The sequence below is a fragment of the Phocoena phocoena genome, chromosome 11 (genome assembly GCF_963924675.1).
Source record: "Phocoena phocoena chromosome 11, mPhoPho1.1, whole genome shotgun sequence".
Taxonomy (NCBI): Eukaryota; Metazoa; Chordata; class Mammalia; order Artiodactyla; family Phocoenidae; genus Phocoena; species Phocoena phocoena.
Window position 1 is genome coordinate 97696625 of NC_089229.1, and position 122155 is coordinate 97818779.

General features: G+C 43.3%; 4 protein-coding genes, 1 non-coding gene and 1 pseudogene across 6 annotated transcripts; 2 read left to right on the forward strand and 4 right to left on the reverse strand.

The window, feature by feature from the left end:
• Nucleotides 1-3551: 3551 nt before the first annotated feature.
• On the reverse strand, nt 3552-7047 carry LOC136131476 (dnaJ homolog subfamily C member 8 pseudogene; annotated as a pseudogene).
• Nucleotides 7048-20169: 13122 nt separating this feature from the next.
• NDUFA9 (NADH:ubiquinone oxidoreductase subunit A9) lies at nt 20170-50995 on the reverse strand. Its single transcript, XM_065887175.1, has 11 exons — nt 50937-50995; nt 45164-45334; nt 44720-44817; nt 40364-40455; nt 39018-39159; nt 35034-35136; nt 31713-31780; nt 30507-30583; nt 25264-25359; nt 22881-22947; nt 20170-20455 (listed from the first exon to the last, which is right to left on the reverse strand). Exons 1-11 carry the CDS (start codon nt 50983-50985, stop codon nt 20285-20287), a joined length of 1134 nt encoding a protein of 377 aa, XP_065743247.1. The 5' UTR covers nt 50986-50995; the 3' UTR covers nt 20170-20284.
• LOC136131699 (U6 spliceosomal RNA) lies at nt 39565-39671 on the forward strand. The gene has a single exon (XR_010656426.1). It is a non-coding gene; the product is annotated as a U6 spliceosomal RNA (small nuclear RNA).
• A 3266-nt stretch (nt 50996-54261) lies between the features above and the next one.
• On the forward strand, nt 54262-79250 carry AKAP3 (A-kinase anchoring protein 3). Of its 2 annotated transcripts, XM_065887342.1 has the most exons (5): nt 54262-54361; nt 57342-57449; nt 60023-60118; nt 69704-72046; nt 78881-79250. In XM_065887342.1, the coding sequence occupies exons 3-5, from the start codon at nt 60023-60025 to the stop codon at nt 79034-79036; spliced, it is 2595 nt and encodes an 864-aa protein (XP_065743414.1). In that variant the 5' UTR covers nt 54262-54361; nt 57342-57449; the 3' UTR covers nt 79037-79250. The 2 variants fall into 2 exon arrangements, with proteins under 2 accessions (XP_065743414.1, XP_065743415.1); XM_065887343.1 differs by lacking the exons at nt 54262-54361; nt 57342-57449 and having other exon boundaries at nt 69731-72046; nt 78881-79036.
• Nucleotides 79251-80998: 1748 nt separating this feature from the next.
• Nucleotides 80999-89751, reverse strand: DYRK4 (dual specificity tyrosine phosphorylation regulated kinase 4). Its single transcript, XM_065887842.1, is given in 7 exon segments — nt 80999-81240; nt 81953-82128; nt 84478-84574; nt 84577-84606; nt 87949-88009; nt 89601-89651; nt 89653-89751. Coding segments are annotated over 7 exon segments (714 nt in total). The 5' UTR covers nt 89710-89751.
• A 5179-nt stretch (nt 89752-94930) lies between these two features.
• RAD51AP1 (RAD51 associated protein 1) lies at nt 94931-112080 on the reverse strand. Its single transcript, XM_065888230.1, has 8 exons — nt 111972-112080; nt 110038-110179; nt 107244-107353; nt 105225-105311; nt 104572-104721; nt 100315-100476; nt 97237-97386; nt 94931-95061 (listed from the first exon to the last, which is right to left on the reverse strand). Exons 1-8 carry the CDS (start codon nt 112078-112080, stop codon nt 94931-94933), a joined length of 1041 nt encoding a protein of 346 aa, XP_065744302.1.
• Nucleotides 112081-122155: the final 10075 nt, after the last annotated feature.

Here is a 122155-nt window from a genome sequence, read left to right on the forward strand (position 1 = left end):
CCCTCCCAGATTCACCACACCCCTTTCCCTTCTTCCCCTATAAAATCTTGCCCAACCCTCGCCCGGGCGCGACTTCTCTGGCCCCCTTTCTCTCGGACCAGTGAACCTCGCCCGGGAGCGCTCCCTGATAAAGCTCACTTGAAGCTTTCCTCTGTTTCGTGGTGCCGTTTGTTAAGATCCGACCTTACAGGCATGACTTGGTCTTTCTGGTGACCAGCCCCCATACAGGAGCTCACCCAGAGTCACCTCCATAGAACAAAACATGTTCCTAGTGTTCTTATCACTTAGGAATTTACAATGGTTTCACGAGCTCTGTGCCAGGAACTGGAAACAGAGACCAATGTATATTTCTTCTATTATCTTACAATAGTATTGTTATGAGGGTCAAATGCTATAATGTACATAAAATGCTCAGAATGGAAGCAGTGCTCAGTAAATGTGAGCCGCTATTGCTACCGCCTTGGTGGTTATAGCTGTTCTTGTGGTTATAATTATTGCTTGAACGATAACACCATTCACACGAGAGGAGAAAAAGAAATGGGTACATTTAAGTTTGGCCACATTGAGTCTGAACAATCTGGATTGGAGACGTGAATTTGGGAGTCATCACCGTGTACATGGTGGTTGACTTCATAAGAGCTGGATAAAATCACTCAGGTTACGTGCAGATAGAAGCCTTCAGCTAAAGCCTGGGGATCATCAATATTTAAAGCAGAGGAGCCTGAGAGATGAACTTTAAATTCTTTCAAGCTCAGTGGCCATTCTTAACGTCTAATTTGTTCTCAAGAGATTAAACTGCACCCTTTCTTAACCGGTTACAAATATCTGTGTCATTTCAGAGGATTCATTCATCTGACAAGGAATAGGGTTGATAACAGTGGCTAAGAAAAAGCTGATTTGTGGATTGTGAGCATGTGTTGGAGGGAAAAAGGAAATAAATATTTTGTAAGCACCTTCTATGGGCCAGCCAGTGTTAGGCACCATCATAACCATCCTTTGATGCAAGGATTATTACCCCATTTCACAGATAAGGAAACTGAGAATCAGAAGGTTAAGTGATATCTACTCTGGATCAGGTTGTATTTGTTTCAGTGTTTTAATCACTTTTTTTTATGCTATAGTTTTGGGGGTTAGTACAGATAGTCTGCAGAGTTTTTCTTTTGCACAGATATCTATTTCCTAACGTCCTTCCTGACCTCCTGGACTGGTTGCCTATATATTTATCATTATGCTAAAGTCTATATATGATGCAGAAACAAGGGTTCCATGACAATAGTTTTTCACTTCAGCTGCTCAGCCAGGAGTGAGAATATCACATAGTAAGACCCCCAAAAAAACCATAAGGTAAGCAAAATTGCTGAGTAAGAAACCCACTTTAAAGGCGGTCTTTCCCACCAATAATCAAGAGGCTTAGACAAATCTTTTTCACCATAGCAACAGAGGAAAGAGAATCGTGCTGCAGAATTAGCGTCATAAAACCTAATACATTTGTACATAATTAGGAAGAGACAATGGTGTAGTCAATAAAATTGATAAACATTTAACTTGGAGAAATGGCAGAGCAACAGAATTCTTTGCAATTATTCACCAGCCCTGAGTATCTATAAAAGAGCAGAATTGGCCCAAGGGAAAAAAATTAGCCTGGAAAATAGACCAATACAGATTGCAGAACAAAACAGCAAAAGAAGACGGGAACTGGAATCACGACCAAAACATGACTTTGGGGGTTTTTTTTTTTTACCACACCTGATTGTGAGTTGCATCAGTGACCTGGTAGGGAAGTCTTGGTCATTACCATCAGAACTAGAGTAGACGCAATTTTTAGGCAGCCCACACTTGTCTATGCGATTCACTTTCATAAGCCTTTAAATTCAGTTCTTCAAATGTCATCTGATGGATGATGATTTGAAGCACTACGTTACTTACCAGCTGCCACCTGCCAGCAACAGCTCAGTTTCTGTTTCATCTAGGCATTCCAGTGAGACTTTAAACAATTCAAGGTGAAACTATCCATTTGAAACAAAAAATTGGAAGAAGCACTTAAAAAAGATATTCTGGAATTTCAGGCAAATGAAGGTTCATTTGATGAGTTCAGAAAGGGGTATCTCTACCTTGCGTCAAATTTACCAAAGAATCAGCTGAAAATAGATGGAAAAGCACCGTAGTTTCTTTTTTTTTTTTTTGGCTTTCTGGAATCAACGTCTGCTTCCAGCTATGATGGAGTAATTGGAATCAGAGTTTCCCTCCTGCCAAGACTATAAAACTGAACAAAGTATATGAGACACCTGTTTTCAGGCAATAGGCAGCAAACAACCGTGATCCCTGAGAGAGGGAATCATGAGTTGAGTCCTACATTTACCCCATCTCTTGATCTGGGGACAATTTTGCAACTATGGCATATAGGATGGTCAGCCTCAGACAGAGAATGATAGTCTACTGAGCTGAGGAGTCAGAGCTAAATTTGGGAGCTGCTAAAGCATCTGTAAATTTCAGTGCAGGGTACCAAAATTAAAGGAGCTACCTAGAAAGAGGATGATTTCCCAGCATTCCCTCCAGATTCCCAGACATGGGATAGACTTAATGAGCCCAGGGAGAAACTCCACAAGGTCTAGCCTAGCACAACTGTTACAGGGTTAAGACATAACAAAGATGCTAGAGGTCACACAGCCTTAGCAGATACAGGAATTCTGGCTGAGTCACAAGGGAGACATCTTAGTGAACACCCTGGGTATCCTGCTAAGACAATAGGAAGAACCATGCCCTAGGGTAAGGGCCACTCTAAACCCACTCTAACAAAGCCCAAAAGCAAGTCTCAACAACATCAAAATAAGCTTCCAGTATATTAACAGTCGGAAAAAAACTCAACATTCTTTAAAGGAAAACAATATAAACCAGATGCTTTACAAGGATTCATTCACAATGTCAAGGATATTATCATGAATTACTGGACATGTGAAGAAGCAGAAAAATGTGACCCATTAAAACGCAAGTCAATAGAAACCCACCAGAAGATGACTCAGATGTAGTCATTCAAACACTAGGACTTTAAAATGGCTATTATAGGGCTTCCCTGGTGGCGCAGTGGTTGAGAGTCCGCCTGCCGATGTAGGGGACGCGGGTTCGTGCCCCAGTCTGGGAGGATCCCACGTGCCGCGGAGCGGCTGGGCCCGTGAGCCATAGCCGCTGAGCCTGCGTCCAGAGCCTGTGCTCCGCAGCGGGAGAGGCCACAACAGTGAGAGGCCCGCCTACCGCAAAAAAAAAAAAAAAAAAAAAAATTAAAAAAAAAAAAAATGGCTATTATAAAAATGTCCAAGAATTTAAAGAAAGAGATGGACATAATGAATGTAGAGATGGTGAAATCTCAAGGAAACACTAGAAACTAAAAGAGAACCAAATGGGAATTCTAGAATTGAAATTTATAGTATCTGAAATTAAATACTTACTGGGTGGACTTAATAGCAAATTGGCAACTTCAGACAAAAAGGTCATAAATTTCCAGGCGTATCAATAGAAATTATCCAATGTGAAGTAAAAAGATAAAAAAATGATTTTTAAAAATCATTTTCTTGAGCTGCAATCTCTTCTTCCCTTATTCATTTCCTTTCATGCATCTCTTTCATTTCTCTCTCTTTCCTTTTAATTTCCAGCTCAGCAATGTGTTTTATGGTCTGTTGGTATACTGCTTGTTTGAACAGCTTGAGATCCTCCTCCTCCACGTTTGTAGGTTTTCCTTCCTTCTTTAATTGCCCTTTTTAATCTATCACCGTGCGTTCCAAGTATTATTTCCCTGCCTGAATTACATCCAGGGCCCTCGTCTTTTGTTCCTGGTCCAGTAGCAACTTGTAAACATGGTCCACAGCTTCAAAAGGGTTTTGTGCTCCATCAGCATCACCCTCTTTTTTGTCAGGATGCTCCAATATGAATAACTGCTGAAACTACTTTCTTATTTCTTCATCTGTCACTTCAGGATCTATCTGAAGAACATCAGGGTTCAAGTTGAAGTAGGAGGAACCAGGACAGGTCAATCTTTCAATCTCATTTTTGGACTTTAGAACTGAATCTCTCTTCTTTATTTGTTTCACCTCACAGTAGAAGGTCATAAATGCTTCCTCTGTGCTGTCCCCTCCACCCCAAGCCTGCTCGCCCCTATAGCCACCATTTCCCCAACTTGGTCACCACATGACTCTTCCTCTTCTTTTCTATTATGTGCATTTAATGCTATACATTTCCCTCTCGGCACTGCTTTCACTGTATCTCATAAATTTTGATGAATTCTATTTTCAATTCAATTTAGTTCAAAGCATTTTAAAATTTCTCTTGAGATTTCTTCTTTGACCCTTGTGTTATTTGGAACTATGTTGTTTAATCTCCATGTATTTAGGGATTTTCCAGCTATCTTTTATTTTAATTCCACTGTGATCTAAGAGTATGCATTGTAAGATTTCTAGTCTTTTAAATTTGTGAAGGTGAGTTTAATGTCCCAGAATGTGGTCTACCTGGTGAATGTCCTACACAAGCTTGAAAAGAATGTGTATTCTGCTGTTGTTAGATGAAGTATCCTATAGATGTCCATTATATCCAGTTGATTGATGGTGTTTTTTGAGTTCAACTATGTACTGACTGACTGTCTGCCTGGTAGATCTGTTCAGTATATGCAGAGGGGCACCAAAGTCTGCAAGTGTAATAGTGCATTAATCTATTTGTCCTTGCAGTTCTATCAGTTTTTGCCTCATGTGGTTTGACACTCTGTTGTCAGGTGTATACACATTAAGCATTGTTATATCTTCTTGGAGAGAAGAGACCTGGTGCAGTTATGTTAATACCAGACAAGGAAGATTTCCAAACAAGGAGTATTATCAGAGATGAAGTAGAAATTTTATAACAACAAAAGGGTCAATCAGTCAGGAAGGCATAACTATCTTACATGTATGTGAACCTTAGAGCGTCAAAATCCATGAAGCAAAAACTGTCATAACTAAAGATAAATAGGCAAATCTACAATCCTGGAGAGAATAAGTGATAAAACAGTTGGAACAAAAATTAGTACATACATGCGTTAGTTTTCTCTTGCTGTATAACAAATTTCACAAAGAGGTGGCTTAAAACAACATAGTTTTGTAGGTCACAAGCCAGGGTGGTCTTAAATGGGTTCTCTCCCAAGCATCTCACAAGGCCAAAATCAAGGTGTCAACCACTCTGGGCTCTGTAGCCTCTGGGGAAAGTCACTTCTAGGGTCGTTCAGATTGTTGGCATAATTCAGTTACTTGAAGCTGTAGGACTGAGGTCCCTGTTTCTTTGCTGGCTGTTAATCAAGGCCACTCTCAGCAACTAGAAGGTACCTGCTTCCCTTGCCACCTGGGCCCCTCCATCTTCAAAGCCAGCACCCCTTCCTCACACTTGAAATCTCTCTGACTTCCTCTTCCGCTACTAGCCAGGGAAAACTGTCTGATTTTAAAGAGTTCATGTAAATGGAGCACGTCCACTGGGATAGCCTCGCTAATCTTTTTTTTTTTTTTTTTTTTTTTTTTTGCGGTACGCGGGCCTCTCACTGTTGTGGCCTCTCCCGTTGTGGAGCACAGGCTCCGGACACGCAGGCTCAGCAGCCATGGCTCACGGGCCCAGCCGCTCCACAGCATGTGGGATCTTCCCAGACCGGGGCACAAACCCATGTCCCCTGCATCGACAGGCCGACTCTCAACCACTGCGCCACCAGGGAAGCCCAGCCTCCCTAATCTTGAGGTCAACTCATCAGTCATTTTAAACGTGTAGGGGAAGAAAAATATCTTTCCCCTAGCCTTCTAAGTTCTGGGGTTACTATCATAAAATACAGATTAAGAAGAGAAAAACAAACTAAACTTTATCACATGTATAGCTCTTGAGAGAGATAACCAGAGAAATGAGTAATCCTCAAGGAATGGGCTTAGAATTCAGGCTTAAATATTGTCGTCTTCAGCTAAAAACAGAGAAAGAAGGGTGTGGGGGAGGCCAGTTATGGGAGTGATCGGGAAAAGTAAGGTAAATAAAAGTAAGACTAGTTATGCAGACTTAAGCTGGTACCTTATCCATTGATAAGAGTCTCTTGTGATTTATAGTCATCCTTGTCTTCCAGGTACAGAGAAGGAGAAACTCTTACAAACGGAGATTTCCTTTGTAAATGTAAACTCCTCTTGTAAAAGGGTAACTTCTACTTTAGTTTCAGAGCTTCTCCTGTGTCTTCTGTTTCTCAAAATAATCAGTTCAAAATAATCCTTAGGACAAGGAGGCATATTCTGGGGTGCCATATTTTGGTCTTCTACAATTGCATCTATAAAAGCCGCTTTGTCACGTAACATAATTTAATCATGGGAGTAACACCAGGGAGTGGAGATCATAGGGCCCCCCTATGCATCTTTCTTCCTATCCCAGTAATCATGATATGGAAGATCTGAATAACACAATCAACATGACCTAATTGGCATTTATAGAACACTCGCTCCTAAAGTTAATTATAAGATCTAGCTATTCCACTTCTAGGTACCACCCAAGAAAAATGAAACCTTCTGTCCATAAAAAGATTTTTATATGAATATTCACGATATTGTATAATTAACAAAGTAAAAGATTTTAATGATGCCATTAAAGCATATGCCTCCTGATAATAAAAATAAGGGCAATTAGAAACTCCAGGAAATTTTTCTTTTTCTGAAGTCTCTGGAGAAACGTGAGAGAGCCAGAGAAGCTGTTAGATAAATGTTTGGAAGGATGCCCTGGTGCTCTCTTTCTTTGCTTCCTTCTCTGGAAGGTCTTAGCTTCAGACTTCGGTCTAGCAGTAGCCAGACGGGTATCACATTTCATCCAAAGTTGGGATGGTGTACAACATCTTCAAAGCAGAAAAGAAGTGGTGAGAGAAGCATCCACAGGTGATGGGTGGACTCCACATGTGTGGTGGTGATGCCACTGGTGGTGGTGTGCGTGTGTGTGTGTTTCTGTGTGATGGGAGGAATGGACTTTGTTATTGGAACCAAGCAGGACCCTGCAGGGCCCTCCCCGGTACCAAAGTCGCTCCATGTCCCATTTCTTGTTTGTAGAAAAAGGCTTTGGTCTCCTAGGCCTTCCCTGAGTTCCCAAGAGCAGATTCAAGCAGTTACTAATTAAGGAAGTGAGGCAATGCAGGAACAAAGGAAAAGCAGTTAAGCAAGAAAAGCTATGAGAGCTCAAGCAATAGTTCAGTGATAAAACAGAGTCCTAGTTCCCCTCAAGGGATGTACGTAACCATCTGACACATATCTTTGAGTTGTTCTGCAAAAACTGAGACCACCACCCAGGTGGAAGATGGTGACTACATGCTGACCACAAGCACATCGACCCCAGACTAGTTGGAACCAGAAGTTTAATGATTAAGATTCTCAAAACACCACCAACAACAACCAATCAGAAGAGAGACAACAAGCTGCAACCCTCACCCAATACATTGCCTTTAAAAACCCTTTGCTGAAAACCATCAGGGAGTTTGGGTCTTTTGGGCATGCGTTGCCTCTTTTCCTTGCTCGGCCCTGCGATAAACGCTGTACTCTCCTTCACCACAACCTGGTGTCAGTGGATTGGCTTTGCAGCATGTTGATCGAGGAGACCCAAAGCCAGGTTCGGTAACATTATTTCCACTATGGGTGGGAGGCAGCCTGGGCTATGGGATGCTTCTGGGACAGCTATAACTACTGCTGTGATTTCTCTTAGCCATTTTTAATGTTGCCACAGTGGGATTATTATTGGTGGGGGGAACGGGCAAGGGGAGGGAGGGAAATGTTTGCAAAATCTTAATTAGGGATTTTGTCATATATCTAGCTCTTTAGGAATAGGCTCCCCTCCACCCCTCTGGAGCTACAGCCTATAAATTTTCTCACCCCTTATGTGCCTAAGTAGGAGAAAATAGACACGTATTTTAATTGTGTGCATGTGTGCCTATGATTGGTATCTCAGCTCGATTCTAAATCTAGCTGATTCATTCTGCAAGTGACAGCAGGGCTTTCAAACTGTAGAGTAGCTCTTTGAAAAGCTCTGTGCTTCAGGGCTGAAGTGGGTCCTGGGAAAGAACTGAATTCTCCTCTCCTGTGTCCCTTCTCTCACTGCCCACAGCTGGAGATGAAGCCTTCCTGGTCCACTCTTCCCTAGTCTGGGCAGTTTGCAATCGGCACACTTCCCTCCTAGTTCTTTGGGCTAGTTCTACCTTTCCAGAGAGCATAGCTTTTTTACCCTATTGCTCTGACGCGTTTTTCCAACTACCTCTGAGAAGACTAGGGACCCCATTCAGATGCATTCGCGGCTGATTGTAAGGCTAGAAGGTGGACAACAGGCTAGCAGAGCCCCAGACCCTCTATCCCCCTCACCGCTTCCTGCCCCCATGGAGTATCTTGCTTTTATCTGTTTCATATATAAGCTGCCACAGAAGGGAGATATCTATTGAAGAAAGTATTAGGCGGTTCTCCCCCCAAAATATTGAAACCAATAATATTCTAATGTTTGAAGATGGTCTTCCTAGAAAACTTGTGAAGAAAACCATATTTCCAGAAGCTTCTGCTTATCTCCAACCATACGTGTTTCTTTCCTTTTTCAAAGAATTTTTACTTACTCTTGGGCATAAATACTTGATGCTTATCTGAGGACCAACTTTTGATTAGAGCTTTGTCATAGAAAGTACACGGATGTATATACATACCAGCAAAAAATTGTTTACAGTTTCAACCGAATGATGAACCCTGTCCTCGTACTCCAGCCTTGTCCTTCCGTTTTCAGTTTACCTGGTCCACGCTGGCATCAGTGTTTAAATACCGTCATGTTCTGGCAATGCTCTTTAAAATAGCTGTGACAGATTTTTACAATTTAATTTTGTTGCTATTATTGTATTTATTAGTTTTATTATTATATAAGTCAAACATTACAGAAAGCTTATAAAATAAAGAGAAGCAAAATCAAACAAATACTTAAAACGCCTGTAATCCCAACACCTGGGGAGAAGCAGAGATGACATTTTGATTACCTCCTTCCAGTCCCTTTTAAAAACATTTTTAACAGTAAAAATGGGATCATGTGAAGTTTTAACTTGCTTTTTTTTTTTTTTTATTTAGTGATATAGTTTTTTTCCATTTAGTACTCTTCAAAAACCTTATTCCGAAGAGTAGAATGGAATTTTATCACAGTCATTCAGCCAAGCCTTGCTGGTTGGTAGTTACTTCCAATTTTCTACAACTATGAACAATGCAACAATAAACGTCTTTGAAGCAAAATTTAATTCTTCGCCTACATTCAAGATTATTTCCCTAAGGTAAATCCCTTGCAGTGTTATTTTCGTACATATTCCCAAAGTGCTCTTCATTTCATTTTATATACCACCGCCTCTCACCCTCCCAGCAGTATGGAGGATTACCATATCACTGATCTGTGCAGATTCTGTATAATAATTATTATTATATTATTATTTACTAATATGATAGGCAGGAAATAGCTTATTGCCATTTACACTTGTATTTCTTTGGTTACTAATTATACTGCCCTTTTTCATAGGCTTATTAATCAAATATCTTTCTGCTTTTTGGGTATTTCCACTTGGACGTTCCCCAGGCACCTCCAGTTGATACACCCAAAAGTAAACTCAGGGCTTCCCTGGTGGCGCAGTGGTTGAGAGTCCGCCAGCCGATGCAGGGGACGCGCGTTCGTGTCCCGGTCCGGGAAGATCCCACATGCCGCGGAGCGGCTGGGCCCGTGAGCCACGGCCGCTGAGCCTGCGCGTCCGGAGCCTGTGCTCCGCAGCGGGAGAGGCCACCGCAGTGAGAGGCCCGCGTACCACAAAAAAAAAAAAATAAAATAAAAATAAAGAGCTTTCACACATTTACAAAAAAAAGGCTGAAAATTTTTCAGCTTTCCTTGAAAAGCTGAAGATCTGGTATCATTGACCGACTTCCCCGTCCGTAAATACTCTTCTGGAGGGAGCTGGCGAGGAGCTGGGAGCTGCCCATATTCCCCACAGTCCTTTTGTCCTTTTAGTAAAGGATAATTGTGCAGCGAGGGTCACAGTCATGACTCTCCGGCAGATATAAAAATGAACACATTAACGATTGTGTTTAATTCATTCATGAGGAGAATGGTGAGGTGTTACAACCAGTACAGAGGAGAATCCAAAGCTCAGGAATCTTGAAATAAACATGCCATTGGAGGCAAAACTGGGGGAGACAGGTCAGCTGAAACTTCATGGCAGAATTTACATGTATATAGACAAGAATTATTTTGCACTGATAAATAGAATATTGCCTGTCATATCAGTAAACAACGATCTCATAATCATCAGTGATTGCAGCCCTCCAACAGTGAACTGGTGAGCCCTGAGGGAACTCAGGAAGGAAACAAAGAATACCCGCCATCTAGCAGCCATCAGATTGCAGCCACTTCCTACTGTGAGCCCCGAGGAAACTCACGTTGTGAAAACACAAGATACCGGCCCCAGATAGCTGAGGTGCATATCAAAGGAATGATTGCAGTGAGCCCAGACTCTTGCATCTTCCCATACATAGAAAAGCGCTAAATTCCTTAACTTGAAATATCTAGTTTTCTTTTATTAACAGTAACCTTTTGTTCCTACTACTTGCCCTTTGTTGCAAAACTCCTGTATATCCTAGCTCTCCCCTGCCTTCTTGGAGCAGTTTTCTCAGGGTTACTTGAGATGCTGCCTCCTGGGCTTGAAGCCCGAAAAATTCCCACCAAATAAAACATAACTCCCAACTTTTAGGTTGTTGAGTATATTTTTTTAGTCTACAGCATTGTTATTGGTTATCTACAGCTTACAGAGTTGTAAAGCGTCTCCCTAGAATCAAAATCAGCTAACCTGGACCTCATCCAGTCTAGACTCCAGACAATGCAGTTTTCCACGGAAGCACAAAATTTCCCCTGTGCTTCTGTTTCCCATCGTCCTATTTACGGACTGCCTGGACTCAGACGCCTTGGTCCACCCAGATCCTACAGAGCTGTCATTTCTCCCGTTTTTACTCAGTTCCTTCAATTATAAAATGTACAGATTGGCATAGATAATCTCTAAATTACCTGACAGCTCTTTAATTCAAATATCTTTTTTTTTTGTCCGCGCCACACAACATGTGGGATCTTAGCTCCCCAACCAGGGATCGAACCCGCGCCCCCTGCATTGGCAGCGCGGAGTCTTAACCACTGGACCACCAGGGAAGTCCCATAATTCAAATTTCTCAGGGCAGCTTCCACCCAACACTCCCAACACACATCATCTCCATAAGTTATTCATCCTTATTCACACACTTAACAGTGAGGTGTAGCTACCCTCATTTGTGCTAAGGTGTTAATGGGTGATGTTTTATTAATATGATACCGTATCCTCCGCAACATGTACTTCTACAGCTTCAATCACCACCCAAACCATCATTTTTGTGAAAATACTTTGTTAGACCCAAACGGTCTACGAGGGATTCCAACTCGCCCAAGAACCGCCAAGAGTCGAGAGCCGCTGCAACACGCAAGAGGTTTATTAGGAGCCGAGGCACCGGGGTTCCCTGAACCTCACGCAGGAGGCCGATGGGGAACCCCTAAAAGCGGAATCACATACTTTTTATAGGTTTATTTACTCATAGGGCGGGTATATTCTCACAATGATTGGGTAAATGTGGTGACTTTTGAATTCATTGGCTTAGGAACTTTTGCCCCACCTTCTGGCCGTTACAGTTGTTCGTTCATTGTGGCGATTAGGGCGTATACCTGTTACGGGCAACTGGAAAATTACCCGCTGGCTGGAAAGTCCCCATCAACTGAAAAACTCCAAGAATTGGTTTCGATAGGGAGAAGGAGTGGCGCAAGAGGTTGGTTTACGGGAACAAGTGAGGGGGTGGAAAGTCCCTAAAGGCCCCACAACTTCACAACACTCAGCTCCAAACACCTGCTGCTTCAGACATCTAAAGTCAGCAAAGAGCTTCACCCCATAAGACTGTACCCTTTCCCCCAATCCCCGCCCCCCCGGCCCCCCTTGGCCCAGTCTCAAAAAGAGGACAGCCTCTGTTGGCAAACTGGGGATGAAAATAAGTGAAGGCTAAAAAAAGTACCAACCACACTATCTTCCTGGACCCCAGCTGGGGGGCAGAGAAGAGAGGTAGGGTACCAAGCTAGAATATTTTTTTTTTTATATTAAATACTTTTTTTTTTTTGCGGTACGCGGGCCTCTCACTGTTGTGGCCTCTCCCGTTGCAGAGCACAGGCTCCGGACGCACAGGCCCAGCGGCCATGGCTCACGGGCCCAGCCGCTCCGCAGCATGTGGGATCTTCCCGGACCGGGACACGAACCCGCGTCCCCTGCATCGGCAGGCGGACTCTCAACCACTGCGCCACCAGGGAAGCCCCCAAGCTAGAATTTGAATGATTACACGACACTGGGCATCCTGATGACCAAACAGAGCCTATTATATCTTGAGGTTTTATTACAAAATTGAAATGATTATTACCTGAACAAGACCAGAACAATTTGGGGTCAGATGGAGTTTTCACCTAAGAATAAGGAAAGAATCTCCCCACCCCATTCATTCATCAATTCATTCACTCAACAAATATTTATAGAGTGCCGAGTAGGTGCCTAGGCCTGTCTTCAACTCTGCTTTCCATTCCCTCTACCTCCCATGCACCCCATAGCCTTCCAGAATTAAATCACTGTGTCTGAGGCATGAGATAGATGGGCTCCAGGCTAGGCATTTACAACTAGCCTCCTGTTTACATTTCCTGAAGAAGGAGGCAGGTGGGCTCTAGGCTAGATAGTTACAACCAGCCTCCTGTTTGTACTTCGAGGTGGAAATAACAACAGGAACGGGGTAAATAGCTGGACTTTGTCTCCTGTGGACACTTTAAGATAGCAGGCATGGCAGGGACAGAGAGGGGCTAAAACCTTGCTTGAGCGAAAGATCAAGAGGTCTCATATTTCCCGTCCTTGGGGCAAGGGAGACACTGCACATGCGCAGAAAGGCTCCTTAGGGGTCAAAAAGGAGGGGGCTCCACCCAGAATAGGTGGTGACAAGCCTCCCCCCACCTCCCCATAGGCCTCCGGGCTAGCATCCATCTCGAAAAAAGTTGCGCAGGCATGTTGAGGAGTGCCCTAGGGCAGGTCAGGCGTGGAAAAGAAATGAGATTATTGGCCAAAGGTAAACAAAGACCCGGAAGAACTGCCCTGTATAAAGGATGTAACCGTCTCTTTACTGCGTTCCTCGTCATTAGGGAGGATGCCCGCACCCTTCCTCTCTGGTGTGTATCTCTGCTTTGCTCTGTCTTAACTAAAGCAACTGTTTCTCTGTGAGCTCTCCCACATGTTGCGCTGTGTCTCTAATAATAAACTTTGTACTTGTTTTTACAGTTTTTGCCTCCTTGAAACAAGCTTGCTTTCAAGCAGGGGTAAGAGTCAGGGAAACTTTGCTTCTAGCCTCTAGCCCTCGCTGGTCTAGTGGCTAGGATTCCTGGTTTTCATCCAGGCTATCCAGGTTCGATTCCTCAGCAGGGAGCGAAGATCTTGCTTTAAGCCACCACTCGCTGCTGTCTCTCCGAGAACATGAGCGTGTCTTTCTCCTGAGTGTCCTTAAGTCAGAACCAGCTCAGCTACTTACTAATGGGATAAGTACCTTCACTAAGCTGCTGTTGCCATCACTTTGAAAAGGGATCCCTCCCTGCCTTAAGAAAGGCAGCTACTACTTATTAAGTCAGGAAATGAATGTATGGACTCAGTCATGGCATTGCTACTTAAACGATAACAGCTAACGTTTACCTAGTATTCACTGTGTGCCAGGCTCAGCACTCTAGATGCATCATCTCATTTAATTCCTCACCACAGTCCTCCGATGTAGGTGTTTGTAGGTATTATTATCATCACATCCATTTTACAGACAAGGAAATTGAGGCTGAGAAAGAGAGGTTAGGGATTTGTCTCCCAGCTAAGAGGTGGAGTTTTGCATAGAGCTTACCTGCTAAACCACTGGGCATCACCCCCAAGGTAAGGGTTAAACTCCTCTCTCCTTCCCCTCCCCCAACACACTGTAACCACCTGCCTCTCACACCCCAGTGCATCTCTCGAGCCGCCAGTGCATGGCTCACACTGTTCTCTTCACGCTCAGTGACAGCTCCCTCCTCACGCAAACACTCACACACCAGCTCACAGCTGTCCCCTGGTTATCCTCAAGACAGCTTTAGAAATCCATTTCTGGTGGTTTTCTTCTTCAAGCTCTCAGAGCCCTTCACAGGTATGCCATACACACTTCCACTCTAGAACTTCTAATTGTCCTTAGGATAAAGGTCAATGTGACCTTAGAGCTGAGGCAGGAGATAGATGGGCCCCAGGCTGAACAGCTGGAGTTTGTCCCCTGTGGACAGATACTCCAAGATGAAGAGGAGAAGCTGAGCCCCGCCTAGATAGAGACCACATAGCTCTCGTTCTCGAGGTCAAGGAGACCTTCCCGACTATACATGCGCAGAAAGCCTTCCTGGAGGTCGAAAAGGGAGTGATGTCACCCGACCCATAGGCCTCTTCGCTAGAATCCATCTTGGCTAAGAGATATGCTCGCCTACATGGGAGACCCTGAGATAAACCAAATACAGACTCAGAACCAGGCAAAGCAAGATGATTGGCCAAAGGACACCTGGAAGAAATGCCCCGTATGAGCGATTCAAACTACCACGAGGGCACGACTCTCTCTCTCAGCCCGCCCGTGTGTCCATCCACACATACTCTTTTTTCCTCCTAATAAACACTTTACTTGTTTCGCTACTTTCTGTTTCTTTGTGGAAATTCGTTTTCTGCAAAGCTGTACAGGCAGGGCCTTGTCACTGGCCACTGGTCTCATGAATAGGATCCAGTGTTCTCGCTGCCGCAGACTGACTTCAATCTCTGGCTGGGAACCGAAATCCTGCTACAAGAGGCTGCAGGCCAAGGCCACCGGAGATCAGAGTCAAGCAAAGCCAAGGGAGATCTACAGGAGGGCCCAGGAAGACAGGAATTTAGAATCTGGAGTAGGAACTTAGAGTAGGATCACAGGATAAATACATGTAAGTAAAGTATAAGTGACAATGTCATGGTAAGAGTGGTGGTTGAAATCAGCTTTGATGATCAGGTCATATGCACCTTGAATCCAGAGAATATGGGCCACAAGTGCACCCGCAGGAGAGCAGGAATTGAAGTCCCTGTAGGAAGAGCCCCTGTAGATGGACACTCAACTCATCCCTCCTTGCCGTGGAAAGAATCACCCTGGACGTGCGTATCCCAGATCTTGCGCCCAGGGCACATCCCTGGTCCCACGCAATCTCCATGCACTAAGAAGGGAACTCCTAAAAGCTTGGGACGGTACAATTGTTTCCTAAGTCGGAAAAGGTCTTCAACCTCCAGGCGACTTAAAATTAAATACACAGAATGCATTCAAATCTCGATTCACGTTTCTGCTAAATCTGAGGATAACTGCACATATTTGGTATTGGAAGTATTTGTAATTTTAAAGAATTTAGCATTTTGGAGTCTGACAAATTTCTCTTAAGATTCCAATTTCAAATGTGTACTTTATTAATTCAGACTTAGATTTTTAAGTTGAAAGGGATGAGAATTTTGCTAAGTTTGTAAATAGTATCATGATTGCCAGACTTGAAGGTTAATATCTATATAATGATTAGCTTTACTACAATTTTTTAAATATGTGGGAAGGCTTGTATATTGGTCAGTAGCAAAACGTAGAAAAAAATTTATTAAATTTAAAAATGAGTTTAAAATAACTAAGAAAATTCAAGTAACTGAATTATAAGAAACCCTTAAAACTAATTGCTCAATTCACCAGCTTTATAAACAATTAGAATTGTGGGCTGAAATTTTAAAAGTTTAAAGGTTCGTTTTATCTATTGCTTCAATAAATTCCATAATTTGAAAATTTCTAAACTGATAAGCTGCCCTTTGGGAAAGGAAAAATCTAACAATGATTACTGTTTATGTGTCTGTTTCCTGTCGCTAAACAATGAATTCATTGAGTAGAAAGCAACTACTTCCTTATATCCCCATCAGCTGGCACAAGAAAGGCCAGAAGAGTAGGCCACCCATGGTAAGTACACCAGCAGTGAATGTTTATTGCTTACAAAATGCCAGTGTGAAGTCAAATCAGGCTACACGTTGCATCTGTTTCTTTTACTCGAACCTTTGCTCTCGCTGCTTTTGTTCATTAAAAGGACACTGTCTCTACATAATGGCCTGCCTCAGGGAACCCCCGCTCCTCTGCTTGAATGTTAAGCCAAAGTGCCTTTGTTTAGGGAAACATCCCGACCCTGTCCACCTGTGGATGGCTGCAAGAAAGAAATTAACACATTCCCTCCAAGAGCGGGGGGGCCATTCCAGGGGATGTTTGCAAAACCTATGACCTTTTTGCTTTACTTCCTCATCTCCTCCCCCTCTCTGTGCTATAAAAGAAACTGGCATCCAAACCCCGATAGGATGGTTTTTTGGAGACACTAGTCTGCCATCTTCTGGGTCGGCTGGCTTTCCGAATGAAGTCGTATTCCTTGCCTCCACACCTTGTCTCCAATTCATTGGCCTGTTGTGTGGCGAGCAGAGGGAGCTTAGTAACACCAGGACTGTGATGTGTGCTTTACTCACAGGATTTCACGGGACCCTCACCACAACCTGTGACGACCTGAAAAAGTTAAATCAAGGTCAAGTTCACAAAGCCAGGGGGAGTGTTGGAGCCAGGGCTGAATACGGGCTCCCTGACTTCAGGGCTGCATCTTCCCTTAACTTCTCTGTTACTAGTTGAATGGATGAAATTCTTTAACGGTGGGACTTTTGACAATCGTTTGAGCTGAGGAAATCACATGCGTGTGCCAGAGACATGGGTGTGATTATCCCGTGTGAACAAGTGACCAGGACAGAGATAGCGGATCTTGGTGGAGCTTCCTGGGACGGAGCTGAGGAACCGAAAAAGCTGAGTTTTTTTTTAAAAGAACAGAGAACGTGGAGCTTCTGGAAGGAAGGAGATAAGGGAAGGGATGGAGAAGAAAGCCACCTCATTTAGGGTTGGTTGACGTGAAGTGAAACCCCAGACAGCCCCCCACGAAAGCTTGGTTATTGTGCTAATTTGTGGCAACTGATGAACAGCAAGTCCACGCTTTAATTTACCGGCTAAGTTAGCGCTCAGAGATGGACAGATACGACGGTGGCCTTTTGCGTTTTGAACCTCAAGCGTGTCCTCTATTGAAGACTGTGCCGTTGGGGAGAGAATCAGACGTAAAGAGGGAAGGCTGGCTGGACCACGGGGTGCCCTGGGCCCGACGGAAAAGCCAACAGAGCCGTGTGTTGCACAGCTGGTAGCAAGTCAGGGGAATACCACACTCAGCTCAAATGGTGTCTCAGGCGTTTACCATGGTTTACCATTAAAGTATGGTCACCTTCCTACCGTACAGCACGGGGAACTCTACTCAATACTCTGTAATGACCTATATGGGAAAAGAATCTAAACAAAGAGTGGATCTATGTGTATGTATAACTGATTCACTTCGCTGTACACCCGAAACCAACACAACATTGTAAATCACCTACAGCCCAATAAAATTTAAAATAAACAAATAATTTTTAAAAATTTTAAACAAAACCAAAGCACGGTCACCTTGCCTAAACCCAGCTCCCAAGACACAATGGCCACACACCTTCAAAGATGTCCCCGGCAGGGGTCACAGTGGTCGATCTCAGCAGGCGTGACACAGCCCCTGGAGGGCACCCTGGAAATCTGCGGGTGCAACCTTTGTTTGTCACAATGATGGAGGGGGACTGTGGGCATTTAGTGGGGGTGGACATAGCACAGTAAGTCAGAACACACAAATCAAGACTTGAAACATCTCACGTGATTTAAAAACCCATTTATACTCACCTGAACTGCAAATTTAACTGTTTGACAGATACAAGGGATTTCTGGTACGGAGGTTAATATATGTTGAGTTTTCTACGAATGTGATTTACTATACAAATCTAGGACAAACTAGATTTTGTTTTGTTCTGAACTTTACAAGAAGCTGCTCACGAATGCAGAAGCTGACGTCAGGAAGAGCAGTGACGCTCTCGGCAGTTAAGTGGCCGAGATAGACGGACCCTCTCTGCAGCCCTGAAGTCAGGGAGCCTGGATTCAGCCTTCACCCCAACACTCACTGGCTGTGTGAACTTGACCTTGATTTAACCCTTTTGGGTCATCACAGGTTGTGGTAAGGATTTCGTGAGATGGTGCGGGTAAAGCACACATCACAGTCCTGGCATTTAGTGACCAATAAATATTAGCTGCTAATGTATCATGCATGGGTGACCTACTCTTCTGGCCACACCAGGCCAGTGTAGCTGTGTGCCTATGGTGACTGCCCACACGAATGCAAGCAGTTGACCACTTCACTATGCCCTTCAGTGCACCTGTGCTCACATCATCACTGGAGTACGTGTTATTTTATTATGGGTGTATTATTCTCCTTTAATGCCCTGTTTATACGAGATAAGGCATTATGTTTTGATTACATGTTAGATAGGTTATAATACTACAACTTTCATAAAAGAACAATTAATAAAGGATGTATTACAAAATATAAAAAGGGGGCATCGGGTGTGACAGGAAAGAACCATCTTGGGTAAATTATGGTTTTAGAGAAAGCAAGTATGCAACATCATGAGTTAGGATACGAACCGATGAGAAATAGCATTGCTAGAACACACAGATACTGTACATCACACAATGATCATGTTTTCAAATCAAATCCACCCATCTGTGTGCCTGCTGGCTGGCTTGTGGCTGGCAGAAGTATCCTCCAAACCAACAAGATATCTCTTAACTGAAGAAAAAAAGTGAAGCAGGGTTGGACTCCTTTCCCCAGAAGACTGATTCTCACATGTTAGTGCGTATGAGGATACACCGGCATGTTTAAGGAAAATAAAACTCCCAGGCCCTTTCATCAGATTCTTTTTTTTTTTTTTCAGATTTATCATGTAATATTGTTTTATTTTTTTCCTCCAGTTTTACTGAGATTTCATTGGCATGCGTCGCCGTCTCTAGAGATTCTGACTCAGCAGGTCTGGGGTGGGGCTCCACCACCTGAATTAGTAACAGGGGCCACACGCCTGAGATGCAGCGTTTCTGCACATCAGTGCTTTTCACACCACTGTGCACAAAATCTCCCAGGGACGTTTTAAAAATGCAGATCCTGATTCAACAGGTCAGGATGGGCCTGCATTCCCAACAAGCTCCCAGGGGTGCTGACGCTTCTGGTCCAGAAATCACACTCTTGTCCATCTGGGGACAAAAGATTCTGGAGCACGCAGAGGGGCCAGGGAGAGAACGCACTTCAGCACTCACGTTCCTCACTCCGCAAGGCTGAGACGGACACTACTGTAAATGAATAGGGCTTTCACTGACCTTCCCGCCCCACAGATTGAGGCGCTGCACTGCAGTCGGCCGCGTGACCAACCCTGGGCCGCCTAGGAAGGTGGTGCATTAGCTTCACCACGAACCCTGGGAGTTTTTCCTCATACTGTCCTGAGGGACTTGCCGACACTGAACCAACTGTGCGTCTGGATCTCGGCTGTGAGGTTGACAACTTAGGCAAACAGTCCTAATTCCGAAGCGCTGGCACTCCTTTACACGGCAGGGGATCCCTGTACACCCACGTGTCTGAAACCATCTGGAGGCTGTCCTAACCGCAGGCGGGTAGAGGCCTCGGCAAGTTCAGATCTGGGCAGAGGACTATGGAATTATTGCAGGTAGTCGCAGGATCCATGGCTACAGACAATGGTTTTCCATGTATGTACTATATTTTAAATGTGTGTAGAGATCATTGAGATAAACGTTTAAAAATACCCAAAGTGTGGATAAATTCAGGACATTATGTCTTCTCTCAATTAGTGTTTATTAAAAGGCATCATATATCACACGGGGGCTTCACAGTATTCTGACCTTAAAAAGCGGTTCTCATCTTCCGGAACATTCACAAGAAATGGCCTGACAGAAGGACATTCAAATCTTCCAGGATTTCAGAGAATAAGATATATATGTGTCAGCATTAAATATATAAATTTAAAGAAAATAATGCTCAAATTCTAGATGGCTGAATCTCTCCCTTTGTAAATCAAGAAAGAAAACGTTGGCAAAGAATTTGATCGCAGATGTTTTAATAGGGGCTCTTATGCACTATGTACAGGATTCTCTGCCAAAGGTGGCCTGGTCGCTAGTGACCCGAATGACACCAAAAACCACGGGCAGCTCAGGGGCCACTAAACAGTGACCGTCTTGGCCGGCTTCACATCTTCAATCTCAGAAGACAGCCAGCGGTACGTGCGGTGACGTCGCAGCACCTCGATGGCCTTGAGCTCCAGGGGCGTGGCCTGAATACCCAGGTCTTCCAAGCCGGGCAGGTGAGGCAGGGTCATGTCTGTGATGTGAACCTGTGAGTAAACAAGACGCGCAGAGAGCACTGAAAAGCGGCCAGGGACACGGAGCGCTGGCTTCGCAAACGCTCCAACCCGCAAGCCGGCCCGAGTCCCGCTGCTGAGACTTCACTGGGTTCAAAGGATACGGGGCAGGGGTTGATGCCCAGAACCACTGAAAGCAGACCACAGAAAAGGGCTTGTGGAGGGAAAGGCAAGTGTCAGCTCAAGGTCTATCCGCGAGTACAAAACACAGGCTCCGGTGAGGGTTAAACAGCAGTCAGTCTGGGCTGGAGCAGACAGGTCGTCACATCTGTGAGGCTCAGTAAAGAAACAGGGGCTGAGGCAAAACCAGCCCATCCCGAGCATCCCCTGGGCCTGTTCTCCGAGCACAGCTTTCTGCCTCGGTTTTGCTGAATCAAGATTATTCCGCGACAATCCAAGAACCTTTGTCTCCAGCTCTACTCAACCTGGCTGACTAATGCTGACTATAGATCTAAAAATCCAAACCCACCTTGTTCGGAGGGGAGGGTGAGCCCTGAGATTCCAAAGACCCCGGCTCATCCGCAAGCAAACGAAGAGGCTTGGTCTACACCCAGAGCAGCATGCGCCCCCATCCTCCCACCTGAGCACGTCTGCCACCCTTCCACCGAAGAGCCGTCAAGCTGCCTCCCCAGAGCAAATCCAAAACCTAGCAGCCTGCTGCCCCAACACTTCTCAGTGACAAATGTAAGAGGTGCATCCGTCAGACACGCTGAAGCGTCCTGGCCACCAGTTCTCCCGCCCGATCTTTCCTGAACACAGAAAGGACACCTTGGGATAACAGCTGCCTGTTCACATCTGTTCCCCAAGGACTATGTTTCCATCTTGTTAACATTTTAGCTTTTAAGTTAACATTCAGAGGACATCCTGGCTGTTGCTTGTTGGTAAAAGGCCAATAGATTTTCAAAGGTAGAGACGGCAGAATGTGTGTATTTTATTTTGTCTCCCCCCTAGAAACACTTCTACACGCAGTAGGCAAACGATCAGTGAGGGAGACCAGCTTGGAGACAGCGAGATGGGAAGGGATCAGCGCATTGCAGGGGACGAGAGGCAGCGGGAGCTGGGCCAGAGGCTACGGAAGGAATGAGCTACCCTCCTGGATCAGAGTGGGTAGAGTGGAGATGACTACTTCCTCCACCCTTCTGGAAGTGGAGAATTTTCAATGCTATTATAAACATTTTCATAATAAAAAGCCGAATAGAAAGGTAGGAAGAGGGAGGTGAGATCGGGCACACAGTTGGGTTCCCATCAATACCTGCTGATGGGCCAGACCTGTGCTGCCCGACAGGAATTTAAGAAAACTCAAATCTTATTTCTGCAGTCACACTGGCCATACTTCAGGCGCTCCACAGTCACTGTTGCTAGTGGCTACTTTCTGAACACTAGAGATGACAGAACATTTCCATCACAGCAGGAAGGATGGGGCAGCACTGTCTAGATGGGTAAGGAAAGGAAGAAATCATGGAGGATTTCCAGATTTTTGGCTTGAGCAACAGAGAGAACAGTGATATCATTAACTGAGCTGAGAGGGGCTAGGAGAGAAGCGGGTTTGCCGTTGTACTCTCGGACGAGCCGTGTTTCGGATAACTATTACACAGCTAAACAGATGTGAGGCCTGCCACTGGGTGGGCGGGGAGGCCATCCAGGGCTGGAGTTGAAGCCGCTGCCAGGAGCTCACAGACAGCAGCCGGAGCCCGGGGCGAGATGAGGGTCGCTCAGAGAAAGAGCAAGGACAGGAAAGGGCTGAGGACAGAGCCCTTGGTCCCCACCGTCAGAGACCAGGGACAGAGGGTGAACCAGGGAGGCCGAGTGAGCACGAGAAGCAAGAGGGTGTGGAAAGCGCAAGTGGAACCCGGGGTTTCAAGAGGACAGGGGTGGCGCCTCCGACCAATGTGGCTCACAGATGGGGTGAGGGCAGGTCAGAGTGCGGACCGCCGGAGTTGGCGGCACAGAGGTCACAGGTGACCGGGAACAGAGCCGGGTTCGGGGAGACAAGGAAATAAAAGCCAGGAGTGGGTTAGAGCAAGAAGGAGGTAAGAAGCCGTCAACCACAGGTAGAGACAGCTCTTCTGACGCACACGGACACAGACAAACAGGGCAGCGGCCAGACACGATGGGCCCGGGGAGGGACTTCGGCCCTTAAAAACACACACAGCTAGTGTTAAGGCTTGTCTGTCTGTACGTGGATGGAGATGATCCAGCGGAGAAAGGAAAATTGAAAATGTCAAAGATAGGACCCCGGAGAGCCTGGGCGTGGGTGCATTTTGTGCACGAGGACGGCAGGCAAGCACGTGGAGCTAAGCCAGGCGAGCCCGTGAGCTAGCTCGACACTCACTCACCCATCTCCGCGGCTCTCTGCCCGGCGTCCGCCCGGGCAAGTGCTCATCTCCCTCATACTCACCCGCTCCACTTTGTCCCTCGTGGTCCAGGGCTCAAACGGACTAATTTCAAAGAGTCGACCTAGCCATCTGGAAAGAGGAATGAACACGGCACACGTGGTGAGCGTCTCTGCTCGACGTTCAAGCCAAGCGAGCAAGGGAGGCTGCCGGGGAGCCAGGAAGTCACCGCAGGTTTTTAAAGAAACGAACAAACATCCGAACCTCCTCGCCCAGGTGCCTGGGAGGTCGCCCCGGTGCCTGCGAGGTCGCCTCGACTTTCACGCCAACAGCCTCATCACCTCCCTGCGGCTCTCCCAGGCGCCACCACAGGGACGGTGAATCGGGAAAGCTTACAGTACAGCTGCCTCAGCAACGAGACAAACGCAAAAGATCCAACGTCCAGTGACACCTGTCACATTCAATCAAAATTAAGCCCAGACGTTCAAACAGGCTTCTGTCAAGGACACAGGGCGAGCCAGGTGGTATGCAAGATAGAAAGCGTGAGCCTTAAAAGTAGGGGACCCGAGAGAACCAAAAAATCCAAAAGTAAGGAGATGCCTAAGATCTACGGTTCAAATGAGGAAGGCAAGAGAAAACCCGGACAAGAGGGGCCTCCTGCTTCCTCAGCACCATCTCTTCACCTTACTGAAACCCGGGGTCTCCTTATCTGTCACCTGAGTTCCTGTCGCACGTGTCTTCAGGACAGGGAGGCCCCTAGGAGTTCCTCGGGGCCCCCACAGAGGACTGGAGGCAGAGCTGGGAGCATGTGCTTTGAGCAGCAACCATCCCTACGGCCAGGCCGGCTCTGCTCTTATCTGATTGTCCTAATGGGCCTTTAGGTCAAAAGTCATCAAACCCAGGTTCCGCAGCATTTTAAAGACCTGTAAAACATCACTCCAAAGGGAGGCATAAAAAAATGAAAAAGGGAGCTGAAGATTGGTCAGAATTTCTCCAGGAACACAGCAAGCCTCAGATTCCAGCCGACCTGTTCCAATGGCCAAAAAAAGGCCACTTCGCTGGCTTACAAAAACGAAACAAAACACACTGCTTACAATCCTCTGCTCTGGTCCTACGCTAACAGATCACCTCCAGTCTGTATTTTCGGGTCCTCGGGGACCGCGCCATGGGCATACGCCAGCTCCAGGATAAGCCTCAGGCGTAGGCACAACCGCGAAAGCAGCTCCCTGCAAACTGGCTGATACCCCTCCACTGCCCCGAGGCCCCCGCCACAAATGCCCTCACCGCTAGCTCCAGTCGATGCCCTTCTGTCTTTATCTTACCTGACTTTTCTACAGCATTTCATTCCATAAACATTAACAAAAGGCCTACTGTGTGCCTAACACCGTTCTAGGTGCTGAAGACACAGATGTGAACAAAATAGCAAAGCTCCTCTCCTTAAACGGCATTCCCTCCTTAAAGCACGCCCTTTCCTTTGGTGCCCAGGAGGCCAAAGTCTCTCCATTTCTCACTTGAGCCTCTGGTTACTCTCTTCTAGCCCCCCTGACAAACTGCTCTTGCTCCGCTGGTCCTTTAAACGGAGATACTCCTCAGCCCTGCTCTTCCACTCAGTCCCCACTCTGCCCCGCTCACCTCGGAGTCGCTGGGAGTGTTAAATGAGATGAAGAAGGCAGCCTGAAAGACGGAACACTGCCAATAAACATTACCATCACACTGCCTTCTAACTGTCTCTCTCTGATACTTCTCTTAGGTCAGAAGCTTTTCTGAGGGTTTACTGTAACATCCTGAGTGCCTGGTACATTGCCTAAGACACAGCTGGCAACAAGAAATGTTTGTTGAATGACTGAATGACCAAACGAATGAAGAAGTGAGCTGCCGTGTTGCTTCATCAGTCAATCTCTGGCAAACTGGATGTGAAAGTCTCCCTGACCAGGACCTCAGTGTGTGATCATTCCAGGATGCTAAACCTCCAGAGGGGAGAAGTGAAGCAAGAAGCAGGGAGAGCAAATAAGGCAACTGCAGGAAGCGGCTGAATTGACCTGGCTCCTTTTCCCAACCCCGGGATCAGACTGCCTTAACGAAGGAGGGCCCCTTTCCCCTCCTGGGTGAGTGGATGAAACAGAGGGAAACTCGACTGCTCCTTCACATGACCTGCCAAGCAAGACGCTGCCAATTAAACCCAGTGGCTTCTAACAGGAGAATCTGAAGACCTGCAGATTCAACCTTCCAACACAGTGTGTTTCTCACCCACAAATCAACATTCCCTTTCTTAGACTCCTCTGGCTCTTTCCTAGATGACTGTCAAGATATCAGAAGCACCTCCTGGTTAGAGATTCCCAGATTTCACCTCAATGGACGTACTCCCTCTAACCCCTGGGTGGGAGCATTACAAACGAAGTCTCCAGTTAGCTCTTTTCTAGAAGGCACAAAAAGCAGCGCTTTACTTACCGATAGACAAAATGTGGCAAAGGGTATGCCAGGAAGGGTCTGTGAGCCACGGCAAAGATGTACTGCACCAGGTCAAAGAGGACGTACCGACTGGGCCTACAAACAGAAAATTCACAGTTCTTCAGATTATTTGCTCCTCACAAACTTTCGTTCTTAGTTTTACAAAATAACATCTTTCTTATGAAAAAGGAAACACATACGCACTACAGTAAATACAGATTAGCACAAAGAAAAACCACCCACCAAAGATGAAGTTAATAAACTTAATATATAATAATAAACTTAACTTCTCATCTGCTTATATTTAAATTAAATTTAATTTATTTTAAAATTTCATTTATTTATTTATTTTTATTTATTTATTTTTTGGCTGCATTAGGTCTTTGTTGCTGTGTGTGGTCTTTCTCTAGTTGCAGCGAGCGGGGGCTACTCTTCATTGCAGTGCACGGGCTTCTCATTGCAGTGGCTTCTCTTGTTGCGGAGCATGGACTCTAGGTGCAGGCCTCAGTAGCTGTGGCACACGGGCTTAGTTGCTCCGCGGCATGTGGGATCTTCCTGGACCAGTGATCGAACCCGTGTCCCCTGCATTGGCAGGCGGATTCCTAACCACTGCGCCACCAGGGAAGTCCCTCATCCCCTTATACATTTTTTGCTTTTATAAATGTAAGATCACACAGGTCATCGTATTCTGTAATGTCTTTTTCATTTAACATTAAATCCCAATCATCTTTCTGTGTCACTAAATATTCTAGTGCATGCTTAATGGTTGCCCGTATTGTATTGCAGGTAACCATAATTATTGTATCACCAATTCTCAGGTTTTGGATATTTAAGCTACTAAAAATATTTTTATTTTTTAAAATAATGTTTTAATGAACATTCTTGTTGCAAATATTTCTATATATCCATAATTATGTATCTGTAATATATTCTAGAAATAGAACTAGCTCAAAGTATATTTTGACATTTTAAGGCTTTTATCAAACCTCTTCCAAAGAGGTTATAGCAACTTAATAGAAAATGCTAGTACTCCCCTCACCAAAAATGAGTTTAGTCATAAAAAAATGAGCAAACAAAATTTTGTCCATCTGCCAGGTAGAAAAAGGTACCTCAACATTTTAATGAGCATTACTTTAATATTAGAGATTAATTTTTTTCTTCATATATTTTTGGCCATTTACATTTACTGCTTTTCTCTCTTTCCTCCTGGAGTCTCTTTCCATAAGAATGGTTTGTAAAAATTTTTATATTTTAATGATATAGTTGGAAATAGCTTTTATTGTTTATATTACTGCCTTTTAATGTTTAATTGTCTTGTGGCATACAGAAGTTTAAACAGTTCATTTAATCAAAACTACTGATTTCTTTCACTTCACTGTTTGGTTTTATGTTTAGAAAATCCCTCTATAGTCACTAGTGACATAAATAAATGTCCACATATTTATTCTAATGCTTTGTTTTTTTACCCATAAAATAAGTCATCCTGCCATGTATTTTTGTATTGATATAGGATAAAGATGTTATCAACATTTACTGAAAAATCTACCCTTTCCCCGTATTTTGAAATATCACCCTTATCACACTCTATTCTTACATATATTTGAGACTGTTTCTGGACTTCCTGTTCTATTCCACCGATCTGAATAGTTCTGTACCAGTATAACCTAGTTTTAGTAACTATTATTGCTTATAACACACTTTAATATCTCTTCACCCATTTCCTAATCTCTTTGCCTTAGAAAGCCTGTGACAGCTGAGAGCTGAATTAAGGCAATTCTGTGAGAACCTCATCATTCTGACATTTTCACCAAAAAAAACCCCACCCCAAAACAAAAAAAACAAAAACAAAAAAGAAGAAGGAAAATGTCAGCTAGAGGAACTACCAGACAAAGCCCTCAGATATCTTCCTTCAAGTTCCAGAAATCACTGCATATAATACATGCTATGCCAAAGAACAACTGCAATCTTCATGATGACAAGCAGTACTGGTATCTTGGGCAAACTAACTATGTCATACACTTGCTCTTCAGCTCTTCTAAAGCCCTTTGTGTTCCATTAACTGTGACTCAAAGACTGGTCTACGTGCCCCTGCTCAGAGAAAGGTACACTGAAGGCCACGTCCTTCCCAGCTTAGATTTCACGGTTCCATACTGTAGTCATTCCTCTGCAAATATCCTCAGCAAAACCTTGTCCCCAGCACCTCTCCACTATCCTAGCACAGCAAAACCCCTTCTCGGGTTAATCCAAGTATCTGCCTTCTTTGTGCCTGAACCCCCAGCAAGACACAGTTGCAGAGAAAACAGCCCTGGGCTAACTGGCTTCCCCTTACATTTCTGATCATGAATTTCAAGGGGAAGGCTCAGCTCTGCTTTGCAGTCCTACTGTGCGCTCCCAGGAGTACTCTTTTCCTCTTCTCTCAGGGAGTGCTTCCTATCTTCTTCTCCATCCTCAAATTTTCCATATACCTCTCTCACCCACCCCATCCTGCCTTTTAGCTGATGATCTTGTCTTTTCATCTTTTTCGTAATGATGTCTTATGAAGTACGAAAGTTTTTAATTTCAGTGAAGTGTAATTTATCCATCTTTTTCTTTGATGGAGTATGCTTTTGATGTCGTATCTACAAAATCTTTGCCTAACCCAGGTCTAGAAGATTTTTAAACGTTTCTTCCAAAAGTTTTATAGTTTAACCCTTACAGTTAGGTCTTGGATCTATGTTAATTTTTTGATGTATGCTGTGAAATCAGAATCTATGTTCATCGTTTTGCATGTGGATAGTACCATTGTTGAAAAGATTATCATTTCCCCATTGCAGTATCAAGGCACCTCTGGCAAAAATCTATCGTCCAAAAACATAAAGGCTGATTTCTAGACTATCAATTCTGTTTAATTGACTTCTTTGTCTATTCTTATGCCAGTGCCACATAGTCTCTATAATTATAGCTTTCAAGTAAGTTTTGAAATTGGAAAGCTTAAGTGCTCCAACTTTATTTTTCTTTGTCAAAATGGTTTTGGCTATTGTGGGTCTTTTGCATTTCTGTATAAATTTAGAATCAATTTGTCAATTTCTGCAAAAAAGCATGCTCAAATTTTGATAAGATCGAGTTGAATATACAGATCAATTGGGGGAAAATTGCCATTTTAACAATATTGACTCTTCCAACCCATGAACATGAAATGTCTTTCCATTTACTTAGGTCTTCCTTCATTTTCCTCCTCAATGTTAGGTGATTTTCAGTATATAAGTCTTGTATTTCTTTTGTTAAATTTATACCTATTTTATTTTTTTGATGCTACTGTGAATAGAATTATTTTATTTTATTTTAGACTGTTCATTTGCTAATATATGGAGATTGATCTTTATATATTGATACTGTGCCTTGTAGCCTTGCTGAACTTGTTTACTGGTTCTCAGTTTTGTGTATGTATGTGTGTATCAATAGATATTTAATGGGCGATTGAGAAAATGGACCAACATCATGTAATTAATAACTACGAGTAAACTACGAGCAAAATTAAAGTCGTGCCTTTGCCTTAGCCTCAGGGAAATAAACAAAGTTTCCTCTGGGGCTGAAGAGAAGTGTGCGTACACATTTACAACATTGCAAGAAAAAATGCCCACACTTCCCTGTTTACCTTACTTTTCCCACCACTGTGTCAGATAAGTATGACCTACTGCCGCCTGGCGAAGAGGCTGGACTGGCTGGGCAAAGGTAAAGAGGACAATGGCTAACTCATCCCAGAGCATCTCCACTGAGCAGTAAGCAGAGTCTATAAAACCATTTCTGCTCACCTATTCCTTGGAATCCTGGTCTAAATGTCTCTTGACTAGAACCTGGTATCTTTTGAGCCTAGTGTTTTATGGAAACCGTGCTGAACACTTTTTTTGTAAATAATTTTCCTAGAGTGTGTAACTGATTACACACTAATGTACTAAATTGGGAACTCAGGGAGACATACATCTTCCAGCAGCTGGTTGACATGGAAACACAATACAGAGTTTTTTGCACTGAAAAAAAAAACTTTACTAAACTAAATCTATAGTGATAATGAAACGTGACAATATATGAATCCATAATGCTGGGAAAATATACCATGTCTCCTGCTTGGAGAGCAGAATGTCTTTTCTCAAGAAGCAAGTAGGATTCTGGGCCAATTATTAGGTGAATTTGGTACTTTTCCACTGGGCAGATTGAGTCTTAGTGTTTTGTTTTTTTAATTTATTTTATTTTAATTTATTTATTTTTGGCTACGTTCGGTCTTCGTTGCTGCGTGCAGGCTTTTCTCTAGTTGCAGTGAGCGGGGGCTACTCTTCATAGCTGTGTGCGGGCTTCTCATTGTGGTGGCTTCTCTTGTTGCGGAGCACGGGCTCTAGGTGCACAGGTTTCAGTAGTTGTGGCACGCGGGCTCAGTAGTTGTGGCTCAGGGGCTCTAGAGCACAGGCTCAGTAGTTGTGGCGCATGGGCTTTATTGCTCCACGGCATGTGGGATCTTCCTGGACCAGGGCTCGAACCTGTGTCCCCTGCACTGGCAGGCGGATTCTTAACCACTGCGCCACCAGGGAAGCCCGGGTCTTAGTGTTTTAGTTTTAATTAATTCAGTAAAAAGGTCCTAAACCTAGCTGTGAGATGATTGAATAATTTCAGGTAAGTCACATAGCTTTACTGTGCCCCATTTTTCCCGAGAGCGAATTTCAACAAAGAGAGCATATAACAAATGATCAGTCTTGCAAAGCCCTAGAAACTGAACCCTAAGCCAGCCATTTCCAACCTTTTGGGGCATCGTGATAATCTAGCAAAATTAATTTGATTTTGCAACTGTACTTATTCCCTAAAAGTGTTTTGTTTGATTCTCCTTTGATATATTAAAAACATCACTGGAGTAGCACAAAACCATCCTTGGGGGTCACTGGACTAAGGCTACATAATAGTCTAGGGCAGGGGTTCTCAGATTTTGGTGACAGAAGAATCATTTACTCAAGCAGATTCCTAGGTTCCCTCAATTCGGACTTAATATAAGCATTCAGGATCTTCTGATAATGATGGCCTTTGGATGGTTCTTTGAGATATACTGGCCTCAGGGCCAAGACAGTAAGGTTTCTGGAATAAATATCATCCAAGAAAGACACTGAAAAATGCAACCAACAGACCTGTGAGCGCATGTTTAGAAATCATTGTTGTTGTAAATCACGGTTCTTTCATTTTAACAGGCTGCACTATTTTAAAGTCAAACTCCAGCCACCTACCCAACAAAGGCAAAAGTTTTCCCTCTGGCATCTGGATCCTTAATTGCATTAATAATTCCTTTGGTGACATCCACAATCTACAAGAAATTATAACACATGTTTAAGTAACTGTTGAAAGAGAGAGAAACAGAGAGATGGGGGAGAGAAAGGAAGAAAGGGAGGAGGGGAGGGAGGAAGGAAGGAAAGCAGGCCACATGGATCACAACAACAGAATGATAAGATTAAGATGACGTCATTGTCTTTTCAGAACGCTCCTAAAAGAACCCACATCTCAAGAGCTCAATAACCTCCACATGGGAGGGTCACCTGAATACCTTCTCCAGTTAGCCTCGCGGGCATCCAGGCCTCTCCACCGGCTCCAAACTCACCCCCTCCTCCTCCTCCTCTCGCTGTCACTGTGCTATCACAAACCATTAGTCCAAACCACATGGAACTGCCAATATTCTACCATTTTGAAATTTAAAAATAATAATAATCTTACATGATTTCAGACCCCGTGGTTTCCACTAGCGGTGATTTTGGCCCCCAAGGGACATTGCCAAATGCCTGGAGGCAGTTTTAGTTGTCACAGCTTGGGGGGTGCTACTGCCACCTGGTGGCTGGAGGCCAGGAATGCGGCCACACAATCCACAGCAGCCGCCACGGCAAAGCGTTACTGGCCCAGGAAGTCCACAGTGCCCCAGTTGAGAGACCCTGGTTCAACACAACATGGACTCCAACATGCTCTCTTACCTCTGGGCCCCTGTACACACCGCTCCCTCTGCATGTGAATCATCTGCAGGGTCTCACGTAAGATGTCATTTCCTTGGAGGCCTTCCCTGACCCTCAAGTCTGGAGTAGGTGTCCCCTGACATATTTACGTAAAACCCTCTCCTGTCATAGCACTTATCACGCTGCATGACAATTGTTTTTCTGACCTGCCTCTGACCATCTTGAGGACAGCAACGTGTGTCTGTGTCATTAGCATCTCAATATTCCCAGTGACGTGCGGTGTGCCTAGCACATTAAGGGCTCAGTACAGTTTTCTTAAATGAATGAACAGGTGAAGACAGAGAATACATGTACCTCTTAGGTAAACTGAGAGGCAACCAGTCAAAGCAAGCTGACAAAGATGAAAATGATGGAATTACAGGATTAGGATAAAACTGGAAAGCTGATCACCTGACTCTTGAACTCAGAGAAAGCTCCTTTATCCAGGGTACTTACATATACTGGTTGTTTCACTGTCTTCTTGCCCAAGGAAATAAGAGGGACACCACCAAACCATCGAATACCTGGCGGAAGAAAGACAACATTCTTAGAAGGCCTAGGCTGCCTGAAGACCCACGCATCTCCAGGTGCCCCAAGCTGGCATAACCATTTTGCGTAGTAAAAATAAGGAAATAAATGTAGCTGACTCTGAGGCAGTTAATGGTCCTACAAGGGGCAGCCATTTGTTTTTCACACAACAAACATAGAAAGTAAAAGGGCCAAGTACTCAGGGACACAAAGAACAAGGGAAAGTAGTCAGGTGGCTTGTCTACCTGTCCTCCACTCTGCAGTGCTAAGCGCATGGCCACTCCCAAGACTGCACTCTACCTGCACCCTATTCTAACCAACAGATCAGCAATACAACCAACCCAGAGAAAGATGCAGGTGAAGATAGGAATTTAGTGTATGATGAATGCAGTACCACAAATACGTAGAGAATGGAAGTATTTAATAGATGACGCTGAGATAATCATTCTACTCTCTGAAGGAAAAAAACAAAAAAGAAATGGCTCACATCTTGCCATAAGCCAAAACAAAATCCCAAGTGGCTTAAATGTAAAGGTAAAAAAAGATTTTCTTAGAAAAACTTTTTTTTGGCCACGCCACGCGGCTTCTGGGATCTTAGTTCCCGGACAAGGGACTGAACCTGTGCCCCCTGCAGTGGAAGCATGGAGTTCCCACCACTGGACCACCTTAAAAAAAACTTTTAAAAGTAGAAATTATTTATAAGAGCATCCAAAAGAACAAAATACTTAGGGAAAGACTAAACCAAGTTGGTTAAAGACTTGCACACTGAAAACTACAAAACATTGCTGAAAGAAATTTAAAAAGACACAAATGGAAAGACATCCCATGTTCATGGATTGGAAAACTTAATATTGTTAAGATGTCAATACTACCCAAAGCAGTCTACAGATTTAATGCAATCCCTATCCAAATCCCAATGGTGCTTTTTGCAGAAAGACAGGAAACTCCATTCTAAAATTCATATGGAATGTTAAGACACCCCAAATAGCCAAAACAATCTTGAAAAAGAAAAGAAAAAGAGTTGGAGGTTTCACACTTCCTGATTTCCAAACTTACTACAAAGCTACAGTAATCAGAACAGTGTATAGTGATCAAAACAGTGGCATAAAGACAGACATAGATCAATGGAATGGAATAGAGAGATATAATCATTGCACATCTGGCCAAAAAATTTTTGAAAAGATGCCAGCACCATTCAAAGGAGAAATGGTAGTCTTTTCAACAAATGATGCTGGGAAAACTGAATATCCATAGGCTAAAGAATGAAAGTGAACCTTACCTCACACCATACACAAAAATTAACTCAAAATGGATCAAAGACCAAAACATAAGAGCTAAAAGTACAAAACCCTGAGAAGAAAACACAGGGGAAAAGCTTCATGACAACGGATTTAGCAATGGCTTCTTGGCTATGACACCAAAAGTATAGGCAACAAAAGTAAAAATAGATAAACTGGACTACATCAGAATTAAAAACTTCTGTGAAACAAAGGACACAATTAACAGTGTAAAAATGCAACCTATAGAATGAGAGAAAATGTTTGCAAATCATATGTCTGATAGGAAGGGGGTTACTATCCAAAATGTATAAAGAACTCCTACAATTCAACAATGACAAAGAACCACCCAATTAAAATATGAGCAGAGGACATGAATAGACATTTCTCCAAATAAGATATACAAATGGACAACAAGCACGTGAAAAGATGCTCAACATCGCTGATCATTAGGGCAAAACCATCAGATATTACCTCATACCCGTTAGGATGGCTACTATCAAAAAACAGAAAATAACAAGTGTTGACGGGGATATGGAAAAATTGGAACCTTGTGCACTGTTGGTGGAAATGTAAAACGGTACAGACATTAAGGAAAAACACATGGTAGTTCCAAAAATTAAAAACAGAACGATATGCTCCAGCATTTTCACTTCTGGATATATATCCCAGAGAACTGAAAGTAGGGCCTCAAAGAGATATTTGTACACCCATGTTCATAGCAGCATTACTCAGATAAAATAATGCAAAGGTGGAAGCAACCCAAGTGTCCACTGACGGATGAATGGATAAACAAAATGTGGTCTATACATACAATGGATTATTATTCAGCTTAAAAGGAAGGAAATCCTGTCACATGCTACAACATGGATGGACCTTGAAGACATTATACTAAGTGAAATAAGCTAGTCACAAAAAAGACAAACACTGTCTGATTCCACTTATATGAAGTGCCTGGAGTAGTCAAATTCATAGACAGAAAGTAGAATGGTGTTGCCAGGGGCTGGGGGGAGGGGGCAACGGGAAGTTGTTTGATGGATACGGAGCTTCAGTTTTGCATGATGAAAAGAGTTCCGGAGATTGTTTGCAGTACAACATGAATACACGTAACGGTACTGAACTGTACACGCAGAACTGGTTAAGACTGTGTGGTCTGCTCGGGCTGCCACAATAAAATACCACAGCCTGAGTGGCTTATTTAAACAAGAGAAATTTATTTTCTCATAGCTCTGGACGCAGGAAAGTCCAAGATCAAGGTATCGGCTGATCTGGTGCCTGGTGAGAGCTCTCTTCCTGGCTTACAGGCAGCCGGCTACGTTCTCACATGGCTTTTCCTCAGGGCACACAGGGAGGGAGAGAATGACCTCTCTCTTCCTCTTTTCCTAAGGCCACTAATCCTGCGGTTAGGACCCCACTCTTATGACCTATCACATGTGTCTGGCAAAGTAGGATGCTACCTCTTTGTCTTTCAAAACCAACACCTAAGTGACTTGGAAAACAGACTGAAAGTGAGGCAGCACTAAGAAAACCGGGGCTTCGTAGGCCAAGTATAAATGAGGCACTGACCCCATGCCAGGTGCTGTAACATAAGCTAGCTACTCCATTAACCAGCGCACTGGTCCTCCGGTGGACATCATCGTGTTCATCTTAACAGATGAAGAAGCTGCTACATTCAAAGACCTGCCAGAGTCCCAGAGCTGGTTAGTCCCAGGACCCAATTCATAGTCAGGTCTCGAACTCCCAAGTCCATGCTCCCTCTAGGCATCTAAGCTGCTTCTTGTGATACAGAGTGACGAAGATCACGAGAGGGACCATGCTGACTGGAAAAAGAGAACCTTTGGGGAGAAAAAGGCAACTCGAGGAGAAAAAAATTCAACCTCCATCTTCCAGTCAGAGAACATAGTTTGCTTGTGATTAACTTCAACCTGGTTAACCAGCATTCCCCCTCCTACTATTAAGGAAGAAGACCTACTTGCAAAATAATTGAGGAATCTATCCTCTCTTCCAAAGATGTCCGATGGCTTTATGATGGTAGCTTCTGGAAATGTGTCTCTCACTTCTTTCTCTCCAGCAGCCTTAACAACCAAACACAACAGAGTTCTGCGGTGAGTTAACGAAGCTCCCACTCCTTCCACTATGGGGACGCTACGCATATTTCAAGGTCGTATTTCCTCCAGGTTAAGGGAATCACGTCATTCATAACACTCAGCTACAGTCCCCCCCCGCCCCCGCCCTTAGATTCAGCTTCGCTTTCCACAATTTCAGTTACCCGCGGTCAACTGCGGTCCAAAAATATTAAACAGAAAATTCCAGAAATGATTCGTGTGCTGTTCTGAGCGGCGTGATGAAATCTCATGTCATCCTGCTCAGGCCTGCTGGCACGTGAATCTCATATCGTCACAAGAAGAAGGGGGAGTACAGTCAGCAGATATTGAGTGAGAGAACGGGGGGCCATTCATGAAACATTCATAAACATTCATGAAATTTTTATTATAGCCTATTGTTATAACTGTTTACTTTATTAGTAGTTACTGTTGTTAGTCTCTTACTAATTCATACACGAAACTTTATCACAGGTATGTGCATATAGGAAAAAGCAAAGTATATATGGGGTTCGGCACCATCTTCGGTGTCAGGCATCCACTGGGGGATTTGGAATACATTCCTCATGGTAAGGAGGAGACAAGTCTACACGGAAATTTTTTTTAAAACACTAACACATAAAAACGCTCCACCTCTTATAGCTCTTGCTGGGTTTCTTCCCATATTTATTCTAAGGAAGTTTATGCGGAAGAAGAAAGAAGGAAAATCAGAGTAGACTCACTTCCTAGACAAGGTGCAGATACCAGCACCTGGTTCAGCCATCCTGCCTACCCGCACCCGCTGGGGGTGACATCAGAGCCCCGGTGGACTTGGACCTCCGTTTCTTGAGCTTCTCAACTCCAGGGACCTCGTCTTCACCCCACTTCAGCCACTCTCCACTTGGAGGCTTCAGACCAGAACAACCCAAGTGCCCCTCCTCTGAGCCCTACATGAAGACGTGCCGCTTTCAGATGACCAGCTCCTGGGCTGCCAGCCTGCTTGTTCTCTGCTCCTCTGCTCCTGAGATGTGTTCCTTCAACTTCTCGGGGACCCCATTCCACTGGGTCTGCCCTCCTCCACACCAATCCCTCCGAACGTCCCTTGCCCCAGGTTAGATTCCATGGCCCGCCTTGTCCATCACTCTCTTAGCGATACTGTAGACTACCTGTCCCCTTGTCCTTTACTCCACCCACCAGGCAAAAAATCCCAGTCCTGGAAGAACCCCACCAGCCTCCTTCTTTAAGCCATGCACTCCTGCTGCCTTCAGAGCTACAGGAAAATAAACAAGTACAAATCATCAATTGGTAACACATAAATTCCTGTCCCCAGTTTTAACCGGGCTCGTAACATTTCCCAGAAATAGGGTTTCCTTCTAATTAGTTTACATTTCCAGTTGACAAGTTTCAAACCTTTTCTGTTCTATTCAAGTTTCTCCCTTACTTTCCCCTCTTCTTCCAGTAAATGACTTCATCTTCTAATTCAAGGAGAAAGTACAGCACCAGAGAAAAACCACCTGGTGTTCCCAGTGCTGAATCTACAAAGCCAGGGGCACGAAGCAACATTCTCTCCTCCTTCCTGACCAGAGTGGAGGAACTCACCTCCTGTCACTTTCTCAAAAACATGCCCATTACTCCAGCCCACACATCTGCAGTCAGGCTCCCCTTACCTGCACCTTCCCACCAGCATTTCAACAATGTCAAGATCGTCTACCTTAAAAGAAAAAAGAAATTCCAACTCCACATGCCCCTCCAGCCTCCCGCCCCCTCCTTCCTCTTAGTAAACCACCTGAGAACGATGCTGTCTTACTGTCCCTGCTGCCTCCGCCCCTGCCTGCTCTTCACTCACTGCTGCCCCGACACCTGCTCAAACTGCTCTTGATAAGCTGACCGAGGACCTGCGCTGTAGACCCCGGCCGACCCTGCAGCTGACTCACCTCTTCATCTTCCCCCCACTTCTGTAACCTCAGACTCTCCTGGCGTCCCTCCTGCCTCTCCGTCCGCCCTGCTCAGTCCTCTCGTTTGCTTTTTGCAGGAGCACCCTTCTCCTCGTCCCCCGCACCCCCCGTCCGTGCTCCTCTGGGCGCTGTCCAGAGCTCTCTGCTCTCGATTCATCCCCATGAGGCCACCTGGTCCCCTCGTGTTGCTTCAATTAACAACAAACAGTGGGGACTCCCACGTTCGTATCCCCAACCACGCTCTTTCTTCGGAGCTCCAGGATCTTAAACCCCATTCTCCACTGGGACCTGGGTGACTGACATGCACTTGAGATGCAACCTGAGTCCAGAACTGGATCATCCTCTTCCATTCTCCACAAATAATACCTCTCAATTTGTGCTACACATTGGGATTACACGGGGGGAGGTGTGAATACTGATGTCCGAGTTCTACCCCCAGAGCTGCTATTTCCGTTGGTCTGGGTGCCCTGGGTATCAGGATTTTTCAGTCCCCTCCATGATTCTAAGGGGCCACTAAGGCTGAGAACCCCACCCCCAGCACCCGGTCCTTCTCGAGGGTTCCTCATTTTCAACAGGCGCACCATCCAGGCAGGGGTTTAAGCCTGCGGGCTGGGCACCGCCGACCCCGCCCTCACCCTCACCACTGACTACCCCACCTCCGCCCCCTCCAAACAATGGCGAATGCGGGTGATTCTCTGAATGCCAGGGCAGAGGCAGGCACGGGCTTCACTCTCTCACTCCCTCTCTCTTGCTCTCATACAGAGAATAGTGTGTACGCTGATGTATGACTTATAGTAGGCCTTACGTTGAGTACGGTAATGACGGTGGGCAGGCCTGTAAAATTTTTAAAAAGTATTAATTTTGACTTCAGGTTAAATCATTGCTACCTAAAAGTGTAACTGTTGATATTATGAATTCCAGCAATAGTATGAAAACCAGCTTATCACAGAACGCTTTGAAATCCCGAGTCAGGTGTTCTTAACCAATTCCTATTTTTTCCTTCCAGAAACTTCGATTTTGAGGTTGTTTTTGTAAAGATACCCCAAGCTACTTTGCAACACCTAGTGCGTCTGGAATGATTTTCCTCAATGGACTAGAAACTAGATGTGGGCTAAGACCATGTGTGTTTTATTTACCCTGTATCCCCAGTGCCTACTACAACATGGAGCACATAGTAGGTGCTTAATAAATCATTTGGTCAATTAAAGAATGCAGTGGAACCAAAAGCTGGAGCCAGTGTCAAGGAACTCTGCGGTCCTTATCAATCTGACCCAAAGCAGGCTCCTTACGGCAGGAACCAACTGCTGAAGGCATTCCCGGGCACCACAATCCCTACTGAGTCCCTGATGATAAAACATTTCAGGTTACAGACCGACTCCAAACCAGGCTGCTCAACCCCTAGGCACAATCTGGACCACAGTGGGGTTTCTGGGAGTCCAAGAAGCCTGACTACAATGTGAACAGCCATTTTCCCTGGCAAATACTTATCCTGTCACCCCCAGCCTTCACATTACCCCTCCAAGCATGGCATAAGACCATGACTATGCAAGGGGTCAGAGAAAGAAGGATGGTCCTTTAGCTTTGGTGGCTGACACAGGTACGGCTCTTATGCAGGAAGCATACTCTACCTTTTGTGTTTACTGTGTAATTCTATGATGTACCAAGAAACTTTACACCCTGGAGGGTGGGTAATAGTGTGGTCTACCCATCTTTGAGGCCGCTTAGCACAGTTCCCTGCAAACAGAAGGCAGTCAGCTACAACTCAGCCACACAACCATCACATTCTGGATATGGAGAATTAGACATCCCCCTGGATTCTGGATACATCAGTGAGAAACCGTTCTCACTTAAACTCACGTTTCCCACGGGCTAAGAAACTCAAGCTCTGTGAACCACTTCCCAAATCAACTTGTTACTTACCTTATTTCTCAGATATTTAGAAGAGCTTTTAATATCGGCATTCAGATGTGAAACGTGAATAAATTTTTCAACTCCAGCTTCCTTGGACACTTGAGCGATTGCTTGGGGAATCTTTACAAAAACATCCTCAAAACCAAAGTTTCTAGCAGGAAAAAATAGGGATCGGTTAAGAACACCTGACTCAGGACTCCAAAGCATACTGTGATAAGCCGGTTTTCATACTATTGCTGGAATTCATAATATCAGTAGTCATACTTTTAAGTAGCAACGATTTCACCCGAAGTCAAAACTAATATTTTAAAAAATTTTTACAGGCCTCCTCACTGCCATTACCATACATAATGTAAGGCTTACTGTAAGTCATAAATCAGCATACATACTATTCTCTGTCCTCAAGGAATCCCAAGGCTGAGGCCCTTTAAAAACACCTGGCTGCACTGACTGGGCGGGGAGGGGAGAAGTGCTGGGTGCTGGAGGGGAAATCACTGCTCACCCCCAGGCCTTTGCTTTCCTCAGGGGAAAAAAAGGAAACTAACAAAATACATCAGTGCTTGCTACGGCAGCACATATACTAAAATTGGAACGATACAGAGAAGATTAGCATGGCCCCTGGGCAAGGATGACACGCAAATTCATGGAGCGTTCCATGTTAAAAAAAAAAAAAAAAAATGCATCAGTCACCAATTAGATCCAACAACACGAACGAAGTGCCTGCCCTGTACAAAGCACTGCTCGTCATCACGGGGGCTATAAAGTTGAATAAGACCCTCCAAGTCATCAAAGAGCTTAAAAATACATGATGAGGCAGACGTATCTAAATGAGTCTAAGTCAAACTTTCATAAATGTGAAGAAAGAGGCGTGAACAGAGTGCTGCGGAACCGCAGGATTCAAACATTATTTGTCGATAAACGACCCACACAAGGGCTAAAAAGAACTGTTCAAACTGGTACTCGTGCCGTCTTTGATTAACAACGTGGGGAACAGATGGAGAACACTGTTCACGCAAGAAAACCCAGTGTTCAGCTTGCCGGTCAGTGGCACAGGAAAACCCTCCTTCCTAACCCCACCCCAGCTGGTGATGACACCCACCACACTGGCACAACCCGCAGTGGCTTTTTATTGCCTCTTATACGAGACTTACCACCAACTGAATCCCCGGCTGGGGGAGGATAGGGGTTAGGTGGGGAGGGCGGTCACTGGCTGTGGAAAGGTTGTTCAGTCAATACTCACTGATGAACTCATGAAAAATGTCACAACTACAATCCCTGGCATGTTACGTGCCCAACAAACGTCTACTGAACCGTAAGCCAGCTTTGCAAAGCAAAAACGAGGGTCAAAGACTTACTTGGTTTCCCATTCTCGCCCAACGAGATTGATGACCACGTTGCTGTGCTCCACAGCTCTTCGGATCGAATCCTTGTCTCTCCCGTTCCATTCCTGTAACAGCAGGAGCCAGTCACATGAAAACATCAGGGGTGCGCCCTGGCACAAAACACGTCTGTAGCTCCCCCCATCAGCAAGATTCACAATGGGCCCTCTGTTGTCGTCGCGAGACGGTGCCCTTTCACACCGGCTCCACTGACTACGACAGAAACGCTGCTGATTCTCTGGCTCTTCTGGAAACAAAGAGGTCAAAGCACATTTTATTCAGGTAATAGCAGGTGACAGAACTAGAAAAGACACTATTCATTTTCACGGGGCAGAGCAATTTTTGTCCTCCCAACTGCCCCGCAGAAGCCTGTAAAGGAATCTAGCAATCAAGTCTCCCTTCCTGAATGAAATACAGCCAAAGAACCGAGGATCATTTGGGAGGTAAACTGACTTTCCCTTGTTAGCACCAACTAGTTAGACAGAAGATAGGAGGGGTGTCTCTCAAAGGTTAACGTTAAATTGGGAATACTCATGACTATTTTCTTATTTCTTTTTAACTCTTTACTCTTTATAATCCCAGATCTGGTCATTTTTGCTTAAAAGACATGAAAACAGCACTCAGAGAGAAGTGACCTGCCTATCAGTTCCGGGTGAGCTGATGGCAGACTTCGGTGGAGACCTGCACTTGTGAGCAGGCGTTTAGGACTTAAGTCAGATCAATGTGTCTTGTCCGAAACAGTGACAAGGGACTAAAGACCCCTGGACAAAGGCAGAGCACTTCCTATGTTAAAATGAAAATAAAATTTGAAAGCATTTTGAAGGAAGATAATAAGTAGTATGGATTTCTTAGTTGTATCTGTGAGTGAGGGAGGTGGGAGGGAGAGTGAGAAAAGAGGGGAGAACGGAAGAGAAGCGGGGGGCTGGGGGAGAATAGAAAAGAGAGAGGGGGCTACGGGAATCAGATTCAAGGGCAAAAAGACGAAGCCCTCGCCAGGCAGCACTGGCTACAACTGACTGTGGAGGATGCGGTACAAGAGACAGAACGCAAATTCCACTGTGCCATTTACTATCAGTGTACAAATGCTCTCTCCAGACTCTGTGCAAAACGTGAAAATACGACCTACCCCACGGGGTTGCGATGACCAGTAAGTGAAATATACAGAAAATCTGCAGCACAGCGAGCAACACACTCAACCAAACAAGCGCTCTGCACAGAATGCACTTAACACGGCCTTTCCAGAGAAGATGGCACAGGCGGGGAAGGGCGGACCCAGGAAGACTCAGAGCGGAAGAGCTTGCGGCATAACTGCGTCAGTGGCCCAAGAGCGATGCCCGGAGAGGAGCAGTCAAAAGGAAACCGAATTCCCAGGAATAAAGGCCCAGGGGCACGATCAGGCTGGTGAAGCAAACGGCTGTTCAGACAGCAGTTTCCAACAGAGACTAAAGTGGGGAGATCGGCACCCCACACCCCACGTGGTCCGTCCTTCTCAAAAATAAACAACAACATAGTGAGGCGTCCCCCCTGTTACAACTTTCCTGGGCTTCCGCGTTCATAAACATGACCGTATTCAAAGTTATGCACTTTGTGTCTGTACGCCCTGTTAAGACTGAGTTCCCTGTGGTCTTGTTCAACAAGACACACTCAGAGCTTAGCTCAACGCCAGGAGCGGAGCAGACACAATAAACACCCATGAAAAGCATGGAATACATGTCATTCACCTTAATTCCGATGACTCCGCGTTTGCAAGCCGGTAAAGGTTTTCATCCATCACTTGTGAAATACCTCAATTCTGAGGACTGACAAGATGACCAATAACCTTGAGTCACAGAGAACTAGGAAAAGGCCAAGCTCCTCCAGCTAGGAAAAGGCCAAGCTCCTCCAGCTAGGAAAAGGCCAAGCTCCTCCAACTAGGAAAAGGCCAAGCTCCTCCGACTAGGAAAAGGCCAAGCTCCTCCAACTAGGAAAAGGCCAAGCTCCTCCGACTAGGAAAAGGCCACGCTCCTCCGACTAGGAAAAGGCCAAGCTCCTCCGGCTAGGAAAAGGCCAAGCTCCTCCAACTAGGAAAAGGCCAAGCTCCTCCGACTAGGAAAAGGCCAAGCTCCTCCGACTAGGAAAAGGCCACGCTCCTCCGACTAGGAAAAGGCCAAGCTCCTCCAGCTAGGAAAAGGCCAAGCTCCTCCAGCTAGGAAAAGGCCAAGCTCCTCCAGCTAGGAAAAGGCCAAGCTCCTCCGACTAGGAAAAGGCCAAGCTCCTCCGACTAGGAAAAGGCCACGCTCCTCCGACTAGGAAAAGGCCAAGCTCCTCCGGCTAGGAAAAGGCCAAGCTCCTCCGGCTAGGAAAAGGCCAAGCTCCTCCGACTAGGAAAAGGCCAAGCTCCTCCAGCTAGGAAAAGGCCAAGCTCCTCCAGCTAGGAAAAGGCCAAGCTCCTCCGGCTAGGAAAAGGCCAAGCTCCTCAGACTAGGAAAAGGCCAAGCTCCTCCGACTAGGAAAAGGCCAAGCTCCTCCAGCTAGGAAAAGGCCAAGCTCCTCCAGCTAGGAAAAGGCCAAGCTCCTCCGGCTAGGAAAAGGCCAAGCTCCTCCGACTAGGAAAAGGCCAAGCTCCTCAGACTAGGAAAAGGCCAAGCTCCTCCGACTAGGAAAAGGCCAAGCTCCTCCAGCTAGGAAAAGGCCAAGCTCCTCCAGCTAGGAAAAGGCCAAGCTCCTCCGGCTAGGAAAAGGCCAAGCTCCTCCGACTAGGAAAAGGCCAAGCTCCTCAGACTAGGAAAAGGCCAAGCTCCTCCAACTAGGAAAAGGCCAAGCTCCTCCGACTAGGAAAAGGCCATGCTCCTCCGACTAGGAAAAGGCCAAGCTCCTCCAGCTAGGAAAAGGCCAAGCTCCTCCAGCTAGGAAAAGGCCAAGCTCCTCCGGCTAGGAAAAGGCCAAGCTCCTCCGACTAGGAAAAGGCCAAGCTCCTCCAACTAGGAAAAGGCCAAGCTCCTCCAGCTGTAATACCAAGCAGACATTTGAGAAATAGACTGTGGAAAAGAAAAACACTTTAGAAATAAGAAATTTCCAGTATAAATATTATAGTTAGCTTGTGAACCTTCAGTAAAGAATAAATGAAAATGCCATTAAAAATAAGTCAAAATTTAATGAGGTCACAAATAATCTGTGTGAATAAAACAGATACTAAGGATGTTTAACAAACATTTTTTAAAAGAGGAAGGTGTGTCAGTGGAAGTGCTCAGGCCCAGGCAGGATGATGAAAGTAAGAAAAGTTAGCTACAAGAACAGCTGACCCAAGCCCCCAGGCCCGGAGTGTTTCTCCACAGGAAACCGCAGGCACTGGGACGGCATCATTTTCCGTGGAAAGGACCTGTGCGCTGTAGGGTACTCTGCATCCCTGGCCCCTGCCTAATAAACCAGTATGGTCTCCGGTCACTGGGACAGCCAAAAGGGCCCACACATTTCAAATCACTCCCTTGAAGGTTCTCCCCACACAATTCCCCCTACCCTGCTGGCAACTAACTACTGACCTAAGGGAAGAACCTGCAGGTTGAAGAATAACGACAGTGAATGCTCAGGAAGAAGTGTCGGAAGTTAAGTCTATCCCAGCCAACCAAGTTATAAAACACCCTACTCGTGATTTTCTCTATCGAAGCACCGCCCAAGAGAAATATAACACGCGGCACATATGTAATTCTAAATTTTCTCTTAGCCACTTTTAAAAGAATAAAAAGAAACAGGTGAAATTCATTTTAATAATATTTTATTTGACCCAATTTATCCAAAATACTATTTCAATATGTAATAAATGTAAAAAATTATTAACAATATATTGAATATTATCTTCTTCGAACCAAGTCTTTGAATCTGATGTGTAATTCACACTTACAGCGCACCTCAATCCACACCAGCCACATTTCAAGGGCTCAAGAGCCACACGTGGCTGATGGCTACTGGCCAGCATAGGTTTAGAGCAGAGGTTGGCAAACTATGGCCCACAGGCAAATCTAGCCTGCAATCTAGCTTTGTAAACAAAGTTTGATCGGAACACAGCCATTTGTTTATATATTACCTGTAGCTGCTTTTAGGCTACAAGGGCAGAGCTGAGTAAACATGACAAAGAGCCTATGACCTGCAAAGCCTAAAATATTTCCTATCTGGCCCTTTAGAGAAAATGTGTGCTAACTGCTGGACTAGGGTTTACAAGAATGGCCTGTGAATGGAGGATGCCCTTGGTCCACTCTGGGATGAAGTTGCTGCTTTATTATACTGCCTCTCTACGCTAAAAATGACCTTAGTAATTTACGTTTATCAACTCCAATAATCAGTAACAGGGGCTCTTACCAGAAAGATAATCTGGCCCAGGTCACCCATTGGGCGAAGGTGCATGGTATCATATGGCTCACACCGGTAGGGGACGATCACTTGTGACCCCATGCGACCTAAAAAAGAATGGATTGGAACAAGGGTCAACGTTACCGTAATATGGTTACATTATACAACAGTGATTTTGTGACATTTAAATTCTAGTATGATAGGTGAATTGATTCTATTTTTAGTAAGAAACATATTTTGCCATGCTAGAGATGTCATAACTTTTCAGAGCCCCCTTTCCTGTATTAACGTTCGATATAGGAAGTCTGGGCCTGTTCATAACATACAGCAGACCAAAATTACATAAATCCAAGATAGGAGTAATTCAAAACACTGTTACAATGAAAAGAAACAGTTCTCATTAGGCAACTATAATAAATGGCTTTGGAGTACGTTGAACACAAGGTACTTTACCAAGGTGGTTGACAACATAGCGGCCCAGGAATCCTGTCGCTCCAAACACAGTGGCCACAATCCCACTGACTGAGGAACGCCCACCTTTCCCATGAGGTATGAGTGCATGATGAAGCTGGCGCTGCGGTGGGCCATGAAACACAGACGTGGCTATTGTAGTAACAGAAGAACCTTAAAGAGAACCCCAGAATATACATAAAATTGACCATGAATTCAAACAGCTTCTTTTCCTAGAAATGCGACATTATTTTGCTATCCGTATTTTCATTTACTTAGGTTACAGTTTAAATTTAACTTTTATAATTTACGTAACAACAGCAATAATCAACACAAATTATTGCAACAAAAAAATCCATAGGACATAAGGAAATGTATAAAAGTTAGAAAGCAAACTCCCTGCCCTATAGGATATAATTTACCTAAAAAGATAAATCATGTTAAGAAAGATAATAATAAAGTTACAAATTAAGAGAGCATAAATCTCTACATGAAAGGAGCAGAGAGAATGCAAAGTAAAGGTGCCATAAGTTAGAGACTCATGAGGAAGGACTCCCGAATAAAGTGTTTTAAGAAAGATTTGAAAGAGTAGTAACAGAAAAGATAGATTTCCATGTGAAACACGTAACACATCTAACAACGTAGGGGTGGGAATGAATAAGCCCAGCGCAGGGAACAGCAAAAGACGTACCTGGAACAGACTGTAAAACTGATGATGAATGAAAAACAGAGTTGATGATATGGGTTGGAGGTAGAGGTAAGAGATTATTATTATTTATTTTTTTTTTTTGCAATACGCGGGCCTCTCATTGTTGTGGCCTCTCCCGTTGCGGAGCACAGGCTCCGGACGCGCAGGCTCAGCGGCCATGGCTCACGGGCCCAGCCGCTCTGCGGCATGTGGGATCTTCCCGGACCGGGGCACAAACCCGTGTCCCCTACATCGGCAGGCAGACTCTCAACCACTGCGTCACCAGGGAAGCCCAGAGATTATTTTTTTAAATGAGTACGGTTCAGGGGCTTCCCTGGGAGTGCAGAGGTTAAGAATCTGCCTGCCAATGCAGGGGACACAGGTTCGAGCCCTGGTCTGGGAAGATCCCACATGCCGTGGAGCACCCCGCGAGCCACAACTACTGAGGCTGCGCACCACAACTACCGAAGCCCGCGTGCCTAGAGCCCACGCTCCGCAACAAGAGAAGCCACCGCAATGAGAAGCCAGCACACCACAACAAATAGTAGCCCCCACTCAGTGCAACCAGAGAAAAGCTCACGTGTAGCAACAAAGACCCAACACAGCCAAAAATAAATTAATTAGTTAAAAAAAATAAAGAGTACACTTCAGACTTAAGAAAAAACTAATGAAAATCATCAAAAGTAGACAAGTAAGTAACTAAGAAAGTATCAATAAGTCTGTTCTGCTTTCTAAAGCTGACTTTCCAGTGGCGCTGTGCCCAGAAACCACTGATCTTCCCAACCGAAAGTATGGAATTGGAGAAAAAGCCTAGCTTGCCGAATGGTTACTGCAACCACAGAGACTAGAAACAAACAGTGCAGATCAGACACGTAATAGTAACAAAATAATAATGTATAAATAACAGCTAAACTTACAAAGGCACCCGGCATCGTTCTTAGCGCTTAATAGATATTATTTTATTTCACACTATCTTTATTGCCACTTTACAGATGAGGAAACCAAGGCTCAGAGGGGTTACATGACTAACCCAAAGAGCCTGCAAAGGAAACTGAAAAGTGGCCCAGTGAGGTGAGAGAAAAAAACAAAAGAAAATGGTGTCCAGAAGCCAAAAGAAGAAAGTGATTGATGGAGAGAATAGTCAACTCTATCGAATGCTGCTGAAAAGTGAAGTAAGAGGAGGGCAGAGGACCCTAGGGTCTAGAAACTGTTGGCTGTAAATGGCCTGAACAAGAGCAATTTGATTGGGAGGGAGGTCCTAAGAGGAGTATAGAAAACTCTTCTCTGGGGATACGATGTAAAGGGACAAAGGAAAATGGGACTAGAGGAACAGCAAGACAAGGAAGGGTTCTTTTAATATGAAATATTATAACATATTTAGATGTTGATGGGAACGACCCAGTAGAGGGGAAATGTTAATGACTCAGGAGAGGGGAGGAAGAGGGAAGGGAGGATGGGATCAAAGGCCAAATGAGGGAACTGGCCTTCCACCAGACCAGGAGAAGCTCATACACTGTAAGAGGGGGGAAAGCAGAGAATTACCCCAGCTCAGCTATTAGATTTTCAGGGTGGGAAAAAGATTGTTCCCATCTGATTCCTTTCCATTCTCTGTAAAGCTAAGAACAAGACAGAAGCACGTGTTAAAAGTTTTAGGAGACTGGCAGTGTTAACTAGTCATATGGAGAAAGGGAAAGCAAATTTCCTAGAAAAAATGTGCTGAAAATCCATTTGAGGTTTGCATTCATGGATTTAAAATAAGGACACTCAATTCGTTTGGAGTTTTCCTTAGCTTAGCTCTCAGCCGCTCAGGGGTAGGCAGGAAATATGTGGAAAGCATATGTGGAAAGCTTGGTTTAATCAGCATTGATTTTTTTATGTCAAAGGGATAAGGGCTGGGGAGTTGAGAATGTATGAAAGGGAATGATTAGAAGGATGAGTAAGGAAGTTAGGGCACAGGATAAAGGACAGAGCAAATAAAATGAGAAGAATTACTGGAGTCTAGGTATGAACATCTGCAAGGACTGTTATGAGGATTGGAGTAAATGTGTGTAAAGCATTTAGCACATTACCCAGCACACATTAAGAGTTCCAGGAGTATTTTACTATTACTTTGAAATTCCTCAGAAAGTAATGTTACACTAACCTCACATGGTTATTTGTTTTTTCAACAATTACCAGCCAAGCATTATTCTAGAAACTGTGACTAACATAGTAAAAAAGACAAAGTCCCTGGCCTCATGAAAGTTACATTTTAGAGGGCTGATATGAAAATTAATAATAAATGGGTAAGGGCTTCCCTGGTGGCTCAGTGTTTAAGAATCCGCCTGCCAATGCAGCGGACATGGGTTCCAGCCCTGGTCCAGGAAGATCCCACATGACGCAGAGGAACTAAGCCCGCGCACCACAACTACTGAGCCTGAGCTCTACAGCCCGCGAGTCACAACTACTGAGCCCACGTGCCACAACTACTGAAGCCTGCGCGCCTAGAGCCCATGCTCCACAACAAGAGAAGCCACCACAATGAGAAGCCCGCGCACCACAACGAAGAGTAGCCTCCGCTCACCGCAACTAGAGAAAGCCCGCGCACAGCAACAAAGACCCAACACAGCCATAAATATATTAATTAATTAAAAAAAAAAATAATAATAAATGGGTAAGTACGTCATGGTGCCTTGCACACTGTAGGTTCTCAATAAATATGTTATTACCCTCTTTGGCTCCAGCCTCTCCATTTTCTTCCATTTATTAGGAACACCATTAGGAAAATAATATCCTTTATTCATTAAACCTACTTTGGTTTCCTACTGTTAGTATCTAAACCAATAGCCTCCAAACGTATTTGCTTCCACACCGCATAAGGGTTTTTTTTTAAGTATTTATTTGTAAATTACATGCACGTTCTATGTAGTACCAATATGTTATACACATTTTGCAACACACATGAAAGCCCTTAGAACAGTGTCTGCTATATAGTTTGAACCATGTGTTAGCTGTTGTTACTACTACAGAAAACTTTTTTTCTTTAAGCTCTAATACTGTATTTTTATATACCATTGGTTCCTCTTGCAAAATCCACTTGGAAAACCACTGGTCTAAACTCTGCTTGGCTTTCAAAGGCCTCCATTATTTGACCCCATCTAACGTATTCAACCTCCTTTCCTACTATTCCAGATCTTCAGGTAGTCATCTCACTGCCTCCATTCTCACCCCCTTGTCCTTGCTAGTGAAAGGAAAATGTCCAACCCCTCTGACTTTCCAGATCATAACAACCCTAAAAAAAAATTTTTTTTAAATCAATGGAAGCGCTGCAATTCTCCACTGCCCTTTCAATCTTCCCTCCCTACTTCAGATGATCTACTTTTTCCCTTTTCTGATTTCCTGTGGTACTTAATAGTCTCGCCACATTTCACTATATATGTTTTATACAGTTCTGTAGTGTTTTGATTATGTTACACACTAGACTTGCCTTTCCCGAGTTTACTCAAAAGCTTCCTTTACCAGAGAGTGTAAAGCAGAGTGGTAAAGAGCACAAGCTACGGTGTCAAGTTAAAAAAAAAAATGTTAAAGGAAAAAAATTTTATGAAAATGTCTAGAACTGTGGTTAGCCGACAGCAGGAACTCAATAAATTGTCGTTATTACCATTCACAACCTACACTATGTGGCACCAATGTAACAGTTTAACAAGAACCAGCAAATTTCTTTGCAAAGAAGTGAGTGCTACGAAACCATCCATTATAAGTGATGTGCACCAACCACCTGCCCAGAGGCGTGGAGGAGCTCTACCCAAGATGGAAAATAAGAAAGAATCCTCCAAATACTCCTGACTCTCACCTCTGGCTGAACATTAGAAGTACCTGTGGAGCTTTTTAAAATTTAAGGTACAAGGAGCCAGTCTCAAAAATTCTGATTCAATAGCTCTTCAATGAGTCTCCATTTCTTTTCTTTTTTTTTTTTTTTTGCAGTACTCGGGTCTCTCACTACTGGGGCCTCTCCCGCTGCGGAGCACAGGCTCCGGACGCGCAGGCTCAGCGGCCATGGCTTACAGGTCCAACCGCTCCGCGGCACGTGGTATCCTCCCGGACCGGGGCACGAACCCGTGTCCCCTGCATCGGCAGGCGGACTCTCAACCACTGCGCCACCAGGGAAGCCCTCCATTTCTACTTTTTATAAAGCTCTAAGAATGATTCTGACATGCACCTAATTTTGAGAGCAAATGATATTCTGTAATAACTAAAATACACTATGGAAAAATGCAATTTCTGGAGGTTGATGCAGGGCATGTTTGTGAAGGAGAGGAGGGTGAAATAATGAGGAAGTGTAACTGTATTCCCAATTTCCTTGCTTTTCTAGCCTCTCTTAGTGAGTGGAAGAGCAAATGCGTGTTTTCAACTTGAGGACCACAGCAGATCCGATCAGAATAGAAGGGAAAATAAACTACACTTAGACAAATCCTAAGATATTCTTTTATTCTTCTTCCTTTTTTTCCACCAATGTCCTGATTCTTCTCTCTCCTGAGCATCCCTCGCTCCCCGAGGCCTCAACGCCTCCACATTTGTAGGAATGGTTTTGATTTAGAAAGTGCTTTTATAAATACTTCACTGAATCTTCTCGGAAACTCCCTGACGTTGTAGTATGATCATTTCCACTGTGATGGAATCTGAAGTTGAGACCGATTAAGAGTTTGCGCAAAGTCATAAAGTCAATCCATGAAGAACGTTTTCTCCACTATCCTTTTTTCCCCCCATCATTTTCAGATTCCTCCCCCGCCTTCCCCCCAATATTTCTTATAACCCCAAACCCTTACAACCCTATCAGTACTTTCCCGGTCTTTCACATGTCCCCCTTTTTCCTCTCCCCTTCGCGTTGCTCACGTTCACCCAGCGAAGACCCCTTCCCAGGTGCACAATTTAATACGTGAGCCGGGGAAGGGGAGAAAAAGGAGGAACTGGACAGAGGCAGCTCCGGACCTAGAAAAACCAGAGTGCCCAGGGACTCAGCGTGACCGCTGCACCACGGTGCCACTCCCAAAACTTTAGATCCGCATCTTGGACTCCCGATCCGGGGCCGCCGTTCCCGGTGACACTTACGTGACATTGGCAAGGCCCTGACAACTCGGGGGTGAACGGCGGCTGCCATCTTCTCCCACAATGCCCCGCCACCGGCGCTCGGCCGCCTACGGCTACTAAGTTGGGTCAAAAGGCATCTTTCCCGGCTGTCTGCGCAGGCGCTAACCGGGAACGGAAGGGGCGGGTCCGAGGCTAGGGTGAAGAGTGGCCCGGAAGAGTGATGGGGAGAGAGGTGGAGGGGCTGGGGGGGACGCGAGGGAGACGGGGAGGAGGGGATGTAGAAAGAAAGGAGTCTTAGGGTCGGAATCCCCGGTCTAGAGTGCACCGTAAAGATAAGCTTGTATTGTCGAGGAACCTGAAGTTCACGGTGGACCGAGGACTGACTCAAGGGCAAAATGGCAGCACCGCAGCTCTCCCGACTCTCGGTTCCTCGTGCCCTGAAAGTGTCAAATGGGGCGGCCCCGGTGAGGCGGGGAAGGAGGAGGCGTGGCCCCTGCGCTCGGGACGCTCTTCAAGGAGAAAACTCGGGCCCAGGGGACTGGAGGGGGCGGGGACTAAGAGAGAAGAAGTGAGGATGAGAAATAGAAGTGAGAAAGGATGCTGTCATGGAACCGGAGCAGGTTCCGTCCGGAGCCTTGGCTCTTGCTGTTCCTTTTTCCTGGCGTGTCACCAGCTCAAGTCTTTGCGGGTTGGTGACCTCGGAGACGACTTGTCTGACGTCTTCTATCATTCCACCTGTCCTTTAATTACTCTGATTTATCAAAGCCTTTATCTCACCACCTGACATGAATCCAGGGATTCTTAACTTGGACTGCCACCCAGGAGTGGGCTTCAGGGGACTTCCCTGGTGGTCCATTGGTTAAGATTCCGTGCTTCCACGGAAGGACCCAACACAGCCACCCACAGGGGGTGCCCATTCGAACACTGTTCTGGGAACTAAGGTCCTGCAGGCCGCATAGAGTGGCCAAAGAAAAAGGAGTGGGCTTCAGGAAGTCTGCGAACTTCCTGAAATGTCATGTACAAGTTAGTGGGCGTGTATGCCATCTGCACATTTTTCTGGGAAGAAACTCAAGATGGCTCTCTCTAGGGCAAAGGTTTGCAATTTTTTTTTAAAACTGTGGATCCGTTGGGAGTCTACATTGTTCCAGAAAGTATAATAGTATCCAGAGCTTATGGAAATTCCGGAAAGATAAAGACTTGCATTTTTGAATACTTTCTTCGGGGCAACCTCTCAAGCTCCCTGAGTAGGAACAGCGATCAGCAACCTGTCGTGAGACATCTACCTAGGGCTTATCAGAAAACAGACTCGTTTGGGGGAATCTTTCTAGACTCGGTCATTTCTTCAGTGCTTTGTGTTCTCGGGAAGAAAAGAATGTGCGTTGCTGGGGTGGACAAAAGACATGTAGTCAGCAGAAGTGGCCTGTTATTAGGCTTCTAAGGTTGGTTGGTCCCACTCTACCCCACCCCCTCCGCTTACTGAAACGTCATCTTCCACAGTGAATTGGAAGAGGAAAGAAACTCTTGAGGAAGTTTTATCAGAGAAGTTTACTAACGCTACACTATCATATTTCTTGGTCTCATCCTGTGTTCACTCAGCACTTACATTTTGCTAATATTTGATTCTGGAGTCCATATGAATAAAAACATACCTTCCTGATTCTGATAAATTGATAGATCCCATTAGCATTGGCCGCATCCTGACCCCTGTGTAATATTGCCAATTGTGTTTCCTCTCCAAGTCAAACAGTGCTTCACGTTCTCGATACTACTTTCAAGGCGGCATGGTATTGCTGAAACAGCATCGACGTAAAGCTCAAAAACTCAGAATGTTAGAGCCCAGTTCTAGTCTACCAGGTATCTGTTGTGAGCTGGGTAAGCTTCTCCATCTGTCTAACGGGGAAGAGAACACTTGTCCTGTTTCCTCAGAATGCTACCGGAAGGATCAAGTGACATGGACGTGAAAGGCGCTTTGTCAGCTGCAAAGTGCCGTCTGAGTGTATGTGTGTTCTGTTCACATCGCACTCAAGTATCAAAATCACAGAACGTTAGAGCTGGAGGGGATCTTGAGAGATCAGCAAACTCAATTTCTTTATTTTAAAGATGAAGAAACTGAAACAATCGAAAAGATTATCAGTAGATAAATAACCTTGTTGAAGGAAGCTTGTAAACCAGTAAGTCGTTTTTGAATTCATTAACAATTTTAATCTTTATCCTGTAGCGGTGTTCAGAGAGTCATTAAGAGTACCTAAGGTAACATTCCAAAGAGAGTGTACTGCTCGTAGAGTCTCCTCAAGCCTGGAAATGGCCAAGCAAACGCTCTTGGTCTGATCAATCTCAGTATGGTTCCTCAGGTCGAGAATTGCAGAGGATGGATTAGTGCAACTGCATCTGACCGTCTAAGATTTATTATAACCCGGAGATGGTCAGTTTAGGCAAAATAGCTCAGAATTTTTTTTTTTATATAAAAGTTAAGATGCTTATAGTCAAGAAGAGTCCAGGCTGGACCCCACAAAATGAAGTGATTCCATGGGCTTTGCATAAAAAAATTTAGTAGTGGGCTTCCCTGGTGGCGCAGTGGTTGGGAGTCCGCCTGCCGATGCAGGGGACGCGGGTTCACGCCCCGGTCTGGGAGGATCCCACATGCCGCGGAGCGGCTGGGCCCGTGAGCCATGGCCGCTGAGCCTGCGCGTCCGGAGCCTGTGCTCCGCAACGGGAGAGGCCACAACAGCGAGAGGCCCGTGTACCGCAAAAACAAAACAAAACAAAAAAAACCCCACCTTTCTGTGGGCTTCCCTGGTGGCGCAGTGGTTGGGAGTCCGCCTGCCGATGCAGGGGACGCGGGTTCACGCCCCGGTCTGGGAGGATCCCACATGCCGCGGAGCGGCTGGGCCCGTGAGCCTATGGCCGCTGAGCCTGTGCGTCCGGAGCCTGTGCTCCGCAGCGGGAGAGGCCACAACAGTGAGAGGCCCGCGTACCGCAAAAAAAAAAAAAAGTTTAGTAGACCCTCAATTCCTTAATTTCTTATTCTCTGCACCCATCTGGATTTCTTCATGTGTAATACTTTGTTCTTTTAAATGGAATCCATTGGCATAACTTCCCCCTCCCATATCCCCTACCAAAATGAGACACTTAAATGAGAAAATTAATCTGGAGCAAGCAAGGCCAGTCCTTCCAAACTAAGCATCCGAGCCTTGGAATGTATCTTCACCCCTCCCCTTGGCCTTTGATCACTCAGTTTCTGGCAGCCTCAGCACTGTTGCCATGGAGACAGTGATATCACCAGTTGTGATTCTGACGTCACTCTCCGTCCCAACAAGGGGGAGGTACATGGAAGGCTGAGGGGAGGAAACAAGATCTTGAGCTGAGCACAAACATCCCAGCATCTTCATTGACTTTAAAAGTATATTCTGGAGTCTTCTGTGGTTCACTATTCCAGCGCTACAGAGGTAGGAAACCCCACTGGACCGAGAAAACAGCCCATTTTCTGATCCTCTGTGGTTAAAAGGGAGAATTCAGTGACAAGTGCTGGGCTAACTTTTAATGTTCAACCTCGCCTCCCTCTTTGCCCGGTCAATTTTAGTTTCACATCAGAATCTTCTGGAAATAAAGGAGCCTCTCCCTCAGTACCATGATAGATGAACGTACCATCTTTGCTGTTGAAGTTTTAATTTTGTTGCAGATTGATCAGATCTCCTTGGCCATACTTTTGGGTACATGAGGGGGCCTTACTGTCTGCTTTCCAATTTCATGATGTGGCTGGAAGCTTGACTGTGTGCTGACTTTTCCTAGTCATGTGTGGCTGTTCCAAGAGTTGTTGTTTTTGTTTTTGTTGTTGTTCCCAGTGCTCTAGTAGCAAAGTCAGACCGGTATAGCTCGGAGCCTCAATTCTCATCCACTTCCATCCTCTCGCTGTTAGTTCTGACTCGGTGGCTAGACAACAGAGAACTGGGGGAAGGCAGGATATATGTAGCTCTGTGGAGAAAATGTCTGTACTAACAGGGCAATGGAGGAAGAGGTTATTACTAAGGGAAAGTGAAACTATAGGAGATCCACAGGAAAGCTGAACTGTGAGTGGTACCACTGAGAAAAAGATACACACTTTTCTAATCCTTATTTAAACAAAATCGCATGAAACTGATTTCATCAACAACCAAATTTACTGAGTCTCTACTATACGCCAGGCACTTAGAGAAAGGGAGTGAGAGAGAAAAAGAGAATGGATGTGATAGAATATATTCTTCCTTTTTTAAACTAGTAATAAAAACTAGTCGAATAAATTTCAAAACTTGATCAGATATGTATCAACCCTGCAAAAGCTTCATTTATGCTGCCTGTAAATTTGAGTTTTTCTGTGACCTTAGGAACCTTGAGTAAACAAGAGCTCATCCTTTTGATGAATACAGGAAACATGTCTCGAGATGGAGCTGTGGTCTGGGATACAGCACCATAACCAAGCCCCTGTATTGTTGTGCACTCCTGATTCATGATTTGCACGCCTCAGTTGTCTCTGAGGTAATAATCACATTGACATTTTTAAGGAACATTTGAGGTCAGTCCGTCCATTGTCCACAGGGTCCCTCTACTGGCCATAGAGAAAATTCTTAGCTTCCGGAATGTTAACCTGCAGAGCTGTAAATATTTCAATGAATATATCCATTGTGGTTTTTAAAAAATTTATTTATTTATGTATTTTTGGCTGTGTTGGGTCCTCGTTGCTGCGCACGGGCTTTCTCTAGTTGCAGCGAGCGGGGGCTACTCTTTGTTGCAGTGCAGGGCTTCTCGTTGGGGTGGCTTCTCTTGTTGCAGAGCACAGGCTCTTCAGTAGTTGTGGCACGCGGGCTCAGTAGTTGCGGCTTGCGGGCTCTAGAGCACAGGCTCAGTAGTTGTGGCGCACGGGCTTAGTTGCTCCGCCGCATGTGGGATCTTCCCAGATCAGGAATCGAACCCGTGTACCCTGCATTGGCAGGCGGATTCTTAACCACTGCGCCACCAGGGAAGCCTTATCCATTGGTTTTAATATTCCCTTTATGGGCCTCAATTTCCTAATCTTTAAAATGAATATGTTACAATAAATGGTTCCTAAGGTCCATTTATCTTCACATTGTATATAGTTAGCCTTCTTTCCTCATCAAATTTAATAGATAACACAAAGCATCCTTTGCGTCTTTTATTTTCCACCCTAACTCCAGGATATTATTCACCAACTTTGAGGTTAAGAAATGGATGAATCCACTCATTGGCTCCATTAATCTCTAGACTCTCCTCTCTTTTCCATTTCGTTATGAGACAGGTATACAGATTTAGGAGTCTGAATATCACTATCATCCAAAGGTATTTAAGTACCTCTTTATATACACTATTATCCAGGACAATTTAGGGAATTTAAAGTCTAAAACTTCATGGATGCAGACCAACATACAGAAGATATAGAAAATAGAATAAAAACCTCAGGACATATGTAAGTGGAAGTGTTTTCTGACTCTATATAACTAGCAGGTGTGAAAGAAGTACAAGAGTGCTTTTGGCGTATTGATTTATTTGTTTTATTGGGATAGGAGGTCTATTAGTAAATCATTGGATAAATATTTACACCTTCGATAAGTCCCTGGGGTGAACATATCCCCCAAAAGAGTCAAGCTTCATGCAGGTCTTAACCAGCCTAGCACACTTGAGCAAGTCATTTCTTTTTTTCTCAGATTCTCCACCTTAAGAAAGAAAAATTGAGCCATCTAGAATTAGAAATAGGCTGTATTCGTATATTCACTCTTTCAGCAGGCAATTAGAAGGAAAACAGTTGATCTGGAAGCTGGTTTTGAAGTTAATTATGAATTCCCTTTGTAACATGAAGATGTATATTTCTCCCGAGTCCTCAAAGGAGTGCCTACAAAGTGTTTTGATTTTTTGTTTTATCTTTTTGGCCGCTGCCATGCAGCATGCAGGATCCTTAGTTTCCCAACCAGGGCTCTAACCTGCGCCCCCTGCAGTGGAAATGCTGGAAGCGCGGAGTCTTAACCACTGAACTGCCAGGGAAGTCCAAAAGTGTTTTGAGATTCATGAACTCAGGGCACTTATTCTCCATTCTAGCTACTTATCTTCTGACTTCCTATTTAAGCCAGGTTTGAGATTAGGCTAAAAACTTTCAGCGTCCTCGTTGTTAAATTAGTCTGTCTACCAATGATTTGAAGGTGGAGAATAACAGTAGTCATTTCAGAAATTATTGGCCAGATGATGAAACCTCTGTTGTCACGTAGGAACCATCAGACTGCACCAAGAATGAGACCTGGAATTTGAATGTGAATATCATTTTGTGCTCATTACTTGTGTATCCCATGTGAAAAATAATAGGTCAAAATCATTATTTGGTAATAAGGGCAATAAAGTTCATATGTAAAATCAGCCATTTTTATTTGTGTCTTTCCATTGCAGATTCCTTATATTTCATGGCAGGAGGGGTGGATAAACTTAGGAATAGTGAAGACAACAAGAAATTAATCCAGAGCTTTCCTCATAGCTCAGAACCTGTCCTCAGTAAGCGTAAGTGATCACACAACTTCCTTCCTTTCTGTACTTCATTTTCATCCTTGCTTTTTAATTGTACTATATAATCTAAAGTCAGTAGATCCTATTGATTTTGTCATTTTCTATTAGAAGTAACTCATTAAGATGAAATGTAAACTGGAGATTAAAAGACCTGTACTGTCAACAGTCCAGGACAGCCTGTTTCCAAGTCTTCTGATTCTTTGGCCAAAGAACAGTGCCATCCCTTCCTTATGCATGGTAATGGTTCAAGGGTTCAAATATATACACAAAATAGTGAGCTGCTGAGAAACAATACAGGGTTTAACTTCATTGACACTAAAAGCTTCCTTGTTAGGGTTTAAAAAAAATTAAAATAAGGTACCAAGAAGGTTAGGAAATCTCAGAGAAAATTTTTAAAGAAAAGAATAATTATCTTTCCGGAGCTTGCAAGTCTATTGCGGAGAGGATCTCTCCATATAAGCCCGGGCCGAGGGGTTCTCAATTCTAGATGTACATTAGAATCGCCCAGAGAGCTTTTAAGAAATTCAATACCTACATTTCCACAGCCTAAAACCACTGAAATAAGATTCTATGGGGATTGGTCTCTCAGATACAGTATTTTTAAACAGTTGATCCTAAGTTTCAGTATTTTTGTTTTGTTTTGTTTTTGTTTTGTGTTTTTGCGGTACACGGGCCCCTCACCACTGTGGCCTCTCCCGTTGCGGAGCACAGACTCCGGACGCGCAGGCTCAGCGGCCACGGCTCACAAGCCCAGCCGCTCCGCGACATGCGGGATCCTCCCAGACCGGGGCACGAACCCACGTCCCCTTCATTGGCAGGCGGACTCTCAACCACTGCGCCACCAGGGCAGCCCAAGTTTCAGTATTTTTAAACAGGGCGATTCTAAGGTCTAATCAGGGTGGAAAATCCATTGCTTATTCAAGGAATCTACTGTATTACAGTGTTAGGAAGAGAGAAGAAAGCTGTTTCCCCAGCTCAGTAATCTAAGTTAGTGGGGTGTGAAAACAGGAACGCATTCTTTTGGGAGCAAAGAACAGGTAGCTCTTGAAAGATCTTATATTTTCTTTTTAGTAATTACCCATAATGTTACGTATAAAAAAAAATAATAAATCCACTTACAGTTAAGTTTAAATCATGTGTAATCTGTGTTTGAGTTGTGTTGGTTTTATTTGTGGGGGAGATGTATACCCCACCACGACCTAAAGTCCTTTAAAGCAAATATTTCCAATTAACCAGATATTCAACCCCTAATAATGCTCCATTTATTTCAAGCAATTATTTTTATAACACAATTTCATTGTTAAAAAAATTAGGATAAGCTTTTGGACTTTATTATAACAGAATTTAAAACCAGTATATTTGTTGGAATTAAAATATAAATATATATGCCTGTTTCACAAAGATGTTTGTGGGGCATTGGGGAGGAAAAATTGGCCATCTTATCCCACGTTGCTTATTAAGAAGTATAGATCTAAGCAACATTTATAACACAAGAAGGGAAACTTCAGTGTGGAAGCCTGGTAATGGCATTCTGTCATGGAAAAAGAGGGCAGAGAGAAGCTGCCCATACTTGTAGATGATCAGTGGGCAAATATGACAATTAGTCCTGTTTCCAAGAACTAGCAAAGATGCGGTGCCGCAGAAAGTGGATGAGACTAAGGCCAGAGGCCAAGGAGTAAATGGATTAGGGACCGTGATGCTCACTTGTGAGATGAGGCAGTGAGAGCAGCAAGTATAAGCAATTCTTCCAAGAAAAATGACTACAAATGAGAGAAGAGAGAAATAGTAGCTAGAGGAGGCTTGGGAGGGAAGAATACACGTAAAATAAATTTCAGCTTTCTGGAAGACCAGGTAGATGGTGGTGCCATTACAGAGGTTAGGGAACAGAGCAAAGAGTTGGGAAGCTTATGAAAAAATCAACATCAGCAAAAGGACATCACTGCCTCCAGGGCCCTTTGGATGGTGCATATGACGTCTCCCTTCTCCTGGCATTCAGATACTTGGTGGAACCTTGGAGAATGAGAATTCCTCCAGGACCCCTGGCTAATTGGAAGAGGGATTAAGGAAGCCCGTAATCTTAAGGAAGAGATACTAGACTTACTGCTAATATAAGTAAGTTAGTGCTCTAGGAATTAATTACACTGAAGCCTACATTACTGTAAAAAGTTGGTGGAGGCAAGAACAGAGAGGGACAAGTAAAGTAATTCTACTCTGATCACATTGAGCTTTGAGCCTGTACTGAAAATCCAAGATCTGGAAGGTCTGTCAAGCCAGGACACAGAGAGCAGGACACGTCTGCTTAGGTTCATTCATGAGCAAATCTATATCAAGCACCTCTAGAATACACCAGCCTCTGGCCTCTGCACTAGAGCTACATATGCTTAAGAAATCTTCCTGCAGTTGGGAGCTGAGGATGAAGAGGTCCAGAGTTAAGTGGGTGTGGAGTAGCTCTTGGGACAGGTCTCTGTGGAGACCTGTTTTCCACATCTCAGCCTTTTACCTTATTTCTCCTTCCGTATAACTAGCCCTTTTGATGACCCATTCTCATTTTTTTTTTCTTCTTGCAGATGTCGGATAGGGTTGACTGGTTACAAAGCCAAACTGGAGTTTGCAAAGTTGATGTCTATTCCCCCGGAGATGGCCAACCCCAGGACTGGAAAATGGTAAGTGTCAGCCGCCTTATAAATACTGAGTTAGGAATATGTGCCGTTAAGAGTAGCTTTATTCTCTCCACCACCGCCTCTTATTCTTGAAGATGAAGTTACTGGGGGGGAAATGAACTCCTTTAGAACAAGTGATATTGTCATTCTGCCTACATCATTCAACTTGGTATCAGGCACCGTAAGTCAGAGTCCTGTCAGAAGATGGAAACCGCACCAGTAACTGAATATTAAAAACCTGTTCAGTGAAAAGTATTTAACTAAGTTAACTACTAAAAGCTGTGAAAGAAGACTCAAAGAGTTCCAGAAGGCAGCTACTACCCCTAGGCTGAAAGAGTAAACAAGGAAGAAACTAAGGCTCACGAAAGCTCCCTCGCCCTCAACCAAGGCTGCTTCAGATCTCCCTGGAGAGAGTGAGCTGCAACAGGACAGCCACCTGCATCCCAGTGGTGCTGATGACACTTGCCAGAGGGTACAGGGGGGACAGAAGGGAAACGCCTCCCACCTGTGATGACCACGTAGTGCCCCTCCAGTGCCCTCTGTCAACAAAGCCAGCTGCCAAAGGAGAAGTGTTTAAAGAGTCCAGTTCCAGAGTCACAAAGCAAGACAAAAAAGGGTGGACTTGGAGTTGAGAGACAACAATGAATAACTGGCACAGACACTGTGCTGAATCTTAGGGTCAGAGATAGAAAAATAAATGAGAATTCTCTCCCTTTAAGGATCTCACTATCTAATGGAATCCCCATTGTAATCCTCATCCTTAGTACTGACATTTATCAAACATCTACTTGCATGTAATGTTACATGATCCATATTCTGCTTGTCCACAGTCTATTTGGTCTGCCTCATATAGCCTAAGAAAGAAAACATTAACAAATCTACATTAAGACATTAGGACATACAGATACTAGATATCCAATCAATGTAGAATAAGTACTAACCAAAACTGCTTCCACCAGATCTTTTATTTACTTCTGCCCTTTTCTTTAGAAGAACAACAAAAAATGAGTTTCAATATTAAATTAACAAAAATTTCTCAATTTTTCAATAAGTGAGAAGCACTCTAGCGGATGTAGTAAAGAATGAAAAAGTTTCTGTCCTCGTAGACCGTATCATTCATTCGGGAAAATAAAAAATACGCATGTGCTCTAAACAACTAGTAGGCACCAATGATAAGAAGTTCATGGTAATTTGCCAAACGGATTTTCCGGACAGTAATTGCTCTGGGTGTTTACAGAACAGATCATTTAGAAGTGGGAGATAGGGAACATTTTATAAAGTATGTTTAATTGAGTTAGAGGTGAAGAATAGGACGGGAGGTGTATGTGTTGACTTAACACTAAGCTACTGAAGCAGAAGACGGCTGAGGAGAGAAAATTAAACCCCTTACCCCTTTTCATATTCTCCTTCAGGGCCATGAAAATTTTCCCTGTTCTTAATTAAGAAAGACTCAGAAATAATTGGGCATCCACCTTCCCCAACTGTTCAAGATACTAGTCTATAAGAAAGTTAAAGGATGCAAGAGGGCAAAAGGTTTGGAGGAGATGGGTGTTTGATTGTCAACTCCATCAATAGAAAAAGAAACAGGGTTAGTCTTTCCGCCAGCCACTCTGACTTCATCAGCTACTTCTGCAAAATTCTTCTGGATTGAGTGGAGTAATGCACATAGGGTGCACACATTTTAGTCTAAAAAACATAAATAGACAACTGAAAGACTAAAACACACCAAGCTAACACAACTCTTTAGACTCCATCACGAAGCTCGATGCTGTGCTATAGGGTTGTTTTTCCTTAATGTTCTGTGAAAAGGATTGAAAAGGATAAAAAGTAAATTCTACATCTGCATTATAATAAGACTGTACATGTTACAGCCTAATTTTGGAAACATGCCTATTTGCAAATAGTGTGTAAAAGTAGGTAACATTAAGGAATAATTTTCAAAAGGCAAAATCGAGACTCTTAATTAGATACAAAAATGAATGCATGTTAAAGATTTTTTCAACTAATTAATGAGGAAATCGGTGAGACGTATTACAGCCAGTGCAAAGGAGAATTTTTTTAAAAGGTATACTTACAGATCAGGAATGTTGAAATGAATGTGCAAATCAAGGCAAAACTGGCCTCTTCCACAGCTAAACCTCCACTGGACAGAAGTTACATGTTTGTAGACACGTTGAATTATCTTGCGTTGCTATCAATTGTCTGCAGCTTACAGAGTTGTAAAGCAACTCACACAGAACCAGAAGCAGGTTATGTGGACGGCTATATGCAATGCTCAGTCTACAGGCTATGGACTATAGATGGTGCATAGTTTTCTATTGAAGCACAAATGTTTTTCCTACACTTACCTCCATTTTTATTGAAAAAAATCTCAAAATAAGATAAATTTTGATCACAAAACAAGGCTAGTCTCATCAGATTTGGTCTGATTATTTATATACTTGTAGCAACCAGATAAGCCTTAAGTTTGCTTTACTGGAACTTTTTATAAGGAGTCACAGATTGGCCTTTAACAGGATCTTTCATTTTATTTTAGTTTTGCCTGCGCCGGGTCTTAGTTGCAGCACGCAGGATCTTCACTGCGGTGCACAGGCTTCTCTCTAGTTGCGGCATGCGGCTCCAGAGCCATGGGCTCTATAGTTTACGGCAGGTGGGCTCAGTAGTTGTGGTGCGAGGACTTAGTTGCCCCGTGGCATGTGGAATCTTAGTTCCCCAACCAGGGATCCAACCCACGTCCCCTGCATTGGAAGGCGGATTCCTAACAACTGGACCACCAGAGAAGTTCCAAATTGGCTTTTAAAGGCCTCCATTGTTTGCTGTCCTGAGAGCAGGGAGTCAAAACTAAGAAACTCTCTCCACCAGGTTTCACCTGCAGTCCCTAGAAAAATAGGCATGCATTCTGTTGGATTCCTGTGAAACTATTGTTCCTAAATAGAGTCTCAGCCACTCATATTAATCATAATTTTTAACCTAAGTACTTTCCAATCTATTTCACAAAGAAACCCGGGAGAGAGGAGGTTTACAATGGTGAACTGTCACATAGCAGCTGAAGTGCAGACTAACAGAGCTTATGGACCAGACAGGACGACTCTCTACAGACATACACATCCCTTATACAATCTAAGTGGCAAAAACAAACACATTCATTAACAGACCCAAAGATTTAACCTCTCTATAGTAATAAAAATAGAAAGCAAAAGCATATAAATTATGCTTAGCTATTAGTGTTTCACTATTCTATCTTACTTAGAAATGATCTAAGTATCCAGTGAATATCCACTAATTAGCTCAATTTAATACCAGTCCAGTGTTTTAAGTTACATAAAGATGTTGGAACTTTATCATCAAGCTGACATACTATAAAACATAATAACTGTTGAAACAAAGTCGGTCAGGATAAATATTCAATTTGATTAAACACATTTATATTTTTCATGATCTTAAACATTAAGTACAAGTAATACTAGCTGACTGGATCTGCATAACCTGTATACGTTTATGAAGAGCACATCAACATAAAATAAAAACGCACACTTAATGTTATACCTAACTCTGGTAAATCAGAAAAGATGTAGCTGTTTTTATTAAACCAAAGTTATTAAACTAATCTTATTTACCAAAAATGTACCCAACTATGTGAACTTAGACTCCTAAAATATTTATGAGTTAGGCTCTATAAGAATATTTTTTCCAGTCAGAATAGAGATTCTTTTGCTCAAGAAACGTTATAATATTAACTTGTTAATACCATGTGGAGGTAGGAAGACATTATTACTTACACTTAATGCTTTTCTGAATGGCAGACACATAATGATTCAAACACTGATAAACAGCTTAGAGCCTCAATTCTAAACTTTCATCCAGTAAATTCAAATGTCCAGTTTTTTTTTTTTTGCAGTACGCAGGCCTCTCACCGTCACGGCCCCTCCTGTTGCGGAGCACAGGCTCCGGACACGCAGGCTCAGTGGCCATGGCTCACAGGCCCAGCCACTCCGCAGCACGTGGGATCCTCCCAGACCGGGGCACAAACCCGCATCCCCTGCATCGGCAGGCGGACGCTCAACCACTGTGCCGCCAGGGAAGCCCAAATGTCCAGTTTTTAACCAAAAAAAATTCACAAGTCATACAGAGAAACAGGAAAGTATGGCCCATTCAAAGGAAAGAAATAAATCAACAGAATCTGTCTCTGAAAAAGACCCAGTGGCAGATCTACTAGACAAAGACTTTAAAACGACTGTCCTAAAGATGCTCAAAGAACCAAGGGAAAGATGTGGAGAAAATCAAGAAAATGACGTATGAACAAAGTGGAAATATCCATAAAGAGATAGAAAACCTACAGATAAACTAAAAGAAATTCTGGAGCTGAAAAGTACAATAACTGAAATGAAAAAATCACTAGAGGGATTCAAAGGCAGATTTGAGCAGGCAGAAGAAAGAATTAGCAAAATTGAAGATAGGACAATGGAAATGATCAAGTCTAAGGAACAGAAAGAAAAAAAGGATTGAAGAAAAGAAACAGAGCCAAAGGGCTCTGTGGGACACCATCAAGAGAACAAACATGCAGCATGGCAGTCCCAGTAGGAGAAGACAGAAAAAGGGACAGGGAGAATATTTGGAGAAATAATGGCTGGAAACTTCCCAAATCTAATGAAAGATGTGAATATAAACATCCAGAAGTTCAGTGACCTCCCAATAGGATGAAATCAAAAGACCCACACTGGGGTACATCATAATCACAATTTCAAAAGGCAAAGACAGGGCTTCCCTGGTGGCGCAGTGGTTGAGAGTCTGCCTGCCGATGCAGGGGACACGGGTTCGTGCCTGGGTCTGGGAAGATACCACATGCCACAGAGCGGCTGGGCCCGTGAGCCATGGCCGCTGAGCCTGCACGTCCGGAGCCTGTGCTCCGCAATGGAAGAGGCCACAACAGTGAGAGGCCCGTGTACCACAAAAAAAAAAAAAAAAAAAAAGGCAAAGACAAATGGAATATGGGTAGAAGTGATGTTTGTCACTTCCAGGCCTGGATAACAAAAGTTTCTCATTCAATCCTCCACAGTCTCTGGTGTTTCCCATACACTGGCTCGAAGGAAAGATTCTGAGTCCCTAAGGGAGGGTGAAACCATGCAAAAGCAGAGCCTGAGTCCCTGAGTCACTGCAAAGAAGCCTGCTCATCAAATGCCCTCTCTAAATAATGTTACACACAGACACTATATACATATTGAATTGTTTTATTATAGTTTATGATACACATCATTCATCTCTCCTAAATCACCTCCGCAAAGTGGGCTATCAGGTTGGTCCCCCTGGTGAATAGCCTGTACACTGGAACCCACTGAATTTTCCATTTCTTGGAAGTCTTTGCTCTGACTCCACCACCTTTTCTCTGTCCCTTTCTCAGACATGCATACAGGCAGCTCTCTTTCCTGCAGCTTCTTCTTAAAACTAAATTTTGTCCTTTTAGAAGTTCACCCTTGTTACTGACCTTTGGTTCAGAAAAATAATTTTTTAAAAGATTCATATGGAAACTCAGTAGTCTCTTCACACCTCCCACCCAGGCTGATGGGAATGAATTGCAGGACACACCCCTAGCCATGCTCTCTTCCAGCACTTCTGTTTTCACCCAGAGCACTACTTCCCGTACATGTAGGAAGTCAAGTTTTATTCCTTAGTACTCCACAGTTGGTTAACCGTGTTTCACCACATTACCCTACGATCAAGCGTCTTGACTTCTCCTCTTCTCTTACCTCTTCTGAAGTCTAATCTTCACTTGACATGTTTAAGGAGTACCACCTGTCTGATACATTCCATTTCAAGTGTACAGATTATTTTGTGCATATTATCTCATTTAATCTTACTCACAATCGTTGAGGAAATTATTTAAAAATAATAGTAACTACCATATCCAGCAATTCCACTTCCTGGTATATATCTAAAGGAAACAAAGTCACCATCTCGAAGAGATATCTGCACCTCTGTGTTCATTGCAGCATTATTAACAACAGCCAAGACATGGAAAACAACCCAAGTGTCCATTGATGGACAATGAATAAAGAAAATGTGGTTCATATATACAGTGGAATATGAGAAGAAGGAAATCTTGCCATTTGTGACAATAGCTGCTAAGTGAAATAAGTAAGTCAGAGAAAGACAAATACCATATGATCTCACTTATATGTGGGCTCTAAAAAAAAAAAGAACACATAAACTCATAGGTGCAGGGAACAGATTGGTGATTGCCAGAGGTGGGTGGGCAAAATGGGTGAAGGAGGTCAAAAGGTACAAATTTCCAGTTATAAAATAAATAAATCCTGGGGATATAATGTACAGCATGGTGACTATAGTTAATAATACTGTAGCATGTATTTTGTATATTTGAAAGTTGCTAAAAGAGTAGATCTTAAAAGAGCTCAGCACAAGAAAAAAATTTTTGAACTATGTGTGGTGATGGTGGACGTTTGACTTGTTGTGAGATGACCGTCTCACAATACGTATACAGATATCGAATAATTACAGGTGTTGTACACCTGAAACTAATGTAATGTTATATGTCAACTATATGTCAATGGAGAAAAAACTTTTAGTCATGTGTCAAAGGTAAACATAGAAACCCCAAACTCACCTGTCCGGAGGTTAAAGAACCCTTCTCCTTCCAACTAGGCACAAAATTCCAAACTGATTTGAGCTTAAGGTAGGCAAAAAATACTTAAGCAAAATAGATTTTCTGTTGTCGGTCACCAACAGAGAATAGATCTCTAAAAACCATTCATCCATTAAAGAAATCACCAAATGGTGACACATAAAACCGCATCCTCAAGCATTGCTGCCACGGGTGATTATCGGCCATGGAAAAAACAAAATGAAAACCAAACCCAAAATCCGTAGAGAGGAAAATTAAAACTAGAAAAACAGAACGTCTGCAAAGTTCTGTTGCCCTTTGGATTCACCTCTGGGGGCCTAAGAAGAGACACACCTGGTACACCATCCTCATGATGACATTTACCTCTGTTAGGCAAATCTGCTGGACATCTTGGCAGAGACTCCCGAAACTGTTAAAAGATCATTTTCAGAGAAAGGTGAAATAATGACTCTCCTATGAATGTAAAAATAAATCGTGAAAGATTTTATTTAACTCATTAATGAGGAGCTGGTGCAGTTCAAAGGAGAATCAAAGGAAAAAGACATATATAGATCAGGAATATTGAAATGAATGTGCAAACGGAAGCAAAACTGACCTTTTCCACAGTGGGAGAGACAGTAAGTAATTCTTCCCCGGTCAGAGTTAACATGTGTGTAGACAAGAATTATACTGCATTGCTCTCAGTTATCTACAGTTTACAGAGTTATCAAATAGCTCTGAGAGAATCAGAATCAGAAAATGCGGAAAGGTATGCTATAGATTATGCATAGTTTTCTACTAGAGCACAAATTTCCTTATAGTAGCTATTATTCAAATTAGCAGAACCATTTAGGAGGACTTTGAACCAAGCTCGGTAGCCCACAAGCAACTTAAACCAGCCTGTAGAGGTCCAGCTGCTTTTCTCTTCTTCCCAAGTCATCCAAACATAACAGAATACTGTAGGGGTGGAGAGTGCCAATTTTAGAGTCCAAACTAGATTTGAATCCTAGCCCCCATCGTGTAGTAGCTGTGAGATGTTAGTCAGTATTTAACTTCTCTAAGCCTCTTTTCCACCTGTGAAACTGGAAGAGGGATACCCACCTTACAGGGTATGTATGAGAATTAAATAAAATAACATGCATAGAGCACTAAGCACAGTGCCTGGTAGTAGACCTAAGTATTGAACAAATAGTAGCCAGCAATTCTATGATACTTGGTAGTTAAAATAGCAAATTATGCTTTAAAGATGGGCAGTACCTGTGGTCATCCCCAGATAGATATAACTCGTTATTACAACGATCCCTTACGTTTGATGGTAAGTAGGATACTTTTACATACATTCTTATTTTAGCCTATGTTCAAGTGAAGATTGTGGATTACAGTAGGTGAACATATAAATATGTCCATGTGCTTATCACAGCTAATGTCCACCAAAGAATCTGCATTCACTCAAAACTAATAAATTGTCCACAGATACTAAGTCCTCAATTACAAATCAGATTTTTAACTTAAGTCACGTCAAAGAGTCCGCTGGAAGCCATTGATCATATCAGATTGTGCTTGTGTAGCCCAGTAAAGCGATGAATTAGGCACAACTGTCCTTGAATTTTCTAATTTTTTGAAAACTATGCTGGAATAAAGAGACCTAAACAGAACAGATCAACCATAAAAAAATAACAATTAGTAGCAATACATGAAATCTCTGATTCAGCTCAAATGCTACCTCTGTAGCTGCTGACAGATCTTTTTTTTTATAAATGTATTTATTTAGTTTATAAATTTATTTTTTAAATTATATATATAATTTATATTTTTAAATTTATTTTTAAATAAAAATTTATTTTTTAATTTTTTAAAATAAATTTATCTATTTAATTTATTTTTTTGGCTGCATTGGGTCTTCGTTGCTGCACACGGGCTTTCTCTAGTTGCAGCAAGTGGGGCCACTCTTGGTTGCGGTGCACGGGCTTCTAATTGCGGTGGCTGCTCTCTTTTTTTTTAAAGTATTTTAAAATTTTATTTATTTATTTATTTATTTTTGGGTGCGTTGTGTCTTCATTGCTGTGCGCGGGATTTCTCTAGTTGCAGCAAGTGGGGCCACTTTTCATTGCGGTGCCCGGGCTTCTCATTGCAGTGGCTTCTCTTGTTGCGGAGCACGGGCTGTAGGCGCACGGGCTTCAGTAGTTGTGGCATGCGGGCTCAGTAGTTGTGGCTCTTCGGCTCTAGAGCTCAGGCTCAGTAGCTGTGGCACACGGGCTTAGTTGCTCCATGGCATGTGGGATCTTCCCAGACCAGGGCTCGAACCCATGTCCCCTGCATTGGCAGGCGGATTCTTAACCACTGCACCACCAGGGAAGCCTGCAGTGGCTTATCTTATTGCGGAGCATGGGCTCTAAGTGCGTGGGCCTCAGTAGCTGTGGCACACGGGCTCAGTCGTTGTGGCTCACGGGCTCGAGAGCACAGGCTCAGTAGTTGTGGCGCACGGGCTTAGTTGCTTCTCGGCATGTGGGATCTTCCTGGACCAGGGATCAAATGCATGTCCCCTGCTTTGGCAGGTGGATCCTTAACCGCTGAGCCACTGGGGGAGCCCTGACAGTCATATCTTAAGGACAGTTGTTTTTGGAGTCAGTATAGTGCAGTGGCCAAGAGCATGGGCCCTGGAGTCACTGCCTGGGTTGGAATTCCTCCTCCGTCAATGATTATAGCTGTATAACCTCAGGTAAGAAACTGACTTAAATCTCTCAGTTCTTCAATTTCCTCTTCTGTAGCATTTAAGTTTACTGCCAGAATAATATTAAATGAGATAACAGGCCTAAACTACTTGCAGCAGTGCCTGATACATAGTAAGCACTCAATAAATGTCAGTTACATCTATGGGGCTGATGGAGCAGTTAAGACTTGAGAGAGGTGACCATTTTTGTAACTGCTCTTTGAGGTTGTCCTGAATATCCCATATCTTTGCTTTGCTGTAGTTGGATGAATCCTTGTCTGTTTTTCAGGAAGCCTCACATGATCCCATCAGGGTGCTCAGCTGGCTCCGCAGAGACCTGGAAAAAAGCACAGCAGGGTTCCAAGATGTTAGATTCAAGCCTGGAGAAGCATCATTTAGTGGGGAAATGGTCAGCTCAGGAGACCCACGCAAAAGTTTCTGTGTGGACTATTATAACACCACCGCCATGGGTGGTCCAGGGAGATTGCATTTTGAGATGAGTCACAGAGAGAACCCTTGTCAGGGCCCCAGTGCCCACGCTGGTAACAGGAGCTCAGTAGACGAAGTTTCCTTCTACGCCAATCGCCTCACAAATCTCGTCATAGCCATGGCCCGCAAGGAGATCAACGAGAGGATTGACGGCTCTGAGAGCAAATGCGTCCATCAGTCAGTGTACGTGGGGGATAAGCCCGCACCCAAAAAAAGCCTGAGCAAGGTGGCATCAGAGCTGGTGAACGAGACTGTCTCTGCCTGTTCCAGAAACTCCACCTCGGATAAGGCTCCTGGCTCCTATGACAGAGCCTCAGGAACATTACAGAGTCCCCTGAATTTAAAATACAAAAGTGCTTTGAAGATCAAGGACAGCACCAAGGAAAGCAGGAGTCCAGACGACAAGCCTTCTTCTAAGAAGTCTTTCTTCTATAAGGAAGTGTTTGAATCTTGTAACGCAAGTGATGCCACAGAGGACGGAAGGTCCTTACCCGCAGAGGGAGAGATGTTCAGAGAGCAGGAAAAGCCCAATGACTTCACAGCTTCTGTCAGTCAAGGGATCATCAGTTATGCTAACAGTGTGGTGTCTGATATGATGGTCTCCATCATGAAGACACTGAGGATCCAAGTGAAGGACACGACCATTGCCACCATCCTGCTAAAGAAGGTCCTGATCAAGCACGCAGAAGAAGTGGTCTCAGATCTCATTGACTCCTTCATGAAGAACCTCCACGACGTCACAGGGGCCCTCATGACTGACACGGACTTTGTCTCGGCCGTGAAAAGAAGTATCTTCTCTCATGGAAGCCAGAAGGCCACAGATATCATGGATGCCATGCTGGGTAAACTCTACTCAGTGATATTTGCCAAGAAACCTCCTGAGACTGTCAGGGAAACCAAGGACAAGTCTGAGAGTTATTCCCTCATGTCCGCGAAAGGAACGAGTGACCCTAAAAACCGAAACGTCAGCTTTGCAGCCATGAAATCTGAAGGTAAACTGAGGGAAAAAATATGCTCTCCTGCACCCAAAGCCGAGAAGGAGAAGACTTGTGCTGAAACTCTGGGTGAGCACATCATCCAAGAGGGACTGTCCCTGTGGCATAAAAACCAGCAGAAAGAAGGAAAATCTCCAGGTTTCCAGTGTGCACCGTTTGTAGCTTCCAACAAACAGTATAAACCTGCACCAGACTCTCCCTCGGGAGTTCCTTCCGATCCTTGCAAGCTTAGTCCCTCTATGCATCACCCAGAGAAACTGGAGAATTTTAGGTATGACTCTGACTCCTGGGCCAGGGACCTGATCGTATCTGCCTTACTTCTGATTCAGTACCACCTGGCCCAGGGGGGAAGCATGGATGCGCAGAGTCTCCTTAAAGCTGCTGGAGGCACCAACTTGCAGGCCAACAGCAAGTCCCCTGCAGTTTCTGATGAGTCTGGCCTTAGGTCTCCTCATATGGGGGTTGACCAAGAAGAAGCAGAAAAGAAGGATCTGATGAGCGTTTTCTTCAACTTCATCCGGAACTTACTCGGTGAGACCATTTTCAAGAGCGACCGTAGCTCTGAACCCAAGCCAACTAAGGAAGAAGACAGTCCCCAGTGTGAAAGACCTGTAAGTCCTTCTCCCATCAAACTAAATGAAGGTGATGAGGCTGGAGGTACTTTTGCTGGGCTGACCAAGAAGGTTGCTAACCAGCTGGATGACCACATGAACAGGCAAATGGTAGAACATCTGATGGACTCAGTGATGAAGCTGTGTCTCATTATTGCCAAGTCCTGTGACTCTCCATTGGCAGAACTAGAAGATGATAAGTCTGGGGATACCAACTGTCCGACTTCAGCCTCCCCAGATAGTTTACATGAGTGTTTGCCCACCAAGGGCACAGGGGCGGCAGAGATCCTTCTGAAGAATGCTTATGAAGCAATCTATAACGAACTGAGAGGTATATCAGCACCGCTCCCCGAAGGGTATGCAGCGCCCAAAGTGATCGTCAGCAGCCACAACCTAACCGATACGGTTCAGAACAAGCAGCTCCAAGCCGTTCTTCAGTGGGTGGCCGCCTCTGAGCTCAATGTCCCCGTGTTGTACTTTGCTGGTTACGATGAAGGAATCCAGGAGAAGGTAAGGAGGTAGAATCGGGAATTTGGGAAGATGTATTAGGGGTTAATCGGGGTGTTAAGTTCTTTTTTTCTTTCTGAATGGAAAGAGAGCCACGAGAAGGGTAGAATGGGGACAGTGAAAATTTGAAGCTCGTGCCTCGTGGTAGAGATAACGGGTAAATTAAAATTCAATTTTGCCCACTGGGAGGCGTATCAGAGGGTAAAAAAGAGAGAAATCTTTTTTTTTTTTTCCTCTCTTTTTTCCTGCGTATATCGATGGAAGTGCACAAATAAGGAACCTCCAAGAGACTTGGTGAAAGAATCAGATTAAGGTCTGGGCTCAGGCTGAATTCTGCATGACAGCTTTGCCCAAAGAATGAGAAGGAGCTGCTGGGAAGCATCACATCCTGGGGATGTGCTGCCGGGCTGGCGAGGCGGGGGGTGAAGAGTGGACTGATGGCCTTTTAAACCTGTCATTCCTCTCTTAGCTGGTGGTCTAGGAAGTGTTGGGGATTTGAAGGGATTCAATAAATAACATCCCTCTTCCCCTCACCCTGAGTTCTGAATCAGTTGAGAAGTAAGACCAAAGAATAAGGCAGATGGAAAATCAGCTTATTACTGTTCTTACTGGTAAAGGTAGGTGTGCCTTCTAACTCCTTTCTTCTCCCAGGTTAGGCCTTGGAGCTGCTCACTGAAGGGAAATTTGGGGTCCAGAAAGCTTTTGTTTATGTAGTTGCTGTTTCATGCTAGTGTGGAAGAATTAAGAGAGGCCATCTCCACAGCACGCGCGCGCGCACACACACACACACACACAGGATTTTTTATTATTTTCCCTCAATTGAGAAAAGTAGAAAAATGGCATTTTAAGTAGTAGGAGGTGGCACAAGAGGCTGGGATTATTTATAAAAAGCATTCATCTTCTTAGAAACCAGAGGACGTGGAGGAAGAGGCTTTCTCTGTTTAATATGTGGTATGAGTAACCCTTGTAACTGGGTTACTTGGTTTATCTGATGACCGGGAAGACACAGAACTGTGTAGCATACCGAATAGGCCACTCTCAGCTTAAACGAGAAACTGTGTCATCTGTAGACTTGCTACTCGTGTGGTCTGTGGACCGACAGCATTGGCATCGCCTGGGAGCTCAGTACAAGTGCAGAATCTCAGGCTCCACTCCTGACCTACTGAATCAGAATCTTCGCTTTAGCAAAATCCCCAGGTGATTTGTGTGCATATGTTCCACTTGGGCTAAAGGACAGAACGTGGAGATCCAATCTTAGGTTTATCCCTAAGAGTCCTTGGCGAGTTCTGTCTCTTTGCAGTTTTTCCAGTCTGTACAACAGACAAGTGTTTTGGCACGTAGTAATTAGCGGATGGGCCTATATTCACAAAAGCTTTAGACCGATGCGAAAAATCTAAAAAGCCTAGCTTTCATGTGTACAGTGTGAAACGGGCTTTGTTCTGACACCATCTTTTAAGTCATCCTCATCATACGTAACATACATAATACATTCTGATTTTAGATTATTTTGAATTAGAATGTCTATGATAGAATTCTCTAGAAGGAGGACAGTAGACGTGCAGGCCTCCTTGTTCTACACACACGCACATCTTTGCCCAAAGTAAAGACTGTCATCTCTTTTCAGCAGCACATCCAAACTTCAACTGAGTGGATGTGCCCTGAGCATCAGTATATGTTTAAGAACAGCTGGATGAAGTATACATCAAAGAAACTACCTAAAAATGAGTCGCAATTTGTTTTTGGAAATAGACTTAATTAACATATGCAGATATTTTCATGCCGATGCAGGTGACTGAACCTGGTAACACTGGGATGCCCATGAGCCCAATTCCTTTAAACAAACTTGCATCCATTTTTGAATAAGTAATGTATGCATAGTTCAAAATCCAAAGGCACAAAAAAAGATGTACACTTAAAATGAAGGGCTTTTTCTCATCTTTATCTCCCCTCCCATTGCCCTCCCTGGAGAAAACCATTCTGATCAATTTCTTGTTTCTCCTTCCAGAAATGCTTATGCATGTACAAGTTAATACTTATACATACTCATCTTTCTTTAAGTCACAAATGGTAGTCTTTTATCTATGTGTATATATTCTCTTCTGCAACATATAGAGTTGCCACATTCTTTCCTAATGGCTGCATATTTACTGTATGCAGGTGCTGTACGTAACCACTCTTCTATGGATGGACATTTCAGTTACCAGTATTTTGCTGCTATAAGCAATGCTGTATGCACAGATTCAAATGTATCTGAACGTGTGCTTGTAGATTGGATATGTATTCCCCAATGCCTTTTATAGAGCTTGCACCAACAGTATGACAGTGTCTACTTCCCACAGTTTAACCAACAGTCCATTCCAGACTTTTGACCTTTGCCAAGTGTCGCCTTACTTTTCACATATCTTATTAGGAACGAGGGTGAATACCATTTCATATGTTTAAGAGCCATTTTTCAATCCTTTTTCATGGGTGAATTACTTGTTCATGCCCTCTGCCCATTCTTCTGTTGGGTTGTTGGTCTTTTTTTCTTTATCTCTGAGAGTTTTTTTATATACAAGGAAATTAGCCTTTGTGATATTAAATGTGATATTTTTATCATTTGACTTTTGATTGGTGTTTTTTGTTGTTTTTGCCATACAGAATTTTTTAAATGTTTATGTAGTCAAATATGACAGTTTATCTTTTATTTTTCCTAGATTTTGTGTCGTACTTTGGAAAACATTCTCTACAAGACTTCCCCATGTTTTTCTTCTACTACCTTTATGATTTTTAAAAAAAATGTTTAAGACTTTCATCCATGTTGAATTTGTTTTCACATAAGGTGTGATGTAGGGATGCAATCTCTTATTTTTTTCCAGATGGCTGTCTTTTTTTTTTTTAACATCTTTATTGGAGCATAATTGCTCAATGGTGTGTTAGTTTCTGCTTTATGACAAAGTGAGTCAGTTATACATATACATATGTTCCCATATCTCTTCCCTCTTGCATCTCCCTCCCTCCCTCCCTATCCCACCCCTCTAGGTGGTCACAAAGCACCAAACTGATCTCCCCGTGCGATGCAGCTGCTTCCCACTAGCTCAGATAGCTATCTTTGTTTTTTTTTCAAAGCCTTCTATTCTATTCCATTGAACCATTTGTCTATCCTTACTAGTTTAATACTATTTTCATAGCATATTGATTTAATTACTGTAATTCTATAATATGTTTTAATATCCGATAAGGACTAGAGACTCCTTATTTCTCTGTCTCAGAAATTTTCTAGGCGCTATTTCTCAGTTTCACCCCCAGCCGTAGGCAACCATCAACTGCTTTCTAGCATTACAGATTTGCCTCTCCGACATTTTACATAATGGAGTCATAAACTGTGCAGCCTTTTACACCTGCCTCTGTACACCTAGCATAACGTTTTTGAGGTGTATCCATACTGCAGTATATGTCAGTAGTTCGTTTCTTTTATTGCTGAATATTTTATGTTTTCTCTATCCACTCACCAGTTAACAGACGTTTGGGTTGTTGGCTCTTATGAATAACGCTTCTGTGCGCGTTCACATGTACATCTCTGTGTGGACATAACGTCTCCATTTCTCTTGGGTGACAAGGAGTGTACTTCCTCAAGAAGCTGTCAAACTGTTTTCCGAAGTGGCTGTACCATTTTACGTTCCTACCAGCAATTTTTGTTGATTTCAGTTTCTCATTATTCTTTTTTTTTTAATTATAGCTGTTAGAGTGGTTTCTGACTGTGGATTTAATTTGACATACATACATTAAAATGACTAAAGATGTTGAACATCTTTTTTATGTGTTCATTAGCCATTCATATATATTCTTTGGTGAGTTGTCTGTGTAAATCTTCTGCCTATATTTTGACTGGGTTACAAGAATATAAAGTTACAAGAATTATGTATTCTGGATACAAGTCCTTTATCAGATATGTATGATTTGCAAATATTTTCTCTCAGCCTGTATCTTTTTACTTAATGGAGTGCTTCAAAAAGCAAAAGTTCTTAATGATGACATCTAATTTATCACTGTTTGCTTTCATTGCTTGTGCTTTTGATGTCATATCTGATAAATCTTTGCTTAACTCAGTGGTTCTCAACTGGAGGCAGTTTTGCCCCCAAGGGACATTTGGCAATGCCTGGAGACGTGTTTTCTTGTCACAACCGGGAAGGGGGAGTCTAGTGGGGAGAGGCCAGGGATGCTATAAACATCCTACAGTGCACAGAACAGCCCCTCAGCAAAGAATTACCTGGTCATAAGGTCAGTAGAGCCAGATTGCGAAACCCTGACCTGATAACCAGGGTCATGAAGATTCTCTTGTTTCTTTTCTTCTAAATAGTAATTTCAGCTCTGATACTTAGGTCTGTGACCCACTGTGAGCTCATTTTCATGTATAATACGAGGTAGGTGTCTAGATTCTAGATTCGTACTTCTGCGTGTGGGTATGCCGTTGTCTTCGGCACCTTTGTCGAAAAGACAAACGGACATCTGGCCCTTTTGAATTCTTCCCCCTTTATACCAACAGAATCACCACAAATGTTGAGGTTCAAGCTCTCTTTTGATTGGTGTTTTCATGGTATGTCTTTTTCCATAATTTTACTTTTAACTTACCTATATCACAAAATGGTACAGCCACTTTGGAAAAGCGTTTGACAGTTCCTTAAGAAAGTACACTTACCGTAAGGCGGTTCACGTTACCATTTTCCATAGGCAACGTAAGTAGGGTCATGTTTTTTTAATCTATTCTGACAGCAGGTGGTGTGTTTAGACCATTTACAGTTGAACTAATTATTGATGTGCTTGGATTTAGGCCTATTAATGTTAGTTACGTTTATTCTCTCTGCTTTTCCTGTTTTTCCTCTTGTTGCCTTCTTTTGGATTATTTAAACATTTTTTAGCTGTCCGTTTTAATCTATCGTGTTTTTGCCTGCATCTCTTTGTGTGGTCTTTTAGTGGTTTCTCTGGGGATGACAATAACATACCTAACTTTTCAGAGTCTAACTAGAGTCAATAGTTACCACTTAAATTGGAATGTAGAAACCTTCCTACCATATAGGTCCCTTCACTCTTCTGCCTTAGGTTTCAGTTATTTTACGTATTTAGTTGCAAAAATCCTTAGGTAACGTTATTTTTGCTTTCAACCGTAAAGCACATTTTAAAGAATGGAGGCGAATCGTTTATCGTTTATCCTGAGATTTTGACTGTCTCTTTTGTTCTTTGTTCACTCCTCATGTTCCTAGTTTCCTTCTGATACCATTTTCCTTTTGCCCGAACGACAAGAGTGCATTTTCTGGTAATGAATTCTCTTAATTTAATCCGAATTTTTCTTTATTGGACCTTCGTTCCTGAAGTATATGTTTGCTGGACATAGAATTCTGGTTTGATAGTTCTTTTCTTTTAGTGCTTACCAAATGCTGTTTCACCTCCTCTGGCCTCTATGGTTTCTGACGAGAAGTCAGCTGTCGTTCGAATTGTTGTTCCCTTTTACAAAATGTGCCATTTTTCTCTGACCGCTTTTAGATTTTTTTTTTTCTTTTTCTTCAGTTTTCAGCAATTTGATCACAGCAGGTCTTGAAGTGAATTTCTTTGGGTTCATGTTCTTTCAGCTTCGCTACGCTTCTTGAATTTGTCAGTTATGTCTGTTGGCAAATAGGGGAAGCTTTCACCAAGTATGTTTTCTGTACTCCCCCTTTTCTCCTCTCCTTCTGGGATTCTAATGACATAGATGTAAAACCTTTTGGAATTGTTTATTTTCTCAGTCTTTTTGAAAGAGGTTGAATCAGTCTCTTACCCTGTTCAGTGCGACGCGTTTCTATTGCTCTTTCTTCAAGTTTCCTGGGTTTCCTCTCTCATCTCCATCCATTTAGTTTTCATTTGGGATTTTGTATTGTTGTTTAGTTCCAAAATTTCCATTTGGGTCTTCTTTATATCTCCTCTTTGCGGAGACTTTGTCTTTCCATTGGTTTCAGGAGTATCCTCATTATTGGGTTGGCCAAAAAGTTCATTTGGGTGTAGCCGAAGGTGTTATGGGAAAACCCGAACGAACTTTTTGGCCAACGCAATACTTCGGTCTGCACGGAATTTCCCCTGAGAAAGTTCCTGATATTTGGCCTGTTCGTTTGCCCTTTGACTTTCTCACACAGTCAGGTGCAGAATGCACGAAATATAAACTTTGATTAGTTTGTTGCCGTGAGGATTCCGGGTGGAATAGCAATGGACTGTGCTCACATTAGAATATTTGCTTTGGCTCATTGTTTCTCATTTTAAGCTTGGGAAGAGACCTGGGTATGAGTATTACCTCCGCTAATCTCTAGCATTGTATTACTGACAGTCTTCACCTCTCCGGGCAGCATTTGCGTGGGGGTTGAATGGATCTTTGAGTCACCTTCCTGCTCTAACATCCCAGTGTTGTCTGTCTATGGGGCAGGGAAAGCAGCACCCACATTTGTCCTTTGTCTCTTTCTCTCCTGCCCTTGTCAGTCTTGGGACAATGATGGAGCCCGTTTTACGATGTCACAGTGAACTTAAGACCTTTAGAATCCTGAGAAGGCAAGAACACCACTGACCAAACACCCACTGGAAGCAGGAAGTTTTTAGTCTTAGTGGGAAATCACATTTTCCATATCACGGACAGGGGGATGTTACTTAAATTAAGGGCGATGTAACCACCTTTCTTCCGTCAGACAGGCCAGCGAGCGGCCCGGTTATGGACATCTCCTCAGTGTCTCCCTCGAGGCCCTCCCGCCGCAGGGGCTCTTTTGCCCTCGCCTTGGCAGCCCTTCACCACCTTCGGTGGGATGCTCTGCCCCCCACAACTGCTTTCCTTCCCTCCCTCAGCTACTTCAGCTCTCGGCAGCCGCCATGGAAAAAGGGCGCAGTGTAGGTGACGTTCTGCAGTCGGTGCTGCGCTATGAGAAGGAACGACAGCTGCAGGAGGCGGTGGGCAACGTCACGCGGCTGCAGCTGCTGGACTGGCTGATGGTGAACCTGTGATGGGGCCGCTGCTCTCCCCTCTTCCCGCGCTGGGCCCGGCCCTCATCCCCTCCCTGCCTTCTCACCTCCGCAGCCCCCGCCTCCGTATCATCACAGAGCCCCAGCGTCACCTTCATACCACTCACATCTGAGACACGTCATCTTGTGCTAGTCCCTGGATTTTGCATTTTCCTGTCCATGTGAGCAAGGACATAAAATAAAAAAAAAAAAAAAAAAAAAAAAAAACAAATAAATGGCTTCGGGTATTTTGTTTCCTTGGCATCCAATGGGACGGTAAGGTGAAGCAATCTCAGCGAGGAAACAAGAACCTGATGGCTTTAGCAGAAGAGAACTACTGCCGGCCCGAGAGACCCCACCAGACGCCATTCGGCCTGCTGTCTTTGGATCCCCCCGTCTGTGCCTTGCGGCTCCCCTGCTTTCAAGTGGTCCCTAAAAATAAGCCACGATTTATCAAGCGTCATTTCAGCCCTTTATAACCTTGTAAATATTTTTCAGTATCCAATCTAAATCCTCTTAATTAGGCTACCAGGACTTGGCTCCTTGTCCTGTCTCCGCAGCACAGCTGTCCACCTCAGCTCTATCCGTGGTTGCAGACAGTCGGTGTCAAAAAACGTCCAGAATACCTGAGTTCTGTTGCCAGTTCTGTACCTTTCTGGCTGTAGGACCTGGGACAAGTCACCTCTTCTGACACTGCTCTGAGTTAATGTCCATGTCACCCCGCTTTAGAAGCATTTTCTGAAGTTTACATTCTCCAGCTATTTTTTATTCTCCATCCTTCCTTTTAGAAACTTCCTCCTCCTCTGGTTTCTAGTTTCCCTATTTTTCTACGTCTCTCAGGGGCTCTACTCCACTTGGTCAAGCCCTTACATGTTTGTCTTTCCCAGGACTTTCTCTTGACCCTCTGCTACTCTCTACCATCTTCCCTAGGTGATCTCATCCAAACCCATAGCTTCAATTACCTGGTGTCTCCCTTCATGGACAGTTACACACTGATTAAAATGAAAACTATGAAGCCATGTATGATGTTTATGATGTTATGATCTTGAGTGTCTTGTACACATTTATCTGTACCATAATTACAACCGTATACAGACTGAGTTCGTGTAGGTAAAGACGAGAAGGGCAGGTGGTGGATGAGTGGATACATCCTGTAGTTTGCTCGTCTTCCGTCCTTTGGGAAACCTGTTGTGCCCTACTCCATGGGGTCCTGGAGAAGCATCAGTCATGGCGCTGCCACCACACCACACCACACTGTGGGCTTGTGACCCAGGCTGGCCAATCAGAGGACCCCAATGTCTCAGACACAGTGATGAGTTCAAGTCCGATCAATCACCTCTGAGACTTTCCTACCAGCGGGAAGACTGCATCTTCTGACTGGCTGAGAGTGGTCATCTTAACTTCTGGGCAGAGCTTGTCTTCAGAGTGAAGTTAACCATAAAAAGAAGCAAGGCTAATGGGGGAGAGGGAGTCTGAGCTCCATGATCTTGTCTGAACTCCTAGATCTTGCTGTGTCTACACTTAGCCCTCCTGATTCCCCAGTCACAGAAACCAATAAATGTCCTTTGTTGTTTAAACTAGTTGGAACTCAGCTTCTGTCATTTTCAAACCAGAATCCTGACTAACTGTCTTGGGCAAGAGGAAAAAAGTAGTTTTTTTTTTATCATTTAGAGTCCTCTCAGTGATGCTGTAACACTGAGTACTTAACTCTCTCCCCACCCCATCTCCCCACACACGCACCCATTGTTGTATTTGATTGAGGGCATAAGGAAGGAGCATGGGTGCAAGGACATCCTTTCCAATCCCTCATCATAGGAATCATGCCAGTAGGCCATGTGACTAGACGGGTTTTTTTTTTAAACCTTTATGCATTAAAAAACAACAGTCTTAAGTATTGTACAATATAAGTGCTGTCTCTAATACAAATCACTGGTGGAAAGGAACGGGACACACCCTCCTCTCAGGTCACACAATAGGTGGTAAAATGTTTGTGTTCTTGGGGGAGCAGTTTTTGTTTTGTTGTCCTGTGGAGGCCTTGGACTCCGCTGGCCCAACAACTGCCTCGGGCTTTCTGGAAGCTTCTGCAAGATGAGGCAGCTGGACTTCAGCTGTGTGCTGGACAGAGCCCTGCTGACTACCTGAGTTCTGATCCTGTTCAGTGGCGCCTTCGTTGATTTTGTCTTTAGTCTCTATTTGAAGGATCACCTCTGCCAAAGAGGAGAGAGCGGGAACAAGTAAGTGTTCAAATATGAATTACATTCTAACTGTCCATTAGGCTGTAAGTCATTTGGGGGAAATCTGGTTGTAATGATACAAAAACAAGTCATTTGTAAAGCACATTCTGTGTGCCAGGCATTATTCTAAGCCCTTTACACTTACTGGTTCCTTTGATCCTTCCTGCAACCAGAGAGAATAGGCATTATTCTCATTCTCATAAATGGAGAAACTGCGGCACAGAGAGGTTAAGTAAATTGCCCAAGGGCCCACAGCTGGTAAGTGGTAGGGCCAGACTTTATCCCAGGCAGCCTGACTCCAGTGACCAAGGACATAACCGTGAAGCTATATGGCATATAAAAGATATTTGCATAATTCCATAATCTGTGTGATAAAAATTCAAAAGGTAATTATAGGGCTTGCAGAGGAGGACGCATTGAAAGAAAAGGAAAGGAGGGGAATAGGAATTGGAGATAGGAGAAACACGGAAATTCCTAATGATGAGAGGGCAAAAAAAGAGGAGAACCCAGCCACAACCAAGTTTCCTGAAAGAGGAAAATCCCCAAATTAAGAAGTGTCAGGCCAGTAGTGATGAAGCCAGAATAATTAACCAAGGTTGAGCTCAGAGAACTTGGCATGCAATCCTCCAGAGACGTCTGACCCCCTGGATTACGGAAATAGGACTGGCTATTTGAGGGACTGTACCTTGTTTGCCCAAGTGATGTTGCCCTTGAACCTTGCCCTTCCTGGCCTCAGAAGGGAAACAGAGACTGGCTTTCCTCAAGGTCTGAAGCCTGGGCTGTGCTTTGAGGTTCCGCGGCTCATGAATCCAAGCATGCTTGAGGGCCTGGTCAGGGGTCACGCGAAGAGAAGGCTCCCAGCTACACACCAGCAAAGCGCAGCATTGGTTAGGGTTTTATTTCCCTTTTTAATAATGAAATATTTTCAAAGACCCCAATAAAGAACCTAAATAAGATATAAAAATGGTTCATTTTTAAAGAACCCATTTAAGCTATGTTAAAACTCAAAGATACCATAGAACAGAGCTTATGACATATAATTTTAAAGGACCTGGAGGCAACTATTGGAAATGATCTTTTTAGAAAACGTGTATGACAAGCCAAGGAATATCTCACAGCCCAAATTCCGTTACAAGAAATATTGTAGGAAGTCGAAACCAGTGGGATTCAGGGTTTAGTAAACTAAGAACATCAGAATGAAGAGATGCTTAACTGTGATTCCCAAACTATGGAATTTGGACCTCCAAGTATATCACAAAGAACATTATAGAACACTAGAATATTAAGATCATGAGGGGACTTGGAGATAATCCAAACTGCTAATGCAGTAACAAAATACACTTGACAAAACACACTCGACCCACCATGGAATCATCTTGCCTTTCTTGAGTAATTTTAGTAACATGGCACTAACTCACAGAACTAGCTATTCCAGTTTTTAAAAACTCCAATTCTTTAAAAGTTGTTCATTTTGATTGAGCCAAGATTCACTTCTCAGGAACTTTTAGCCTAGTAACTTTGACCTGGTCTTAAATTCCACCCATTAGCATCATACAGAATGAGACAACTAATCCATCTCTTATGTCACAACGCTTCAACTATCTGAAAACATTTACATGACTACTAATTGTTGATCATACGACACGATCAGTTCCTTCCTAGATAGGAAATCTCAGCTGTTATCTAACTGGTGTCCATCAGGCTGGGAACAGCTACTAATTGCGAGGAGATGGCATTAATATTTCAGACTCATCGAGGTCTAAACAACTCGAGTTCCCAGTTCTTTGTCCAATGAACTGCTGTTAAGCTACACCTCGCCTCTCCTGAACTCCTAGAGTTAGCCTATAAAATCTAGACACAGAACTTTACATTTATCCCTATTAAATCTGACCCAAAACTTTTAGTCTCTCAAAGACTTGCTAATTAGCCAAATACGAAGTAATAAAACAACAGGCCCTGACAGCATGACTGCCTCTTACGAGGCGTGAGCAACCAGCCCTTTGCACTAAAAAGGAGAATAATTTCATTCCTGGCTCTGAGTTTCTGGATTACCCACCTATGTCTCAGTACTGAGTTTCTGTTACGAGTTAATGGCCATTCATTCTATCGCCTCAGCAAGAGGCTGGGGTGGAGTGGGGGTCATGATGGTGTACAGGATCCTTCTCTGTCTCCATTTTTCAGATGGGTAGCATGACCCCGCAGATGGGAAAACTTTCGGCAGGCCCTGGTGGTTTATTTTCTGAGCTAGTACCTAAACTCCAGATGCACAACTTCCAGAAGAGTAGTATTTTGCTAAAACTACTTCATCGCACTGAAGGAATGAGAGAACATAAAGATATGGTCTTCTAAAACTACTAAACAATTATAGGACTAAAACAGCTGGAAGAGACCTTAGGAATACCCCACTCTACAGAAAAGGAAACTGAAGCCCAGAGAGACAATGACTTGTCCAATATCACATGGCTAATTTATTTGCCACTCAGTGGAGACAGACTTGCATAACCTCTTTAAAATTGGTGACAACAGCTAGCATTTTCTAAATACCTTCTAAACTAGGTACTGTTCTAAGGTGCTTTATGGACTATTGGGGTGTATTTTTTTATCAATACTATGATGGGTGAAGTACAGAGCCTACTTTCTAAGATTCAAAATATGCCTATAGATTCTAAAAAGCTGTACATACTAAATGGTTTATAGATCGCCCTATCCCTAGTTCCCTAATATGAGAGGATTTAGACTCTAAATCCTAGGGGAATGGGTGGGAAGGGGCCTGAAACCAGCTTGTACTGGGCATGTATGCAAATAGTTATTGATACAACAGACTCTCTGAAGACCTTGGCTTCAGTCCATGAAGCAGAAAACATTGAGGACTTGCCTACAACCTTGCTCCCAGGCAGTCAGGGCAAGAAGGAAGCAAGCTCGACCCACACGCTGTGTAATCCAGGGCAAGTCACTGAATCTCTCGAGCTTCAGGCTCCATGTCTCAAAACATCAAGTCACCTGTCCCACTGACCACACAGGATGGACAGTGGAGAGAGCAGTCTGACGAGGCAACAGATAGGAAAGCATCTCGTAGACTCTAAAGATCTATGGTCCGTGTTTATTATGTCCCATGACTGCCTCCCAGCCCCAGGCTTTCACCAGCAAACATGTGGGAAAGTACAGTATTGAAGAGGAAACCCAAAAGCAAAGACACCCTGACAAACTCACACCAAACACTTTCTCAGAAAGCCCAGGAAACCGGTGTCGTAGGTTTTCAGCACCATGGTGAGATCCTTGGAATCCGGGTATCTTTTCTTCCCCTTTTGTCGGTTATATTTTTAGGAAAACCTTTGGAATCTTTAGAGATACAACATTATGTGTTTAGTTCCAGGTGTGAATATGCATTGGTCACATCACAGCTGCTCACTCAACCATGCTGCTTCTGGGAGTGGTCTCGGCAGCTCTCCCGCCCCCTCACACACAGACAAACACACCCGCAGTCTTAGTTTAAAATAACCACATGTACATTATCCAATGAATACAATTTACTTTTACAAATAACTTCCTACTACTCGGCATGTTCTGAGCCACCACCTCCTCCTCCTGGAATCAATCAAATGATTTTAATGGTTTAACATTAACCAACGTAAAATAATAATGACGATGATGACGATGATAATAATAATAGTAAAGTAAATCTGAAGTGACAGAAACGGTCCCCTCTGAACAAAAAGCATGTTGTCCATTCTTGGCTTATCTATGCCCTTGATCCTTCCTCACCCCAAAACGTGAGAATTTGGGACGCCCGTGGGGAATAACGGGAAAGTCATTTTAGGAGAAGGATTGACTTTCAGAACTCATGTACAAGCCACACAAGCAAGTTAACCTCATTTCTTATTTTGACAGTCGCGTCAAAATTTTGTCCATAACTGGAATGATCAAACTTGGTTGGTGGCCTAAGACACTGCTTGGAATGATTTTCTTCAGCCATTTCCACTGATTAAAGCCCTCACCAAATGTATCTTCTGTCATTGCTGAAAAGAAACCCCTTAAGACACGTCCAAAGGTGGCCTGAGAACACAGTGCAATGCCTTGAAGGCAAGACCATTCGTTTGGACATCTAGGTCGTGGTGAGCATGTTCAGAAAGGTGACCATGTATGCTCACACCTTGTAAATATACATGTAAAAGGGCGGATATGTATATACATACATGCAAAATTGACACATTCCATGAAATTCTCACAAAAACTCGGGGTTCATACAATGGACGTCCTGGAAGGTACATAATGAAATACTTCTAATTACTTTTGCAATCAATACAATTTGCAGGGCGTCCAACAGAACACCTGCTCTTACTGAATTCCTAGAAGAGCCCGTGAGTGTGTGTATGTGTGTATATACACACATGGGTATCTGTGTGTTTACACAGGAAAAAATGGGCTGGGGGTACTGCATAGGGCATAGGTCCTGTGAACTCCTTTTTGACTGTGGCACCAGGGCTCCCACCTTATCCTATATTGTCTTTTCATAAATGGCCAAAGAAGAATTAGATTCACGGGCTTACAAATAACATAGCTCCTACAGTCATCTTTATGTAATTGCTTTTCTTGTACAAGTTTTTCCTACCTCTCTGACCTTCCCCAATATCTCATTATTCTCCCCACCTCCTCTTGCTGTCTGGAGCACCTACATATCTTGCTACCTTTGAAGAAACAACTTTCCTCTTAATTAAGGGTATTAACTAGGAGTGGCTGGGGGCTGAGGACCTGTTGGCAGCCCAAACCTGGGGAAGGGAGAGCCAAGAACTTAAGTGGATATAGTGTTTCCAAACTCGCCTCATCATAAGCTGCTGTAAAAAACATACAGAATTTGAGTCCCACCTCAAACGCACTATACCACAGGGGGATCCTGGGGATTAGCATTTTCCCAAGAACCCAAATGACTCTTATAGTCAAATAAAATTTGGGAAACACGGATGAGGAAGCAGCTCCCAATAACGTCCTTTCTTACGCAGGAAGGGAAGATGTGTGCTTTTGCTACCAAAATCACATTCGGAAGCTTGGTGCTGACGGTAAAAATCGGGTACTCTATGAAATGGACATGCGTCTGTCTTTGGTACCCTCTTACCAAAATGCCTATGTTCCCTTCCTTTTGATTCTCTCAAGTACAGTCTCTTGAGTTCAGGGTTATAGGCTTGAGATGTGACTCTTCCCACACTGTCTTTGTCTAGCAGGAGGGAACACCAATGCTCCTACTTGTCTTTCCCTAAGTCCTTTGAAATCCAAAAGGCTGAATTAAAAGTGGTGGATGGGAAAAGGACATCTGGGGTCAAGAGACCAGTTCCACTGCCCCATGCATAAGTTATACCGGCGAGTCGGCCAGATGCTCTGCTCCGGTATGGGACTGACCAATCCGAGTGGACGACAGTCTTGGCATTGGAGGGGGATCCTGGAGGACCTTTTCTTGCCAGACCTTAAAATTTTAGTTTCTGGATCGTGGGCTCAGGGCTGTGGCTTTTTAACCAGCTGGTACAGAAAGAGACTACATTTTAACCCCCAGGTGGCTGAACCAATATATACTGACTGCCCGGCAACATGAGTGAAACACTTTTGTCCAGGAGGGTCCCCCAGGGTGGTGTTTTTTGACTTTCCTATTGATGGGACAAGATGTGGAGAGAAATTATGTGATTTGTCTACCCATTTTGAGGCCACCGTTGGGTGAAAATAAGAGGCAGGAGGGCTGGGAACGACAGTGTGAGCCTGTGAACTAAGCTGACGACAATGTCGTTCCGGATGGCAGGGAGCCCGTCTGTGGAGCCCTCATCCCTCACATCTGGCTTTACTCCACTTGGCTGACATTAGGGCCACTATGGCTTTTTGTACACGGGAATCCCTCAGCAAAGGAATTTTAGATCTGGGACTGGCTTCATCTTCTGGTTCACAGTGGCCCAGAAGCCCTGCCCGAGTTGGACTTCATTGATCCACCGGTCCGTCCTGTACAGCACAGCTTGGCTTGAAAGAGAGAGGATCATAAAATCCAGAGTCTGGGAACTAGGATGGGGGCGGTGCAGCATGGAGACTGTGGATGAAGCTTAATTCCAGCAATTAGGCAGATGTCCTATACAGAATTGACAAGCCATAGCTGACAGCCCTTGCTTACCCATTTTATACCAAAGTTGCAATGAATCTGGAATAGTGAGGGACTGGGGGATTGAGAGAATTTCAGCAGGGAAGAATAAGGCTCCATTAATGATAAACTGTAGCAATGGAATTTCCCACTGTTCTTGCAAAGACGCTTCTGCTCTCTGATTTCCCTCACGGTGCGTAGTGCGAGCGGGCAGGCAAGCTGCTAGGGGAGGTGGGGAGAACTGTTAGGAGAGGGTAGAGTTCTAATCTTTTGGGGTTTCAAGATCTGCTGGTAGGCCTTCTGAGCAGGAACCTGGTCATTCTCGGCACCTGTGCATCTTCACTGCCGAGACCTCGCTCCCAGTGACTGCCCCACCCATCTCCATCATGCCCCTGGTACCATGGCTCAGCATCTTTCTACTTTTCTGAAAGAAACCTCTAAGCACAGCCTGCCTTTTGGGGTGGGGCCAGATGAAGAGCATCATATGGGGTGTAGGGCATCGAAGGTGTCTCCCGGGGCTGGGAAACCTCATTGGCTACAACAGGAAAAAGAGAGTCAGACCTGGGACTCACCAAAGAACGTCTGTCTCCTGGAGGCCGTCTGGATGAAGTGGGTTGGTGGCAAGCCCAGCACCTTCCACAAGGACAAAGCAGTGGATTCACTCCTCTGGAGTCACACATTCCAAGACTGTTAGAACTGGGTGGGACTTCAGCTAAATGTTGTCTTCTACAGATAAGGACCCAGGATATTAGGCGATAACCTCAAGCCAGTGGCAGAGCGGGTCCAGCGCCTGAGACTTGACTCCTGATCCAGGGCCGTTTCAGTATCCCGAGCACTGACACCACCCACATTATTCTAAACAGACATCAGCACCTGCTAGATAGGCCACTCGTGACAGCAGGCAGATCCCACTGTCCAAGCAAGTAAACAAGTGCAGCTGCGGACCACCCCTGAATTAAGGAGTGACACATCCCAGCTCAGAGCATGGGAAGGGAGGAAAGGAAAAGGAGATGGAAATCACCAGATGGGCATCAGACCACGATATGACAAAGCATCTTCTGAAAAGACAAGGGTAACACCTGCTTGGTCACCTTTCCCCACTGCAACCTATAGGGGTGCACACAGAAGAGAGAAACGACGGGTGTCCCCCTCAGCTCCGGGCCCCTGTCCTTGCAGCCAGGTTCCCAGGTTGTCCCTTCATGACCCTGCCCTCCTGTTCCTGAGCCGTGCTGACTGAGGTCAGGAGGAAGCTGCAGTTTGGGGGCAGTAGGAACCTCCACCCAGATCCCACGCCCTCCATTCTCCTTGGAAATGGGAGGAGGACTGGCTCAGGGATGCTTCACGGAATCATCCATCGTCAACCTTAGAAGCCATGGACTCTGGTCCCCTCATTTTACAGAGATCCAGACCAGGGAAGTGACTTGCCAAAGAGGAGGACTAGCCTCCGGGTTTACTGATTTCCAGGGCAGTGTTCATCCCACCATAGCTATCATTTATAGCTACTGTTAACTAAATTAGTGGAATACTTTATTATCAGTTTCAACCATAAGATGAATCTCTACATTAATTCCCAAGGATGTATGTGTCTCCCCAACCAACCTTTAACTTTAAGACAATCTAGAAAATGGAGATTTGGGATGAATGGATAGATAGGTTGAGAGAGAGAGGAATTAGATACGTCTTTGTTCAGAGTCAAAATATTTTTGTTCCCTGGGGAAATCCTAAAATGTGAAATTTCCAATCTTTAGGATTATTTTCTCCCATGTCGTCTAATTTGGCTTAACAAGATGCCTTTAGGTAAAAGAAGAGCAGGTATAATGAATAATCATGTGAGGGTCTCGGTAAAGCCTTTTCATTGGGTGATATTCTTCCCAGAAAGTTAAGATGGTAACTAACAACTGAACAGTGCACAGATTTCAATGGGTGTCACGTCAGCCTGGTTTTTAGATTCTCTGGAATATATCTGAAAGACCGGTATAACAGTTTTATTTTAAATGTCACTATTCACAACATGCTGGGAGTTACATCCTTTGCAGTTACTTAAATTTATGATAAAAAGGTTAGATGTCAACTCAGAAGTGTACATAATTTCAAAACATCCAACCCTGTCCCGTAAACAGATGCAGGCCATTGCCCTAGAGCGAGTCCGATGCAGCCTGGAGTCTGAGAGCGGAAGTTACCCCTCCCGAGGGCATCGGCTGGAAGGCAGCCTGGTCCCCCTCACCTCCCTGATGCAGGCTAGCTGCTCCACCTCGTTCTCCCCAGGGAACAGGGGGGTAGCCCGTGTACAGCTCGGCCATGATGCAGCCCAGGCTCCACATATCAATGGCCATGTTGTAGGGATGGCCCAGGATCACCTCTGGGGATCGGTAGAACCGGCTTCGGATGTAGGTGCAGACTGCAGGGGAAAGAGAAACCTCACGTGGAAATCTCCTCTCCAGAGCACGCAGCTCCACATACCTGCTCAGGCGAGGGTGGACGATAATTAATTAAGAACCCCCCCTACCCCCGACGTCTTTTCACTCTCCGGGCTTCACAGGGAGAAGGAAGTACAAATGGTCCCATCCCACATCTAATCTCATCACATCCTCAGAGCAATCTGATTATCACGGGGCGTTGTTAGCCTCACGTTACTGATAAAGAACTCTAAAGTAGGCATTGTTCTAGAGAAGTAAGTTTGTCGGGCAAGCTTTCAAAAAACATAAGATGAATATAAAGCTAAGTTTTCAAATTGTCTGATTAATCTGGGGTAGACGCCCTCTGAAGTGCCGCGATTTGGCAAGGGAGGACGTGTATGAAAGTTGAAAAAGAAGCATGCAAAATGCACAATGTAAAAATGTATATTCCATACATTATGTGCATTGTGTTCTATAAAGTATAGAAAGAAAAGTTCAACAAAATCTCAGCAGACGAGGATGTACAGAGGATATTTAGTATTGCAGGCAGCCTAGATTTTACAGAGGAGGAAACTGAGGTTGGAGAAATGGGACATTACAGTTATTTGCAAATGCTGTTAACGGGTTACCTAGATGGGGGCAGGGCAAGGGATTTTGTAGTCACTTCTCTGTTGTTTGACTTGGGTACAGTAAGGACGTAATAATTTTTAGTGATTTAAAACAAAATAAAGATTTAATAAAAATGACTTTGTACCCTGTATGTTTCCAAAATGGACTTGAGGCACTTTGCAATCAAAGTACAAATATACAGGAAAGATTTTTTTAAATGAATTTAATGACAGAGGAAGACAAATACAGTATGATTTCACTTACATGTGGAATCTAAAAAACAAGTGAACAAACAAAAGGAAAGAGAAATGTCTGTTTAGGTCTTCTGCCCATGTTTGGATTGGGTTGTTTGTTTGTTTGATATTGAGCTGCATGAGCTGCTTATATATTTTGGAGATTAATCATTTGGCAGTTGTTTCGTTTGCAAATATTTTCTCCCATTCTGAGGGTTGTATTTTTGTCTTGTTTACGGTTTCCTTTGCTGTGCAAAAACTTGTAAGTTTCATTACGTCCCATTTTTGTTTTTATTTCCATTTCTCTAGGAGGTGGGTCAAAAAGGATCTTGCTGTGGTGTACGTCAAGAGTGTTCTGCCTATGTTTTCCTGTAGGAGTTTTATAGTGTTTGGCTTTCACATTTAGGTCTTTAATCCATTTTGAGTTTATTTTTGTGTATGGTGTTAGGGAGTGTTCTAATTTCCTTCTTTTACATGTAGCTGTCCAGTTTTCCCAGCACCACTTATTGAAGAGGCTGTCTTTTCTCCATTGTATATTCTTGCCTCCTTTATCAAAAATAAGGTGACCATGTATGTGTGGGTTTATCTCTGGGCTTTTTATCCTGTTCCATTGATCTATAATTCCGTTTTTGTGCCAGTACCATACTGTCTTGATTACTGTAGCTTTGTAGTATGGTCTGAAGTCCGGGAGCCTAAATCTTCCAGCTCCATTTTTCCTTCTCAAGATTGCTTTGGCTATTCGGGGTCCGTTGTGTTTCCACACAAACTGTGAAATTTTTTGTTCTAGTTCTGTGAAAAATGCCATTGATAGTTTGGTAGAGATTGCATTGAATCTGTAGGTTGCTTTGGGTAGTATAGTCATTTTCACAATGTTGATTCTTCCAATCCAAGTAATGGTATATCTCTCCATCTGTTTGTATCATCTTTAATTTCTTTCATCAGTGTCTTATAGTTTTCTGCATACAGGCCTTTTGTCTCCTTAGGTAGGTTTATTCCTCGGTATTTTATTCTTTTTGTTGCAATGGTAAATGGGAGTGTTTCCTTAATTTCTCTTTCAGATTTTTCATCATTCATGTATAGGAATGCAAGAGATTTCTGTGCATTAATTTTGCATCCTGTTATTTTACCAAATTTATTGTTTAGCTCTAGTAGTTTTCTGGTAGCATCTTTAGGATTCTCTATGTATAGTATCATGTCATCTGCAAACAGTGACAGTTTTACTCCTTCTTTTCCGATTTGGATTTCTTTCTTTTTCATCTCTGATTGCTCTGGCTAAAACTTCCAAAACTATGTTGAATAATAGTGGTGAGAGTGGGCAGCCTTGTCTTGTTCCTGATCTTAGTGGAAACGGTTTCAGTTTTCCACCATTGAGAACGATGTTGGCTGTGGGTTTGTCATATATGGCCTTTATTATATTGAGATAAGTTCCCTCTATGCCTTTCTGGAGAGTTTAGCATAAATGGGTGTTGAATTTTGTTGAAAGCTTTTTCTGCATCTATTGAGATTATCATATGGTTTTTATCCTTCAATTTGTTAACATGGTAAAAGCAGGAAAACTAAATAGTTGGATGACAGCAGCATCACCTGGAGGAATATACAGTCTGGTCCATGGAGGAGACAGACATTCAAATAAAATTTTTTTAAGGAGCCAAGTTGATTTTCAGTCTTCAAGGACAAGTAGGAATTAGCAATGGAAAGAAGGCAAATAAGAACCATCTGAAGACCTGGAGCCACGGGTACTAGCACCCAGTGTGGTGTGGCAGGGGGTCAAAGGTGAACGTGGGTAGCATGGGACAAGGTTGAAGAAGCGGACAGGGGCCAGCCTGATTAGAAATAGCTTGCGAACTAAACAGGCTAAGGGGTATGTGTGTGGATTTTAAGCAGAGGGGTGTTCGGGCTCAGATTTTATTTTAGGAAACTCCCTCTGGCTAGAGTGGCTTGATGGGTAGGCCCGAGTAGGTTACCAGTCAAGGCAAGGACGCCAGTTAGTAGTCAGAGTAAAGGCAGCAAGTGGAAGGAGAGAGCAGCTTTGAGAAATGCAGGAAATGGACTAGAGCTTGCTGAACGGATGTGAAGGGTGCAAGTGCCTGAGGCACCTCAGCTGCCTGAGTGATGCTATTTACTAACAGAAAACATAGGAGGGAAAACGCCTGGGGAGGGGGAGACGTATTGATTCAGTGATGACTTACATCAAATGATCAAGTGGTCTGTGTCAAGAGCAAGGTCTGGGCTTAAAGATCCTGACTTGGCAGTCACCGTCACACTGGTGACCACTGGAACTTGAAGCTGCCCAAACTTTGAAAGAAAAAAGGACCGGGGGGGAAAAGAATGGAATCTCACAGAATATGGTATGGTAGTGAGAGCTGTGGGTGTAGATGACACAAAAGATTAGCAAGCCACAAACAATGAAGATAGGCAGCGAGGCAGGGAGAAAAGTACAAAAGAATGGTGTCATACGGGCCCAGAAATAAAATGTACTAAGCAGGGTATAATGAATAGGGTCTATAAGATAAGGTGAGAAAGTGTACCCTGGGTTTGGCAACAGAAAGGTCATGAGTGCTTTCTGCAAGGCCAGTTTTGACACACATTAAGGTAATTTTCAGTGGAAAGTACGAATATCAATAGCATAGAGAAAACAGGTTCATCAAGCTGGTCCAGGTTCATCAAGCTGGTCCAGATGACTAATTAATGATATTAGTACTAACACAGGGTAGGCTCTTAATAAATGTTTATTGTTAAACAGCCGCATACAGAGTACCTCAATACCGTGTCCCTGGGAAACATGTTTCCAAGAGGGGGTGGGGCGGGGTAGGTGAGGGGGTGTAAGACAGTAGAAAATATACACTCGATAAGAAAAAAAAATATATAATAGCAGTAGGACCATAATTCCTACATAAAATCATCACTTTAATCATAATTCTAAATACTTATCTTCACATTAACATAGATATTTCATTAACCGAGAAGAACTGAGCTAAGTATTATATATTTTTTAATGGTTAACATGATTCAAAATATTTTTATTAAAAATTGAAATTTGGTTTGGTTGAAGTTCTCACCATAAATAAGTATCACTATTTTTACTCCCAGTGAATTAGGATCTAAGCTTCCTAAAGGGCTGTACTATCTAATACAATAGGGGTGACAAGTACTTGACAGCCACCCTCTAAAGCACGGGCTTAATGTAAAGTGACGACTTTAAGAAACAGCTCTTCCCCTTTATATTTACAACAAAAAGGCTAACATTTTTTTGCAAAGCACTCATTTTATCATGAAATGTAGACAGAGACAGATGGATGCATTAGCATCAAGGAAAAGTGCATATCACAACCTTTTCGCTTTTATTAAACGTTTTGACAATGAGGGCTCCATAAAATGTCACAAAATTCTATTTGCTATCTAACCATCTACTTCGAAGTAGGAGACATACGCTATAGTATAGCAACTGTTTTGGGTTTTTTTGTTTCTTTTGTGGTATGCGGGCCTCTCACTGTTGGGGCCTCTCTTGTTGCGGAGCACAGGCTCCGGACACGCAGGCTCAGCAGCCACGGCTCACGGGCCCAGCCGCTCCGCAGCATGTGGGATCTTCGCAGACCGGGGCACGAACCTGTGTCCCCTGCATCGGCAGGCGGACTCTCAACCACTGCGCCACCAGGGAAGCCCAGCAACTGTTTTAACATGGAAAATTATTCTGAATTCTCAATATAAAAACATTTGGCTAAAATATGAAACATCATTGCAACAAAACTGACAATGCAGGTTAAGTAAGTTATAAGATTTCAGAAATGTCTCCTGGGAGAAATGGGAATTTTCCTTTTGCCAGATAAACTCTGCACAGTTAAATTTCAGGTGCCATAAACTAGACAAAGCCAGAGAGAAGCATCGGGCATGTTACTAGGAAAGAACAACATGTAACGGGGACATCCTCCATGTCAAACTGACAGCCACGTAATGACAGTGACTTATTATATACATATAAAGGGAAAGAGAATATGCTCTTCAGAAGGGGATGACATTCCAAGACAATTCTTATAAACAAACCTCTTACTGACGTCTCAGACAGCTTTTCAGAGAACAAAGGGAAAGAGAATATGCTCTTCAGAAGGGGATGACATTCCAAGACAATTCTTATAAACAAACCTCTTACTGACGTCTCAGACAGCTTTTCAGAGAACAATCACAAAACAGGTAGAGATCGTTTATACAACTTTAAAGGATTCATTTATGTTACAATACCCTCCTCAAATATAAACACAAATATAAACATGCTTATAAAAGTGAGATCTTCTTGATCAAACATTTTCTTGCCACTACACTCAGCTACTAGCAGCATTTGGATGCAAAGGTTTAACTCGTGCTAATCGGGACAAGCCAAGGCGGAGACTCTGAGTTGGAGACTTCACAGACACTCTTGCCAGTGGGCTACGGCTGCTGCTTCCAGACACCGCTGCAAAAAGACAGATCACCTGATGCTGAGAACGTCAGAAATCTCGTAACAACGGTCAGTTTATAAAACAGAAGAGGCCAAAAAAAGGAGTTAAGCGTTATTCTGCTATGCAGGTTCCATCAAGTTACATATGAGATCAAAAGAATGGGAAGTACTAAAGAGCAGAAAATATATAGCATTGCATATTTTCAAACATCCTCAGAGGCCAAGGTAATGACACCAAAACTTTAAATGCGAAAGTTAAATAGGAAAGTTGGGAGCAAAGAACACTGATTGTAAAGACATAAAAAAATGAATGGAATTGTAATGTCTAAAGTAGTAGCAAAATCTAACGCATTTTTACAAAATTCTGCAACTTTTACAAGTACTCCTTACAGGATCTATTTTTTTCAAATATCACATAACTTTTAATATGACAAACACCGTTTTTCTTTATTTATACTAGTTTCATTTATGCTACCACTCTAATACAGCAATCATTTCCAGCGAGTATTAAAGTTCAGAATTTATCCACACGTATGTCCGTAGCTGGTCATGATTTTAACTGTAAGAAGTACAAGTGTGTGTGTACTTTTCCATACAGAGGTTTCACGAGCATCTCCGTGCCTCCAGCCATCTGATCACCATTCATAGAGGTTTCACGAGCATCTCCACGCCTCCAGCCATCTGATCAGCATTCTTAGGTGCACATACGGGCCACATATTGATCAAGTTCCTACAACAAACTTCTGGGTTGTTTCTGGTTTTTCACTTTTCTATAAATGGCTATAAAGAAATCACTTACTACTGACCACTTACTACTTTTCCTTCTTTTGAATTCTTTTTAAGGATAAATTCCCGAGATTAGTTCCTAAGTCAAAAGATCGATTTATTTTTATGGCTCCTGTCAAGCTGTCCTGTAAAGGGATTATAAATTTATAATAAATAATTATAACTGCTACCCCACAACCCAGAGTGCACTGGTTGATACAGCTTTATAATTTTCTAGTTTGAGAGGTATAAAACAGTATTTTATTATTTTAATTTACATTTCCGTGATTACCAGCGAGGCTGCAATTCTTTGCATATTGGTTTCTAGTTGTACTTCTTGGGGGCAATGGTGTGTTATGTCCTTGGCTCATTTTCCCATTGGAATCTTGCTGGTCTTCTCACATTCGTATAAGACAGGAGGCTAGCTGGCAACCTGAGGGTCAAATCCTGCTCTCAGATATACTGTTTGGTCCACATGGTGTTTTAAAAAGTCTACTTTTAAGAACTAGGAGATTTCACACTAAAACCTGTACTTCTGGCTTCTCTTGAAAAACTCAAGACGTGGAAATCCGAGGCCCATAATCCTGCATGTTAACAACCAGGTGGAGCAAAGGAACGGCGGCTTCCTTCCAGAGGGCTCGCGCTCTCGAGGGCAGCAACGTCCACTCACTCACGCTTCCTCCCCAGGCCCAATTCCCTCACCTCTGTCACCTGCCCGGCCCTTCCCCACAATGAATTAATAAGCACTTCGTGTTTTATGACATGACTCTTTACCCATCAATCCATTATTTCTTTTTCATCTTTTTGCTTATGCTACCTTCAAATTTCTACAGTCATTATATCAATACTTTTAAAATTCTTTTGTTGTGGAATCCCTGATTATTCTCATAAGGATTACACTAAGGATTATCCTTGAACTGACAGGGCTTCATTATTTCAATAACTAATCTTCCGGGACTTTCCTGGTGGCACAGTGGTTTAGAATCCGCCTGCCAATGCAGGAGACACGGGTTCGAGCCCTGGTTTGGGAAGATCCCACATGCCGCGGAGCTGCTAAGCCCGTGTGCCACAACTACTGAGCCTGCGCTCTAGAACCTGTGAGCCACAACTACTGAGCCCACATGCTGCAACTACTGAAGCCCACGTGCCTAGAGCCCACACTCTGCAACAAGAGAAGCCACCACGATGAGAAGCCCGCGCACCGCAACGAGGAGTAGCCCCCGCTCGCCGCAACTAGAGAAAGCCCGTGCGCAGCAACGAAGACCCAACACAGCCAAAAAAATTTTTTTAAATAAAGTAAAAATAAATTTTAAAAAATAATATGAGCAAGTGCTCATATGTAACATTTACAACTAAGAAAAAACAAATCTACTCGTGGTAATTTTCCAAGCCCCTGCCCTTGAGCAGTAAATAAATATACCGTACCTGGTGGGACCCACTTAGGTCTCTTGCTTTCAGCTGGAGGACTTCGTATTTGTAACGGCTTCCTAGTAGCCTCTGAAGAAGAAGACACCTTTTTCGGTGAGGGCCAAGATTCTGACTTGACAGCAGCAGGAGCAGAATCTACTGAAGTCACTTATTTGAAAAATATACATAGAAGAGGGGTCACAGAGGAAGATAAAGTCTAGCATGTATGCGTGAAAACTGTCAAGTTACATAAGCTTATAAGAATTAAAGAAGCAGAATCATAAATTTGAAAAACTCATTAATCAACATTTATTGAGAGTCTAAGAATAGCCATCTTTAATGAGCATTACATGCTAGGAAGTATGGTAAGCATATCATATACATTACCTGTAACCCTTAGAGCAACTCCGATACAGAACTGACTATCCATACTGTCAGTTAAGGAAACAGAGAGGTTAAACAATCTGCCTGTAGTTTGAGAGCTAGTAAGTGTCTGAGTCCAGAGTCCACACTTGTCATCATCACACAATAGTGTCTCATCGGAATATGTCAGTGAGACATTTTATCAGGCTCTAGGAATTCACGGTCCAATCACTAGACTCTAGTAGAAAGAGGGCGGAGAAGCACAGAGGTGTGCACGGTGCAACGTGGTGAGAGAGACGACAGACTCTAGGGGTGGTCACGGGGCAGGGAACCTACATCTAGAAGCATCTTGCCGAGGGCAGTGTAAAAGCAGACCACCTAGATGGCTCTATGGTAACCCAGGTGAGAGGGGATCAGGGCCTGAACTAAGGGGGAGAAAGGAGGGAAAACAGCAGAGTGGATGGCTTTTAGTAATCAGAAGGGGGAGGCGTGCTGGAGATGAGGGAATAATCGTGATTGGCAAGTTCCTGTCAGGAACACACCATCTGATGGCACCATTTACCCAGAGAATGAACACAGAATGGGAGCGGGTTTGGATCTTTTGTTGGTTTGTTTTTGATGGAGGGAGGAGAAGCAGAATACAAATTCACTTTCAGATAATGTTTGCTTCGAGACACCTAAGTGGCATCTACGTGCACGTGCATGTGAACATTTTCACTACACACTCTTCTTAACGTTGACATCTACATTCTCTAGGTCAGCCCCATCCCACAGACTTTTCTGCCGTGATGGGAACGTCCTGTATTTCGTGCTGTCCGATACGGTAGCCACAAGCCACATACAGTTAGTGAGCACTTGAAATGTGGTTAGCAAAACCAAGGAACTGACTTTTAAATTTTATCTAATTTTAATTAATTTAAATATGATAGAGCTACTTTGGCTAGTGGCTACCATATTGGACACCATAGCTCTTGCAATTTTCTCTATTCAGGGAAAAATTATAACACCTGCCAGGTCAGAGATGCTTAGAGGTTATCAGTACATTATTAGTGGGACTAGAAACATAATCCACCTTTCCAAATTCTTAATCTCCTTATTTAGCTGTTAAACTTTACTTCTAACATTACACACGGGAAGCAACTTGCTCCAGGGTATATGGAAGACTTTAAGCGGCAAACTCCAACCTGGAAACTGAAATTTTATCGTTAGTTTTTAGAATGTTTTGGTGAGCAAGCATAAACAAACATCTGAAGAAAATATGAAATATATTCATGTTAGGTTTTCTTCCTATTGTCAATGACTTTTTCGTATCAGTTTGTGGTAGGCGGTCCCTTAAAGAGCCCTGTCTCCTAATTCCCAGAATGTGTGCACATGTTACCTTACACAGCAAAGGGACTTAGCAGGTATGACTAAATTAAGGATCTGGAGATGGGGAGATTATCCTGACTTATCCGATGGCCCCAGTGTCCTCACAAGGGTGCTTATAAGTGCAAGTGAGAAGCAGGAGAACGAGAGAGTTATGTGATGGCTCTGAAGGGAGAAGTGGACCACCTGTCAGAGAGCAGGCGCCTCTAGAAGCTAGAAAAGGCAGGAAAGGGGGTTCTTCTCCCCTTGAACTTCCACAGAGGAACAGAGCTCTGCCAGCAGCTTGATTTTAGCCGAGTGAGGAAAATTTTGAACCTATGACCTGAAGAACGGTAAAGTAATAAATTTGTGCTGATTTAAAACACTAAATTTGTGATAAATTTTCACAGCAGCGATTGGAAACTAATACACAGCTTTATCTCTAAAAACCCCTACATTTAAAATCTAATTTCTGGAAACCAGATGAATTTGCTAATTGCAAAAAGACACCAATTAAAACCTGGCTAACTGAGAATACAGTGGTGGGAGGAATACAACTCAATCAGTACTTAGTCCTCATTTCTTAGTTGCACCAGTACTCAGCACCATGCTATTTAAGGTGAGAGCAACGCCCACCCTTAATGAATGGGTCTGAATAATGGAAAGTTTGGTTTCAAACAGTACATATATTAAACCACCAAGACATAAAAATATCTATAAGTAAAACAAAGCAGGTTAAAGGAAGTTATATTTTACAATAATCTAATGTATATTATGAACTCAAAAATATCCTAACTTCTTTTACACAAGAAACAAATATTCCACATTCAAGTCTTCACAAATTCCACAAGTTTTATTGTAAAACTGGTTTCTCCTAACTGAATTCATTCTGAAGAAACCACAGGGCCCTAAACACATGACAAAAGCGCTCTCAACGCAAAGACTGAGTCACGTGCAACAGCAGAAAATGAGACTCACGCCAACTTCCCCGTTTAATCGTGTGGAGAAAATGTGGTCTAACGGACAGATTTACGCTCTGAATGGACAAGACTGGGTGCAAATTCTAGCCCCTCGCTTATCAGCTATAAGAATTCCAACAAACAGTCTAACCTCTCGGAGCCTTGGTTTTGTCGTTGTGAAATGCAGGTGACGGGAGCCACTCAGAGGGAGGCCCAGCATGAAGGGGGCAAACAGTCCGTGTTGGAAGGGTTGGGGGGGGTCAGTGCCCCTATCTGACCTTCTGCCTTCCCCACCCCAGCCTGCTCTCCTCCACCGATCTTAACAAGAAACGAACGCTGGCGAAAGGTTAAGGAGACTAAAGGCAAAGGTGAGAGAAGCACGGTAAGTAAGCAAGCATATGTGAAGTGACATATGGGGGACTGCTCTTACCCGCATCATGCCGTTTGGATTTGGCTTTCTTCTCTTTCTTTTCAGCTGGAGATTTCCCTTTCACTTCTTTCTTTTTAATTTCTTTAACTTTACTTTTTCTCACAGGGAAACTTTCATCATCTTCACTCTCACTAAAATCGGAGTCGTCCTCAGAACCCTCGCCTGGAACGGAAGATCACACACCTCATCTCTACAAAGTTCTAAAAAGTGAGGCTTCTAGGACCTCCCTGGCGGTCCCGTGGTTAGGACTCCACGCTTCCACTGCAGGCCGGGGAACTAAGATCTAAGATCCCGTATGGCGCTCGGCGTGGCAAAAAAAAAAAAAAATGGTGAGGCTTCTAGTGCCTCAACTTGATCTTCTGCACCAGATTCTTGGGCCCCTTTGTGCTGCGCTGTGTCCAGGAGCAAAACAATGCATGGTGCCTGCGTCCGCATCCTGGCCCCTCCACTGACGCGTCGTGTGACCTGAGACGGGTCCCTAACCTCACCGTGCCTCAGTTTCCTATGTATAAAATAGGGAGAACCCTAAAACCTGCACCACGGGGCTGTTGCGCAGATTAAGTGAGTTAATATAGGTAGAGAGTAACACCTGGCATAGAGCGAACAGAAGAGCATTGCTTGCTATTGCTATTATCGTTAATCTCCCGTCAGTAATCCTTGCTTCTGATTTTACCAGTTTAACTCAGCAACTTTTGAGAAGAATGGTTGGGTGTAACATTAGCTGCTCTTCCGCAACGATAGCCTTGATGGTGATAATAGCCGTATGCCTCTCCTTAATCACACCAACTTCAACATGAACAGAAACCCACTGGGAATTGAGAAGAGACTGACCGCACCATAAGCATCCTAACTGACGATCCTGCGTGCGATTTCACCTGGGACACACCTCTGATTTCCCACAAACTCCCTTCTATTCTGCATGGGGTGATACAAGCCAGTGATGGAATGTGTTAAGTGCTACAGCTTCTGGAAAAAAGCATAGAGAATACTCGAGAGTTAAGCAATGATTCTTCTATTTTTGGGGGGAAGAGAGGATCAGAAAATCATGTCCTATAAATACTAAACTCTGAAAATTAAGTGTAAATAAGGATTAGCCCTATATTCATAAAAAACCTTTTTACACTCTTTTATACATTAGAAGTGCAGTACATGCTTACTGTAGAAAATGCCGACCATACCAAAAAAGTATCAAGGAAGAAGAAAGCCCACGCCCAAATCTCCTCACTCAGAGATAACCACTGTCATACCCACCATATATAATACCTACCTAACTATCTACATGGAATAATATATTTTATGTAAAAAAAAATATATATGAAAAATTTCAAACATACTCTACAGTAGATAATCATCAATATTTTGCAACATTTGTTTCATCTATCTATCTTCTCTTCCCTTTCCTTCTCAGAGTATATAAAAATAAACCCAAGGTACTGCATTATTACATTTCTACATACTTCAGAATGCATCTCTAAAAAAACACGGACTTATAAAAAACACGTCATTATCATATCTAATGATATCAACAATAGTTTCTTGGAATCATCTTCTATCCAGCCTGTATTAATCACTTTTAATATAGAGCAACATCCCATCCCTTTTTCCCCCATGCCTTTGACATGGTGAAGCAACCAGGTCAGTTGTCCTATGGAACGCCTACATTCTGGATTGGTCTGTTTTCTTCCTCATGGTGTCATTTCACTTACTCCTGCGTTTCCTGTGAGCTGGGATTTTCTCAAGGCTCAATGAGAATCAAGCTCACATTATTATTATTATTACTTTTTGGGGCAAGAATACACATCATAGGTGATGCTCTGTTCTCCATATTATGTCAGTCATATCAGAAAGCACAGAATGTATGGCTGCCCCACTCCTGGTTGGTTCAGCTGACGCCGGCCTGAATTCTCCATTGTAAAGATCCTCGTCAGCCTTCTATTGATGATCTTTGTCTAAATCAACAATGTCATTACAATCTTCAAATTGTGATGTCCTTATTCTATCATTCTTCCCACACAAATAAAATTTTAAAAACAGATAATCAACCCATGTATTCACATAATAGTTACCGTGTTATACAGAATTCACCATATAAGGCCAGCAGATCACATGAAGGCCGCTATATATAGTACCTTGCAAAATCAAATATTATTATTTCTGGATTCCCAAGAGGATCTAGGTTCAGGGAGGGCAAGCAGTGGAGAAGTTTCTCCAAAATTTCAGACTATAGAATCTAGGAGGATACAGTTTCCTATAACCCCAACAGTTACGGTATCTCATGTGTTCTTTTCTTGGCTTGAGAGGGTAACTGTAGGAGCGGGCTATCATGCTATTTAAATAAATTGGAGGTGGGGAAATGGAGCTCCCAGAATCCCAAGTCATTAGCATCTCATACTGGGAAACCTGGAAGGCCCAGACACTCAGGTTATAGATTTGGGGTATCTTTAGCTGTCCTTAAGAAAAGCCTTGATTCTCTCCACTTTCACTTTTCTTTCCCCACTGAAGGTCACAGAAGTTCCTTTCTCTTCTCATCTAGGGTGAGCCAGTGCAGAAGGAAAACTCTGAAATGTCACTTAAAGAAGGGACCCTGTCCCAGATAACTCAGGTTGTCTGAAATGAATCCAGCAGCACATTCAAGTATGATAAACAACCAGCTCTGAGGGGATGGCAGAGTGAGTCATTCCTGGCTCAGGGCAGATGGAAATAAACTGGTAGTATTGCTCCCTGCAGTACACTGAGTGTATCGGGGAACATGTCTGTCCTTCCATTTAAGGTAAAGCAGGCTGGAGACCCTTCACGATGTGGCGCCAGGCGGCCTCTCCAGCCTCCACCACATTCCCCCTTCCCTGCAAACCTCACTGAACTCTGTGTGTGTGTGTTTCTATGTCTTTTTCTCTTGTTCCTTCCAGCTTTACTGAGATATAACTGACATGCAGCACTGTGTAAGTTTAAGGTGTATAACATAATGATTTGACTTACGTACATCGTGAAGTGACTATCACAAGAAGTTTGGTGAACCTCCATCATCTCACAGACACAAGATTAAAGAAATCAAAAAGATTGTTTTTCTTGTGATGAGAACTCTTAGGATTTACTCTCTTAACTTTCATATGCAACACACAGCTGTGCTCATCATCTTCGTCCTGTTGTACGTTATATCCCTAGTGCCTATTTATCTTATAGCTGCACGTGTGTACTTACTGACTGCCTCCATCCCATTCCCCCTCCCCCAACACCTGCCTCTGTAACCACAAACGTGATCTCTTTTTCCATGAATTTGTTTGTTTGTGAAGTATAATTGACCTAAAACACCGTGTTAGCTCCTGGTACACAACACAGTGATTCGATATTTCTATAAATTTCAAAATGATCACCACGATAAGCTAGTTACCATCTGTCACTACACAAAGATATTACATAATTATTGAGTATATTCCCCACACTGTACATTCCATGACTCATTTAATTTGCAACTGGAAGTCTGTCCCTCTTAATCTCCCTCAACTATTTCTTTCCTCTCCTCACCCTCCTCCCCTCAGGCAACCACCTGTTTGTTCTCTGCATCTGTAACCATTTCTGTTTTCTTGTCTGATCATTGGTTTTGTTTTTTAGATTCCACATACAAGTGAAATCATACAGTTTTTGTCTTTCTCTGTCTGGCTTACTTCACTTAGCACGATGCCCTCTAGGTCCACCCATGTTGCTGCAAATGGCATGTTCTCTATGGCTGAGTAATAGTCAGTGTGTGTGTGTGTGGACACACGCACATACCACATCCTCTTTATCCCTTCATCCACTGACGGGCACTTAGGTTTCTGTCTCATCTTGGCTGCTGTGAATAATGCTGCAGTGCACATGCGGGTGCAGATCTCTTTTCTAATTAGTGCTTTTGTTTTCTTTGGATAAATACTCAGGAATGGAACTGCTGGATCCTGAGGTGGTCCTAGTTTTAGTTTTTTGAGGAACCTCCAGCGCCACTGACCTCTTGTATGTGCACTTGCCTGTTCTCTTGTTTATATCCTTCTATCAGTCAGAAGTGCTATTTCACCCCTAAATGCTACTCATTTTTCAAGGCACAGCTTAAAGGTCACCTCTACATAAAGCTTTTCCCCCAAATGCCATAGCTGAATTGAACTGTCCTGTGCATTACTCAAGTTTGCACACACCAAACGCTTAGCGGTGCTTTGCATACGTGCATGGTCTCCAAGAACTTTCTACTGACTCTCCACAGGGTTAATTTGGAGTTAGGACATAACCTACCAGTTGCAAAGTCTGGTTCGGAGTCATCGGCACCGTCGCCGTCGCTGTTTTCCAAAAGAATCTTCCTCTGCTGGACCACGGCTTGGGATGCCGCTTTTCTTCTCCACTGAGAACCCTGGGAATCACCCTCCTCAGTGATCTTATCCAGATCTTCAGGAGAAAAAAAATCAACGAAACTTTTTGTGCCAGGTAACATTTAAAGGACTGTGGAGTAGACGTCTATTACACCTGCTCTTGTTATTTGCCCAGCTTTGTCCTTCCTGTGCTTCTAGTAACAGACCACACAGCCCAATCTGGGTCAATCATAAAACATCAGTCTCCTGGCAACAGTCTGAGTTAAGCAAAAGTCCAAGGCCCACACTGAAAGAGTCTTTCCCCAAGAATTTTCAAACTGGAGCTGGGAAGATAGAGCCCCTTTCTTCAGTGTTCAACTGATGTCAACTAGAAGCCATGGGTAGTCGTGACCCTCCACCAGGGAAGAAACTGGGTCTGCAGTTAAAAGAGAGGAAAACTAAAACAGAAAGAAACAAAGGAGAAGGGGTGAAGAGAAACTTCACAAATGTGAAGACCTTGGTTCTAGTTACAGTTTCAGGAATTTAAATAAGAGTTAGAAAATGTCAATGGAAAAAATATTATTAATATCAAAAACTTACCTAAATAATCACTGGCTACACTGCAATTGGAGATATGAGGAGACTTACTCATTGCTTCTGTTTCACTATTGCCATGTCTGTCAATGTCTACATATAAGGAAGAAGAAAGCACCCTAATCAACCAATGTCTAGAAATAGGAAGATAAGCGCTAAAATCTAATACCATTTAGATACAGATAAGTGATCCAGACCAGGGGTCCCCAACCCCTGGGCCGTGGACTGGTGCCGGCCCGCAGCCTGTTAGGAACTGGGCCGCACAGCAGGAGGGGAGCGGCGAGTGAGCGAAGCTGCATCTGTATTTACAGACGCTCCCTATCCCTGCCCATCGCTCGCATTACGGCCTGAACCATTCTCCCCCCTTCCCCCCGTGGAAAAACTGCTTTCCACAAAACCGGTCCCTGGCACCAAAAAGGTTGGGGACTGCTGATCCAGGCTCAAACTAGCACAGTGACTTTACTTGACGAGGCTAACATATGTTTAGAAGTTTTGGCTCTGAAATCACACAAACTTTAATCAGACTTAAGTTCAAATTCAGGCTCTTAAATCGGCAATATACCAGGGGAAAGTTGCTTATCCTCTACAAAACCTAATTTCCTCATCTATAATGTGGAGATAAAAACAGTCTGCGGGGCTTCCCTGGTGGCGCAGTGGTTGAGAATCCGCCTGCCAATGCAGGGGACACGGGTTTGAGCCCTGGTCTAGGAAGATCCCACATGCCGTGGAGCAACAAACTCCGTCTGCCACGACTACTGAGCCTGTGCTCTAGAGTCCACGAGCCACAACTACTGAGCCCGTGCTCCACAACGAGAGAAGCCACCGCAGTGAGAAGCCCGTGCACCGCAAGGAAGAGCAGCCCCCGCTCGCCGCAACTAGAGAAAGCCCATGCACAGCAACGAAGACCCAACGCAGCCAAAAAAAAAACCCCCAAACCAAAAAAAACAGTGTGGGGATTAAATGAGGCTACTATGGGGAATTAAATGTTGACTGAATGTGGAAATTGCTCATTGTGGTGCCCAGCACAAAGGAAACAGTGGACAAATATTAACTATCATTTTTGTGTCGGCAGATCTGTGCTCTTACTAATGTCAAGACTCTTCAATCATTATCACAACTTGAAAACGATCGAGAGCATTTTAAGAGAACTTTAAGTCATGATGGTTGGTGCTATTACTCTCGGAGAAGTGGTACTTCCAAGGAAACCTTGCTGTACAATGCCACGATCTCTTACAGGAGAGAGATTTTCATTTTCTCAGTTTTAGATACAGGACAATTCTCTTTTTCAGTTTTTTTTGACTCCTGATGACTAAAAGGGCCCCCTAATCAACACTATCTCACTTATTCTCAAACAGGAGGCACTACTGACTTAAACATCTATACCCCTAAATAAGCAAATGGGCTAAAACCATCCTCCAAGATAAAAGAAGTTAGGCCAAAGCAGTTTAACCCAAAAAGCAACTGAGCAATTTGAATGTCTTTTCCGGGAATAATGATTTCTGCTTCTCCAGAATATCAATGTTGCCATCTGCTGACCAACTGCCAGAAAAATCCACGGAGGACAATCCACAGATAAAGCCAGCAGTCATAAATCTATCAGGTCTACCGAGCCTGCTAACCAAACTAGTACCTTTAGCCTCTGTCAATAATAAAAATGACCACCATTAGATTGTGTTTAACTAATCTGAATTTGGAGAGAAAGAAGGTGGGTTGCTCGGATGTTTAGGCCAATTTACTTGATCATGAAATTAAATTCTCACTGCATATAAAGATGAGCTTTGGACACGCAGGGTCACAGCCCCCGTCCTCCAGTTGGATCTGAGTGTTAGGCCGAGAGGCATTTATGTGTGGATGAGATTTATGCAACTGAATAAACAACTGACTCCAACGGCACCCTCTGCAAATTGCTCCTTTTTTAGTCCAAAGTTTTAAAACTACATTCTTCCCTCTGTAAAGGCTCATCCAACGAAATGATGGCAAAAGCAATAAGAAGGTTTTAAAGACAATTATCGAAAATAAAGTTACTGTTATCTTGAGACTCCTCCACATCAATGGTGGTGGCTGGAAGTTCCTTCACTGATAAAGCCAGTGCGACTTCTAGGTCTCTCTGGTAGAGCTTATCATCTAAAGGCATTCTAAAATAGACACACAAACAATAATGAGTTTGTAAACTATCAATCTCAACTAAAATCTGAGATTTTCCTCAGTGACTAAGAGTTTCTTTCCAACCTCAGAAAGATGTTCTTCAACAGTAATCTTGATCATAATTGCTCCTTAACAAGTTAGGCCTCCTGAAATGTTAAGTGTCACGCTGGTCCCAGCAGAACAGATTTGAAGTAGGAGCATCACGTGACAATGTCCCTTTCGTTGTGAGGTCTCTTCCTCACCACCAGCTCCGTCCCGGTGGGAAGCACCTGCCCAACTGAGAACGGACGTGGCTCAAACATCACTTCCGCTTAGAAATGTTCCTTGACCTCATCCACACCTCTTTAGACAGCTGTTATAGCTCTTTTATTAAACTGAAATTCCTTTTTTTTTTTTTAACATCTGTTCCGCCCAATCTGGACTTTGACAAATATTTCAGCAAGTACTTACTCCGTGAGGCATTGCACTAGACAGGATATTAAAAGTGCCCTCAAAAAGTCTGCAGTTAATGAGGAGGTAGGAAAACAAGTCCCATAATAATTACCCGATATAAAAAGACTATCACGTCTCCTGTTCAAGGCGGTCAAGAGTGCTATAGTGCTTGAGAGGAAGAGAAAGCAAAGAAAGGTGTGAAAAGGTGTGAAGGTAAGAAAAGGCTACGTAAAGGAGGTAATACTGAATGCACCTTGAAGGATTTATTTTTTAAAATCACAATTTTATTGAGATATAAGTCGCACAGTATAAAATCCACCCTTTTGAAGCATACAATTCAGCAGTTTTTAGTATATTCAGAGAGCTGTGAAACCATCACCACTATGTAATTTCAGAACACTTTCATCAACCCAAAAAGAAACCTCATATCCACCAGCAGTCAGTCCCCGTTTCCCCCTCCCCAGCCTCTGGCACCCACTAATCTACTTTCTGTTTCTATGGACTTGTCTATTCCGGACATTTCGTATTACTGGAACCATATAACATGTGGCCTTTTGTGCCAGCTTCTTTGGCTCCCTACAATGTTTTCAAGGTTCATCCATGTTGTAGCATATATCAGTACTTCATTTCTTTTTTTTAACATCTTTATTGGAGTATAATTGTTTTACAGTGGTGTGTTAGTCTCTGCTTTACAACAAAGTGGATCAGCTGTACGTATACATATATCCCCATATCTCTTCCCTCTTGCGTCTCCCTTCCCCCTCCCTGTACTTCATTTCTGTTTATTGCTGAATAATATTCCACTGTATGGATATATCACATTTCACTTATCCAGTCATTAGTTGATAAACATTTGGATTACTTCCATTTTTTGGCTATTATGAATAATGCTCCTATAAATATTCATGTACAGGTTTTTGTGTGGGCAGAGATTTTTATTTCTCTTGGGTATATACCTAGGCTGGGTCATATAATAACTGTTTATTTCAAGGAGCTGCTACTCTGTTGTCCAGTGTGGCTGCACCATTTCGTATTCACAGCAGCAATGTGTGAGGTTTCCATTTCTCCACATCCTCCTCAACACTTGCTGTTGTCTGTCCTTCTGCCCTCTGTGCGTGACATGTTATCTTATCGTGGTTCTGATTTGTATTTCCCTGATGGCGAGGGATGTTGAGCATCTTTTCATGTGCTATCGGCCATTTGCATATATTCTTTAAAGAAGTGTCTATTCAAATCCTTTGCCCATTTCTAACTTGGTTCATTATTCTTTTTATTGTTGGACTGTAAGAGTTCCCTATATATTCCAGATACAAGTCCCTAATGGGTTCTATGATTTGCAAATATTTTCTCCCATCCATTGGTTGTTTTGTTAACTATATTTTAAAGGTAGTACAAGAAGCTCAAAAACAAAAAAGAAAAAAGTAAGGAGAAGGACATGGGCTAAGTCTCTCTACGTTAATGAACTTCCCTCACATTTATTGTAGGAGTAAAGCATCACACGTCCCACGTTCCGTTTGTCAGTATCCCTCCTCTGCCCATCTCCTCCCCATAGTGCAAGTTTGGGGCCTCTTGGGGCTTCCTTCCCTCATTTTACCCTCTCTCTTGGTACTGACTAATGGAACTCCAGGGTGGGTCTGGAAACCACAGGTCCTGCTGACTGCTGGACAAAACTCAGTAAGATAAAGAGAAAATATTTTTTATCTCTAGAAAAATACATAGTTTAATTTTTTTCTTCCAGTTTTACTGAGATATAATTGACGCCCAGCACTGCATAAGTTAAAGGTGTACAACACAGTGATTCACAGTGATCTGACTTACGTGCATCATGAAATGATGTCCACAAGAAGTTTAGGGAACATCCATCATCTCATACGTCATAGATACGTGGTTTTAAATTTTATAAAACTGTCCTTACAAATGTAATTTTTAACAAAGTAGTCTTGTAAAACCTGAGGACTTCAGAGACAGGTACTAGGTCTTGTAAATGCAAGTCATACCTTCTAAACTTGGTAATTATGATCGTCTTAATACTTAAATGGATATTTCCTCATACATTGGTGAACTTAAAGAAGTTCGGAAAGTCAGAAGGGGATTAATGGTACATCCCTGTTCTCCTACATGCACTAAATAAAATAAGACCCATGATACTGCTCAAATTCTAATTTAGACCAAGAATTGGAATTTATCTCTCCTTTAAATTAACACACCTAATGTCATATGTACTGTATGTCTTACCTCTCACCTTTTTTTAGGGGTTTTCTCTTGTAGTGGGATGTCTTTTTCCTGGAGAGTCTTCAGTTTAGGTTCTGGTTTTTCTAGTTTTAACTCCTTTTGTGTAGTTCTGGATTTTTTATTTAACAGTGCGGTTGCAGGAACAAAATCATCTATTCATGTGTGAATTAAAAATAAAAGAATATGTGAAATTGCTTTTCCTTAGGAAGAAATAAATAAAATTACCTTCTTGGTAGCTGAGATTCATTACCATGTGTGTTCAAGTTTTAAAGATAAGCAAACTGGGGCTTCCCTGGTGGCACAGTGGTTGAGAATCCACCTGTCAATGCAGGGGACTCGGGTTCGAGCCCTGGTCCAGGAAGATCCCACATGCCGCGGAGCAACTAAGCCTGTGCACCACGACTACTGAGCCTGCGCTCTAGAGCCCGCGTGCCACAACTACTGAAGTCCGCACGCCACAACTACTGAAGCCCGCACGCCTAGAGCCCGTGCTCCGCAACAAGAGAAGCCACTGCAATAAGAAGCCTGTGCACGGCAACGAAGAGTAGCCCTAGCTCACCGCAACTAGAGAAAGCAACAAAGATCCAGCACAGCCAAAAATAAATTAATTAATTAAAAAAAGAAAAACAAGCAAAGATAAGCAAATTGTTTGCTTTCCACAGTTTAAAAAATACTGTTGGTATACTGTTTGTCTTTATTCTCCCTCAAGCTTCTCAACTTTGTTTTAGTGGCCTTGAGTTTTAAAAATATCAATCTACCAAAAACTAATCCCCCAAAAAGCTGCAAAGGCAACTAAGCTAGTATGTGCGAGTGGCAGAGAAAAGAACAATTAATTAAAAATCTGTAAAACCATTAGAAAAATTATTAAAATTCCCTTTATAATTTTATCATATTGATAAGTGGAAGAAAATGATTTTGGCAAAGGGATGCTCTTTTCCAGCCCATTCTGTTCTCCCAGAGTCTTCTGTCCTACCAATCCTCAGAAGTGAGGTGTTCTTCTATTGACACTCAAGCTAAGACTGCTGCTCTAGCGTTCTAACTCACACATGACACACGTATGCATACCTTCATGTGCGTGTAGTCTGAATCACGCACTTTCGCATTTATTAATACCTGTCGTCTCTTTTATGCTTCCCCAGGTAGGAATATAATAATTTGTGACTCGCCCCCCACCCCCACGCCACAGTCTCCAGAATACAACCAGCAATTTATAACAATTTAGTGACAGATTGATGACAATAATTAAAAAGCTAGAAGTTATACCCTATGCTCTTTTCTCCCAAGTATTAGACACATGTAAGACTGGGCTCAAGGTGAAAAACAGATTCCTTCAAACTGAGGAATTACTAAATATCTGACCTGCAGAAAACTCCAATGGTCTAAGAAAGAAACACAAAACTTACCTTTAAGTATAATGTAATCTAACAATGTTTCCTCAAACTTTTTGACCAAAGTTCTCTTAATAGCAGAGACAAGCAAATATATATATATATATATAACACAATAGGGTAAAGTTTATGCCTGATCTTTTTTCAATGTCTTGTTTTATTGTACAATTAATGGGGATTTCACATTATATTCTGTAACACATTTGTATCTCAGAAAGACAATGTGTTCTTCTTAGAGTAAGGGATAAAAGGGTACAAATCCCACATGAGAAACATGGACCTCACAGAGTTTAGATCTAAAAAGCCATTTTACCTGCCCTATTTGGTTATGATTTATGCCAATAATTCTTGTCAGTGTAATTATCAACATAGGTATCCTAAGTGCTTAGAATATTATTTTTCCAGGCCAACCTCATATGCAATTGGTACTAACCATACTGTAGCCATACACACGCACACACACGCACACACACACACACACACACACATATATCCTATAGACTGTGAGGAAATAAATTTCCAAATCTTTAAAGAAGACATAAGAAGCTCTACTTACCATCACTGTCAGAGTCCTCAAACTGGGAGTAATTCACTGGCTTCTTGTGCCTGTGAACAAAGCAGAAATTTTCATTTACACAAATGTCACCTCCATTCTTTAAGGTCATTAATAGTCTTGAGTAAATAAAAATATGTTTGGATTCCCTTAAGAATATATAAATTAAGGCCCTGAACCAAGATGGCGGAGCAGAAGGACGTGCGCTCACTCCCTCTGGCGAGAGCACCGGAATCACAACTAACTAACTGCTGGACACTCATCGACAGGAAGACACTGGAACTCACCAAAAAAGATGCCCCACATCCAAAGACAAAAGGAGACGCCGCAATGAGACGGCAGGAGGGGCGCAATCACAGTAAAATCAAATCCCATAACTGCTGGGTGGGTGACTCCCAGACTGGAGAACACATGCCACAGAAGTCCACCCACTGGAGTGAAGGTTCTGAGCCCCACGTCAGGCTTCCCAACCTGGGCGTCCGCCAGTGGGAGGAGGAATTCCTAGACAATCAGACTTTGAAGCATAGCGGGAATTGATTGCAGGACTCTGACAGGACTGGGGGAAACAGAGACTCCACTCTTGGAGGGCACACACAAAGTAGTATGTGCATCGGGACCCAGGGGAAGGAGCAGTGACCCCAGGGGAGACTGAACCAGACCTACCTGCCAGTGTTGGAGGGTCTCCTGCAGAGGCAGGGGGTGGCTGTCTCTCACCTTGAGGACAAGGACACTGGCAGCAGAAGTTCTGGGAAGTACTCCTTGGCGTGAGCCCTCCCAGAGTCTGCCATTAGCCCCAACGAAGAGCCCGGGTAGGCTCCAGTGCTGGGTTGCCTCAGGCCAAACAACCAACAGGGAGGGAACCCAGCCCCACCCATCAGCAGACAAGTGGATTAAAGTTTTACTGAGCTCTGCCCACCAGAGCAACACCCAGCTCTACCCACCACCAGTTCCTCCCATCAGGAAACCTGCACAAGCCTCTTAGATAGCCTCATCCACCAGAGGGCAGACAGCAGAAGCAAGAAGAACTACAATCCTGCAGCCTGTGGAACAAAAACCACAGTCACAGAAAGATAGACAAGATGAAAAGGCAGAGGGATATGTACCAGATGAAGGAACAAGATAAAACCCCAGAAAAACAACTAAATGAAGTGGAGATAGGCAACCTTCCAGAAAAAGAATTCAGAATAATGATAGTGAAGATGATCCAGGACTTTGGAAAAACAATGGAGGCAAAGATTGAGAAGATGCAAGAAACGTTTAACAAAGACCTAGAAGAATTAAAGAACAAACAAACAGACATGAACAATACAATAACTGAAATGAAAACTACAACTAGAAGGAATCAAGAGCAGAATAACTGAGACAGAAGAACGGATAAGTGACCTGGAAGACAGAATGGTGGAATTCACTGCTGCGGAAAAGAATAAAGAAAAAAGAATGAAGACAAATGAACACAGCATAAGAGACCTCTGGGACAACATTAAATGCAACAACATTCGCATTATAGGGGTCCCAGAAGGAGAAGAGAGAAAGGACCTGAGAAAATATTTGAAGAGATTATAGTCGAACACTTCCCTAACATGGGAAAGGAAATAGCCACTCAAGTCCAGGAAGCACAGAGAGTCCCAGAGAGGATAAACCCAAGGAGAAACACGCTGAGACACACAGTAATCAAATTGGCAAAAATTAAAGAAAAAGAAAAATTATGGAAAGCAGCAAGGGAAAAATGACAAATAACATACAAGGGAACTCCCACAAGGTTAACAGCTGATTCCTCAGCAGAAACTCTACCAGCCAGAAGGGAGTGGCATGATAAACTTAAAATGATGAAAGGGAAGAACCTACAACCAAGATTATTCTACCCGGCAAGGATGTCATTCAGATTCGATGGAGAAATCAAAAGCTTTCCAGACAATCAAAAGCTAAGAGAATTCAGCACCATCAAACCAGCTCTACAACAAGCTGGAGTAGCAATACTAATATCAGATAAAACAGACTTTAAAATAAAGAATGTTACAAGAGACTAGGAAGGACACTACATCATGATCAAGGGATCAATCCAAGAAGATTTAACAATTATAAATATATATGCACCCAACATAGGAGCACCTCAATACATAAGGCAACTGCTAACAGCTCTAAAAGAGGAAGTTGACAGTAACACAATAATAGTGGGGGACTTTAACACCTCACTTACACCAGTGGACAGATCATCCAAAATGAAACCAAATAAGGAAACAGAAGCTTTAAATGACACAATAGACCAGATAGATTTAATTGATATTTATAGGACATTCCATCCAAAAACAGCAGATTACACTTTCTTCTCAAGTGCGCATGGAACACTCTCCAGGATAAATCACATCTTGGGTCACAAATCAAGCCTCGGTAAATTTAAGAAAACTGAAATCATATCATGCATCTTTTCTGACCATAACGCTATGAGTTTGGAAATGAATTACAGTGAAAAAAACGTAAAAAACACAAACACATGGAGGCTAAACAATACATTACTAAATAACCAAGAGATCACTGAAGAAATCAAAGAGGAAATCAAAAAATACCTAGAGACAAATGACAATGAAAACACAACGATCCAAAACCTATGGGATGCAGCAAAAGCAGTTCTAAGAGGGAAGTTTATAGCTATACAAGCCTACTTCAAGAAACAAGAAAAATCTCAAATAAACAATCTAACCTTACACCTAAAGGAACTAGAGAAAGAACAAACAAAACCCAAAGTTAGGAGAAGGAAAGAAATCATAAAGATCAGAGCAGAAATAAATGAAATAGAAACAAAGAAAACTATAGTAAAGACCAATAAAACTAAAAGCTGGTCTTTGAGAAGATAAACAAAATTGATAAACCATTAGCCAGACTCATCAAGAAAAAGAGGGAGAGGACTCAAATCAGTAAAATTAGAAATGAAAGAGGAGAAGTTACAACAGACAGCGCAGACATACAAAGCATCCTAAGAGACTACTGCAAACAACTCTATGCCAATAAAATGGACAACCTGGAAGAAATGGACAAGTTCTTAGAAAGGTATAACCTTCCAAGACTGAACCAGGAAGAAATAGAAAATATGAACAGACAAATCACAAGTAATGAAATTGAAACTGTAATTAAAAATCTTCCAACAAACAAACGTCCAGGACCAGATGGCATCACAGGTGAATTCTATCAAACATTTAGAGAAGCGCTAACACCCATCCTTCTCAAACTCTTCAAAAAAATTCCAGAGGAAGGAACACTCCCAAACTCATTCTATGAGGCCACCATCACGCTGATACCAAAACCAGACAAAGATACTACAAAAAAAGAAAATGACAGACCAATATCACTGATGAATATAGATGCAAAAATCCTCAACAAAATACTAGCAAATAGAATCCAACACATTAAAAGGATCATACTCCATGATCAAGTGGGGTTTATCCAAGGAATGCAAGGATTCTTCAATATAGGCAAACCAATGTGATACACCATATTAACAAACTCAAGGAGAAAAACCATATGATCATCCCAATAGATGCAGAAAAAGCTTTTGACAAAATTCAACACCAATTTATGATAAAAACCCTCCAGAAAGTAGGCATAGAAGGAACTTACTTCAACATAATAAAGGCCGTATATGACAAGCCCACAGCAAACATCATTCTCAATGGTGAAAAACTGAAAACATTTCCTCTAACATCAGGAACAAGACAAGGATGTCCACCCTCACCACTATTATTCAACATAGTTTTGGAAGTCCTAGCCACGGCAATCAGAGAAGAAAAAGAAATAAAAGGAATACATACTGGAAAAGAAGTAAAACCGTCACTGTTTGAAGATGACATGATATTATACATAGAGAATCCTAAAGATGCCACCAGAAAACTACTAGAGCTAATCAATGAATTTGGTAAAGTTGCAGGATACAAAATTAATGCACAGAAATCTCTTGCATTCCTATACACTAATGATGAAAAATCTGAAAGTGAAATTAAGGAAACACTCCCATTTACCACGGCAACAAAAAGAATAAAATACCTAGGAATAAACCTACCTAGGGAGACAAAAGACCTGTATGCAGAAAACTATAAGACACTGATGAAAGAAATTAAAGATGATACCAGCAGATGGAGAGATATACCATGTTCTTGGATTGGAAGAATCAACATTGTGAAAATGACTATACTACCCAAAGCAATCTACAGATTCAGTGCAATCCCTATCAAATTACCAATGGCATTTTTTACAGAACTAGAACAAAATATCTTAAAATTTGTATGGAGACACAAAAGACCCCGAATAGCCAAAGCAGTCTTGAGGGAAGAAAATGGAGCTGGAGGAATCAGACTCCCTGACTTCAGACTATACTACAAAGCTACAGTAATCAAGACAATATGGAACTGGCACAAAAACAGAAACACATATCAATGGAACAAGGTAGAAAGCCCAGAGATAAACCCACGCACCTATGGTCAACTAATCTATGGCAATGGATATACAAGGGAGAAAAGACAGTCTCTTCAATAAGTGGTGCTGGGAAAATTGGACAGCTACATGTAAAAGAATGAAATTGGAACACTCCTTAACACCATACACAAAAATAAACTCAAAATGGATTAGAGGGGGCTTCCCTGGTGGCGCAGTGGTTGAGAATCTGCCTGCTAATGCAGGGGACAAGGGTTCGAGCCCTGGTCTGGGAAGTTCCCACATGTCGCGGAGCAATTAGCCCCGTGAGCCACAACTACTGAGCCTGCGCGTCTGGAGCCTGTGCTCCGCAACAAGAGAGGCCACGATAGTGAGAGGCCCGCGCACTGCGATGAAGAGTGGCCCCTGCTCAACACAACTAGAGAAAGCCCTCGCACAGAAACGAAGACCCAACACAGCCAAAAATGAATAAATAAATAAATAAAATTAAAAAAAAAATGGATTAGAGACCTAAATGTAAGACTGGACACTATAAAACTCTTAGAGGAAAACATAGGAAGAACAATCTTTGACATAAATCACAGCAAGATCTTTTTTGATCCACCTCCTTGAGTAATGGAAATAAAAACAAAAATCAACAAATGGGACCTAATGAAATTTCAAAGATTTTGCACAGCAAAGGAAACCATAAACAAGATGAAAAGACAAGCCTCAAAATGGGAGAAAATAGGGCTTCCCTGGTGGCGCAGTGGTTGAGAGTCTGCCTGCCGATACAGGGGACACAGGTTCGTGTCCTGGTCCGGGAAGATCCCACATGCCGCAGAGCGGCTGGACCCGTGAGCCATGGCCGCTGAGCCTGCGTGTCCGGAGCCTGTGCTCCACAACGGGAGAGGCCACAGCAGTGAGAGGCCTGCGAACCACAAAAAAAAAAAAAAATTTTTTTTTGAAAATATGTGCAAACGAATCAACGGACAAAGGATTAATCTCCAAAATATATAAACAGCTCATGCAGCTCAATATTAAAAAGCAAACAACCCAATCCAAAAATGGGCAGAAGACCTAAATAGACATTTCTCCAAAGAAGACATACAGATGGCCAGGAGGCACATGAAAAGCTCCTCAACATCACTAATTATTAGAAAAACACAAAGCAAAACTACAGTGAGGTATCACCTCACGCCAGTCAGAATGGCCATCATCAGAAAATCTACAAACAACAAATGCTGGAGAGAGTGTGGAGAAAAGGGAACCCTCTTGCTCTGTTGGTGGGAATGTAAATTGATACAGCCACTATGGAGAACAGTATGTAGGTTCCTCAAAAAACTAAAAATAGAATTAACATATGATCTGGCAATCCCAATACTGGGCATATACCCAGAGAAAACCATAATTCAAAAAGACACATGCACCCCAATGTTCACTGCAGCACTATTTACAATAGCCAGGTCATGGAAGCAACCTAAATGCCCATCAACAGACGAATGGATAAAGAAGTTGTGGTACATATATACAATGGAATATTACTCAGCTATAAAAAGGAATGAAATTGGGTCATTTTTGAGACGTAGATGGATCTAGAGACTGTCATACACAGTGAAGTAAGTCAGGAAGAGAAAAACAAATATCGTATATTAATGCATATATGTGGGACCTAGAAAAATGGTACAGATGAACCAGTTTGCAGGGCAGAAATTGAGACACAGACATAGAGAACAAACCTATGGACACCAAGGGGGGGAAGTGGCGGGGGAGTGGGGGTGGGGGTGGGATGAATTGGGAGATTGGGCTTGATATGTATACACTGATGTGTATAAAATGCATGACTAATAAGAACCTGCTGTATAAAAAAATAAATTAAATTAAATTTTAAAAAAGATGTAGGGAAATGAGCAGTAAAAAGAATAAAAAGAATATATAAATTAAAAACATGATTTACATTTTACAGCAAGGATTTAGCATTATCTCAAAAAGGTATAACTATACTGGATATACCTGATAAGGAAGAAAGTTAATTTAGGTAACACATAAAGTAAGAATAATCACTATAATTAACACTCAAAGTTTATACAGTGTTTAATTGCTGTTGGGCATTTAGAAGTTCCTATTGTATGTATTCTTTTGTTTTATACATGCATTCTGTCTTCCCTATTAGATTATAAACTTCTTGACACTGAAAGCCATTTTCTTTTATCTCCCACAATATTAAATAGTGTTTATTATGCAATGGACATTTAAAACACGGTGAGTGTCTTTGTACTTGACACCTGAAAATGAATTTTACACTACTTTAGAGGGCAATAGAAGAAAGTGATATTCAAAGTGAATAAAATAATTTCCTTCCTCCTTCCCCTGCACTAAATGAAACTCTAGTTTTCATTTTTAGCTTCTGCCAACTACCCAAGTGTGAATAACCCAGTTTGTCAGTCAGTTGTTATTTCAAGTGGAAATGGTGTTCTATGAAAAAGAGGCTCACAACTCAAACAACCTCGCAAGTTGTTTTTCTTAAGACAACCATCATAGATGTGCGTGCTTTATGCGTCCTTCTCATCATCGCCTCACACAGGATATTAAAGCCAAGCATACTCTTGTTAAAAATAGAGTTGCCATATGATCCAGCAATCCCACTCCTGGGCATATACCTGGAGAAAACTCTAATTCGAAAAGATACATGCACCGCAATGTTCATAGCAACACTATTTACAATAGCCAAAGCATGGAAGCAACCTAAATGTCCACTGACAGATGTATGTATGAAGAAGTGTGGTATACATATACAATGGAATATTACTCAGCCATCAACAAGAATGAAATAATGACATTTGCAGCAACATGGCTGGGCCTAGAGATTATGATAGTAAGTGAAGTAAGTCAGAAAAAGAAAGACAAAAACCATATGATATCACTTATATGTGGAATCTAAAATATGATACCAATGAACGTATTTACAAAACAGAAACAGACTCAGAGACATAGAAAACATGGTTACCAAAGGGGAAAGGGGATGGGGAGGGATAAATTAAGAGTTTGGGATATGCAGGTACAAACTACTATAAATAAAATAGATAAACAACAAGGACCTACTGTATAGCACAGGGAGCTATATTCAACATCCTGTAATAAACCAGAATGGAAAAGAACATGAAAAAGTATATATATGTATATATAAAACTAAATCACTTTGCTGTACACCAGATACACAACATTATAAGTAATTATACTTCAATAGAATTTTTTTAAAAAATTAAAATTAAAGTAGGGCTTTCCTCCTTCTCACTCTCTCTCACATTGCCATGTTTATTTTCCATCTCCTAACTTCATTCCTTGACTAGCCTGCAACCTCCAGCACCTAGTAAATATATACCTCCAGCACAAAAGTAAATATATTCAAAACTCTACTAAATGAACGGCTGACCCTAGGCCTCCATGGTGCTCAACTGAGGTTAACTGGAGCAATAGTTTCAAACAGTACATTTAATGGAAAACACAGAGGATCTGGCGCCAGCTGGCTTAGGCTTGCGTGTTATCCTGTAACTCACTAGCTGTGTGACTGAGCTAAACTGGCTTTCGTGCCCAGAAGTTTAAATTGATAAAATAGGGAGACCCAAACTTTCTATCTCAAAGAAGTATAGGGACGAACAAATGAAATAACATGTAAGCAGAAGCTGGGGAAATGCAAAACGCTGTAACCAGGCCTTATTTGAACGGGGTGGGTAAAATAAACGGCAGTAACTGTCAAAGGAGCCAAGAGAAGGAAACAGCTTGGATGCTAGGACCTTTCCGAGGAGCGGCAGCTCTCCCTGGAGTCTAGAGCGTTTAGCTGTCGGTCCCACCATCGCTACTCTGGTCCTCGGGCCCTTCCCTCCATCCCATGCAGGTGACGCGGCCTACAGCGTCCTCCTGCCCTTCCTCCCCATCCGCGCCGGATGCCATGAACTACTCACCTCGCAGGCCGCACCATGGTCCCCTCCAAGGCTGGAAACCTGCAGCTCGCAGCCTCCTGTCGGCAGCGGCGGCGGCCGCTCCAATTCCCGCGCAAAACCAGACTCGAAACTCTCCGCCGCGCCGCCAGTCCTCCAATCCTCTCCGGCCATCCCCGCGGGCGCGCATGCGCTCTGAGAAGCGCGCGTTAGTTCACGCCCCCTCCAAGCACCGCCCTTCCGCATCCGGTCTGCCAGAGTCGAGCCGGTGCTTCGCCGCTGCACTTTCGTCACTTCTGCGCCGTCTCTGAAATGGACAATAACAGTAGAAATACACCTTCTTACACTTTTTAAATGATTCAACTCAGGTATTATGGAACAAGGGGACACTTAGACCGAGGAATTTTACACGGGGTGCCGGGAAAGAGGAAAAGATGCGGACGAATCTGCCGGAGCTGATCTTCAGGCTGTAAAAACAAGGCGGCAGTCAGCTGACGGTTCCTGCACCGCGGCTGGTTGACAGCGCCGGGAGTGCGGACGGCAGGAGACTCGGAACAAGGGGAGGTGAGCCCGCGACCCGAGCGAGGAAGCCCCCTCAGACCGAAACCCTCTAACCGGGGGCTGTTCCCCTCACTCGGCCGTGGATTCTCGGCCCTTTGTCTGCCCTCCCTTCCCTGACTCATTTAAGCCTCAGAACCTCCACTCGACTGGCTGCATGAGTTCGGTTCCGCTCTCCTCCTCGCATCCCATAATTGTACGGAAACCTTGCTTGATTTCAGCCCTGCTGTTAATAACAGCTCGGGGAGAGAGAGCTAAAGTATCAATTTGTTGAAACACAGTAAGGCTAAGGGTTGAACCAACTGAAACCAGAGCTAATGGTTTTTGTTTGCCGAAAATTATGACTCGAAACAAGATGAGACCATGAGCCCCTATTTCCGTAATTTTCAGTTCCCTGCACAATGTTTTTTTACTGTCTTTGCCTGCATCATGTGTGCTCATTTAGCAGCCTTTGATTTTTTTAATTGATATGTTCTTATAGAGCTTCCTGTTATTGTTTATTATTTTTACCAGCTTCCATTTATCGGTCATCTTAAGTTTGTCGGATGCTTCCGTATTTATTATATGATTAAGCCTAATGACAGTCCTACAAGTTAAAAGGTTTCCTGGGGCCTAGCTCAGCTGAGATGTGGCCAAGGAAAGAAGGGCAGTGAGCGTGTGCTAGGCAAAGGAAAAACATTCAGAAAGGTTGGGAGTGGAAAGAGAGGTTTGGTATTGAAAGAAGTTTAGTATGGCTGGAAAATAAAGTTTTTGGATTTGTGTGTTGGAGATGACGGGGTGCAGGTGCTGAAATAAGAGTTTGGAGGTATAAGCAGGGGCGTGGTAAGCTCCGTTAACGAGTTTGTATTGTATCCTGAGTCCTACAAGGAATGTCATAGAAAGATTTTAAGCAGACGAGCAACATGGTCAGATGTGCACTTGAAAACGATTGCTGTGACTTCAGTGTAGAGAATAGTGTGAGAACTGATTTGACGGGGAAATGCCTGGGGACAGGAGTCCAGTTAGGAGGCTAATAAGTAAATCTTCAGTTGTATTCTTTTTGACTAGATTTTCTCCTTTATGAATAGTGTCCACTTTGCCTTGTGGGCTGTCCTGTACTTTCCACTTTCTGTGTATCTTTTTCCTTCATGGAAATCTTTCCAGCACCATCTCCCTTCTCTCCACCCCCAATCAGATCTCATACCCACCACCTCTAAGCTCTTCAAGATGAATTGTTGGTCCCTGATCTGTTTCTTTGACTTTGTATTCACCAGCTGTTTCATGAACTGTATCCACCCACCATGCGTCTGT

Coding starts and splice junctions, on each gene's coding strand:
- NDUFA9 (XM_065887175.1), bottom strand. CDS start 50,985: ATGGCAGCCGCCGTTCACCCCCGAGTTGTCAGGGCCTTGCCAATGTCA. Junction 25,360..30,506: donor AAAACTTTTGCCTTTGTTGG/GTAGGTGGCTGG, acceptor TTCTGTTTGTAG/GCCCAGTCGGTACGTCCTCT. Junction 20,456..22,880: donor CGAGGGACAAAGTGGAGCGG/GTGAGTATGAGG, acceptor GTTTACTCACAG/GTTCACATCACAGACATGAC.
- AKAP3 (XM_065887342.1), top strand. CDS start 60,023: ATGTCGGATAGGGTTGACTGGTTACAAAGCCAAACTGGAGTTTGCAAA. Junction 60,119..69,703: donor AACCCCAGGACTGGAAAATG/GTAAGTGTCAGC, acceptor GCTTTGCTGTAG/TTGGATGAATCCTTGTCTGT. Junction 72,047..78,880: donor ATGAAGGAATCCAGGAGAAG/GTAAGGAGGTAG, acceptor TCCCTCCCTCAG/CTACTTCAGCTCTCGGCAGC.
- RAD51AP1 (XM_065888230.1), bottom strand. CDS start 112,080: ATGACCTTAAAGAATGGAGGTGACATTTGTGTAAATGAAAATTTCTGC. Junction 104,722..105,224: donor TGTAGCCAGTGATTATTTAG/GTAAGTTTTTGA, acceptor TTTCTCCTGAAG/ATCTGGATAAGATCACTGAG. Junction 95,062..97,236: donor ACCTAAGTGGGTCCCACCAG/GTACGGTATATT, acceptor GTCTTTTTGCAG/CGGTGTCTGGAAGCAGCAGC.